The 144,179-nt window shown below is 42.2% G+C and overlaps 2 protein-coding genes and 2 non-coding genes across 4 annotated transcripts; all 4 read left to right on the top strand.

Moving 5' to 3' along the window:
• Nucleotides 1-3,545: 3,545 nt before the first annotated feature.
• Nucleotides 3,546-9,419, top strand: rps4x (ribosomal protein S4 X-linked). The gene is made up of 7 exons (XM_070854774.1): nucleotides 3,546-3,580; nucleotides 4,154-4,231; nucleotides 5,140-5,320; nucleotides 7,404-7,501; nucleotides 8,094-8,265; nucleotides 8,370-8,527; nucleotides 9,260-9,419. The coding sequence occupies exons 1-7, from the start codon at nucleotides 3,578-3,580 to the stop codon at nucleotides 9,359-9,361; spliced, it is 792 nt and encodes a 263-aa protein (XP_070710875.1). The 5' UTR covers nucleotides 3,546-3,577; the 3' UTR covers nucleotides 9,362-9,419.
• LOC139223339 (small nucleolar RNA SNORD61) lies at nucleotides 5,750-5,825 on the top strand. Its single transcript, XR_011585979.1, has one exon. It is a non-coding gene; the product is annotated as a small nucleolar RNA SNORD61 (small nucleolar RNA).
• On the top strand, nucleotides 8,722-8,793 carry LOC139223337 (small nucleolar RNA SNORD61). The gene has a single exon (XR_011585977.1). It is a non-coding gene; the product is annotated as a small nucleolar RNA SNORD61 (small nucleolar RNA).
• Nucleotides 9,420-34,513: 25,094 nt separating the features above from the next.
• nhsl2 (NHS-like 2) lies at nucleotides 34,514-143,660 on the top strand. Its single transcript, XM_070855192.1, has 10 exons — nucleotides 34,514-34,616; nucleotides 105,902-106,144; nucleotides 122,751-122,893; nucleotides 126,156-126,405; nucleotides 136,674-136,856; nucleotides 137,928-139,050; nucleotides 139,173-140,337; nucleotides 141,068-141,377; nucleotides 142,161-142,278; nucleotides 142,981-143,660. The coding sequence occupies exons 1-10, from the start codon at nucleotides 34,514-34,516 to the stop codon at nucleotides 143,315-143,317; spliced, it is 3,975 nt and encodes a 1,324-aa protein (XP_070711293.1). The 3' UTR covers nucleotides 143,318-143,660.
• The last annotated feature ends 519 nt before the right edge of the window (nucleotides 143,661-144,179 follow it).

Raw genomic sequence — 144,179 nt, 5'->3', positions numbered from 1 at the left:
TTAGCTGACATAAAAGTAAAAAAATTGCTTTATAATATAACAATAAGACCTGTCAATGTCAGTTTTTATCTCTACAAGGCCTCCCTCTGCTGGCACATGATGGTAAGTACACAGATTAACAAAGTGGAATTGATGCAGTAAGTTCATTCAAACAAATGTCAAAATTAACTTTACAACATTTCACAGCTCTGTTGCTTCCTTATCATTTTGTTAATATCAGGCTGAATTTAAGAAAGAAAGAGCTCTTCCTGCAAAAACCAACTAAATTATAGTTATTTGTTTCTTATTGGATTATTTTTGCATGTTCAAACGACCCAATGACTAAAGGACCTCAGCTGACACTCATCAGGCCACAGAGCCTCAGAGGTCTCGTCTGATAAAATTGAATGATTCCATAACTGTCTATTAATAGTGACAAGTCTGAAACCTATGAACAGATTAGTCGACCTTATTCGTTCTCTCATTTGGCTAACTTCTAGTCAGTGAAATAAGAGTGATGGGGGATCTATCTATAATAGAGTTTCACTGCTATTTTAACTGGAATAAACTAATGTAACTGGGAGTAAATCATTTGAACATTTCTACATAGAATTAGTGCCAAATTACATAGTTCTGTGTTGGAAATGTCTCAGGAAATTATCATAAATTAAATCCAATAAATGACCTGTAAAATGTAAAATTTTTTATTTCTATTTTTTCCTGATTTTGTGCAAAGATCAGAGTTTGCAGAGCTGGATTAAATCTTCCGTACAGACAAAAACACACTTTATTTGACTGTGTGTTAACTACATTAAAAGTGTATTCACTTAATCCACCACACTTCCTGCAGACTTTCTGTCCAGTAAAGTCAATTTAATGCAATGCTCCCCTCTAGTGGTGACGGCAGCATTACACAGAGCTTAATTTAACACACTAGAATGACTCTATGTGACATGTAGAGGAAGCGCTACTCACTCAGGAACAATTAGACCGACTGCTTCCTCGTAAATAAGCTGACATGGACGTTGTGGAGCTCATAGAAACAAAGCAGCTCACACAGTAAAAGAGACTAATTCAGGACTATTTATCTGCAGGATGACTGATTTTACTTTTGATACTTTCAGTAAAGATTTTAGTTCAATATGATTCTGTTGTTGTTGCACTGAATGGAGCTGCTGCTTTGCTTTGAACCATCAAGAGTCCAAACTAAACACAGCATTCAGTTTCTATGCATCACAGATCTGGAACAAACTCTTGACATCGAAGCTGAAGACCTTTCTGTTTACCGCTGCCTTCCATTTAATCAGTTACTTTATTCATCTCTTGCACTGCAACTTATATTCTTCTAATTGTACAAATGTCTTATTCTATATTAGTTTGTTTTTATATTTCCACTGTCTCTGCTTCTTATTGTGTTTAAATGTACTTTTGTAATGTCTTCTTTTGCATTTCGCTTTGGTCATTTCAGTTCCAATACGAACCAACATGTGCAATATTACGTCTGTTCACCACATAACGTGCAATATCTACTCAGGGAACTACTATTTTCATTTTTTATATAGTATAGAGTGTTTTTTACTGATGTTTTCTTATTCATTATGTTTATTTTATTTTATTCTCTTATTCTTTTATGTATATTTGCACGTGTAGCTCCTTTTTTTTCTTCTACAAAGTGCTCATTATTACTCATGCAAATGGAAATAAACTATTATACTATTATTTCATTATCGCTATAAAACTAAAAAACTATTCTATTCTATTCTGTCACAATGCTTTTAATGTTTTATGTAAAGCACTTCGATTTGCCTTTTGGTAAACTAATGTTTTAAATGTTTTTACTTGTAATAGAGTATTAGTATAAAGAGGCAATACACTGTGAAAATAGTCCACGACAACTAAACGTCCTGCATTAAAAACATGTCTTAAATAAAAGTATGTGTGAGATGCTAATGATTAATAGCATGTATTCATGTAGAAGTGGAAAAGGCACTTTTAAAAAGGCTAAAATGTGTGTGTGTCTGTGAAGGAGGAGATCATACAGGCTCATTTCATTACTGCCATCAGCTGGACTTTATTACGCTCTACATCTGTATTAAACACTGTTGCTGCCTTCAGACATCCAGTCTAAACACATGTCACCTCCTTCTCCCTTCAACTTTTGTAATGTGACTCCAGAAATGTGTCTTTAATCCTATAAGACTTCCCGGGTTCCTGGATTGAGCGGTCAGTAAAACGGTGTTTGTCGGGAAGTGGGTCAGGAAATTAAAGTTGAGAAAAGGTAGACGGGTCCCCAACCTGCTGCTGGCTGCAGGCCATGTCGCTGAGCTCCTGCAAATCTGTGCTAAATGTAAAAACGGTCAGAAATAAATGTAGGTTAGTGGGTTGACTTGGATTCGGCTGGAAACCGACTTGTGCACGCTCCGAAGATTTATGCTTCAGCAAGAGAAAACAAGGAAAGAAAGTGGGTCGCTGGAGAAAAATGTGCGAATGTATACACATGGGAGAATTTTCATTGGGTATAAATAGAGTCCAGGTTTGTCCTGGGGTTTGGGATCAGATCCTGCAGCCTGGGGGGGGAAGCAGAGATGCTTTCAGAGAGAGAGTGAGAGACGGGATGGCATGTGTGCATCAGTTGGTATCATTTGGCAGAGGAAGACAGAGACCCGGGAGGAGGTTTTATCTCCGTAAGTGTAAACAGGGCTGGCATTTCCTGACCAGGACAGTCTGAAACACAGAGACACACAGAGAGAAGTGGAGGCGCCAGCAGGACCGAGGCCAGTCTTTATTTATCATGTCAATCCACGTGCATCGAATGAGTGGAAAATTGCACATTAAAGCACTTCTGGTGGTATAAAGGCTGCATCTTTATGCCATAAACTTGCACAAAAGACAGATTTTTATTTTCTAATGTCAAAAGTCAGTATAATTATAAGACTTTACTGATATCCAGGAGGGATATTAATAATACAGAGAGATAGGTTGGAGCAGGATACAGATAAATAGACCTGCAACTAATTAACTGATTATTTGATCAACAAAAAAATAGTCTGCAACTGTTTTTATACTCAATTAATCGTTAAAATAAATGCCAAAAAGGAAAAATGCCACAGATGTGATGTTTCTAGGTTCTCAAATGTGAGGATTTGCTGCTTTCATTGGTGTTGCATTAAGATAAATGGAACATTTTTGGTAAGACAAATCGATTAGACAAAACAAGGCATCTGATGAAGTCACTAAGGTGTGTAAATCAAATGATTAATGGATTAATTGAGAAAATAATTAACAGATGAATCAACATAACGGTTAGTTGCAGATAAGTAGTACATTATATCATAAAGTTTTATTTAAGTGTTAAGTTTTATTCGTGCACAACAATTAAAAACAAGCATAAAGACAGCAGCTATAATCTAAATGTAATATTAACATGATGTAATGTCTTCAACCAAACAAGAAAATAAGTCAAAATCAATAGTAAACAGATCACAGCTCTATTACTCTACTTGCGAAGCTCGGTACTTTTGTCCCTCCCAGTCTGCCGTAGTCGGCCTTATCATCCAATACCGGAAACCAGGAGGTCCTTTTCCCTGCAGACTCCAACATGGTGAGCTGGTTTCCCTCACGATTCCTCCCTGAAATAATCATTAAACATCACTTTTTGCTGCCGTATTATCGCACACACGCGTGTCCTAGTGTGTAAATCCACATCTTATTAAATGGTAGATGTTTAAATTGTAACCAAAAGCAGCGATTATTGCTCTTTATTGATGATTTAAAATAAGCTAACGCCGCTTTGGGCTGTTAGCTTGACGGTGGCTATCACTGTTAGCTTGCTAAGTAAACGGAAAACCGCTGTTTGTCAATGAAAGTGTCGCTATTTTTGTACAACAACTCTGCCGATTTTTCCATATTTTTCTTTAAAAGTTTCATATATATAAACCAAATTATTGACATAGTGTAAAATGTGTGTGTCACACGTATGGAAATGTTAGCTTGGCTAGGCCTCACCGCTGCGGCACGCTAGCCTACCATGCTAACCGAGTATCTCCTCCTGTGCATCGGGCTTTACCAGCTCCGTCCACGCCGCCAAACTTACTCCTGGTGGTTTAGTTGTACTAATGGTGGTCACCGGCTGTTTGTCCCGTTTACTGACCGCTCTTGTTCTCTCCTCCTCCAGGCAAGAGGACCGAAGAAGCACCTGAAGCGCGTCGCAGCGCCAAAGCACTGGATGCTTGACAAACTCACCGGAGTGTTCGTAAGTCACATTTCTTCCCTTTTTAAAGATGAGATGGCGTCTGGCTGCATCTCTGGTAACAGCTGTACTTATCTTGTGTTTGCTTGCGGCCCCAGTCCAGGCTCTCTATGTGAGATCTAAGTGTGCAGCATAAAGCATGGGCTGCTCACATTAGCCATCTGATGTAATAGAAAGATTCAGGATCAAGAACAGAGCATCTCTTAAAACACGCTGGAGGTTGTTTTAGCACTTTGGATGAGATTTCTGTTGTTAGAAAGGATTATTTGAACACTGCTTTAACATTTCCGACCATTTAGAGATGTGCTACTACTGATAATTAAGAATAATTGCTTCTTAAACTGGTTAAATGTTTGTTAATGTGCAGCAGAAGCACCATATATATATTTTTGTATTAAAATGAATTCAATGCCTGTGAAATGGAGCCAAGTTTAAGTCATGGTTCTGTGACTTTGGTTTAATATGTGAGGGGCAGAAACTAAGCCGACTGCATTATAATATAACGTCTGGCTCGTGACACTTTTTATTATGTTGACTAGAAACATCCCATTTTATCCAGTCAACAGTTGTATTTTAATATGTTTTTAGATCTTTATGTGTCAGTGAAACTGGCTGCAGCAAACTACTTGCGTGTATCTATATTGACTAGAAGGACCTCAAATAACTTTGCCTTTGTCGCTTTTCATTCCAACATTCATCACAGAAGAGTCCTTGAAATTATGGAAAACCTTGAAATGTGTGAACTTTTAGTTATTTGGCGTTAAGCTCAGACCCTTCATTGCTGCAGCATGCATGTGCTTTCAGGGATGAAGACTAGTGTCGGACATGTTGCTTTTAAACTTGGATGTCGGTAGCAGAGACAAAAGAAGTGTCTTAATATCAAAGTGACGATACGATTTACTTTCTCTCAGGCTCCTCGTCCTTCCACCGGTCCCCACAAGCTGAGGGAGTGCCTGCCCCTCATCATCTTCCTGAGGAACCGTCTCAAGTACGCTCTGACTGGAGATGAGGTGAAGAAGATCTGCATGCAGAGGTTCATCAAGATCGACGGCAAGGTCCGCACCGACATCACCTACCCCGCTGGGTTCATGGGTGAGTCGACTCACTTCTTTGGAGCTTTCGGTCCTCAAATCTGAAGGATTTCTGTGTTTCGTGTTGAGATTATTCATAACTTCTGCAGAACGGTTGATTCGGTGAGTCCTTGAAAGTGCTTTAGTCTCAATATGGTGTTTACAAGGTTGCAAATGTGCTTGAAACTGCTTGAAATACGACTTGCTCTGTTAAAATAAATCGTTTTTTAGATTAAAAGATAAAGTCATAGAGAAGTATACAATTCACCACGGCTATAAGGTGCTGGAAAAGCTTCAGTGCACCATGATAATGCTTAAAGTGCTTGAATTGGAGTTTGGACAAAGAGGAGGATCAAGTAGACTATAGATGTACTATAAGTAGTAAATAGTTGGATGTGTAGGATTTGAATTCTACGACTTTGCAGCTGTCAGTTATCAGGAGGCAGGTGGAGCAATGATGATTCTTTGGTTTTGATCAGAAATGAGGTGAAACTACACGACCAATTCCTCTAAGAAGTTCTGAGCTCCAGCTGCAACACTGTAGGTAAATCAAGATGCTTCTAATGTGGCAGATCAGATTTCAGACTTTAATTTTCCCTCCAGTTTCGTGTCGCAGGAAGTTTGAAGGCTTATGATTTTTATAACCTGGCGGGAAGATCGGCTGTCTAAGAACAAGCTCAGTGTTGGAAGTCAGGGTTGTCAGATCGGACATTATCGCTGTCGGAAAGGTCGAGCTTCTACACATGCAGTCACTTTGGGTTGGACTGGATCGAGCCATTCATTATTTGGGTGGATTGTGTTTTTGTTTTTTTTGTTTTAAGGTGAGATTGAGGGGACTGACTGAGTTTAATTTAGATGTAGATGTCTTTAATGGGATGCGGCCATTTGGAAAAGGACTAGTAGTTATTAGAGATGTTTAGCCCACAACACAAAACAGATGGGGTCACGTTGGCTCCACTTAACTAGATTAGAAATTGAGACGACAAATACAAACATCTCCTTGACCGTCGAGCCATCTCAACCATCAGCGCTGGCTCTTAGAAATCTGAGGGACAAATGGCTCTCTTCTTTGTTTCTGTCGTACGTCCCACTGACAAACTCCTTCATCGTATTGAATACTGGCAGACTGGATTGTAGCTCTTCTCATATTTTATTTACAGAGCATCTTTGTTAGAGAAATCCAAGCATTTAATTCTTGTGGTTTTATCTATTCCCACCATTCAGTGACAAACCAGAGTGGGCAGAAGGAGTTAACAGTTTTTGTTTTGGTCCACACTCGGTCGTGTCTTTCAGACCTGTCACCCAGTCGTTCCTCTCTCCACCTAGAGGCTGGCCAACGGCCTCACACAGAGGTGTGGTGTTTAATTTCCAAATCCAGGGGAGGCCTTTGCAGCACGTTGACCTATTTATATACATACAAATCAAACGCTTGGCCAGCAGCAGAGGAGTAATTGATCTCTGCTCCTGTGAAATGAGCCTTGAAATAAAAGTATTGGTTTGATCCTCTGAAGGAGAATAATTTTTTACTAAATCTGTTTCAGGTAAAATATATTGTCCTCCTGTTTACATGCTTTTTATTGAGCGGTCTCTTTGTGATTCATAGCACTTCAATAAAAGGGACACATCTGAGTGTCTAAAAATAAAGTGAACCTCTTCCTGAAGTGGAGAAGTCACTGAGTGAGACTGTTCAACAGTCAAAGTCCCTGTTTTGTTAACAAATGTCCATCTTTTAAATGTGACAGGATGCTTTTTACTTCCAGTGTCCTGAAAGCTGTAAAATAATGCAGGTAGTTGTGTTTAATGTTAAATCTCAAGGCTGGAATAGACGGTCGGTTTCTGTGAAGGGATTTTAGTTTAGTCACAACTTGCCGTCATGTTTTTGACGGTTTAAATTGGCACAAACAACATTGGAGTTCAGCTAATGAATTATTAACATGTACAATTTGTGTAACATTAACAGTCTGTGGTTTTGATCATGAGGAATAAACACGTGGTGACCAGGCTGTAAAACCATTCCTAATGTTTGGCTGACTTTAAATCCCACTTGTGCATTAAATAAGAACATGGTTTGGGTGCTAAGAGTGTTCCCTGTCTTGTTAACCCAGATGTGATCAGCATTGAGAAGACCGGTGAGCACTTCCGTCTGATCTACGATGTGAAGGGACGCTTCACCGTCCACCGCATCACTGCTGAGGAGGCCAAGGTAAGGAACTGAAATGTTATTTTAAACCTATTTACATCAAATCCAGCATCATTCACCCTTGTTTCTGAATACTGACGACGATCTGATATCTTCACGATCAAGTATCGCCATGTTTTTCAAGAATGAGGAGGGAAACGGTGAAAGTTTGAGGTCATAATTAATATAGCAACCAAAGTTGTCAGTCTGAGTCATGTACCAAGAACCTGCTACAACTAAGTTTGTTATTCTGGTTGAGTTGTGGTATTTGGCAGATTCTTTGGTTTGCCGGGTGTAATCAGCATGTGAGAAGGGCTTTAAGGATTTGGCTCTTTCCTCTCGCCAGATTTGAAGATCAGCCGCGACAGCCGATGGTGTTTCAAACCGGTTTAATCTCCAGAAACCTTGGTCAAATCTAGTTAAGATCCTCCACTGTGAGAAGATTTCTGTGTCTGACTGACATCAGAGTTCTGCTGATTGCTAGTTTACATCTGTAACAGATGTGTTGTGTAGTGAGATGTTCTCTATGAAATGTGACTCCAGACTGCGGCTGCCTGTGTGTTCGAGCGTAGCTTCTTCTAGCGTCTCCTCTAACCTTTCTCGTCCTCCTCTGCAGTACAAGTTGTGCAAGGTGAAGAAGATCATCATTGGCACCAAGGGAATCCCCCACCTGGTGACCCATGACGCCCGCACCATCCGCTACCCCGACCCCCTCATCAAGGTCAACGACACGATCCGCATCGACCTGGACACCGGCAAGATTACAGACTTCATCAAGTTTGATACCAGTAGGTTCCCCTCATGGCTGAAGCTGTGAAAAAGCTGTTTTTAATACTTTTTTAATGAAGTAAAAATCCTCCTGACATGATTCTCCACCTTCTGCTCCCTCCAGGTAACCTGTGCATGGTGACCGGCGGTGCTAACTTGGGGCGTATTGGTGTCATCACCAACAGGGAGCGTCACCCTGGCTCTTTCGACGTGGTGCACGTCAAGGACAGCACAGGCAACAGCTTCGCTACCAGGCTCTCCAACATCTTTGTCATTGGCAAGGTGAGGACACGTAGAAACATTCTGATACTCTGGTGTCTGAAGAGCCGTCTGTGAATTCACTGCTGCATGTGAGAGCTCAACCTGAGAGCACAGACGTGCCTACATAAGGTGTCTGGATCGATATTAATAGTTCATGAACCTCACCCTAAACAGAGTGATTATTGCCTCTGAGACTGGAGTCAGAAGACTTTGGAGCAATGATGACATTTTTGGTTTTGATCAGCAATGAAAACACCTTTCCAATTCCTCTAAGAAGTTCTGAGCTCCGTCACACATTTAAGTTTTAAGTCAATTTAAGTTTTCACATCTTCAGATATTCAACTTTTTCTTGCATGTCAAAAGCTCTCAGATCCAAGTTAAGTGAACACAACATGGAAACTTAGCTTTCAGCTAACGTCAACCCATGAAGCCTAATTTCATAATAGCTCATTCTAAACATGCAGCTAGAAAGCATTGTTTCCACTAGAAGTGTCAAAATAAGACTAAGAAATGCCATAAAAACAGAGGCAGACGTATCACATGGTGAGATAAAGCAGTAAATTCTGACATTTCTAAATGTTCTACGTTTAATTTTACATGAGTTAAGATTTTAATCTGGATGGTTGAAGATCTGTTAAGTCGTTAATTAACCACAAAATCAGACTTTAAAGCACCGTATCCCAGAATCCACCTGTTTCCCACCTGCGTGAACTTTTCCCGTGACCGACATTAACTCCACCCTCTCGTTTCCAGGGCAACAAGCCGTGGGTGTCCCTGCCCAGAGGAAAGGGAATCCGTCTGACCATCGCCGAGGAGAGAGACAAGAGGCTGGCCGCCAAGCAGGGCAGCAGCTAAACTGGCCGCACACACAGCCTGACCGCTGGTTTTCAAATAAACTGTTATTTACAAAACACACCTGGTTTCCAGTGTTTCTTTTCTGACTAGTCGGCGACAGACTGACGCTGAGCTGAACCCTGAAGAGAATTTGTTAAGCCTCTTTTCATGCAGAGCAGGAGGAGCACAGGTGGAGTTGTAGCATTAAAGATTCAGATGAACTTGAAACCTAAAATGTTTATGCAGTTAGATATTTTTGTCAATCGTCACTAAAGGAATGAATTTAAATCAAGTTTATTTGGATTATGTGACCATCGATACAATTTACTGAGCAAAAAAAGACCAACTATCAGTTTCCAGTGGAGTAAAAGTCCTAAAGCTTCACTTTTACACCTCAAAGTCTGAAAACATTGTCAGAATTTGGCTTTAAGATGTTTAAAACAACAGGTTTTGCTAAATTATGTCCTCAATGAACCCACAAGTGACTAAAACACTTCTAACCTTTTGTAAAATAATCCATTGATCTGACTGGGAGGTGCAGGTTTTCCTTCTCAGGGACGATAACTGGAGGAACAGACATGTTTTTCTTTAGCAGGATTCATCCTAAATGTGAACAGTTCATTATGAATGTGATTTTAAGTTTAGTAAAGTGCTCCTTCCTTTTTAATTTTTGTTGTAAGTGACAAATGCAGCAGATAATTTGGGTTAAAATGAGAAGTTCAGATGGAAATAATTTGAAATGCATTAAGTTATTTACTGCTCTACAGTTTGATTACAGTAAACTGACATTTTCAGGTGAACTGTCCCTTTAATCCCTCTGAATGGGGCTAATTTTTCCACAGGATCAACAGATTTAACCTGAAACTAAACCTCCTCTTCTAACCAGCCGTCCCTCCATCCTTCACCTGGAGGCAGCCCTCCCTCCTCCTGTCTAATCCCTCCATCCTCTTTCCATCCCATCTGTTTATTCTCTTAATCCCTCCTTTCTCTCCTTTTTCCATCATCCCCTCATCTTTTTTCTGTATTTCCTTCTTCCCTTCTCTTCCTCCCTCCCCTGTTTCCTTCCATCCTTTCCTAGTTTTCTTCTTCTCCCCTCTCTGTCCTTTTTTCCCAGATCCCTCCTTACCTCATCCTCCCTCTCCTTCCTTCCTCATGTTGATTCCTACTCTCCTACCCTAGATATCTATCTCTCCTTCCTACCTCTTCATTTTTTCCCTTCCTCATCTCTTTCTTCCTCATTTCTTTCCTTCTCTGTATATTTCATCTTTACCTCCTTTATCTTGCATCATCAATATTTCTTTTATCCGCCTATCCGTTCCTACTTTTGCTTCCTTTTTTGTTTCCTAGATCCCTTCAACCTTCCCTCCTCTCTCCTTCATTCTATCCTTCCTACTTTTCCCATGTTTTCCTGCCTCTTTCCATCTGTCCTTCCCCCTCCATCCTCCTTTGCATCTATCTCTTCACGATCGTGCCCTCATCCTCTTTTCCTACACCTCCCCTCCCTCCTACCTTCCTCACTCCTTTCCCTCCCTACATTCAGTCCCTCCCGAAATAGTGTTTTTCTTTACTTCTCTCTCTGCATCAATCCCTGCCTCACCATCCCTCCCTTTTCTCTCCCATCTTCTGTAAATAGCTCCCATCTTTCTCTCTTACCCTCCCTTTCCCTTCCCATCATCCCTCTCTCCCTACAGTGATTTCTACCTCCGTCCTCTCATCCCTCCATCTCTGTGTGTTCTGACTCCAGTACCAGTCCATATGGTGACTGCTGGGATACAGCCTGCTCCGCGCTGCAGAAACCTGGCCTGGCACGGCCCACCTCAGAGAGTGTGTGTGTGTGTGTGTGTGTGTGTGTGTGTGTGTGTGTGTGTGTGTGTGTGTGTGTGTGTGTGTGTGTGTGTGTGTGTGTGTGTGTGTGTGTGTGTGTGTGTGTGTATGACGTATGACTGGCCCTCAGATTCAGCTGAGGCCGTGTGTTTGTGAGGTAAAAGAGCAAGACATCACCGGTGCCCCTCTCCCCTGTGACTTCCATCTCCAACCCCCACCTCTCCAACACATGATTCATACCATAACAACACACACACACACACACACACAGGAGGCATGTGTGTGTTAGTGTGTAGGGCGGCATGGCTCGCTCCCATGACCGTCTGCTCTCTGACACTGTAAAGTACAGTAATCCATCATTTTTGGCAGGGAGAAGTAAGGACAGTGTGTGAGGACAGTGGATCTGGTGGATTCACATCCTTTACTCAAGTAAAGCTACTAATACCACCCTGAAAATACTCTTCAAGTGGAGGGGTGGAAGTATTATTAGTGATTATAAACTAGTATACATGCTGTTTTTGGATTAATATTACCAGGGTAGTTTTATCTACACCAATGCATCATGGTCAAGAAGATCACCACCTCGTATGAGTTCAGAAAAATAGCCCGTCTTCAGCTTTGTGACTGTATTTTCCAGCTGATCCAATAAGGCTTTAAATTGTTTATTTTGTGTATCAATACCTTTAAGAGATAGGCCTGTAAGAGCCTTTCTGGTAGTCTCTTCAAAGCCACCAGACTCCATTGAGAAAAATGGTAATTTTACCCCGAAGCTCACAGGACTTGCCGGTTGGATTGTGTGTTGCACATAGACTGTATAAAATAGCGTGTTACACAAGTATTGTGTTTAAAACACCAAAGACGCACAATAACACAAACTAAACTATCCGATCGATGCAGCAGTAGACAAGCTTTTTCATTTTGGGGCTTGTTTCTATCAGTAATAATATTGAAATAAAATCTGGGAAAGCTTCATCTTACTGAAATAAAGTGTGACGGGAAGAAATCAGACACCAGTGAAGAGAAAATGAAAGAAAACAGTAATATTACACACATTTTTGATAGTAACACCATCATAGTTCAGCCTGGACCTATTTTACTAGTTGTTCCCACATTGAATAATTATTATATCGGTGCGCTCGTGTTGTCCTGTAATGATTTATAACTGTTAAAGTGGATCTGAGGTTCAGACTGAAAACAAACCAGCTGAATCCTCCGGTGTTCTGATGAACTGGGCGCTGCAGTGTGAGCAGATCTGGATGTGAGCTAACGAAATGAAACGGCAGATTTGAAACACTATTAGGGGCTCGTGGTTTGCTAACAAATCAAAAGTGGCAGTGATGTCCTCGTTTTTATTGGCCAGGGACCAGCGCTTGTAAACAAACAAGTGCACACACACACACACGCTGTTGTCTTTGAACGTTTGAAATATGAGACTCGCCAGACGCACGATGCTTTTCCTCTGGTCCCTCTCTGCATCCCCTTGTGAGCTGAGCAACAATCACATTTGGTTCACACACACTCACACACTGCACAGTCACACAGAGGCTTTGAAGTGCGTTTGGCTTGATGGTGAGAAAAAGCAAAAGAAATGTGAGCTGCAGAGGAAATATAGAGGAAAACACCGAGCGAAAGAGCAGAGAACTAATGCGTTGAGTTATCTTGCAGAGGATTAAACGCAGAGCGGGAAGGCTGGCGGCACAGACTGACATTAAAACAGAGAAAACAAGATGCATTCGGGCTGCACAGATGAATCTACCTGATGCATTTATCCTGCACCAGACTTATTATCAGGTTGCTTAAGTGTAATAGTCCAAAATTAACGTCTGTAGAAAGTTTAATGTTTCATTATGGCTGCCAGTCTCTCAGAGGATCCACTGAGTCCTGACATTCTTGTAATTTTTCCTCCATCAGGGACAAATATTGCATAAAAACGAACAATTAAATATGAATCATATATGAACTATATATATTTCAGTAAAACAAAGTCCTTCCTATATTTAAAAAGTATTGATAATTAAGTAAGATGTGTTATTTGGGCCTCTAAACCTGTTACGTTCCGCCTCGTGATGCTTTTGAGGGGACGGTGCTATTTCAGGGCCAAAAAGGTAAAAGTATCCAGTATTTTACAAGAAGAAGTATTACTTTAATCGTCTTTTGGGGGGGGTCATGACCTCCAGAGTTTGAGTCCCTTTGGATCAGAGCATCAGTCCTACTGATTAGATTGACGGTGGGCCGCAGTGTTTCATGTGGAGTGACAAAAACTGATCAGTAATGAAATATAATAATAAAAGTGGGGAGTCGTGGTGGTCAAACTAATGGAGGTAAATTTGGAGCGTGCTCCCCACACAGAGTACAGAAAAGGGGGCTGAGCTGCTGAAACAATGAACTCAGTCATCTAAGGAGGAGGGGGAGGATGGGGGGGGGGGGGGGGGGGGGGGGGGGGGGGAGTGGGTGAGGACAGCTGTTTCTAATCAATCGCTTCCATGTGATTGACCGCCCGACTGACTGGCTGTCGGCTGATTGGCTCGCTGACAGTGGAGGGGCCCGAAGGCGACCGGTTGTAAACGGATCCAGCTGAGTGGATGGGCTCCTCGTCGAGCTAATTGTTAATTGAGTGACATGCTGGTTGTCACGGCAACTGATTGGCTGAGTGACAGTCCAGTAGAGGGGGGGGGGGGGCGCCACGGTTGCTGCGAGGGGTGATGTAATGTGGCCACTCCCATCCGCCTCCTCTCTCTCTCTCTCTCTCTCTTTGTATCAACATTCATCCAGCTTCATCCACTCACACACACACACACACACACACACACACACACACACTCCTCTTCTGTCTCTCATAAGTTTCTCATGTTGATGTTTTCAATTGTGTCAATAAAAGGCAGTTTATGTTGAAATGTGTCTCCACCTCCCCCCTCCTCCTCCTCCTCCTCCTCCTCCTCCTCTCTCTCTGTAAGACAGACACAGGCTGCATGAACAAAAACATTTAGGTAGGCCAAGTTCACGTCTGGGAGGGGTCGCCAAAGGGGGCCCAGGGGGCGCTCTGAGGACCAGATGTGCTTTTTTTTTTGTCTTTGGAGGAGGAGGAGGAGGAGGAGTGGGGGAGGAGGGGGTATGTTCGCGGGCCTCGAGAAGAGGAACAGGGGAGTTTTCACAAGAGAAAGCGTAGAGTCCTGGAAAGTGTGCCCGAAACGCCAGGGCGCAGTAAATTCACCTCGAGCTGCAGGAGGAGATCTGTGCAGCTGGGAGGCGTCGGCAGAGTGGGTCCTTTTTCAAGATTCTCAATATGATACAGATTTTAAGTATTAAAGTTTTTTTCTAAATGAATATCAGATGCAGTTTCACCTCCACAGGACTCGTAAAGTCTGAGTGAACAGCTCACAGACGTGCTGAGCTTCACCCGAACAAACGGAAAAGAGATGAGAGCGATGGACTCAGCGGGACTGTAGCACAGGAAGGTCAGAGGTCAGAGCCGTCAGTAACTAGGACAGAAAACAAGGAGAAGAAGGTCCAGCAGGTATTGTTTGCAGCAGGTGGTTTGATTCTTAGTCACCTGTATCTGCTGTGTTGTTCCTAAAGGCAGGACGAGAAGGATTCGGATGAAAGAAAAAAAACAATGCACAGACTCACACAAGAATAATCCCCCTCCATCATTCAATTCAATTCAATTCAATTTATTTTGTATAGCCCAACATCACAACAGAGTGTCTCATAGTGCTTTACAAAGTTCACTGAAATAAACAAGTGTAAGCGAACAAACAATCTAATAAAGAGTCCAGCAGTCGATGAGGCCAATGGATCAGTCCGGTGGATCAGTCCCAGGCATCACCTGCCCTTTATGACCCTCCTTCTTCAGGAAGGAAAAAGAGAAACCTCCAGGAGCACCACAGTGAAGGAGAGATCCAGCTCCCAAGGACGGACAGGCTGTAGCCTTGGACAGACGCACATCCACTGGCTGATGGAGAACCACATCAGCAGAACCAGGACCAGGATCCATAGGAACCAGAGAACCATCATCACCTCTGATCCAGCAGAAGTGTCGCCCCCTGCTGCCCACTGCTGCCCCCTGCCTGTGACTTTTTATTTTTCCGGGCATCAACCTGTGGGCACGTGGGCATGAAGCCCTCAGCCAATAACAGCGCAGGGTGTGAGGGCGGGACTCCGTTAACTAACAACGTAGTGACCAGGTGCACAGGAGTCACCTGCAGGCAGGTATTCAAGAGGAGGAGGCGGGAAAATGGCGTCAACAACATGTAAATACGCAGAGGTGAGTGAACCTGAGAGAAGAGGGGGATGAAGAGCGATGTTTAGTCGTCCTGAGGACCAGTTTGTAGGATTTAGCGGCGATACAGTCCGTTTGCGAGCTTGTAGGAGAAGCTACGGCAGCCGACGAGGATTCGTCCTCTTTTGCTTTTTCTTGTGCTGAATAACTGAAAAAGTCCGACCCTGCATTTGTCACAGCATGAAACGCTCTTCCTCGTCTTTCCTCTTCTTACTGTGGCCAAATTCACGCTGCTACTTAAAGGTGAAAAAGCAAAAAGCCCTTTGTTTGTCCCTCCTGGGCCGTGGTAGAAACATGGCGGACTCCATAGAGCTCTAGATACTGGAGCCTATTTTTGCCCCACAGGTATCCTAAATAATAATAATAATAATAATGTCATTGAACGTGCATCTGAAAATGCCTGAATATAGCAGTGATATGCATCATGTGTGCAGGTTTCAATAATAATAATGATAATAATAAGAATAATTTTAGTCCCTAAACCTAACCACACCGTAACCTCAGTGCTGACAGATCCATAATAGTTTGTTTAAAGGCACTGACGAGGGATGACGCCTTAATTATGGGTGATTAATGGGAGGCAGTTTATATGTTCTGCATGGACACAGAAACAGTTGGATGATGAAAGGTCGTCCAAACACCAGTGGAAGATATATTAAGCCATTATTAGATTAATCAGAGTGAGTATTAGATTCTTCAAATCTCATTTTGGATTTAAGCTCTCAATTCATGCGTCATTTCTCATGAGAGGAGGTGAAAAGAGGACAAGTTATAATTGTGAGATTTACAGCGGCGGATGTGAGCGGAGTGCTGAGGAAAACAGCCGTGAAGCAAGTGGAATAAAACAGCTCCAGAGAGGGAGGATGGATCTGAGCTTCTCCCCCCGTCAGAGTCCGGTCCTGGGGGTGGGGGGAGGCAGAGATGCTTCTGACCACTTCTGTTGTCTTAGTTTTCTTCCCCTGTGCACTTGTTGTCACTTTGTGGGGAGGAAAAAGGATCCTCGCGGAGAAGTTGGTCATGTCGGTTGACCAGAGAGATTTGGCTGGGAGTAGGGACGCGTTCAGGGGCTTACGAAAAAAAGCAGGAAAGCAGAAACCTCCCTTTGCTGATGTGCAGGAGGCGCCGTGGAATCTAATCATAATCTTGTGACTGTGTTATGTAATGTATCTGATGAGTAACAGTGGTCTTGAAGTGAACTTGAGTCACACTGACACGACGACGAAACCGCTCGAATTCAGCAGGGAAATTAAATAACTGGCTTCTTAGTAGAGCTGCAAAGATTAATTGATTAGTCGGCAACTATTTTGATAATCATTTAATCATTTTGAGCCATTTTTTTAAAAAGAAAAAAATTTCCAAATTGTCTGATTTCAGCCTCTTGCATGTGAATGTCTTCTGGTTTCTTTACTTTTCTATGACAGTAAATTGAATATCTTTGGATTGTGGACAAAACAAGACTTTTGAGGACGTCATATTGGGCTTTGCTCGACACTTCTGACATTTTATAGACTAGCAACTAATGAATTGATCGGGAAAATTATCTGCTCATCCAGGGTCGTAGGAGTTGGCTCTGATTTCATCTTTTAACCTGGTTTGTTTTGACCTTAAGTTTTAAATGCTTCAGTTTTAGTATCACCGCTACCTGATACGATACCTGCAGACGCCACAGAAGCTTCAACTGAGCTTCAATATGACTTAAACAAACCTTTTGTGTTGTGTTCGCTTGCATGCAAAAACGGAGTTAAGAAGGAGTTCAGTATCAACTTTTATGTCTGTTCCTGCAGGGATCCTTTGAATAATAATCTGAGCCCGTCGGTGGTAAAAACAAACACTTTTAGTGGACAGACTACAGCCATTACAGCCATGGTAGATGTAAAAATGAGGCCCAATGAGTTACCCTTTAACATTTGGAACTAGCGTTTTGTCTCTGCTTACAGTGCCATAAAAGAATATGAGCAGCCTTGGTCGTGTGTTATATATTGAAGCTCTGCAGCCCCCATCTGGAAATATGAACGGAGGCCTGGACCAATATTCCCTTCATGGTTACAGAGAAAAAGATGGAGGAAGAGAGAGAGAACAGAGCTCCGTGGTGTCTCTGTCCTCTGGTTCTTCTTCTCATTTCCAGATCCAGTCGTTTAAATCAACCTCATTTATGGTCCTTTAAAGCTCTTTTCTTTTCTTTCTTAATGATGCTTTATTAGGATTTATGGGCCCTTAGCCCTTTATTACAAAATCCAGTATATGGCAGAACATTAAAAGAACATGAAAACTGTATCCGAACATGAAAAAGTGCTGATTAATTAACAACAGAAGTAAATAGGCCAAAAGTATGTGGACATCCAAGCACCAGATTTTGGAACAGCTCTAAAGACCAAAAGTATTTGGACAGTTTCAGCCTCTTTCTCTCACTTCTGCTCATTTTCTTCCTCACTGACCCTCATGCACGTGGGCGCGCACAGTTACGCGCAGTGGTGCATGAAGGACTCCTGAGGAGCTGATCCATTCCCCGTCTCTCTCCATCTAATTTCCACTCTTCCTCCTCTTCACTTCCTCACTCACTTCGTTCCCCTTTCCCCTCCATCCCGACTCATTCGCTCAGTCCTCTCTCCGTCCTCCAGACAGGTTTCCTTCTCGGGAAACACCAGACTGTTGCGCCCCGTGTCGCCGCGTCAAGCTGCAGAGAAGAAGGTCTGATGTTGGGCTGTTTAGCTTCAAAATAAAAGCACGCGTAGAGAGAGGAAGGGATATCGAAGTGTGCAGAGCAACGAACTTACTCAGAAAATGTCACCAAAAACATGTAGTTCCGTTTAAAATAATGCAATCCCCCTATAGCCTTAGTTATGCTTTCAGAAGTGAGTGAAAACGTTTAAAAATATCTTAAAACTTTAAAAAAAAAATTGAATTTGCTTTTATTTTTGTACCTTTTGAGGCAAAAATGCAACATATAGAATAATAAATCTATTGATTTAGCATTTTATACGTTACATTTCTGTTGTGGATGTGGATTATGTTTTATTTAGGCACAGTAGGACATTCAGGCAATTGTATGATATTATGGTCTATAAAGTTTATAAGTCTGTATATATACGTAGATACATTATTAATCCTTAAATCCATTCTGGCACTTCATTGGTTTGGATCACTAGAAAAAACAAACAAACATAACTTCTTTGCTCTGGCTTTGATTTTGAAAGTTTAAACCGGATATGTAGTGTGTTATACTCTGTGTAATTGATTCCAATCTTCGCAGCAGCTGAGTCTCTCCTCTCCACCTAAAAAAAAAAAAAAAAACCAGAAAAGCTCACTCGCAGTCATAAACAATGAGGGCGCACGACGCGCAACTCGCTCCAAGCCTCTCCAACAGCAGCGGAGTTCCTCCCGGAGGATTCGTAGCATGCGTCCGTGCGCCAAGCGGAGGGAGAAGGATCTCAGGGATATAACTTGACTATCTGCGGAGTTTGTTATTTTCCAGGGGAGAAGAAATCATGCCTTTTTGCAAGAGGACGATACTTCCGAAAGATGTGTGCAAGCCCGACGGCAGGAGGCTGCCGGAGGCGCGTCCGCGGCAGCAGGCGGAGATTTTCGGGGACTTGGTGGATGTGTGTGGCTTCACCCTGTGCTCGCTGCTCCGCCAGCTCTCGGATCTGTCCCGGCACTCGGTGAGCATCCTGGCGGAGCTGGAGGGAGACCTGGTGTCCTTGTGCCACCGGTCCGGCGCGCTGGAGGGCAGACTGGTCCGGCTGCAGAGGCACGTCGCAGAGCTGGTCAGCAAGCCTCCACCGAGAAGTAAGAGGAAATTAGAAAACATTAAAAAAAAATAATGATAATAAAAACACTCCTGGAATCACTTTACACGTGCTTGCAGATGCAGCAGGAGGGGTGAAGCAGGTTTTTAATCTGGTGGAGTCAGTGGTGTCAAACTTTTGGATATTCCTGCTTTTCTGGAGAGATTTGTGGCTCCATTAGTGTCTCCTTAGTGACTCTTGGTGCCTGCAAACAGTGAGCGCTCATCACTGCACCGTGCACGCTCCATCAAGAGATTCATCAAGAGTGTGTGAGAGGTTTGTTATTGGAGGATTTGTTATTGTCAGCAGGCAGAGAGGTGCCCTGCCTTCGGTTGCTACTGGAAACATCAGAGTTTTACACACGGACGCTGAAAGTGATCCAGAAAAGTGGCTGAATTCTGCTGGGAAAAGCGGGAATTTTGTATAAAACCTGCACAAATTGCCAGAATGTGACTTTCAGGAGGGCGGAGGCCTTGTGAGCAATGTGAGGATGATGTGAGATGAGTTATTCTTGTGGGTTTAAGCACATCAGCAGGGGGGCAACAGGAAGCTTGATACATTTCTCAGATTTTTCCGGTTTGTTTTTTGTGATAGTGACTTTCTGTGGCTTTGGTTCTGGGATTTGCAGGTTTACAGGATGCTCCTGAAGGCAGCACATTGTGGGTGTGGAGAGTGGAATGTGAACTCTCAGTAAATGCAGAGGTGTCTTGCATATTTTACAGTTTTGTCCCTCTACCTGTCACTTAATCCACGTCACCACCTCCTCTGATTTTCTTTGCTCTTGTGTTTTTCTCTCTAATCTCTCTTGACTCTGTCGTTCAGGTTTGGAGTTGAAGCGAGTTGTAGCCTTTTATTAAAGCATCTTTTGTTTGGGTTGAAGATGATGCTCACTTGAAAGTTAAAGCCCCCCGTTTGCTCGAAGATTTTGCTTTTCGTTATTTCATCTGGATGTTTGAATGATGTCTGTGCAGAGTTCGACAGTAGAGGGACGTTTTTACACTCATCCGCCGAAGGAGAAAAGTTTCTCTGCATTCACTTTCGGTTTTAGATGAGTCCACGTGAGATGGTTTTGTGACATCACAACTAGTTTAGTTAAGTTTAACAGGAGCCAGTATTAGCGCACTCATTGTTTCTGGATGAAGAGTATGGTTAGAAGTCTTTGCAGCGGCCTAGAGTGGGCGGATTTTAGGTGTTACTGCACTTTTAAATTCAATTTATTAAGACGATCGTGCTTTCAAAGCCACTTTCCAGTGCCCACCTGTGTTTTTCAGTCGTCTGTCTCAGAGTTTTCGGAGCTCTTCTCCAGAGAAACCTCAGAAACTTGCGGTCCGACTGACAGACGACATGAATGGAAGCTCAGCTGGCTGGTCGGGTTGGTTTCAGACCTGTGGCTTTCAGTGCACAGGTCACCACGCAGGCGACAGCAAAGTGATTGCTTTAAGCTCTCAAGGAGTCATTCATAGGCTCACAATAACAATCAATAGTCTAAAACAACCCTGTGATGCATCATATCAGCTTAGAGCACAATACAATTCAATACTGTTCCATATTCTATCAATCACACAATATGAGCACATATTCTGTAGCTGAGCTCTACATCTCCACATCAGTGTCACCGGGGCGCGTCTGCCTCTACCTGACAACAGTTGCCATGCAGGTGAGATGCAGCCCAGGTGCATGATGGGAGGTCATTGGACCGTGGCTGACAACCCGATTTACTCCGCAAACTTTGCACAAACTCATCGCAGGTCGTTTTCTCTTTGTGTGTGTGTGTAACAGCTCAAGAGTGAGCAAGTGAATGAGGCACGCCGACTGTGTGTGTGTGAGTGTGTGTGAGTGTGTGTGTGTGAGAGCACATACAGTATGATAAGAGAAAGCCCCTCCAAACACAGACCAGATGTAGAGCTGGAAAGAGGAGAGGAAGAAAGATAAAACAAAACGCAGCTCGCCTTTTAGTTTACTTTACCGAGAGGAACTCACCCGTGCGTTGGCGTGTGTGTGTGTGTGTGTGTGTGTGTGTGTGTGTGTGTGTGTGTGTGTGTGTGTGTGTGTGTGTGTGTGTGCATTTCTGTACGTTTGCTCATCGCTGTGAGATTCAAAGATCCTCGCTCTTCTTCTCTCTCCTCTCTAAATTCTGTGTGGGTTCTTACTGTATCGCTCACATGTGGGCAGAAGCACACGGCTAAACAATCAATAGAGCCGGGCCTTCGTCTCTCATCGTCATCCTCTCTCCACCGCCTCTCTCTCTCTCTCTCTCTTGCCTCCTCCTGTCTCAGCAAAGAAGGAAAACATTAATCTAACTTTCACCAAAAGAACAACAAAGCACAAACACTTGGATTTTCTTCTTCCACTGATTTTAAAAAGCTCAGGCTTTGTTTGGTGTTTTCATCGACTTTCCTCTAAAACCCAGTTTCTACACTGCCATCAGTGGCGCTTTACTCTGCTATACTCTGCCGTTTATTAATATAAGAGAAGTCACTGTGCACCTCGATACATTGAACTATTTAGCATCTTTACCTCAAGATAACTAAACATAAACATGTATGAATCTGAAAAGAAGCATAATTATAATAATAGAGGTTTAATTTTCATCTATATTTCTAAATCTGTGATTGCAGGGACGGAGGATATGGAGTATTATATATCATATATATTATTTAATGTAACAATAATAAACATTTCATGGTCTAAAGGCGTGAAAGGATCCTGATTTCGGGATGTTGAGGAAATACAGCGGATCATGTGACGAACACTGAGCTGTTGCTCAATATATGTCACGATATAGATTATATTTTCTATAAATCCATTGAATCAATAGTTAATATAAAATGACCACTTGGAAATATATCACTTTGATATTACATTTTGAATGATCTACTCCTTCCTCTCCTTTTATTTAGAACCTATTTTGGATCAAACTTGTAACAAAATCTAAATTATTAATGTAGAAGTTATAAAAAGATGAGGAGAAAACACTCTGCCGTCTCCTGTCTGTAGCATCATTTGTATTTCTGGTCTTCTGGTGACAGACGTAGCCTCTCTGTCAGGGCCAAACGCCTCGTTTTGTCTCGGCTCGGCGAGTCCGTCTCCTGTTCAGGTCGACCCCGTTCTGTGTCACACTCGCTCTGATTGTTTGTGTTGCCTTCATGTCAATTTCCTGCCTGCATCCCTGCTGTGTGTGGGGGGAAAAAAAGGCAAAGTGGTGTTGAACTTATAAAAGATCAAACTCTAAACTGTGTGACATGATGTGTGAGCATGAAATAAAATGTATACTACATTAATGTTCCTAAGCAGCTTCTTATTTTATCTTCTTTGGTGCCAAGTGAAGTCTTGAGTGCGATGAAGTTTCTCTACTTGGTGGTTTTTGTCTGCTTGCATCTACAGCATATCCTCCTGCATTGCCTGTACCACCACGGCTAAAGTTAGCTTAGCTTATACAGAACCACCGTGGTCATGGTTTGAAACCGTTCCAATCGGTAATGATGAGAAAAAAAATCACATTCTTTTCCCTCATTCCTGGATGTGTGCTTTTCCTCCAGTAACAGCCGCTGACAATCCCCCTCTCCACCTGCCAAAAAAAAAAGCAAAAACTCGGTCAGAGTTGCATAAGGCCACGCTGAAACACATGTTCCAGGCCTGGATGAGGGGGTTTTTTCCACCAGAGTTTAGAGTTTGCTCAGGAGTCGGATCTCCTGAGCTCCAAGTGGTGGAGCACCTCAGGGATTGGAGCTGGCTTCCTTCGCCCGGAAAGAGGAAGAGTCTCACTGATAGGGAGGAAGAGGAAGTCGGTTGTCTCTTGATAGCACGAGCGTTTGGAAGATGTCACTCAGAAGGGGCTGAACTCGAGGCCTCCTCCTGTAGCTTTCTCTTTCTCGCACTCGGGTTATTTCCTGCCATTTTCTGTCGGCAGCCGTTGACCCCGAGTGTGGCACGAGTATCCAAAGTATGCGAGTGGGAACCGAAGTGTAGTGTTTTCTTTTGGGGCTTTTTTCTCTGGGAAACCACGTTCTGTCTCTGACCCACAGCTGATGTGAAAGACTGATTTTGCAGAAGTTTATTGTAACTAAATGTTCCCTGCTCGCTCTGATGGTCCCAGTCGACAGTGTTGTACACTTCACTCCCAGTCAGTGATGTCACAGCAGGTGTTTTCCCTCAGCTGTCAAAAGCAACGCACCTGCTATGACATCACCAATGTGGGTGTGGCTTAAGTTTCAGCCCCTGTAGAGAGCAGTGCAGCACATTTCTGCTTGATTATTGGCTGCATAACTATGTGAAAATAACAGGATTATGCAACACTTTGGTGAATCAAACCACAATCATGATTGCTTCATATTTATTTTTTAAAGATAAAGGAGCTGTAGAGGATCTTTGCATCTTTCTCATGTAGGAGAAGCACTTATGAGAAATCCACATGCACACATATCACACAGGTTAGGACGATTCAACACGTTTCAGAGTTCAAGGTGCGTTTGTTTTATCTGACTAGAAAGTTAACTAGGATTCTTTCTTTATTTGTTTATTTAGCAGGTAGTAACATTATGGACATTAGTATAAAAAGCAGAAGTCCCTAAGCAGGTAATAGAAACAGAAACATTACAAATGACACAGAATACACAGATACAAGTATCCAGTAGTAGAGAAAGTGATCACAGTTTTCGTCTGCCTTATGCCACTGTTTAGTGGGCCATTCATTGACTTTTAATTAAGAATCATTAAAACGCAGAAAAGCTGCAGTTTCCTGACTCATTAACTGTTGATTTGAAGTGAGGATACACTTAGAGAGTCGTGGAACTGCGATGCTCAAATTACTTGGTCTTGGTGTTCCACAAAATGTGCACATCATTTAGTTGTTTTGGCCTTAAATGTAAAATGGTTTCTTCTATGAAGATGTGTGCGTGGGCACAGGGTTGGAGATCTACGCCAGCATCGGTACAGTGCAGCTAAAACAGAAGAAGTAAATGGTGTCGAGCGGTATCGGTAACAGTGTATAGCATGCAGGCAGGTTAAACAGTGGACAGGTGTGCGTCATTCCTTAGCAGCAGGATGGAAAAGACTAATTAAAGTTTCCTTCGATGTTTAAATCGGAAATTTTTATGGTACATTCACTTGACATGGGAATTTCTGCCGGCACCAAAAGTCTCTTTTTAAATAAAGGCATCTAACTGTGAAGGAGTAACTGTTATTAGTATGATTTATGACCATACTTATCTGTAGTACAGCCTTCATTGATTAAGTAAAAAGCAAAAGAATTGAGCCTGACCTCTGACCTTTGCATTGTGGGTAATGTAGTCATTAGGTTTTTTAAACGGAAGAGGCACGAGTGGCTTAAAAAAGATGAAATCTGCTTCTGCCGCATCAATTTTTATCCTTTTTATTTAAAAAACTGTTCAGTCAGACAACGTTAGAGGAGTTACATTACTTTTCCCATTTTACCTGAATGTTGCACAAGACAGAACTCTGTGTGATTTAATTTAACCGAGGTTTGTTTTAGTGTCAGTAGAGTTGCTGCACCTGACTTCAGTGCTGAGTTTAGTGTGAAATTAACTTGCAGTGTTGACGCCAAACTAAACTGCAAACTTGGATTCAGCTGACGTGCACTGAACATCACACACTCATACAAGAGTTTTTGTGGTTTGGGAATATTTCACTCTGAAGTACTTATTTCCTTCCAAGTCCAAAATCAAATGGGAGGATGAGAAAGAGGCTTTAACTCCCTTCTTTTTCTCTTTCTGATTCCCCTCCTCCCATCCTCTCCCCTCCCTTGTTCCCACGGGTGGACACCAACCACATGACTCAATATCCCTCCCTGTTGGCCCCTCTGTAATTCCCCTTCTCTCCTTTTCTTACTTATTTTTCTTTCCTCCTCTTCATCCTCCATGACTTCCCAGCGTGCGTCTGATGAACAGTGACATACAGGAGGCAAACAATCCTAAAAACTGCTTTGGAAGCTGATGTATATTCAGTTTCTGACCCCAGAAACGATGCATTCAGCGATGGATGACTTTGCTTTTATTTTGGAGATGTTCTGTAATCCCACAGGTTTTTCATCACACATTCAGGCCATGGACTCGACATCTTTTCGGGGTCAAAGCGGTCACTTCTCCTCCACCCCTGCACCATCTCTCTTCCTACAGGCAGTGATTCAGAGCGCACTCCAACACACTGCAGGAGAAAATCTGATGTAGTTTTTAGTTAAATTCAATTATCAGAGCTGCAAAAATCCCCACAAGTGAATCTCATTTGCAGATCTTTAAAAACATTCAGTATTTCTGTAAATTTTGTTTCCTCTATCGGCTCTTTTCTCTGTTTGTGGATGAGATTTGATCAGGAATATATAGATTTGACCTTCCTGTGTTACTTTTTGCTTCTACCTATTGTCCAGCTGATAGATTGACCTTCCAGTACTGATCAGAAAACAAAATATTTAACTCACTTTTTGCAAATCCGTGCAAACCATAGTTGCTTGGAACATGTTTTGAGTGCTTGACTGCTTTGTTTTAGGATTCAGTCAGTGGAAATGTGACAATATGAAAATGGCGTAGCACTTGAATTAACACAGTTATCACTGATGAGGAAGTGTGTGTTCAGTATTTTGTTAATGCTGAAGATGCTGAAAAGCATACATCCGAACAGAAACAAAGCAAAGATGTCGCATCGGTCTAATGTCATCACATTCTTATGTGTTATGTTGGAGAAAGTTGTATGATACCGTGGTAATTCTCCGAAAAGTCAGTGAAATAGATCACTGTCTGTGTGTGAGTGTGTGTATAAGTGGTGTGTTGTTATGGTCAGTGAGAAACCATAGTAGATGTTCTACATTTAATGTTTCTTTTGGAGCTCCAGGCGTTTTCACTGCCTTTTGTTTTTATAGTGAAAGAGTGTGTGTGTGTGTGTGTGTGTGTGTGTGTGTGTGTGTGTGTGTGTGTGTGTGTGTGTGTGTGTGTGTGTGTGTGTGTGTGTGTGTGTGTGTGTGTGTGTGTGTGTGTGTGTGTGTGTGTGTGTGTGTGTGTGTGTGTGTGTGTGTGTGTGTGAAGCCTCTTTTCTTGTGTGTATTTTGCACATGCTCAGTTTTCTGAGTGAGTGAGTATGATTAGTTAGAAGTTCGGATTAGGTGGAGGTGGAGCTCTGACCCCCTCAGTGGTTTCTGTGGTCAACGTGGCCGTTAATTACCGACAGGGGGGAGGGGGAGAGAGAGAGGGGGAGAGAGAGACATAAAGTGTGTGTGTGTGTGTGTACAATTGGAAAAAATAAAAGTGAGTTGTAGATTCAGGTAAAAGAGTCGGACCCGCTAACAACTTCCTGTCTTGGCAGAGAGCCCAGGACTTTCCCTTTCCTTTCCTTTCCACGCACACACGCAACAAAAGGGGCAAAACTTTCTTTTCTTTGTTCATTTTAATCCACTTCTCCTCCCTCCGACTGCAGATTTTGGTTGGACGGGTTACCATGGCAACCACCCGTGTAGCAAGTGTTCTGTTGTAAGCCAACGTGTGTGTGTGTGTGTGTGTGTGTGTGTGTGTGTGTGTGTGTGTGTGTGTGTGTGTGTTGTCTTTCTGTCTGTCCTGCTCTCCGGCTGTGAACTTGTAGTTTTTCTTTTTCTAATAACTGAACCGATTGGTCAAACTGTGTGACGTCATCAGCGGCGGCTGTGAAACAAGTCGAGACACACACACACACACACACACACATACATACATACATTTACAATGCACACACACACTTTGCTGAGCTTGTAGTCTTAAGGTCTTCCCTGAGGGAACATTGTCTGGGAATATGTGAGAGTGTACAGGGTAAGTAGGAATGGGACACACACACACACACACACACACACAGGGAACTGCACTATCCTGTGAGTCAGATTGGGAATTATGGAGACATGAGCACAAATATGGAAGGAAAGTAGTTAAAAAAAAAAGATGGGAAAATTAAAAATTGGAGTAAAACTGTGGAAGAAGAGATGAAAAGGAGCAATGACTTAGAGAAGTAGCAAAGAGAGGAAGGAGGAGGACTGACAGAAGAAGAGAGAGATAAGAAAAGAGGAGGGAATTGGGAGGAAGGATGGGAAGATCAAAAGGAGGAGAGACTGACAACTGCATAACAGACAGTTATGTAATTCGCCAGACTGAATTTTCCTTCGTTTTATCTTCCAGTCTGTCACTTCTTATGTGAACCTGCACGAAACAGTGATGGTCAGAAGTCTCTGAAAATCTGTCCTGTTTGATTTGAGTGTGCAGTTCACCTGAAATATTACAAGGATTACATTAATTTGTGATCATCTTGATCTAAATTGAGACAGCATTGATCTTGATCACTCTAATAAGCACTTGTAGGAGATATCGGAGTTATTTTTATCATTCGTTTCCATGGAAAGTACATGAATCCTTTATTTTAAAGTAGCTATAATTGATGTTTTCTAACAACAATGTATTCACACATTGTGTGAAAGGGCTCACTTGAAATGATGAATGTAGCTTTTAGCTTATTGTTTGCCTGTCTGGCCCAAATCTCCTCTGTTCTGGCTCGGTCTCAGTGCTTTAATAGCGTTGTTTTTGGCCGAAGCAGGCGGCTGCTTCCAGCTACAAAAGTTCTCTAAAAACCCACTGCACACTACCGGCTCAGCATCAAACAGCAGACAGACGCAGTCAGATACGAGCTTGTGAATATTTAGCAGGCTTAAAGTCAGATATTTCCCTCAGGAGCTGGTGGAGACCAAAAACGGAGCTAAAAGGATTGCTAAAATACCTTTTTATAAGGTGATGATAATATGTTAATGTTGTTTTTGAAGCTTGTCCTGCTGCCCCGAATGGCCAGATAATCAATTATTCCTCCTTTAACTTATGGAAAAGTATATAAAGAAGAGTAACTTAACGCTAGGTTTCAAATCTGTTGTGTCTCCCCGGAGCTCCAATGTTGTTTATTTTGCCTATTTTTTTGTGATACTTAGGATTAGAAAGAAAGCTAAAGATTTTCTGCAGCAAAGAAAGATTGATGGATTGTCACAAAGATCCCGAAATCCTCCAATTTCTCCACACTGTGAAAAATAACAAATACCGCAGGAGTCCAGGAGATTGGGTAACAGCAGTGATATAATGCAGGAAGAGGCCCAGTGTGTGTGTGTGTGTAATAAAATACAGTACATGTGCAGAACAGCACTCTCTCCTCTGGGTCCAGCAAGTTTCCTACAAGTGTTTTATGTGTGTGTGTGTGTGTGTGTAGATTTTCCAGTTCATCCTCTATCATGCTCACAAGATGTCTTTTTTTTTTTTCTTAGTGTGTGTTTCTCACTTTCTTGTTCTGTGCTGCACACACACGTTGTCCATCTGTCCCTCTCTGTGCTGCTGACATGAGGACATTTTTTTATATTATCTCCTAGAGAGCAGATTCCTATCATAGAGGAAAAAGAAGAAGAGGAGGAGGAGGAGGGGGAGAGGAAAAGGGATCTGAGCTGAGGATCCAGGCAGTGTAATGGTTTGTGTGTTGTAGAGAGATGGAGGCACATTGAGCAGATGTAGAGTCTGTGATGGCGGCAGTATGTAAACACTACACACACGAGGAAAGATAAAGTGATAGTGTGTGTGTGTGTGTTGGGGGGGTTCTTGAGTAGTTGACCTTAATGAACTCTGTCTCGCACACAAACACACAACTAAATCTGTTTTCATTGGATGAGATCACAAGTGGATGTCCATGCAACATTTAATAGGAACTCAGTTACCCATGATTCTTTGCTCTCTCTCTTGCTGACTAATACAAAAAGCCTGAAGATAACGTGAAGAAAAAGCAGTTAGAAGTGATCCTGTCAGTCATTACTTTCCCTCTGCCATAATGCGATACATGATGCCTCACCCTGTTTCCATGTGTTCCTCGTTATTGACGACAGATGAAGTTTAGTCTTAATCTCAACCAATGACGCTCATAACCGACTATTTCCTCCTGACATCCACAGTGTTGCATCTTGTTTTGGTTTCCCTGCATTTAACTCTGCAGGGTGACAAGTGTTGGAAACTGTTTTGCTTCAGATTTGAGCCATTTGTTTGTTACAGAAGCTTCAGCCGATATTTTTATGCTAGCAAACGATCAAATGACGTAAAAGGCATCATTCCTACATGTTTTGTTTATTAACAAAAAAAGCTTTGATGAACTCTGTCCTGCACTTGGACAGAATCAGATGATTACCGAAGAAAGTGGATTTAGCATTTAGCAGCTAAAGAGCCAGATATTTCCCTAGGTAGTTGGTGGAGACCAAATTGGAGGTAAAAGAAGAGTGAATAGTGGAATTTTGGCCGTCGGCTGCACCACAAATGAGTGATAATGGTGCATTATGTGTCGTGTGTGTTTATACATGGCTGTAGCATGTCAAACGTGTTAGAAGTTGAGGTCATTGTGTCGTTCTTCGTCCAAATTGCCAAAAAAAAAAGAAAAATACAAACTCCAAATAAACAAAAACTGACACAAAAACCCTGAGTAATGCTGCTTTAATCAGGTTAATGCCAGGATGTGAGCAAAAATGCTCAGTATGTAAGATTTTTGTTTAATATTCCTTAAAAGAATTATGGGTAAGAGTACAAAAATGTATTTATTTTAATGTGAAAGTATCCCAAATGTGTTGTACACCGATGAATGTGACTTTGTTTTGTAATTTGTCCCGGGCACGAGCGAGTTAACAGACGGCATCGTGTGTGCGTGTGTTCGCAGTGCGAGCTGGTTTTGTCAATGTGTTCCTGTGCAGAGTGTTTCTCTCAGGGCTGTAATGGACAAAAGGCTGGCTGTCAACACCAACACACTTAACGTCGGCCAAGGCATGCCGTAATGGTGGACGCAATCACTTCCAGATGACGGGCCGGGAGGAGTGTGTGTGTGTGTGTGTGTGTGTGTGTGTAGGGGGATGATGTTGGGCTTGAATTAGAGAGAGGAAGAGGGGGATATCACTTCATTGTGGAGGGAGTTACCTGGTTTACACGAAGGAAAGACGAGGGAGAGATTGTAGTAAATGTGTGTGTGTGAGTGCTTGTTTTCACCAAGTGTGTCACCATTAACAGCAGGGCAGGGGAAGACACAAACAAGCCAAGGAGACAAGGAGACAATGCTGTTGAAAGAAAACAGGAGAACGACTATTTTAACCCTCGGTGAGCAGCTGCAGTCCAGATCTATGACGGGCTGCATGCAATATAGACGTAGACTTAAGGTTTGCCTAGAAAAGAACAGTAACACAACTAATCAGTGCCTCATAACCAAGAAATAATTAGGTTCTCCCCAAATCAATCTTTTCTGACTTCATAGGGGTCAAAGGTCAACTGCTGCTAATGTCAATCATTGCTAATATTATAGTAAATATTGCAATCAATAATAACAAAGGCAACTATTCATTGAACTCTTTCTGCCAGTTAGGGAGAATGTGTTTGTCCTTTACAAAAAAAAAAAAAAATCCCACTTGTTAATGATGTTTTCCAATGTGACGTCTTAAAGGGATAGTTCTAATTTTTTGAAGTATGGTTGTGTGACGTGTTTATCCAATATTTTCAGTAAAATATTTGAAAACCGCACATGCCCACATATACATTTATTTAAATTTGATTTAGTCATTTAGTCTAATAAACACGCGAACAATAACCTTGTTTATTTGATATTTAAGTCAAGAATCCCAAAGTCCAGCTCTGGACCTCTGCACGCATTTGAGCTCAACAGCGACATCCTCTGACTGAGCTCGGTTCTTTAAAGAAATAATGGCGTTAGAATGAACAAGGAAGTGAGCGGGGTTTGGGTTTTGTTGGATCGGAGGAAAGCTCAGAGGAGACGAGGCCTGGCCGTATCTGTTGGCAGGGAGCTTCAGTAGAGGAAGGATTCAGCAACAGGACACACAGTTCTGACACTGAACACATGGACGTGGACACCCTGATGAGTGTGTGTGTGTGTGTGTGTGTGTGTGTGTGTGTGTCCAGGCCTCCTGCTACCATCCCACTACCTGGCAGCGACGAGGCTCTGCGGTTTGGACGTGGTGTGAATAAACAGTGTGTGTGTTTGTAAACAACTCGTATTAACACCCTCTTCTGTTTTTTCGTGTGTGTGTTTGGTGTCATTGGTGAGTCACGCTTCGCCCGATAAATCGCCGCTTTGCTTCATTATGCGCTCGGATTTCATGTCCACGTCAGCCAGATTCTGCATTCAGTCAGCAGTTATCTTAATGTTTCTCATTACAGTTGTGGGAATGTGATGATTTAGGAGCTGTGTGTCAACTTACAACCACCTTAAAGTCACTTCAACCTAATTCTGGTTGCTATTGCGATGTACTGCAGTTAGAAGCATAATCTTCTTTATATGATAAGCTGTTGTTTGTGGCTAATGTCGGTTTATTTCCTTAGCGCCTGCAGCCACACCCATCAGTGATGTCACGGTGTACCGACACTCCCTGCAGTACACGGCTACGTCACTGTGGCACTGTGAGAAGTAAAATTGATGGAGGTCAGAGGTTGTCGAATCCCTTTTTTTTTATAGATCGTGTCAACATTAAGAGGCTGAAACTCCTCATTCTCATGGATAGTTTCGGTTAGACTTTGGATGTTATGGCGGCCAGTTGGTTTGGTTTTATTGTCCCAGTGTTGCTGTGTTTTCTTTCACCACAGTAACCACAGTCTCTTTTCTGCATCAGCCTGTGTAGAAGTGGTTGCCTTCGCCCAGGGACCTCAGATGAAAATGAGCTTTCAGACATATCTGGTGCAATAACATGTATCGTGCATGTTAAAGTATCAATAAGATAAGGCCTGGAAGATGACGTCTCTCAATTGTTTCTCCAAGAAATTTGGCGTGTGGGTAGTGATGAAGAGATGTGATCTTTTTTTTTTTTTTGGTACAATCCAAAGTTTTGACACATATTCTGCACAATCAAACACAAAATAATAAACCAAAGTAATTATTATAGATGGTAAATAAAACAACATTTGTTTGCCAGAGAGTCTTCGCTCCTCACATGTTGCACAAACATCTGCTTTCTCTGCTCCACGGGCCTCCTCTGTCAGCACAAAAAATGGGGTTTCCATGGTTACGGGGACTCACACATCCTCCTGCATCCATGCATCATTTTCCGACGCTTCTTTTAAAACCGCCGTTGAATATTTTAGTAGCAGGCTAATTGTATTTTATAAGCTGACGCTGGTATTATTGGTGGTTTCCTGTGCGGCGTGTTAGTCCAAACTTGTGTGTTTCTGCGTGTGTGTGTGTGTGTGTGTTGCTGCCTGTCCTCTGTGTGCCCTCTGAGTTCATTAGTGCCCTGTGTGAAGCAGGCACTCTGCCCTGTCACACACTCACACATCTTATTTACTTGTTTCATTACACTGCAGACGCTCCCGCCCGAGTGTCGACAACTCTGCACTCCAACGCCGCTGATTTTATGGTCTCACTTGAATCCTATCTAAAATTGCTACATTAGTTTTCAGGTTATGGTGCATTTGAACCTTTTAACCCTTTGTGTTATGTTATAATGCAGCTAGTTAAGCAGACACAGAACTGACAAATGTCCACCATGCATTTCATTTTTTGCACGCTCATTTGCGGACTAATATCTCTGCCAGGTGTAAGCCTGCTTGTGTGTGTGTGTGTGTGATATATTTAATAATATAATATATTTTGTGCACATTTACATCTGTAGGCTGAAAGATCTCTCATGGTTTTGGTGATTCATAAGATTGAAAAACTTATTGTATTGACTGTTTTACACCATCACTGACAGAAAGGAGCAAAAGGCAACACTAATTCTCATTTTTTTGGGTACAGGCCACATCAAAAACGGACAGCCATAGAAAAGTTTGGTCTTGTTTTGATACAACACCAATAAATCCCTGTTTTTATCTTAGCCATCATCTTAACAGTGAGTGAGCCGGCGTTACCAGAAGTCTGCCCCCCCCCCCCCCCCCATCAGTGCACTACGAGTGCTTCCTGTAGCTGTACTGTCAGCAGTTGGGCTTAGCTGCAACCGATATCGCCCGGCCGAGATTGGCACTCTACCGTGAACATACCTGCAGCATTATAATTGAATTTGAGCAGAATCTTTGGTGCTGCTACCCTCTAAAGGAGACAAATGAAAACAGGTCATATAAATCACTTCATTTCACACAACAGCAAGTGCGGTGGGCCGAAATAGAACCAGGATGTTGGTCTGTAAAGTGTGACAGCTGGATGAAGCCCACAGTTTGGCCAGTAATTTTACCGATCACCTTTGTTTTTTAAAACCTCAAGTTTTTACTATAACTGACAGAAAGGACGAGCAAAACTATGAATGTGATATTTTTGAACTAATCTTAAAAAAAAAAACCTGCACTTTAAATGTACAATCTTGACTTTAAATGACAGCAAAGCAACAGCAGATTTGACTTCAACATTTTATCCAGGCAGGACACACACACACACACACACACACACACACACACACACACACACAGAGGGCTACTTGCTAAGTAAGATGACAGAATATGACAAATGCTATCGGTAGCAGCAAGAATAAATAGAAATGCTGAATTTACAGTGTACAACATAGAAATCAATATTTTTTCTGTAAGAGGCGTCAGCAGTGCATGTAAAAGTGTGTGTGTGTGTGTGTGTGTGTGTGTGTGTGTGTGTGTGGTGTGTGTTTAGCATCTGTTGCTTTGTGTGTTGTTGTTTGTGAGTGTGTTTATCTCTGCTGGTGTGTGTGTTTGTGTTTTTGTGTGTGGGCAGGGCTGACGCAGCAGAACTAACTGCAGCATGGCGAGGGAGAAAGGCGAGGCACACACACACACACACACACACACACACACACATATTTGCACACTCATTTACACACATATTAATACTCATACAAAGCAAAATCTGCACAAATCACATAAGTGACTTTTGAAATTACATCCTGCAGGTATGTGGAAAGATGACACACACACACACTACAAACTCCACACGCACACACACACACACACACACACACACACACGGTGTTTCGGCTATCATGTGAACTGTCACTGTTGCAAGTTCTTTTGCTGGAAAGAGACCACGTGAGAGAGAGCGGGGCAGTGAGGGAGAGAGAGAAAGTGTAATAATCAAAGGGGTGAGGATGGAAAGGGAAGGGGGGGAGCATAGAGAGAGAGAGAGAGAGAGAGAGAGAGACATCAGGAGCAAGGAGGAGGAGGACAGGGGAGTGAAGCCAGAGGACGAATACTGCAAGTGGACTGATAGACGATAGAAAAGAGTGGAGTGTATAACCAAAGTAACAGAGTGGGAGAGATAGATAGATAGATAGATAGATAGATAGATAGAGGGGACACAAGGATGCGTTGGAAAAGGAGGCGATCCCCAGCGCAGGGGAGGACGGGCGATGATGAGGATGAGGAGAAGAGCTCAGACACCTCCTTCAGGGTGCATTTCTTTAAAGGTAGAGTGTGTGTGTGTGTGTGTGTGTGTGTGTGTGTGTGTGTTGATTTGCCGCATTTGTCTCATCACATAAGTGTGTTGTCAAGTGACCAGTAAGTGTATCAATCCTGTGTGTGTGTGTGTGTTTTTGCAGATTAATTCACAGTCGTAACGAGCTGACAGTGATTTCGTACTTTCCATCAGTGACTTGTCGTCGTGGCTTCATCCTTTACTATGAGGACTGTAAACAAATGTCGGCTTGTCGAAGATGTTACGAAGCTTCTGTCTGCGATGTGTCTGTATTAAACCTCTTGAGTTTAAAAAAACAGGAACCGACTGCTCGACTGTATTTAAACTAGTATTATTTAAAACTAATCAATATTTATTTTAATTAACAAACAGTGGAGGAATGTAACTAAGTACATTTACTCAAGTACTGTACTTTAGTACTTCCATTTAATGCTACTTCATATTTAATATTGTACTTTTTATTACATTTATCTGACGCTTACAGTTACTTTCCACTTAAAGATTTTAAGTTTATACAATACAAATGACAACAACAACAATAATGCTAATAATAATAATGATAATAATAATTAACACAATGCATTGTTTAAGATTAAAGATTAGATTAGTGTCACTCAATCTTATAACCCCATAGAAAATAGCTGTGTCTAGTTACGGCCCTTTGTCACATGTTTCTTCTCTAAACTTTGTGGAGAGGATGGAAAGATGTTTGTGCCTTAAACCTGCCTTCTTCTTTCTGATGGCCAGCACTGGGATCACTTGATTTAGTAGCTCAGTAAACATTTTCCTAATGAGTTTATGGTCTCAAGTCTTCTACATCACAGCATGAGGAAAATAGACAATAGAGCAGGCTACGCTTTTTCCTCTCTCTAATCAAAGAGTTTGGTCTGGACCTGCTCTTGAGATAACGCTGTTGTGAATTGGCGCTATATAAATAAAGATTGATTGAGGCTACCTCGTGACTAACTAACTTCAGGCTCCAAAAAAACCAAGATGGCGTCAGCCGTGAAGCTGAACTTAAGGCTTCAAACTTCTTATTAGGGGTCTGTTTACCACGTGAAACAAAAAGTCAACACTGGAATATTTTGAGTGACATAACTATGTCATGTATGCAGCGTAAATATATCGAAGTTGGTGACACTGACGCGGTGGACTGGCAGATCTGGCGGATCTGGTGGGTTGAAACGAAGTCTCCTGTTAGCTGGTAGCTTGCTAGCTAGTTTTAGCTTCTTAAAAACATCACTATCACAGGTTTTCCCATAACTGCTAGAAGTGGAAGTTACAAATCACTTGGCTTATTGGAATCATTCTGCTCAGTTTTATTCAAAGATTAGTTGTTCCTGCCTGTGTTGATGTTTACAGTTTGTTCATTTTATTTCAAGCGAAGGGATAAAAGGCATCACCTTTCAAAGACACTCTGGTTCAAAGGTTTAATACCATACTGGGCCTATATGAGCGCTCTTTATGAAGTGGAGTCAGTGAATCTCTATTTACACTAAGTTGGTATCTGTTGACTGTGATGTTTTCTGGGGACATTAAGTCCTGTTCTGCTGTGTGAAATAGAAATACAACAAGCTGGTGTTTGTTAATGCCAGCGCGCCTGGAGCCGAAGGAGGGTCTGCTGTGCAGCCCTACTCACATGGCTGAGACGGGGCTCCACAGACCGCTGGGAGTCCGTTTATAATGTGCCTTGAAATGTTTGTTGTCTTGGAGGAAATATCCTGGAAGCTTCTAAAGAGAAAGAACATAAGAAAGGAGATGAGCCCGACTCATCAGCTCTCCATCTGTCTCCGTGTTGGATCTGTGTGTCTTGAGTGGAACAGTCTCACAGGCTGACATTTAAATGTGCCCGAAAGTTTTAAATGAGCTCGTTTGTCCGTGTCTTGTGAAAACGCTGTTGTTGCAGAGCCTGAATGAGGCGGGAGACGACACGTTCTCACAGCATTTTTGTACCATTTGAAATGTTGGGAGTCGGGTCAGCTGTAGGTGTCTGGAGCAAATCCTCCTCAAATTATCCACAGACATCTCTTTGATATACATCTGAACCGCCTTATATATATTAGTTCCACAGCTGCTGGCATGGATACTAATGCTGGTTATAGTTCTGTAAAGCATAATAAACTTTGCAGTTCTGCTTCTGCTCTGCATATTTGAAAAGCCTCATTTATGCCTCTAAAGTCCAATAAACGTAAGTGAGTCCATACGGAAAATGATTATGGTTTTTCAGTGTACAGCTCCTTTGTTCACTTAGTATGTCTGAACCATCAGCGAGCTCCCAAAATATGGAGTGTTTATTTGTTTTCCATCGTTGGGAGCAATGTCATTGCAGCTTTAGTTTGAAGGCCACAGTGGGCTCTAAATCCTGACGCACTAATCCCTAGGAACTGAAAACTAACTTTGACTTTATTTGTTCAGTTTTTATACCTTTTTAACTGAGCAAACAAGTTCAAAGTTAGAGACCTTTTTAATTCTTCTGTCCTTGCTTTTTAGGAAGTTGTTCTGCAATGTTGTTTCTGAGTTGAACTGACGTGCAGAACATTCGCTCGTCCAAATCGAGCTAACTTTTGCTTCGTTTGCCTCAGCGACAGTGGTGGACAATTAAAAGTGGTGCATGGTGAAGCAGAATTTATAATCAGATTCGCTGCGGCTCTTGCGGTGTTGCTGCGTGTGATTGCAAGTGTGCATGTGTGCGTGTGTGTTGTCTTGTCACCAATCTCGTTTTTAATGGAGGATGCTCATGCTAACCAGCTTGTGTGAGTAAAACCAGTGTTTTTACACCAAAATCTCATCACAATTAAATGTACAAGAAGGATATCAGGTTAGAAAATATATATTTGCTCACATATTCTTACTCAAATTAATATGTAATGTAAAAGATTTTCTGATTTTGACTGTTGCGGCACGCATTGCACCTCCTGCAAACTATTTGCTGTGTCATTTCTGATGTGAACCCTCATCAAGCTGGATACAGCAAGTCCCACTGTCGTGTTCAAACACACACACACACACACACACACACACACACACACACACACACTCTGCCTGGGGGGTCTGGAGCTGGAGGCAGTGGAGTAGAAGGAAACAGACCTGACATTTAGACTTTTGGCTGGGTATTGTGGTAACAGAGAGTCACATTTTGCTTCTCTGATAGGGCCAAACACCGAAATAGAAGCTACTGAAAGTCAGTTTTGAGGAGAAGTTATTTGCACCTGTGCATTTAAGAGCATAAGACTTCCATAAGCATATGTTTCTTTCCCTTTCATTAACTTCCCTCCTGACGTGGCATCAGTGAGGCGGCTGCTGTAGAAAGTGGCTGCACCTCCTGGGACTCACTGATACACTCTCACTTGTACACAAACCTCCAACTAGCGCTGATCTGGATGTGATTCATCCACTAAGTTGGTTCTGACAGAAACATAAAAGTTTATTCAGCCATAAAAACATAAAGCTTGCAGCAGATGGAGAAAGAGAGAGAGAGAGATATATCACGGGATTTAAGACAAAGAAAACATGCATGAGAAGAGTCTTGTTAGGGTGCAGATAAGGTTTGAGGAACAATTTCATTGCATTGATCTTATAATATTGTCCATCTTCCAAAAATGGTCATTTAATGAGTCTTATACTGTTTTTTCTTTTTTTTCAAGACATAATAAACTTGGAAACATCACTTTGGGCTTGTTGTTTTCTGGGATCCTGTATATGAACAAAAGAAAACAGAACAGCCTGATATCCACCTCCTGAGTAAATAAATAAAACTTTAGGTCACTATGTACAGACAGATTTTGCACTTTGAAGTTGCGGATGACTTGATACTATTTTCCTTTGTGCTGCGTTCATATGCTGCGGTGATTGATGCCCAGTGATGTGGCTAATATTAGCTATGTCTTGCATATACTTCGCAATAAATAAATAAAAAAAACAACTCTTAGGCCACAGACGACTTTACAGACGATAGTAAAAGTACAAGTTACAAGTAAAATTCCTGCTTTAAAATCTTACTAAGTAATAGTAATAGCATCAAATATACTATAAGACAGAAAGTGATTTGTGATATGTCAGAATAATATGTATTATATTGTTGGATTATAACTTGTGATGCATTACTGTTATGTTTATTATCTGCAGCTGGTAAATTTCAACTACTCTGTATACTGAATTGGATCTGATGATCTATCATGATTTATTACTTTAACTTACTTTAAGGTCCCATATTCTGCTCATCCTAAAGCTCATACATGTAGTTGAAGGTCCGACTAGAACAGGCTTCCATGGTTTAATGTTTAAAAAACACATCATTTTGGCTGCTGCAGCAGGTTTCAGCCTCTGTCTGAACTCAGTCTGCTGCTTCTCCTTCAACATATATGGCAGGTTCAGGAGGAGGAGCTCACATGTTGAACATATCACACACATTTAGTGGAAGATGGAGCAGGAGAAGACATGAAAAGATGGTCTTTTCTCATAGTTTAATGGTCTCTCTGCAAACCACATTAAAAAGTGAGTAAAAAAGTAGCATTAAATGGAAATATTAAGGTACCTCAGTGCTTGAGTAAATGTGCTCAGACTGTACTACAGAGAGCACATATACTGGATAAGTGAACGCACCGTCTGGGTCTGAAAAGAGAAACCAATGCATTAAAGCCTCAAACCTGCATTCTTTCTACCGGCCAGCAGAGTGTGACTCCACTGGCTCCATTAAGAGGTCAGATTGTATGGAAGTCTATGAGAAAATTAGCTTCTTCTCTCTTGATTTATTACCTCATTAAACATTTTCCTAATGAGTTTATGGCCTCGGTCACTAGTTTCAAGTCTTCTTCAACACATTTAGTAAATTATGGTTCCATTTAGAGTAAAATAGACAGTAAGGCACAGCATGGATCACCTTGTGACCAGCCAATCAGAGATGGGGCATGCCTAAACCTAACCAATCAGAGGGGATAAACGTCACTACTGACCCCCAAAAAAAAGATGGTGACGACTAAAATACCAAATTCGTGGTTACGTCCACTTCAGTATTGGCAACTATTTACACCCAGCTTTCAAACAGCGAACTGTTTGATTCTGAAATGAGAGATTTCAGGCTGAACGCCACTTTAAACGGCTTGCTAAAGGGCACCTCGATGACCATTTAGTTTGATAGAAACAGCATATTTCCCCATTCACATATCCCATTAGTGTTTTCCCAGCTGGAGTGAGACTCAAACCGGCAACCTCACAGTGCTGCGTGTCCCGCCTGCAGGCAGCTGCTGCCCCAGATAGCAACAGTCTTGTCTTCAGTCTGGTGCTCAGCGGAGGGAGAAACACACTTTGCGTTAATAAATGTGTTTCCCTCAGCTGGGTTTCACTCGATTCAGCAGATTTAGTAAATTTCACAGCGTCGTCCACCGGCCTCCTGTTCACCCCAGGCTGCTGTATATACTTGAATGTATTTCTCTCATTTACTCTGAGGATTTCTATTAAAACGTTCATTGTTTTATTCTGTTCAGAGGTCTTTTGTAGTTCTGTTGTCTCCATTTTCATTACAGTCTGGAGAGAATAACATCTGTAGATGTGGACGTTTATTGAGCAGTTTTGACTTAAAACACTCTTTTTCTTGATAGGACAACATAAATCTTTGTTTTAGTAAATAAACTGAAGGAATAAATGGTTTGATTTCCTGGCTAAATAATCTCTTTATTGTAATACTCGAAATAATCCAAGGAATACGGATGCATTGTCAGATATCAGTATTGTCTCTCAATGAAAAAACAATATTGAAGTGTTCATGAACAATTGACATTTTGGAGATAAATACATAGATTTTAGAGGTCAGTTGAAAATCATATTATCATATTATCATATATTGTTTCATATATTGCATCATAAATCTTATCTTATCTTAATGAATTGTGACTTGTGTCGTATCACAACAGGTCGTGTTGTATCACATGTTATCGGATCTTATTGTTTTGTAATGAATCATATCGATTGGCTAGATTTAGATTACCTTCTTTTTACAGATATTTATTTGATCGTTTTTTAACTCATATAGAAGAAATGACACTTCCTGGAGAACATCCCATGGCGTCCTTATCTCGTGGTTGTTTACGTCGACCTGTCTGGGAGAGGAAGTGTGTCAAAATTAATTTGAGTGTTTGCGTCAGAGCAGATTATTGTTCGGTGAGCTTGTTTATGTGCGTCTGGTTTTACAGTTTCAGATCTCTTCGCCCCCCCAGCGCTTCTTTTTCATTTCAGCTGTCAGAGTTGTCTTCCTCGTCAGCTGTCACTGTGCTCGTCCTCCTCTGTTACAGCTCTCTGTGTTTTTTTTTTTTTTATTCTCTTCGGCTGCTTCTTGTGTTACTCGTCTTCCCTGCCGCCCCGTCTCATTCTGCAGATTGTCGAGCGATGACAGGAACCGGTTTGTGATCGACGGAAGGAGAGAGGACAGAGGGCAAACGGAGAATAGATGAAAGACAGAAAGACAGAAAGAGTTAACAGTGAATTAGTAGAAAAACAAAGAGAAAATGGGAGGGATGCTTGAGGGGAAAATAAGAGGGATTGAAACCAGAGAAGAAAGACGGATGTGTGAATTGTGAGAAATAAACAACACGAAATATGTTTCATCTGGAAAATTAGGAAATTTGCAGATTTGTCTGACGTTTTGGGTGTCTGATTTCATCCTGAGAGTAAGATGAGAAGATTGTAATGACTGTAATGTCTGCACATTCAGTTTGGAGCTAGAGCCAGGAGGTGATTAGCTTAGCTTAGCTTAGCTTAGCTTAAGGACTGGAAGCAGGGGAAAATGACTAACTTGGCTGTTTCTAGTCATGACTCCTTAAGGACTGAATAAAAAAGGATACAACATGCTAATTAGTGAGGTTTAGATGTGCTTTTTTCCTGCTTTGGACATAGCCAGGCTAGTTGTTTCCCTCTGCTTCCAGTCATCACGCTAAGCTAAGCTAAGCTAAGCTAATAGCCTGCTGGCTCTAGCTCCATACTTTACACACAGACATGAAAGTGGTATCAATGTTCCTGTCTAACTCTTCACATGAAAGTGACCGCCTGTTTCCCAAAGTATTATAATGTAATATAACTTTCTCTTTAATGTTAATAGTTAAATGTACACTAACTATAACGCACTTATAAATCTGAGGGATCAGGGCTGAAGTCATGAAAATTAGAGAAGGAGCACAAAAGAGGGCATAGAGGATAAGCCAATGTCATTAAGAGGAGAGAGGGATGTGTGGAAGGATGAGGGAAGGAGAGAGGAAGGGAGGCCGGAGAGGTGAAAAGGGGGACAGGAAAAAAAAAAAAAAGTCAAAGAATAAACAGCGAAAAGTGCAGAGAGGAAGACACGCGGCCATAGAAAGTTATGTAAGAAAGAAAGACGAGAGGATAGAGATGAAAAAGGAAGCCGAGAAGAGAAAGAGAGATGAACTGGTGAGTGGGTGGATGAAAATGAAAGAGTGTTACTGTAGTACGATGCCCTCTGTGAAGGAATGCATCATTCATCAGCCTCTCTATTAGCTGTGTGTGTGTGTGTGTGTGTGTGTGTGTGTCCATATTAGGTAACTGCTTCAGACCACCAGTATAGATTTCAAGTGGGCGTTCCACTGAAAAATGTGTGTGCCATGTGGTTACTGTTTATGTGTGTGTGCGTGTGTGTGTGTGTGCAAACCAGATTACAACACATTCGCTTCCTGTTTTTAAAAGTCCAAACAGACTTTTTTTAAAGTGAGCGTGTGTGTGTGTGTGTAAAGTGTCTAATGTGTGTATTGTTTGCGGCTGTAAAATTCATACTCGTGGCTAACAAGACAGGTTTTGGGGAATGCAGCCCATCTGGAAATTACCTCCTCTCTTTGGGTGTGTGTGTGTGTGTGTGTGTGTGTGTGTGTGTGACTAACGCTGCCATTCTGTGTGACAATGACAGACTTGTCTGTTGTTTATGTGCAGCCTGACTGTGCAGATTTCTTTTCAGCAAGTTTAGCACAAATTCTACTCACAGTCAAGGTCACTCAAGGTTTAATATACAAAAAAAAAAAAAAAAAGGGCAAAAACCTTTTGTTTATTGACGTTTTATTAATATCAAAACATCAGTGTTAGGTGTTTTGGCCAGCAGGGTGCAGTGCTACAAGCTGTAAACATTTATTTTTTATTAGTAATGGGGACAGAGCATGTTAATGAACATCAGTATAAAACATGAGATGTAAACATGCCGCTATTTTACACCTGTAGTCCAAAGGCAGGTAACAGAACCATGAGTCATGAGTGCCGGTCACCTGTTGAAGCTGCTAAATGTCCCGCTAGCACCGAGGAAACATTGGAGGCTCCAATGCTCCAATATCTAACTCACTCTATGTGTTATCAGTATCATGAATATCTCTATTTTCTAGTTTTATATTCTATATTTATGTGTTTTAATTATGCACCAATATACCAAACCAAATTTGGCCAAGAACCAAGATGGCAGCCTCGATGCTGCGTCCTCTTGTGCTTTACTTTGCTCAGCTTTGTTGCATGACAGCAGTGGAAAAACCAAAGTCAGATTCCTTGTACGTGTTTCTTGGCCTATAAAGCCGATTCTGATCCTGATTTCTTCAAATGTGAAAACCTGCTTGTCTACAAACCCGATTCTGATTCGCCAGCTATTGCTCGCTGTGTCTGTTTGCTGTTTAACGCTGAGCAGAGAGCCTGAGAAGCAGATAGAGCGGTGAGAGTGAACCAGAACAGGAAAGTAGCTGAACAGTGAGCTGAACTTCAGCTGCACGCGTGTCGAACCCTCTGCTCCTCATCAGCCCCTGTCTGATGGCCTCTGTTCCCTGACAGCATATGAAAACTGTTGTTTATTCTGCTTATTAGGAGCAACAGACACACTCAGTTGGTTTATTATGCAGCTAAATCCACTGCAGTCTAATGCAAGAGTCCTGTTCTGATGTTCAGTTAGTGCTCCTGTTGTTTTGTCCATCCAGTTCAAGTCAGTGTTCATTTATTCACTCCATATTTTATCCTCCTTCCTCCTTGTTTCCTACTTTGACTTTCTATTTCTTGCTAATGCTGCTCGTCTTTCCCTCCATCTTCTCCTTCTCTTCCTTCCCTTTCTCCTTTATTGCTTCCTCCCTCTATCCTTCCCTCCGTCGTGCCCACTCTGTGTCCATCATACGTCTCTCTCCCTCTCTGTCTAGACAGACTCAGCAGTAAATATTCTGTAATCAGCCTCACATGCTCCTCTAACACAGGGCTGCTGCTGTCAACACACACACACACACACACACACACACACACACACACACACACACACTGACAGGACTGTGTGTGTGTTTGCCTTCTTCCAGCTCTAGTTTTTGATCTGAGTGCCAGTCTATTTCACATGCAAATGATTTAAAGTGTATCTCTGTCCTCGTCCAGCTGCACAGCGCACCAGAGAGAGAGGCTTATCTTTATGTTGGAGATGGCCAAACCCCCTTAGAATCAGGCCACGGGGTTTTCAGCACCGAGTCAGGTCAAATACATCTAGAAATAACCCCGTCTGCTCGCGCTTTTACATCCACTGTCAGTGTTTCTCCCAAATCCCATGAAGTGTGACATCCTCACTGCACGGAGGTCATAGGGAGGGGAACGCTTGACAGCACGGTTTGTCCTGCATCCTTTGTGTTTTTAGCTTATGTTACTGGCAAATATGGTGATTTTGGTTAAATATTGGAGAACATGAGCATGGAATAAAGGGTGACTTTGTGCTTCCAGGACATTGTTGCATCACGATTCCTACAAAATCAGCTGATTTCCAACTCCAAGAAATAACAAGTGGACTTTACACTTGTAACAAGCTGAAGATAAATCATAAAAATGACGTTCCTCTGTATGGACTTTATACAAAAATGTAGAAATAATTAATTTTCTATTAGTAGATATAAACGTTCATTGAGCAGTGGTCTAAAAGTCTGTAAGGAATCCTGAAATCACTTCATTATAGGTGCTCCACCTTCGTCCTCTTGCAGCAGTCTTTAAAATGACAGTCGACAGAATCATATTATAATGTTTCACAGTGAGTGCAAGTCTTCGTCTGTCTGTGTGTGTGTGTGTGTGTTTGTGTGTGTGTGTGTGTGTGTGTTGACCAGTTTTGAAGTTGGTTTCGGTCTCCAGGGATTCAGCTTTTTTGGAGTCACTGGGACTACATTCATTTGCCAAACGCTACGAGCCAAACTGCAGTGGCACACTAGTTTTTTCTGGAGCCTCGGGGGAGATTTTACTCTACAACAGTTTGTAGGAAGTTGGCAGTAAATCAGAACAATAGAAATAAAATAAATAAGCTATGTAGTGGTCTAGTGTAGTTTCCCTGCCTCATTCTTTCCCATATCAGCTCTCCTCCCCTCCCTTTTAGATTTTCCCCTCATTATCAGCCTATATACTATTTGCATTTTCTTTGCTCGGTCTAGACCTGCTCTTTAGGGAAAGCGTCTCGAGATAACGCCGTAATGAATTGGCGCTATATAAATATAAATATAAAGATTGATTGATTGCTTCTCACTTTGCATCTCTCACCATCACTTCATCTCCTCTTCATCTTCCTCTTTCTCAGACTGTTGAGTGAGAAGAAAATGTTTTTGTCTGTGATATGTGTAGAATTTCACTCAGACTTGTTGTAATATCAGCACTAAGTACAAGTTCTGCATCCAAAATCCTTCTTATGTAAAACTCTAAAAGTATTAACAGCAAAATGAACTTAATGTATCATTAGATCTGCGTTCAGGGGTCCAACAAACACATTATTTTTCTCCTACTGTTCACACTGCATACTGCTCTTTTCATCTGATTGCTCCGTTTTACCTCTTTATCTTCATCTCTTTCAGCTGCTGTACTTCAGAGAGCTTCATGATTTAGAGTCAACTGCCAAGACATTAGTAATGGTCCTACCAGAGAAGTCTGGTATAATGAAAGAAAACATTTTGAAGTGGTGAAAACTATTTATTGTATGTGAAAAGATCTCTGTGCATATAAAACCCTCCTGTTTCCGTCCTGTCTCGTAGTTAAAGTCGTCGCCGCTGGAGTGTTTTCTCTCCTGCAAGTGCTTCTTAAGACTTATTATAATTTCCCACATTTCTACATAAATCATTAATGCTCCAAAGTGTGGGGCTTTGAATGTGTACATTGTTAAAAACCACGGTTTACAACGTATTTTTAGCACAGCTCATTAATCCACAGTCAGAGAGATGCTGGCGTGAAGTCAGCAGAAAGATGTGGGCGAGTTTAATACACAACTATATGTGTGTTTTAGTGTGTGTTGACTTCAGAGGAGGCTGCGGTCATGTAAATTCAGGAAATTGTGTTTTAGATCCAGGAAATGAGCTTTTATACTCAGTGTGACTCTTGTCCAATTCTTGTATGTCTTGATTTCAGTTTTGTCTAAATAATATGGATTGATGACTGACACTAAATAATAATGAATGAAATAATGGCCTTAAAATTACTTTTGTAAAACCGTTATAGCTCCTGCATCTTGGGAAAATCCACACAAACAAACAATAATAACGACAATAAAAAGCAAAACAAAATCACATAAATACAAAAAAGACAAGAATATATAACCTCACGTTAACATATCATCAGGCCTAACAATATAATTAGATAATTGGGGGTGAACAAGGAAAAACGGATCCACGTTTTGCAAATTAAAGGGGTAGTTTGGATTATTTGAAGTGGGGTTGTAAGAGGTACTTATCCATAGTCAGTGTATTACTTCCAGTGGATGGCGGTTGGCACGCCCCCAGTTTGGCAGGCAGGAGATGCACGCACACACACACACACACACACACACATACACCAAGCAATCTACTGTGGTGGACGGGATCAGCAGGAAATAATACAAAAATCAATATCACACAATATTTAGATTATTTTCACCACTTTACGTTACTGTCAGACGGCCCTTTCTGCAGGGAACTGATGCCATTTTCTCTTTCTCTTAGCTCACATCACATCCACCAGACTCCATTCACAAAACAGTCATTTTACCTCGCAGAAAACAAGGGCTGCTAGTCTATTGCTGTCTCAGTCAGTTAGTTTGCTAATGTTATTGTGTGCCTTTGGTGTTTTTAAGTGGTTAGGTCAGGTCTGAACTGATGAGTTAGTTCACTGATCGAGGCAGCGGCAGCACAGCACACTGCTGTGTTCTGCGAGGTAAAATTGCTGTTTTTGTCAATGGAGTCTGGTGTCTTTGAAACGAGCAAAGATCTATGCTATGAAAAGATCAGTAGATCTAGTAGTAAAAAAACAATTGTTTTGCTATTTATAATCACTAAGACAACTGACAAATGTAAGAAATAAAACTATGACACAGTATATTTACATGTAAAGTGATTTTTTTGAACATGTTTTTCATTGAAAGTGTGTGTATGCCTGTAAATCACTGAGAGTATTAATACCAGTCTTTCTGATCTACAGACATCATTTATGATATATAATCCAGATATGTAGAAGTAATGTTATGCTGCTATAAATAAAACATGCTCAGTGAATTCACTGATGAATAGACGCACTAATGTGCCAGTTCAGACTCCTCAACAAGACGGTGAAAGTCTGGGAGAAGTTTGGTGTCCATGTGGCTGAACAAACCTTGTTTACAGTTTGTCTCAGAGTCAGAATAAACCGTTTGTATTTGTGTGTGTGTGTGTGTGTGCTCTCACACAGTCAACAGTTTGGTTAAATTTAGCTCAGAAACACAGAGTTAATTTGTGTTTTGGCTGCAGACTCTGTTGTCTTCTTCTATGTTCTATGTATTATACTGAGAACTCCACTGCCTGCCTGCCTGCCTCAGTGAAACACTTCATCCAGCAACATTTGGTGAATTTATTCTCACACTGCAGTAAACAGTGAACATATTTGGCTATAAATTATATTTTCATTATTTTATTTTGGGTGAGATTACAGTGTGTGTCACCAACAAGACAAATTATTTATTGTCACGGAAATGTAGATGTGTTTTTTTCATTCTCGAGCTTGGAAACATCAGTTAACAGTTTATAAGATCCCACCTCAAGATCCATTTAGTCAGTATAAACAAAGTGCTGCAATAGAGTTTATTCCCTCAGATTACGTTATATTATACTTTACATCTCGTAATATTTACTGACTCATTTTATTCTGCATTTGTATGAATGAATTTAATGTATTTTATTTGTTTTATCAACCACTGGGCTCAGTCACATCATCGACTGGACTTCTTAACTCCACTCTGATATACACTGAATTCATTTTAGTTTGTCTGTCAGCCCATGAAGCACAAAATATGCAAACAGGCCCATTTTTAGAGGTAATAAAAGCAAAATGCATTATTTTGTGCCAAGCAAAGTTACAGTTCTTATCATGGCCACCAGGCTGCAGTAGAGCCCAGCTGTTGGTGTAAAACTGCCACTTAACCACAGTTTCCTTATTGGAGTTTGTGTGTGTGTGTGATTTTTTTTTTTTCCTCCTTATTTTATTTACATCTGACGTCATCATCGTCACTCTAATCCTCTTTGCCCTCTCGCTGCCTCTCTATCTTTCCCACCCCCTGCTTTGCACTTTGAAGAAAGCTCTCATCTCAGTGTTTGATATATATTTTAAAAATCTTTTTAGGTTTGCCAGGCAGAATTTGAATGGGGGCAAACAAGTCAGTGGGAGACTGTGAACAAACACACCATGCTTCATGTGAGTGAGGAGAGCTTGACCTGCAGTTTTGCAGCTCAGGCTGGTTTCTTTACCATTTAAAAAAAAAAACCTAACGGCAAAAAAAGGATAAACAGCAGTGTCGTAATAACTGTGTTACTGTAATTATGTTAGAATCTGAACGTCTGCATCAGTTCTTTCACCAAATGCTCCAAAACGACGTGTTTATGTTCAAAACCTCAGTGATTGTGGCAAATATCAAGCAAGAGAGGAAGGATGGACGGGCTCAACCCTGTCTTACGTTATTGTTTTTAATACCGCAATGACTTGTTGTTAATAGACGTAATCGCCAGTGGATTATGTCCAGAGACAACAGTTCTTTGGGTGGAGGAAACACTACAGTTATGCTGGAATCACATGCAAAGTGCAGGATTGTAACAGTGCAGTGCAGTGCAGGGTTCACGTCCTGATTCCTGTCAGTGGGTAAGTTTGGGCAACATAATCAGCTCAACAAAACAGACCAGGATCCTTCCCAAACCTAACCCGCCAGTGCCAAAATATCCTGTACTCATACTGTATTGTCTATTTTGGCGGAAAACAAATATAGTTTCAGATTTTTTTAGTGCATTGATTAACCTCATTATGGTCACAGAAAACGAGCATTTTGTCGTTGTGGACAAGCTGTAAATCAGCAGGCATGATCAGAGGTAAACCTTTAAACCTGATTGGCCACTGGTTTCTTTGTCCGGCTTTTCTCCAGCAAACACTCTGGCTGAGTTTTGCTTTGTAGGAAATGACTTGATGATTGCTGTGTTGAATGCAGCAGGTTGAATTTCCTCTCTGACTCACTGGACACTTAAACTGACACTTTCCCTTCACTTTAACTCCAGTTTTAACTCCTCAGTTCCCAAAAAAAAGAAGCTATTTGAATAGCTTTAAAAAGCGTTTCAACCCAAGAAGTGTAGATTTTCTATGTCATGAATGTGTCAGAAGGTTTTTCTTGGCCCTTAATTGAGGCTAAAGAAGTTGAATCTACCAGTGAAACGCAGTGATTTCAGAAGGAGAGAAACCAGAGAGTCCAAGAGACAAAAATGAGATGAATAGATACAAACAGAAAGAGATGAGCTGGTCTCTTCCTTCCTTCTTTCCACTCCTTTTAGGGATTACAGTCTGGCCGCTCTCTGGCTTCATTATCTGCTGTGGGAAGGAGCTTTGGACGGTCATAACACACCCGCAGTCGAGAGCGTGTGTTTGCATGTAGTGTGTATGTGTGTGTTTGCTCGCTGTGAGTCCGTGATAGTTTTCTGGGCAGCGTGTGTGTTTACATGTAGTGTTTCTTACTGAATGTGTGTGTGTGTGTGTCGGTTTGTGTCCTCCAGGCAGAAAAAGTGTTTACAGGGAGAAGAGGATAATGATGAAGAAGGAGTGGGCTGTGGCTTAGACGGAGAGAGAGAGAGAGGAAGAGAGAGGAGGGGAGTCATGAGAGGCTCCCAGCGGGAGAGGAGACCATGAAGTTGAAAATAAAAACAAAAATAGAATGAAATGAAAGATATTAAGTGGAGTTATGAAAACCCCAAAAAGAGGAATATTACTGTGGGACAATGCTGGAGGTTGTAAAACTTAAAAAAAAAAAAAAAATGGAGGAAGGAGGGACTTAATGGTGGAAAAGAACCAGAGAGCAGAAAGATGTTGGAAAAGAATAAGAAAGAGGGAGAAGTACGGTATGAAGGAAGGAAAGCACGGCAGGAAAGACATTTGGAAGTAGGAAAGAAGTGTGAAAGGGAAGGGAAGGGAGGATGAGAGAAATTAGAAGAAGAGAGAAACCAAATCTGAGGATGAAAAAGAAGGACTATTAGAAGGAAAGTGGGATAAGAAAGGACAGGAGGAAAGGAAGGCAAGGCACTGGTAAACATTGAAAAATGTAAAAGTAGAAGATAATAATAAGAAGGAGTTGAGTGGAAGAGAGATCTACTAAACCAACGTGGAGTAAGTGAAGTTAATGGTGGTCAAATGGTACCGCAATTGGATTAAATGACTCCAACCTCAAGACTGTTGCGTTACACTGACATTACTGAATTACACTTATCATCTGGGATCTGTGTGTGTGTGTGTGTGTGTGTGTGTGAGAGAGAGAGACCAGCATTAATCCAGCCAGCGGAGATGAAACAGAGAGGTATTATTCCTCCAAACCTCCATTTTGCTCTTTTTTTTCCCCTCCTTTCTTTCCTCAGTCCTGCTCTTTCCCCAAGATCATGTTTCAGCTCTCCTTCCTTCTATCTGCTGAATGAAGATAGAGGAAAGAAACTGTGCCAGTTAGATTATTAATCTGGAAAACTGTGAGCAAAGTGGTGTCATAAGATTAGAAGAAAACCCTCTTTCTAGATTATTGTAAATCAGTAATAACGAAGATACGAAGCCAACTGTTCCTACCAGAAGGCCAGAAGATGCATTATCAACAAATCTGTGGCGACAGACTTAATGTTACAGTTAGAGCAATAATAACTCAGGTTTAGGCACCAAAACCTCTTGGTGTAGGAAAAAGATCTTGAGTTCAGTTAGAATAACTAGTACACTTGAAGAAGAGAAGTTTTGTTTTATAGAAATAAGTCAGTTTGGTTTCAGACGGGACGAGAACATCACCTTTGCATCGCTGCTTAAATATGAGTCTCTGATGGTTCGTCCGCTCAGTGGTTCATCTAATTTTGGATATTATTGTGATAGTAGATTTTAATAAGCCAGAGTTTGAGTGGTGCGTCTCAGTTTAATCTCTATTAAACGAACTGTCAGACCCGAGGGTCACTCAGCGGTTACCATCACCATGGTAACTGTTAATTGAAGCTGGTTGACTTAAGCTTATCCAGTCCCTTTCCCACTTTCAGGCGCGCCATCATACAAAGTTAAGCCATTAATACAGTTTAGCGTCAGCTGTTCAACACCCAGGGTTCACACCACACCTTCTGCAGGAACTGGTTTCTCTAGTTTTGTTCAGCAAAATGCAAAACGCAACAGTTGTACAGAAAACAACGTCCTCCTGCAGCAGTGAATTTTGCTGCCGGTAGCAGAATGTGAAGAAACTGTGAATTAGCTGCTTTCCACCAGGTTTCATGAAGGAAAGAAAACAGAAATAGATAGTTCAAGTGCAGTATTTGTATATCAAATTAAATGTATTTTCATCCCATCATTAAAAATATGTTATCATCTGTTTTTATTAGTTAAGACAAGCAGCCATGAACCTGATATTCCTCTCGTCTTTGTCTTACTCTCCATCACCTCCCCATCAGTTCCTGTCTTCTTCTGATGAGAAGAAAACAAACAGCCTCCATCTCCACCTTCATCAGACTGTTACTCCTCGCCTCCGGTCAAGTCTGAACCCAACGTATATACAGAAGCTGCTATAATGGCCTGTTAACTTGTACCACCCCCCCTCCTCCATACCACCACCCCCTCCCTTCCTCCTCTCGCTCTCATCTGTTTCTACTTAAACACGTCAGATCTCATTTTTCCCAGTTGTGTCCTCTGGAGGAGGGGAGGGCTGGGCTTGCTTTAGTCACCAAATGGATGGGGTGCATCAAAAATTTGGTGCGGGATGAGTCAGTGTGAAAGAATTGAACGAATGCCTCCCACACACGTGTTTGCTCTATGTGTGTGTGTGTGTGTGTGTGTGTGAGACAGATACAGCGGTGTCTCATTTCTTGTCAAGGGCAGTTCCAATAACAGAGTTTTTAGTTAAAGGGAGATTTCTTTCCCCTTCAATATCTCCTTCTCTCTCTCTCTTTTTTTTTTTTTTTAACTACCCCCACCCTCCATCACCTCCAGCCACCTTAATCTGCCCACAATATTGCGACAGGAGTGCTGAGAAGCACAAAAAGAGCCGCTATGTTCTTCTTTTAGGGGCATCTTATTAAACCAGGTGGGGTGTTATTTGACCCCATTTAGAGACTCTGAGAAGTCGCCAGCACTGCAAAGGAAAGTACCCAGAAATACCCAGAGGACAGAGACAGAAGGATTGAGAGGAAATTAGAAAAAGAAAGTGAAAAGCTACAAAGGAGTAATTATTTCTCAGGAGTGGAAGGAACTAAATCTGACTTATGTAGGAGTCAAACTGCTGCTGGAGAAATGTGCTGAAATTAATGCGGAAAGAACATTTTTCAAGATCTAGTCGGAGCTCCTGAGTTAACTTTCCACACAGGAGATGTGATCTTGATGAGAATCAGACAAACCCTCACGAAAGAAAAGCACATGTGGATTTATCACATGTGAAGCACCATTTCACATGTGGGAGACTTGTTTTCAGACATTCAAGGTCGGAAATCCCATAATATTGACAGGTGATTGATGATGATAATATTGGCAGGTGATTTTCAGACATTTTGTGGGTGAAATGAAAGAAATCACATGTTAAAACCACTAAATTTAGAATCAGAATCAGAAATATGTTTATTACCAAGAATTCTTTTTTTGACATTGCAAGGAATTTGGTAGTTTGGTGCAAATAATAAACACAGAGAAGATTGTAGAAGTAGAGGTGAACAAAACTCAAGATGTAGTGCAAGTGAAGAGACAGAAATATAAAATAGGAATATATAAATATATATTTACAACATCCGAATAAAAAAAAATATATATAATAAATGCAAAATATCTGTTTTTAAAGTGGAAAGAAAACTGAAATATCATTATTATGTTACATTAACCTACATGTAATGTGATCACATCCTTTCTCTCACTCCACTACTTGAAAATAAGCTGTGATAGGAAAATAGGTCTATTAAGTTTATACTGCTATAAAGTACACACCTGTTAATGGAACATTAACATGTTTTCCAGTTTGAAAGTTAATTTTGAAGACCACATACTGACAAACTGTCTGTCCTGATCCAGCAGCGCATCTCAGGGGGATACATAGATCATCATATTAACATCATATTAAGATAATAGTTATCAGTTGTATGGATTTATGTTGTTGATTGATTGATATTATAATATACCAGACAAGACTTTTCATAAGTGACACTTGATTGGGTGAAGTTTCGTCAATCCTGCTCTCATCTTAGTCCTAAAGAAGTGTGTATCTCATGGTGCATGCTGCCTGTTTAAGTCTACTCAATTAAACCTCATCCCAAAAGGTGTCACTTCTGAGAAATGTAGTGTCTCCTTTTAGTTTTAGAAAAAGACAAATGATTAATGTTGAAGATGGAGAGAGAGAGGGGGGGGGGGACACAGATAGATGAACAGAGGAAGAGAGCGAAAGATGAAAAGAGGGAGATGCTCGAGGGAAGTCATTATTCTCAGCAGGAAGCCTGACTCTGTGTGGATCAGTGTGTTTGTCTGTTGTACGTACGTGATAATGCACCTGCACATGTACTCGTATCTGTGAGAGCATAAGGGAAGAGGAGAGGAAGATGAGATGGCAGGAACTGTGAGTGACAACATAAAGAAAAGACCTGAGGGGACCTGAGTCAAAGAAAATAACATTTAAGTTATAACAAACCTGAAAAAAGTCACAAAGGCAAAGATGCAAAAAAAAAAAAAAAGGGATGAAGCAGAGTAGCTTTGGGGCACGAACGTCTGGAATAATATGTTCTGTACTAATCTGGATAACTTTGGCTTCTTTGCTGGTAAAATGTAACTTGATTTGTTTTGACTTGAGAAAGAGAGCGAGTTCGGAAAAGAGGGGAGAGACGGGTACGGATGGATAAAGATGGAGGAGACGAAGCGACGGACGCTGTTATTTAATAATGTCGGAGAGGAGTGATGTGAGGATAAGAGCGCCAAGTGGGAGAGCTGGTCGGGAGTAATGTCACGATAGAGGGGGGAAAAAAGAGGGAGGGAGGGAGGGAGAGGAGGTGATGTGGTGGTGGAGGGTGGAGTGACACGGGAGGAAAGTGAGGTTGGAGAGAGAGAGAGAGAGAGAGAGACCTCCTCCTTCCAACCCCTCCGTCCCCCGGGGGAGCAGAAAAAGTCTGGCTTGAGTTATCCATGCAGAAGAAGAAGAGGGATACACACACACACACACACACACACACACAGAGCCAATCCATCACCCCCCTCCCACCCTAACACTTGTCCTCGGTTCCTCCCTTTTTCCCTCCATTTGCTATCTGAAGGGAAAGACGGTGCATTTACTGTCCCTCTCTTTCTCTCTTTTCATCTTTTGGCCGTGCTTTTTTTTTCTCTCTCCCGGTTTGTTTGTTTGTATTCATCTGCAGAACGGTCGAGTTGAGCTGCACTCAGGTAAGAGGGTGAGGGAGGGAGGGAGGGAGGGAGGGGAGGGATCTACAAGCATTACAGCTCTCTCTGTAGTTATTAACCTGAATCAGTACACCTGTAAGCTGCAGAGACGCGTTAGATGACTTGAACTTTAGGGGCAGCAAGAAGGTTCCAGGTTCAAATCCAGCGTTGAACCTTGAACCTTTCTTCAGGTACTCTGGTTTCCTCCCACAGCCTGAAGACTTGCAGGTTAGATTAACTGGACACTGAGCGTGAATGGTTGTCTGTCTCTATGTGTCGGCCTTAAAGATAGTTAAAAACACCCCTGTTTGGAAGACTAATGCTCTGATGGTGGTGAGATCAGGTGGGGGTAGGATTGGGTAAGGAACCAGGTTCAGTCAGTAGGAATGGGGCTCAGTTCTGGACAGGCAGTGGGTGGAGGTTGCTCTAAGTGTGACTGAATCAGGTTCAGGTGGGTCCGGGATCATGTTGGGATCAGGCCAAGTACAGTTTATAGTGGGGGTTCAGTTGGGGCCACATTGAAGTATCACTTTCAGTATTACAGGACACTTTAGCTGTAATGTGTACTAATCAGTTCTCTTCTGTCTTCATTGTACACACACTTCTATCTTATGTGAGGACACTAATTGACATAATGCATTCCCTTACCCTAATCTTAACCTTAAAACCAAGTCTAAACCCTTTAAACGGCCCTTTGAGGTCGTGAGGAGCGGCCAATATGTCCCCACTTCCCAAAAATGTCGTCATTCTTCTGATAAACTGTGAGCTCTGGTCCTCACTATGTAGCAAGTACAAGAACACACACAAACCCTGCTATAGGGTTGTTATGTATGTGTGCAGTTGTTGTTCTTGTATCTGCCCACATCTTCTATTTATTCCAAAGAAAAGAATCAAACATAGTGTTTGAGCGTCAGATGTAAAAACTTTCATAAATTGGGCTCAACTCGGAGGACTGTTATGTACTGTAACATCAACCGATAACACAGAAAACAGGTTTATTGATATGGAAATATTGTTGATTCAGTCTCTCAGTCTCTTTTATCTGGTAGCTTTTTGCTTTGAGCTGCATTCGGGGCGAGTATCAGGTGTCACAGGGGTGAACACCAACCTCGGTCTCTGCGCTGATGATCCTCGGCTGTCGGTGCCGTAGCAGCTTCGTCTTCAACATTTTGCCGGTATTAAGCTGAACTAGGAACCCTGAATGCTTTGTAACTGAGCAGAGATGTCGAGTGTTTGAGAGGGAAAGAAGCGCAAACAGAGAAAGAGGGGCAAGTAAACAAATCCAGAAATATAAGAGTCAGAGGTATGTGGAGGTAATCACACACACACACACACACACACACACACACACACACACACACACACACACACACACACAGTATCTTCACTCAACCCATAAACCAGAGAATTTGTCAAACAACTTACACTGCTGCAAAATTTCTTTCTCATTGTTCTGCACATTTGCATGGTTGTACAGCGCTGCCTGAGTGTGTGTGTGTGTGTGTGTGTGTGTGTGTGTGTGTGTGTGTTTCACAACTCGTGTGAAAAGACTGCTGTTTGGAGCTAAACCAGGAATCCCACAGGAGAACGGTGTCAAGTCTCTGTGTCTCTGCGAGTCGTTTCAAAGTTCACATAAGTGTCGTTTGTCTGGTTTCCCTGACAAAGTTTAAAATCTCTCCGCTGGAACAGAAACGTCTGATCAAAATCACTTTATTCACAGAGAGGATTAAATGTGCCTGGGTGATGCTGCAGAGACGCATCAACAAGTAACACGTACTGATGTTTCCATGAGCGGACCTCACATACACTGCACATATATATAGCATGTGTTTGATGCTGTGTTGACGTGTGCCTGCGTCAGTGAGCCGTATGAGCCAATACAGCCTACAGGAGAAAGATAGCGCTCAACTTTTGGGGAAATAGGTTGTGCACATGCAAAAACGTGAATAACATGAGCAACAGTGGTGATAAACAGAGCAGCTATAGTGGCTAGCAGCCACGTGCTAACAGTAAGACTGGTTTGTTAGCTGAATAGCTTTATTACCTCACAATGGGCTGATGTTCTTAACCTATAATTGACAATATAACTTCAACAATATGTGCACACAAAATGCTTTTAATATAAGAGGCTACTTTCATATGTGATTTATATACACGTATATACTGTATATAAAGGAAATGTCTCACAATAAGGCAGTCCTTTGCCGTTTTGATATGATTCTTCTTGCAGCTGTTGGAAGATTTAAGACACAAGAGCCTTTCTTACGTGTAATTTACATGTTGTGGTTATGCATCACTTGAATACTCCCTCAGTATCAGTGACACAGAAGTCAGCACTGCATTTTTCCCTGCGTCTAGAACTCGTTTTTACATCACATTGAGCTTTATTTGTGGTCTAATATATCACACAGCTCTGCAGCTCTGGTAGTCCTGTCATTTCACTCTCTATGGTGGGTGATAAAAGTCACATTCTGAGCTTGTTATTATCGTGTCACTTGTGCATAGCCTGCGATTTATCCTGCTGGACGTCTAAGGCGCCCCATTCTTTCATTTTTTCGGTTCTTGAAGGTACTTTGTTATTAAAGTGTAGATTTGTGTCCCATCGGTGTGTCTCAGTACCTCCCAAAGAGATTAGGGGCCAATTTCACAGGCGAGGATTAAGCTTCATCCCTGACTAAACTCTTTTTTCCCCCCAATGGAAACCTTCATTGAGACAGAAAATTACTCTCAGACTTGTAGCAGCGTTTATTTCTGTGTTAACACCCCCCCCCCCCGACACACACACACACACTCCTTCATAAGTTTGACAATCACTAATTATCCTTCAGCTTTCCCTGCAGCAACTTCATCATTCAGCTGCAAAGCTTCAAAAGTGTTCACAAGTACTTTTAATGCAACAAATTACAGCTTTTTAAACCAATTTAAACCAACCAACCAATATTTTTTTTACTGATATATACAGCAGACAGACAAATAACAGCTGAGGTGTTGATAAAACCGTAAACATGTTCAGACTGGATGGTGGCACTGTTTCCACGATGAATATGCAGTATTTTGGAAGTCTTCATCTCCTTTCGTTCCAGAGTACAGTTGAGAACTTCTTGTCCCTGGAGTCTGACCGCAGCGTGTCCAGCAGTATTAGGTTATCTCCTCTCCAGGGATTAGCCGATTTTCTCTGGTCTGGAGGAATGTGTGAGAGCCGAACAGCTCTGGCAGAGCGAACAGCAGATCAGAGTACACTCACCCCGCCCGAGGAGCCAGAGACTGGGGCTTAACAGGCAGGGTGTTTACATTAATGCACATTAATATTCATAATATCAGCCCTGCAAAGGTCTTTGCTTTGTACAGTATGTGGAGTCTTGGCAGGAAAAGAATACAGTGCATCTTGTCTATGTTGGTTAATCAGATTATTTATCTTCAAAGGCCCTGAAAACTTCATTATAAGCAGTGGAATTCACACAGTTTAGGTTATTTTACATGAGGGATTTTCTGTTTTGTCTCTTCTCATTTGAGGCGGGAGCTTCTCGGCTGGAAATAGATGATGTCCACTAAGATGGTGGCCATACAGAGCGTTCCCACAGGGTTGTTGTCAGTCTAGGACTTGGCATACAGGTATTGTCATTCTGTCAATCAAGGCAGGGCATGTTTATTTACAAAAACAAGTCGAATCATAGTTAGAGATTAAAAGGAAGGTATGTTATATCTAATTAATTGGAAAACCACAGTAAACTAATGTTTTAAGGTCCAATTTAAATGAACAGACACTCACTGAGCAGACTTCAGGTGTTCAGGGGCTTTGCTCCACAGGTGGGCAGCTTAGAGACTAAAAGCTGCTTCACTTTGGTTAGTTTGGAGCCTGGCAACACTGAGTAGACCTGCGCCAGATGACCTGAGGGGTCTGATACAACCCAAGACCATTTAGTGCTTTATAAAAAACTAATAGGATTTTAAAATCTATCCTTTGGCAAACTGGAAGCCACTGATTTGATTCAAGGGCTGAAGTCCCAATCAGGGGTTTAATTTGGTGTCCTCTTGTGTTTCCTGTCCTGTAACCCAGGCAACATATCTGCAAATTGGTATTTTTCATCAGAAACTCTTGAAATACAAATATCCGCCCATTACGGAGCCCAGCATGATCCCTGGATTTTATCTTCCTCAGACATGGATGCAGCCTGGTCAGATTACTCATCACAGCAGAATGCTTTTTAGCAAATTACGTCAAGTGTGATCTGGTTTCCCACAATTCTCATCTGTGCCTGTGGTGAAATCTTCCACCAGCAGCACCATCAGCACCACCACCAGTACATCTTACAGCCGAATCCTCAGGGGTGTATTTTCGTGGCTGCTAGCGCTTTTAACCGATGTGACATAGTTGGTGAAAACCCAAGTTTACTTTTTTTTGGTTGTGTTCTTTTTAACGGAAGGATTAATTTTTGCAGTGGGAAGTTCACACTGCTATGCCAAACTAATGTTCCAATTTGCTTGAGAGCAGAACATAAATATTCATCTCATTCCCTGGCATCATCAAAGCTTTGCCCTCGTGATCCAAAATACTGAATTAAACGCTGCTCGTGCTCCTCTAATGGGAGCATTAAGTTTTGGGATGAAAGCGTTATTCAGCTTTAGGAAAATGACCCCTTTAAACCAATTTTATGACTTGAAAATGCTAAAAACCATTTTGTAATTTCTGCACTCCAGTTTCAACCAGAAACTGCACAATGGCTTGAGGTTTCCCTGCAGAATGAGCTTCAGATCTGCTGTGAAAGGCCTGTTATTGCAACGTCTCAAATGGCTTTAACCCTGAATTATTGTATGTTTGTGCTGTGGCTTAAAGAAACAATGAGGACGACTCGGTTCCAATCCATCCTCGGTTGTCTTTCAGCATGTTTTTTTTTTATTTTGCCAAGTAAATGCTTACTGTAACTTTGCTCCATATTTGTAATATATTTGCTTTCAAATTGCTATTCCATAGAAAAACAAAGATTCGCTGCTTATTTTCTAAGAAAATCCCTCAAATAAACAAAAGCGACCTGGTACAGACGCCAACGCAGAATAATTTCAGTGCTTTCCTGATGTATTTGTATTGTTTTTTGGCTCTGAGCGGAGTTAAGTGTTTAACCACCGACCAACAACACTGATTATTATTTGATTAAGGGACCACGGGGTAAGACTGCAGGAGGCAAATGAAATTCAAGAGCAAAACGGAGCAGAACTAAATAGCAAAACACTGGGCAGGGCTAATCCTCCCTTAACACAACAATGTGGAGCAGGAGGAGGAAGGTGGTGTGGCTCTGTAGAATATATGTGTGTGTGTGTGTGTGTGTGTGTGTGTGTGTGTGTGTGCACATATGAGGATCCAATGAATAGATAATGATCCTCTAACGTGAGGATCATTTGCCATTTTCCTCTTTATTAAAAGGCTGACTTATGGTTAAAGGAGTACTCCAGAGAGTTACCAGTGCACTCCTAAACATTCAGACTCACAATGGACACTTTAAGGGAATTAAAGTTTGGACTATTTGAAGTGGGGTACTTATCCAGAGTCTCTGCACAGACACTAAGCAGTGTGCTGTGATGGTCAGCAGGAAAACAGAGGTTTTCTCTGGTCTACTGCTGCCTTGATCAATGAACCAACATGTTATTTGTGCATTTAAAACACCAAAGTCACACAAAAACACAAACAAACTAACCGATGGAGGCAGCAGTACACCGGTTCTGCAAGGTAAAATTACTGTTTTTGTCAATAGACTGTGGTGGCTTCGAAGCGAGAGAAGAGAAAGAGGAGCCCATGTAAGGCTGTGAAACTATTCTAAATTTAGTGTACACTTAAACGGATATTGATTTTGTTTAGGTGGGCCTTTCTGTGCGTCCCTAAAATACATTCTTCTGCAGTACACTGCTTAGTGTTGGTGTTAGTGGGCTCCTGCCTGCTCCTGAAACACTGCTAAAAAAAAAAAAAATGAAGATATTGCTCCATAACGCCACTTGTGGTAAGAAACTTGGTGAAACCGTTTCAAGGCCAGCATTGAGCTTTCACGCTCAGCGATGCAGAAGACGTTTAGATCCGTCATTTGCTACCCGCTCATTAGTTACGAGATCGTGCTCCTTATGTGGTCATTTTTATTCTGTTATTGCAAAAAAGCTGTTCTCCCAAGAAAAACAACATAATCAGTTGTTTGCACAAATGCCTAAAAACACATTTGTGTAACTCCAAAGGACGTGTGGTGGCTGTGTGAGTTATGTGCACAGTTTGGCGTTCGGGGGACATTTTCTCCACATCTTGTTTAACAGCGTAAATTGAGGAATGAACGCGTTCCGCAGCCTGCTTGTTTAACCCGTGGGCCTTAAACTGTATATGGAAAGACAAAAGCAGATTGAAATCCTGAGTCAGGCATCTGGCTGCAGTCTTTGAGCATATTGGTGGCAGTCTGGGCTGTCTGGCTTTGCTCTGAACAGGATGACAGCCGTACCAAGCAGGGATCTCATGTTGCGTAACTGTCTGTATTATAGATTGAAAAAATGATAATAGAATTTGTCTATTTGCTCCAGCTGACCTCAATCTCTGAAGAAAATAAATCTGCTGTTGGACTTCAGTGCTGATGTAATCTACGTGTATGCGTAAGCAAAGACAAGGTAGCGTCCGCAGTATTAGAGATTTCTAGGAGGTGACTTGATGGGAAAAAGTGGGGGATGGATGGTGAAGGATTGTGGCACAGTTTATATACACTCCTCACAAAAAGTTAGGGATATTCAGCTTTCAGGTGAAACTTCAGGATGAACCTAAAATGCATTCTAACCTTTCCAGGTGAACTTAATGTGACCTTCTCTAAACCTTTGAATGCACATGTCCAACTGTTCAGTGTCTCAGTACTTTCTGCACCAGCTGCTGTTCTCTAACAAGAAGCTTAACAGCAACATTCCCAACAGGTTTGATCCATGAATCCACCAATACATTTCCTGCTTCAGGTAGAATTGGTATTTAAACAGTCCTCCTCATCCTGCTGTTCACATTCTGACATCATGAGACCAAGACGACACCTAACAGTTGATCAGCAGCACCTCAACACTGGAGGCTTCAAACAGGAAGTCCTCAGACGGAGGTGTTCACTGAGCTTAGAGGGTCACAGAGTGTCATCAGGAGGTTGTAACAGTGATACAGAGACTGGAAGAGTCACAGAAAGGAGAGGAGTGGACGTCCTTTGGCCACATCCCAATTTATTGAGGCACCGAAATGTTTTGTTGTGGTATACCTACCACTGTTGTTAGATTTTCTTTCAATAAATTGTTTAAGATGAAGAAATCACCAGTGCATGTTTCTACTTAAACGCCCTACTTTCATGATATAATATCACTGTAGCATTCACTTTTTACATTTTCCATATATTTCACCTGAAAGTTGAATATCCCTAACTTTTTGTGAGTAGTCTATGTTGAACAGTCTCATTACAGCCATGAATGCGGTGCACAGGTCCATCACGGTGGACTTTTACCAGACAGGGATGGTTTAATCAAAGTCCCATTGTGGGAATAGCCAGTTTTTGGAGCTTGAGCCACAAAAGGGACTAAAAGCCAGGATATCTCTGCCTCTGCTGCTTCAATCCAGACCATTCTTATGTTAATCTGTCTCTTGTAAGTCCCTTCATGTGCAGTAAGAACAATACTAAATTGCATTAGTACCCCTTTATACCTGAGACAAGAACTGAGACTAAAAATCAAGATATCTCGGCCTCTGTTGCATCACTTTTGACCGCTCCCTAACTCTACCAACATAACTGCATTACTGTCCTTTTATCGTCCAGTTATCGGACGCACAAACTGAACTGACGGTAATGTAAAAATGAATTACTGCAGGAAATGGCTGCTGTGTTGTGTTGAGTACATGTGTAGACTCCACAGGCACTGTATGCTCTTTTAAACCATGTTGCACTGGATGTGAATCCTGTGTAAGACAACGCGAAGGCAAACAAAGGACATCAAGCCTCTGACTGTGTTGAGATGTAGTGAGCTGTTGTTGCGTCAGTGTTGCCTGCGGGGTGTTTCTGCTGTAGGCAGACGAGGGAGCGCTGTGAATTGAACACCAAAAGTTATTATTCTCGAACTTATAGTTCTGTGCATCATCGTACTGTCTTCTGTGTTTATTCCCAAACTGCCACGGTCTTACTTTCCTTAACCCTCCTTTCCATTTATACGTCTTCCCTTCTTATTCTTAGTCCATTTCTCCTGGTTCCTGTCTCCCGATATGGACACTGACATGCCAGCCTGACACATGATGGATGGATGAATAAGCTCCTTCCCTCTGGGAGCGACAGAAGGAAAGTGTAAAAAACACTGAGGGGGGAAGAAAAAGAGCTTGAGGAGTGAAGCCGGGAAGGTGGAAGATGAAAGGAAGACGGTAGAGAGATGGAAAAACTAAAGGGGGGAAGGAGAACAAAGACAGAAATGGGGGAAAGGATGATAAAACGTAAGAATGGAGGAAGGAAAGACGGGGACAGAAAGATGGAGAGATTAATGGGATACAATCCCAGATTTCCCCCACCCCTTGTGGTCCTCCTCACCCCGATGAAATCTTTCCCCCATGGTCCCCCCTCCACACACACACACACACACCATCAACCACATTATCTGTCCCAAACCAGAGTTATATAACTAGATTGGGGTTCTGAGCCAGAAATTTCCTTATGTAACCCCAGTCTCTCACACCACAGTGTGACAACAGCTGAATTTTTTTTTACTTCTGGTAATAACTGAAAGGTTTTATTCCACTTGTAGTGAAAAAAAATGCTCCAAATTTCAATAAAATCACTAAGAAAACTTTTTTTTAAATATATGTACTTATGTAACTCTTTTGTCAGACCACACAAAAACAGTTGGGTGCAGCTCAGGCCGCACAGTGGAAACTTTGCCCATTGGCCACACTGAAAAAAGCAATAATGACACAACTGTGACAAAAAAGACGACTTTATTTCTTGTAATATTATGAGTTTTTCTTCTGAAAATACTTCTACTTCTTGAAATGCAGTTTTTCCCCCCAACAAGACTCTAATACTCGGCCATAGCAGAGCCATCCTGACTAGCAGCTCAGCGTAAGATGTAAAAACAGCACATTTAATCAATATTTATTAAATATTATAGATCTTGTGTGACTACGTTGCTAGCAGTGAGTCAACCATCTTGGAATATTTCCCACAAATCATTACAACAGGTTATTTTCCCATTGTTCCCTTCCTGATTACTGTTGACTAACATAAGGGTTTGGTGTATTAGGGCACAATGAAGAAAGCTTTCCATATTTTTCCAGCCCAAGCCGGAGAGGTTTGATTTGCTATGACTTTTGGTCGTACCTGCCGATCATAATTTGGCAGAGTTTTGTTATTTACTGTCATATTATCACAACTTTATTTGTTTATTCTTAGTTAAAGTGGTTGGGAAGCTCTTAAAAATCCACATATTAATTCCCTGGAATACTACAGTGATGGTGGAGTCTCTCGTGTGTTGATGTTGTTGTTGCTTGGTCAAACAGTCTTCAGCATTGGGCCGCTGGTAGCTGAGCAAATGAACCGGCCTGGGAATGTTGTCACACACAACTATCAGCGGAAAGCACACAGCTGTTCATTCCTAACATGGTGAAACATCTGTGATATCAGAAACACATTGTCTTTGTTAGGAGCACACAGTAAAATATTTTAATACAACTGACATAAGAGGACAAGATTGAAGTTACGTCCACTGCTTGAGAGACGGAGATGCTTCCCAGAGAAAAGCTTGGGAAAGCAGCTGTGTCTTTATTGGAGCGGTGGGAAAGTTAACCTAATGTGGTGCATATTTGCCAAAGCAACCACCAAACATGTCGTCTAAAAGCACTTGTTATGAATTATCCTTTTTTAACGGCTCGTCCAAGAAGAGCTGCACTACGGGACGTAATGAAAGTGATCGAACATGCAGCAGACTTTGGGCCAACAAGACATTTAAGAGAATTATTTTCACCTAAAACATAAAATACACTCACATAAAGTCTGTCAACTTCCTAATAAAGGCTTGTTAGGTCTTCTGAATTGAACCCTACAGTTTAAGTTAAAAACTATTATATAATGCATGTATCACATTAGATCATATCATATGATTTCATGTAATATCATAATGATGAAATGTTCCATTAGTGAAAAGCCGTGTTGTCTTGTGAGATAAAGGATTTGTCTGGGCCAGACCATAGTGAGCAGAGAAAGACTAATATATTTAAATGCCTCCCACATTTTCTTATCAAACTCCTAACAGTAATCTGGCTCTGAGGGGGGCGGATTAGCAGATTAACAGCCTCCAACAGTGCACACACACACACACACACACACACGCGTGCATAGAAATGTACACACACATGCGCACGCTTTAATGCAAACGTGCTTACATGCAGGCATTAATATGAGCTTAAGGCTGCAGGTGACAGTAGTCGGCTCCCATCTCGCTGTCAGAATAAGCAGATAAAAAGAGAGAAGTTGGGACAATGTGTTGTTCTGTTGTACTGATAAGTGATGAATGACCACAGCGAAGGCCAGGAGAATATTATTCTCTTAAAATCTATGCAGAGAGACACTTAGCTCACTCCTGTGGACATAGACAATTTAAAATAAAATGATTTATTGATGAGTAAAAAGTACAAATTATACTGAAATGCTAATTTAACATTCTGGCATATATGTTAAGAGTGTAGTTTATTATTATGTTAATGTTCGCATATCACACCAACACTACATGATGTTTTATGTGAAGTTAAGACGCCAGAAAACTCAATCAGCAGTGATTTTTTGGGATGGTCTAAAAGCACCCTGCTGAATTAGAAGGTCCGACCATTCCTGTAACTCTCTGAAACAGACGATCATCCCACTTCACACTGAGATTGGTCAGCTGTGCGGAGGTGAGAAAGGGGCCAGTTTGGCGGCCACCTCTCCACTCCATCTTTGAGTGTGGAGCAGCTATAAACACTTGATTTACTTTGCTGCCCAGAGGACGGACTGACGGACGGATGGATGGGTGGCTTTCTGATGTTGTGCGGTCTAGTTCAGATAGATTATACTCCTTGCCCTGAGTGTTTAGCTGAAAATGCTGCTGAGAGCTGCGGCAAGTTTGACAATTTAAAAGCTAAATCTGAAAAGCTCAGTCTGAGATGTCCTAAACCCGGCCACCCTGACACAGGATAAACCCTTTTAATCCGGACAACAATATTGATCTCGCGTTACCATCAGGCTAAATGTTCACCTCTTGCCCCACTTGTGATGAGAATATATAAGGAAATAAAAGAAAAAGAGAGTAAAGCTTATTATTTATTGGGAAGTAGTTTGTCTCGGGCACAGTGGTCATCACCAAAACATGAGAAGCGTTTGACACGATGTCGCTTCACATAAAAACATTGTCAAAACATTGCGGAGACATTCGACTCTTTGGTGTTGACAACATGACGGCTTAGGGAGCAACTGCAAGAATTAAAGTGCAAAAGCACTGAGTGCTCAAGTGCTTGTGTATTTATTGCACATTGCTCAATTGCACTAAGACTTAGCGTTAGAGTTCAGCAGCTTGATGGAAGCTGGAACAAATCAAGGCTCCAAGCGGCTGATTTGCACTTTGGCACACAGAGTCTTCTTCCTGATGGCAGAGGATTGTATTCAGAGGAGAGGGGATGTTGACATGATGGTGATTTTTGTTGCTTGTGTCCCGACATCCTGCCTGTATGGGCTCTGTGTGGGTTCTTATTCTCGCTCACCGATCTTCTTCATGGCTGTTTTGGGCATGCTGGCAAGCCTGTTAGTTTGCCAGGGGAGGGAAAGGCACCGCTGGAGGTGAACTGTTGTTTTCTGATTGTAATGACTGATGCAGCTTCACAAGGCTGCCAGAATATTGTGGTGTTTTCTTCTTGGACTTTGATGTTTTTCTGCTTCCAGACGCTGGACTGAGTCAATATGGTGCCTTCGAAGCTATAAATCAAATATAATGTTTTTTTTCTCAATATCCATCCATGGTGTTTCTCTTGCTTCCACTTGAGTCCTCTAACAGTATGACTACAATCATCAGGGGACGTCACGTTGCTCACTCGACTTCAGGGAATCGTTGATTTCATCAGATTACAGTTCTGCTGTGTCTTCAGTTTGTAAAAACTGGTGAAGACAAGATAACCCATGAGGACAGAACCCCTGAGAGAATCAAACTCATTCTTTACTCAACTCAAACTTTACTCACTGATTGTTTTTCTCTTCTCCCAGTGTGTGGGACTTTCTCTTATTCCTACATGTATCAGTAAAAGTTAAAAAAGATTATTTTAATTATCCTGTTTTGTCTGAACAACAATCCAAAATCCACAGACTTTCAATTTGCTCAGAAATCTGACAAAAAAGGACTTAAATGGTTATCAAGATAGATGCTGATTAATTTTCTGTGTATTGTCTAATTAAACAGCTGACTAATTGTTTCAGCTCTGATGTAGAGGAAGGTTTTTGTAGCACTTTTGGTAAATTTAGGATTTCTAGTGTTAGAAGCTGATGGTTTATAACATGGTGGGAAAATTGCATCGCAGTGATCTGTAGCGTAGTGAACGTCCTCATGTGGACTGTCCTGGGCCAGAAAGCTCTTTAGGTAATGACAGAAAACCATTTTGGCTGCTACAATTTGGCTCATCTTCGAGCTAGAAGTGAGGAGCTCAGACATCTAATGGGGGACTCGATCCTCTGCTCCCATCATGTCCTCCTTAAGGTGGCTTGGATCTCTAATTCTGATGCCTCCCTGTAGAGGTTGGACGCATCCAATCGAGAGGAGACCAGGATCTGAATATGCTTCACTCACACGTCTTCTCGGTGTCTCGTCTTGCGCACACATCGCAGACGTTCCCTCAGGTGTTTCCCCTCGTCCTCACTTCACCCCTGTGTTGTGACCTCTGTCCTTTGTTTTTGGGGTCGACGCTGTCCTCAGCATTTGGCCTTGGGTCACTGGATGAGGATTAAGTTGTCCTCACTCTCACACATACACTGCGATCGCTCGAATGTGTACGGCTGTTTAATCCCCCTATTTTCATCACACTGGGTTCATTAAAGCAATTCAGATAAAACACTTACAGCCAAGTTATAGAATCAGAAAGTAGGTTCATACCTGGAGAATGAAGGATGAAAGTTACACAGCTATGCACACGCACACACACACACACACACACACACACATATATATGTATAGATAAAGGCAGGATTAGGGCCAAAGGATGGGTTTAAGAAGGCAGTGGTTGGCAAATGACTAAATCACTATAGACATTTATGTCAGTCTCAGTGTGTGTGTGTGTGTGTGTGTGTGTGTGTGTGTGTGTGTGTGTGTGTGTGTGTGTGTGTGTGTGTGTGTGTGTGTGTGTGTGTGTGTGTCCCTGGGGTGGATCACAGTGTAATCTCAGTTATTCCCCCGGCATGCTCTCTTGGGGCATGAACACACACGCGCTCACGTATACGCACATTTTGGTGTATCAGAGTGTAATCTGTGCGGGTCCTGTCAGAGTCCTCGCTCAGCGGGAATCATTGAAGAGCAGTTAATTACCCATAATCCACTCTGGGCCAGATGTCTGCTCTGTGAGTGGTCAAAATGTGTGCGTCTGTGTGTAGGAATATTTGCTAGCTCTTGTGCCACCCTCCTTCCTTTTCCTTGTATTTTCACCCCCATACTCATGCAGGTTTACACGACTTAACATTTTCCTCTTTTCGTTCTCCTCTTCCTGCTTTCTTTCATCTTCAGTGGAGACTTTGCAGACTTGATTTGTACTCTTTTATTGTCTGTCAGTGTTGCTCCACCTCTCCCCTTTTTGTCTACGCCTGTTGTCCTCTCTCTGTTTCTGTTTCTCTGCCCACAAATCTCTTCATCCCTCCCTCTCTCTCCTCCCTCCCCTCTTACTCCTCTCTTTCATTTCGGCTCATGCTCACTTGGATCCAGAGGGACTCCGAGCTGACTTGTTGCAGCCTTCACAAAACAAACTTTCTGTCTGAGACACTTTAAGGTACTGTAATACTGTGTGTGTTCATGCATGCAACACGCTTCATTGTGATCCTTGTTAGAGAGCTCAGCTGATCTGATACCGCTACAGACTTTGAGCTGATAACTAGTTGCTTGGTGATGATAGAGGTTTTATAGCTTTATGGTTATTTCACAGCTTTAAGTGTTGAGGGTTTATTTTACAACTTTCAGTTTGAACTGGGTCAGTTTATCTGAAAGTTGGTTACAGTGGAAAAATGTACCTGAAGAGAAATGTGTTTTATTTTGAAGTGATGAGTTACTGCTGCTGGTTTTTGAACCAACCAAACAAGTCAAATAATGTTTGAGAATGTTTTTTATGTTGATTTTAAAGACAAGCGTGTTATTTGTAATTCAACATTATAAGCAACAAGTTGATTTAGATTCTCGTAGAAATGTTTAAAGTCACTTCTTGACAGCAGTTGACAAAATTATCTCGCATGAAGGTCCATTTATTAGTTGTTCTGGAGCTTTTGATTGTCTCACATGATCTTTGTCAGCAAGAAGAGCTCTCTCAATGTTTGCTTTTTCTACTTCTTTTCTGCAGTATTGTGGTGTGAAAGTACCTGGTATTTGCAACCAACAAGCCAATTCACTCCAGCATCTAAAATGTCGTGGTATCTTTGCAATGGATTCACTCGTGGGCAGCAAAGTCAATCCAGTAATGTTTTTGCATCAAGACAATGTATGTTGCACCATCAGCACGGGTCACCAACTTACCATGCTAGTAACCCCAACAAGCAGTCGGCAAGCATTTAGCAGGATGCATGGAAGAACTTTGCCGTGCCACTTTCTGGAGTGACCTGGGCTTAAATAGAGTTAGTTCCAGCCCCCAAAACTGACACACTCAAGATTCATTGAAAATTTAGGACAAAATTCAAATCTTGTGAAAGCTGGATTAGCCACATTTGGCTGAACTAACCGACCAGCCACTAAGAGGAAGAAATGTAGTTCATGGCCGTCTTACTTGGTTAAAATTCAGACAGTTACCTCTCGCTGCCAGCGTGTGACGTTTTCTGGTGCAACTTTTAGCATTTCAGAGGTGCAGAGCATGAAGAAGAATCAAAGGTTTCACATATTTTCCAAACTCAGCAAGAGGTCTACTTTCAAAAAGAAAAAAAAAAAAGTGTCCTGTCCTTGAATAACCTCAACATGGCAACTCAACTGGAAAAGTCACAATGTTTAATTCACTTGGAATATCACTCTGTGCTCCGAAAGCAGAGACAAAAAGAGACAACAAATAGTTGTAATTGCACCTCCCTTTCATTTGTTTGAACTGGGCAAACAGGTCCATTGTTTCTGGTGTGATGTTTCTTTGCTAGTAGCGGCTCTTTGGAGGGGAAATACCTTGTGAGTGGATCATGTCGGAAGCAAACAAAGCTTCAATACTGCTGAAGCTCGTCTGACTCGTTTTGATCCCTCCTTTCTCTCAAAGCAACCACTAGTTTATTATTAGAGGGTTTGACTTGCCTTCCACTGCTTTTATTTGCATGTTAGTCCAAGGTCGGGCCACGTTCACGATAACACGATAAGAGGACAGTAAATATTATGGGTGCTTGGGTGAGATTTGGTCAGCAAGAGAGAGAGAGCGAGAGAGAGAGAGAGAGAGAGAGAGAGAGAGAGAGAGAGTCAGATTTCTTATCCATGTGTGAGAACCAAAGTGAGGATCGATCTTCTGGTCGTTCTCGTGTGAATATGAAATGAGAAAGAGGGTGAGAGACAGAGAAAGAATGTGAAAACAGTGGGAATGTGAAATTTAGTCACCTTGTCTGGCTTTTTGTGGGACAGACAGAGGATGTGATGGAGATAAAAGAGGGTACAGACAGATAGCGAAGGGCTGGAATGGCTTTAAGAAGTGGTTCAAAGAAAGAATGGGTGACAGAACAAGCTGTCAGCATAATGCAGAGCCTAAAACAGTGAGCATGAGAGCAAACGTCCCTGTTATTCACAGCTATAGCTGACAAGAGGCAGCAGCTTGTGTGAAATCGATGCCGCCGCCTTAACGAGATGTCCTGAAAAATGGCTGGCGAAATGGCAAATCAGCACGACGGGGAACAGCTCGCTCTCTAACAGCCGCCTGTTCCTCCCTCTGGGCCTTCACACCGTTACGTAAGCGGCGGAATCGAATATAGGCAAAAGCTAAAAGCGATCTTTGTTGGAGGCCCAGGGATGAACCTGGATTAGTGATGCTTTAGGGATATTTGTAATAGGGAATCCCAGCAGATTTCACTGTGCAAATATGTTTCTCATATGCCAGGGAACATTAAATGCTGCGTCTCGTTGCCGAAAGAACAGAAAACGTGGGTTCAGGCGCCTGTGATAGCAGCCATCTACCTGCTGAAACGTCCTTGAGCAGAGAACAGGATCCCTGCTGGCTGCTGCTGTTTCTCTTCCAAATTAAAAGCCAGTAAGACAAAACCAGCGTCCTGCATTTTCACACGCTCATATCGTGTGTTTTCAGGATGGCAATGCTGTCTGTCTGTTCACTGGGTACAGGACTTTGGTTTTTTATCATTAACATCATTGCAAACAGAATATTTTGGGGTTTCAGACATCACCTTGGTCTTTAGAGAACTGTTTTCCACTATAGACTGAATATAGACCATGATGAATTGATTGATTAAGAAGAAAAAAATCATAGTTTCAGAGCTTTATGAGTCTTAACAAGTCTTAACTTCTCCAGTCTGTCAGTTTAGTACCTGAACCCTGCAAAGAGCAGGAGTAGAAATCTGTCCCACAAGACACAACCTACAAACCTCTGAAACACAATGAATTTTCATAATGCCATAATAAAAGCCATAATAATCCTATAAAAAGAAGAATAATCAGCTACAATGCGTCTTTTGGGAGTGGAGATGAGCTGTGAATTCGTTTGTCTCAGTTTCACTGCAAGTAGAGATTCCAGCGAGTCCATCCTCATTTCTCTGGAAGGAAACAGGAGGAAGTCCTTTCGCTGGAAGCTCTTCTTCACTTCCTCATTTTTTATCCTATCAGCAAATTACCTGAGAAACAGATGAGATATGTGTGAGATATGTGCTTCAATCAGACATGGTTTACATGGTGCAGAAAGTAAAACTGCTTATGCAGGACTCCCCATGGAAAATACTGTGAATACCATCTTACAAATGAAGTGTCTTAGACCTTTTCTCTTCAGGTGAATGAGCACAGACTCTGAATTCAAGTTATTTATCATATGATGACACTTCATTTATCTCAAAGCTTCTTAAATAAGTGGAATAAACAACATATTTGTATCCACTCACAGACAGACGCTTTTTCTAGAGATAAGAGATGATCTTATGTGTAGATAAAGAAGAGTTGTGATAGATCTGGTATGCATATTTGTAAAAGATGTTTTGTCCTCAGAAATGAGTGTAGAACAATGTTTTAAAATAATCCCTAACTTCAACACCAGGCCATAATTTGCTTTATTTTCACGCCAGCACTAAATTTAGATGCGTGGGTGTGATATCTTTTTTTTTTGTAGATAGTTGAACTTCAGCACCTTTTTCTATCAGCTGTTCATCAGGATGTGTGATGCAGCAGGGAGGAGGAGGAGGAGGAGGAGGGGAAGGAGGAGGAGGGGTGACAAGGCAGAGCCGAGCTGATGGAGGAGGAAGGATAGAACAGATTTATAATGGCAGCAGGTTCACTCTCCGGATCAATATAAAGACGGAAAGAGAGACTGAAAACTTTAAATAAACAAACGAGTAAACACAAACATGGCTGCAGTTTGCTGAGAGGATTAGTCCTCAGCACAGCAGAGACGTCCAGCAAACAAAACGCATACGTTAACTCAGCGTTATAAAATAAACTGACAACAAATCCACCCTCTGATGCACCTGCACATGTAGTAAGGCTGTTAAAGACAATATGATAGTTAGACTTAGTATAATCTAATATAACAAGTTGAGATAAGATAATAAGTAAAAAAAAAGTGAATAGTGAATTATATATATCTAGTCGGGAGAATGTGATGCACTTAGAGGGAGAGGAGGATGATGGAGAGATGAGGAGGTGAAGAGTTTTGGGATATGAGAGGAGACGAGTGAGGACAAGAAAGGCCTCCAGTGCTCTTTCCTGTCTGTTCCTGCCAAATGGACACGACTTACAGGCTGAGTGTGTGTGTGTGTGTGTGTGTGTGTGTGTGTGTGTTAGAGGGAGAGAGACTTTTTTACTTTAAATTCTTTATATCACTTTAAAACCCTCCCATTCGCTGTCACCACAGTGGAAATGCGCCCGTATTTGTTCATATCTGTATATTTCTATTACTTTTTGCTGCCTATCATATATCTTCCTACTTTCTGTGATTTATTGCATTATTGCTTAATTTTCGGACCATTTATGACCTGGTCAGTGACTCGTAAAGTAAAATATAAACTTTTACTGGTCACGTGTATCTGATTTTTACTCTTTAACAATTAAAAAAGTAGATTCCTTTATTGATAGAATAGATCGATGGTCAAAATAATCCCTCGCTGCACCGTAGCTGCTCGTCACAGCGTCACAGTTGCAGGAGCAGACGAACGATCACGACCAGGCTTCACGCCGTGTTTGAGAGGAGGGTCTGTGGGCTGGTTTCCTGTGGATGGAGGTGAAGTCTCTCCACCACCTGGTGGTCGATGGCCAGCGGTCGTAGCTCTCCCTGATCTTTATAGAAGATGGCATGAATGAAACACGAAAGAATATGGATTCATTTACCATATGTTGTTGTGTAGATGTTTACCAGAGGAGTAGAGGAGGAGTTCTCGAGTCACCTCTAGTCGTACAAACAATTTCTTAATTTGAAACTGTCAGTAATTGTAATGAATCTCAAATGTGGTGTTATTTTTTTACACTAAAGCACAGATTACAGATTTAAGGGGCCAGTTTCTCCAGATGGGGCCAGATTTCCAACGTGAACTGGCTTCAGCAATGCTGGAAACAAGCCTGTGTGTGTGTGTGTGTGTGTTGTGTGTGTTTGTCAGCTGTGGTTTACTCGATAGATGTGTTGACTAGATAAGAGGAGGCGAAGGGAACGGCGGAGGGTAATGGGGGAAGAATAAAAGGAGAAATGGAGGACAGATGAGGTGGAGGGTGTGTGTACATGCTTCTCATTCTCCGGGTTTCTGATGCCTTGATGTCTATATATGTTCACACATGCACCCTATTACCTTCACTCCTCTCCTCTCCTCTCCTCTCCTCTCCTCTCCTCTCCTCTCCTCTCCTCTCCTCTCCTCTCCTCTCCTCTCCTCTCCTCTCCTCTCCTCTCCTCTCCTCTCCTCTCCTCATTCTGCATTCTCCCCAATTTCCCCCTCTCTGTCTCCCTCCTTCAGCCTCTCAGTCTCATTCCCTGAGCTGCTCACTTCACTTTCAATCTCTCTCCCTCCATCTGAACCCACCCAATCTTCATTTATTCATTCCTCTGTCTCTCTGTATACACTTCTCTCTCTTTTTTTTTCTTCCCATCACTCCCCTGCAGTCTTTCTCTTTATCCCTGCAATTACAGCATATGGCCAAAAGTGTGTGCACAACCAAACATTACACTCATATATGGCTGCAGGGATTTGTGAGCTGCAACACTTCCACACCAAACTAGGAGATATTTAACAGATTCTTCAGCACCTTTTTACCTGCCGTGCATCAGACAACCCTTAGTTATCCATTTAAACCACATGAAATAGAGATCATATTGCTTCCTGGAGAATAAAACCAGAGTTTTCCAGAGTCCTTAGTCATGAGCTTTCTTTTCAATCTGATACCAGGTGTATCTCAGTCTCTTGATATCTGCCAGGTGTTCTTTGGCCGGCCTCTTTTCCTTCTCCCTTGAGGGCTCCGTGTCAAGGCCTGGACTGGTTTTCATAGCGTGTGCCCGATCCAACGACGTCTCCTTCTTCCAATTTCATCCTCTTGCTGGAAATTGTTGTGACCTCGTTCTCAGATTTGAAAGGTTAAGTAAAGGTCGGCGGGGTAGTATTTACGTTCTTTCATTACATGTATGAAGACAGTAGAATATAATGATTTAAGAGTTATTTATTCTTTTTTTTCTGAAAATCTGAAAACTATTTCACTGGTTTTCTTCTTTTTTGGGCTTTTTCTCCTGTTGGGACTGTTTGTAAATGTACAAACGCACTCTGGATCAGGCTCATGTGGATTTGTGACGTCTAGTCATGAGTGCCACTCATTCATTCATTCATTCATTCGTTCTCTTAAGTGAACCAAGGGGTCACGCTCAGCCCCTAAAGTACTGGAACGGCACCATGTGGATGGAGGTGACCACATACATTCGGCCATGTGGTGCATCTCTCCTCTGTTTTCCAGTCACATAGCTGATAGTGAACCAATCTATCGCTCTCTTTGCACCCCTCCCCTTTTTTCTTATTTCTCGCTCTACCTCCTTCACTCCCCCATATCTCACTCTCTCCCCTCTCTCTCTCTCTCTCTCTTTCTTGTTCTAACTCGATCTCCCTCTCTTGGTTCCTGGCTTCTGATTGGCTGCTCTCTGCCTGGCTCTTTATGAATTGAACAGCAGCGGCTGGATGTGACTGGCTGGAAGCTAATCAACACAACGAATGCTCTCTCTCTCTCTCTCTCTCTCTCTCTCTCTCTCTCTCTCTCTCTCTCTCTCTCTCTCTCACTCACACACTCACACACACACATACACAGAAATGTACGCACATACTCATCGGCAACAGCCAAACCTTTCACTGAAATGTGCAGAGGTGCTCATACACACTTTCTTTCACCGTCTCTCTCTTTCTCTTTCTCTCTCTCTCTCTCTCTCTCTCTCTCACACACTCTCACACACACACACACACACACACACACACACGCACACACACACACGCACACACAGCCTGCTTTGTCAACAGCTCACGTAGCACGGTGCACTCAGGCGAGCTCTCTCACACACACGTAGCCTAGGACACACACTCTTCTCTCTCTCTCTCTCTCTCTTTCTCGTCTTCTGTCACTCTCTCGCTCACCCTCATCCGCAATCGCATGCCGAGCTTCACACACACACACTCTCACACACATACACACACGCACACGTACACATAGACGTGCAGTCATACACTCCGGGATGCAGGCAGCTTCAGTGATGCTGTGACGCTCCGTCCTCTCTCTCTCTCTCTCTCTCTCACACACTCACACACATACACACACTTTCTCTATCTTGCACACTCCCATGCTTTAACACACACACACACACGCACACACACACACACACACATAGCTCGTCAGCCTCTGTCTCTGTCAGTCAGTCAGTCAGTCAGTGTGTGTGTGTGTTGGTGGAATGAGGCGGTGATGTTTTGGGACAGGAAGAATAGTATGGGCAATTCCCAACGACGGCCCAAAGGAAGACACAGACCTAAATCGGCAACAGGTACTTTATCTTTCTATATATCATCTTTTCATACGTTTTCTCTCCAGCTTTCATTTCAGCCCTCCGTCTGTCTATCTGTTAGCGCTGGCTTTGCATTCAATGCATCCTTCCATCCAAAATGTCTCATATTCAGGTGTCTCACATCCATTCATCTTTCCTCCACACAGGCACATCTCATCCATCCATCCATCCATCCATCTATCTATCTATTCACCACTCTGTCTAGTCTATTCCATCTTTTCCCTCCAATCAATTCCTCCGTCCATTTGTCTTTCGATTTCTGCATCCAAAATGTCTCAGATTAATGTGTCTCACGTCCATACGTGCATGCTGGCAAGCCTACATTCATTCACCATGTGTCCCCGGTATTCTTATGTAATCCATTCATCTTTGAGTTTCTCCATCCCTCCATCCGACATGTCACATTCAGGTGTCTCACGCCCATCCATCCATCCATCCATCCATCCATCCATCCAATCATGGATACATCTTTTCCTCCATCCACCTGCAGCATGTGTACATCTGTCTATTGTTCTGTGTAGTATTCTATACCTCGTCCATCTGTACGTATTTATCTCCTTATTATCTCTGCATCTCATATGCGTCTCATATTCAGGTGTCTCATGTCCACGTATCCGTCTTTTCACTCCTCCTCTCATGCATCCTTCTCTACAAGCCTCCTATCCATCTGACCTTTTTATTCATTTACTAGTTGTCCAGACTTCCCTTCATCTGTTCGTCTCCTGATTTCCTTCATCCTTCCTCCAGTCGTCTTTCTTACTCAGGCATGCTCCTCTGACCTGGCAAGCCTACGTTCATTCACCCATCTACTGTTTCTATTTATCTATTAAGAATTGTTTTTTAATCCAGTCCCTTCATTCGTCACATGTATGTCTCAAATTCTCCACCACCCCTCCATCCATGGATTCCCCCCCATCTACATGTTAGCTGACAAGCCTCCATTCCTTCACCTATGTACCCAGTGATCTCTCTATCCTGTATTGTTTTACCAGCGAATCCATTCTTCCATCATTCATCATCAGCTTCTCCTTTTTGCCTTTTATACAAATACACTTGGCAAGCCTCCGTTCATTCACCATCTGTCTATCTGTCACTGCTCTTCCATCCAGTGTTTCCTTTTATCTGTGTTTTCCATCTTTTCCTCCGTTTGTTTCCCACACACATGACAGCATTCATTCCATATCTATTCATTTAGTATTGTTTTGCCCTCCATCCAAAACGTTTAATGTGCATGCAGGCTTTTTGCACCCATCAATCCATCCATCTTCTCCTCCAGTCATCTTCGCCTTCGTCAGGGTTGCCAGGTTTGAATGAACTAGGTCAATTGGTCTTTCGGCTCTTGGCTGTGACTGGGCTGAGAGACTGACTGTGTGTTTCTGTGTGTGTGCGTACTACAATAGTAGCTTTCGGTCTACTACTGCTGCTCAGCTGAAACAAGCGTCTATGTGTGCAAGTACTGAGGTTTTCTGTCTCACACATTTTGCATACCACGGCCACATGCTGCAGTCTCGTGCGCGTGTGTGCATGAGTGTGTGATTGCCCGGCTGCACTGCCTCGTCCTGCATGGCTGGATGGGATTACTAGTGGGCTCTTTAATTATCTCCGAGGGCAAGCAAGAGAGCGAGCGAGTTAGAGATAGTGTGTGGGAGAGAGAGAGAGAGAGAGAGAGAGAGAGAGAGAGGGGAAGGGGGTCGAGAGAGAAGCGGAGATGACAGCCCTTGTAAATCTGCCCCTCTTACTTGCTTCCTTGTCGGACGATAAAGGGGGAGAAGAGGAAGAGGAGGGGATGGAGAGGACGGTGTGAGAGAGGGGGCAGAGGGAGGTGAGGAAGAGGATGAAACAGAAAGCGAGAGGAGGAGGAGGGGACGAGGAGGAAAGGATGGAGAAGGAAGAGGGGAGAGAGAGAGCGGAAAGGAAGACAGGAAAAAAAAAACGGTGGATGAGAACGATTTTTGGAGAGCTGGAGATGAACGACGGACAGGCAGGCGTGATGAAGAGCTGGGTGGATGAGGGGAGGAAGAGGAGGATGAAGAGGAGGAAGCGGGTGTTGCGTTAAAAACACACATGCAAAGTGTTTATGTCATGCTGCAGAGCTGCACAGTGACAACCACGAGTAAACACACCCATACGCTCACTCTGTCCGCACACACACACACACACATCCCCTGGAGAACTGTGTGTGTGTGTGTGTGTGTGTGTGTGTGTGTGTGTGTGTGTGTGTGTGTGCAAGGTACGTATGTAAGCTTTAACACAAACTGACAACGAAGCAGCCTGCGTACACCTGCTGTGGCGCAATGATCAGCAGAAGACGTTTCCCGATACATTTGACCTTGACTTCAATCAGCAGCGAAGCATATTTATCGCCTTCAGACGCGATGGTCACATTACTGTCAGCAGGTGCTGCCTTGTGTTCCAGACAGTGTAATTTACCGTGATTACTGGTATGATGATGATGATGTGGTCGGGGACAAGAGGCATAATTGATGCTTAGTGGGTGGAAGGAGGAAGTGCATTTGTCATGAATGAAGGAGATGAGAGAAACTTAGCCAAGCACTCAAAACCACCTCTGCTGATGTTGAGCTGCAAGGAAGTCCTTGCGTCCTTGCTTCGCTCGTGCAGAAGTCGTTCTTCTCAAAAGCCTTAAAAAAGTATTTTTCAATGTTATGACGCAGCAAAACCTTGTAGGGAGCAGGTCCTGGTGGATTAGTGGAGGTACAAAGTGACAGGAGACTGTGTGTTAACTTCACACCTCCTCCATACAGTGTTTTCTTTCAACTTTTGCCAGAGTTGTTCCAGAAGCGTCATCAAGCAGGATTTAAAGGTTAAATGAGCATAAATCAGCTGCTACTCTAAGTGGACCTTCAGTCGGAATTGAAAACTACTGTTTCTAAGCTCAATAATGAACTGTGATGTCGCATTTTTAAGCCGACATAGATGATGTTCTCTTCATGTCTGACCCCAGAGGTCCTAAAGTGCTGTGGATGAAATGGTGACTTCTGCTTTTTTTGCATTTGTGTATATTTCACCATTTCTGGTCTCTGTGTCTGCATTGCTGTGGTGGTTCTGGCCTGCGCTACCCAGAAATCACTTGTCAGTCAAACAGCGTGTGCAGGTCTGTGATTTTCTCCCTTGGAGTTTTAATTTCCTCTCTGCTTGGTCTGCTCAGCCGTTACTGCTAGCATTAACTGCCAATTCCTTCGAATGGGTATTTTCCTTTTATGTCTTCTTCGGTTTATTACAAACAAACTGGAGACGATAAATACAACTCTTCCTGTGCTGCAGAGATCTTTCCAGGACAGACCTCCTTACTTCATTTTGCTTAAAGAGACAATTTCTACTCTTTGTTCTTACTCTGTTTGCTTTTATCTGTCAATACACTTCTTTCAATTACACATTTTTTCCTGTTTCTTTCTTATTCTCCTTTTATTCCTCATGAATTCTCTACAGTTTTACCAACACACATCTCTGTCAATGCCATTTTGTTATGCTGGGATGAGGCTACGAGGTATTCGCCCTATGTAGTGATTCATAGCAGTCGAGAACCATCTGTATGACACCCAGAAGTCTCTGTTCCCTCTCGCCCTCCCACCTTCGCAAATGATGCAGGTTGTAAGACCACAAGCTGTTCTGTTCAGTGTTGTCCGACATCTTTTGGCCACGTCGCGGCATTAAAAGCATTTAAATCACCACGTTATCTCATCTAACGCAGTGACCATCTCATAAGACGTGTCATAGAAGACATGTGTAGTCGATGCCAGCTGTCTCCCTCTTACCTCCCTCTCTCCTACTATTTCAACTCCATTTTCACTCCCTGTTTCCCTCCTCTCTCGTGTTCATTTTTGGCTGTTGCCGTGGTGCTGATGCTTTAGCACACACACACACACACACACAGTGACTGTAGGTTTTCTATATGATGCCTCTGTTTCAGTGTTTTTCTGCTGCTATGCAACCGTTATCCCTCTGATCACCTGATAACACTCTTCCTTTGATCCGCTGTCTCAAAAATACAAAGCAAACACTACTACTACACACTTTTTTCCCCCACTTGGTCAATATCTGTAGTGTTTCCACTCACTCACTCATGCTAATAGGCATGACGGACCATAACACACACGATAAAAACACTCTCATGCACACACACACACACACCAGACATGTTCATTCATATATTTTCAAATGGATGATGTCATTTTCAGCAAAGCCAGCACCTTGCAGCTAGAGGGAGAGAGAGAGAGAGAGAGAGAGAGAGACAGAGAGAGATAGGGAAGGAAAGAGAAGTGGTGTGTATTGAGATAATTGGATGGAGGCAAGGAGGAGGGTTTAGAGAAAGCGATTGAGAGATCTGAGGCAAGATACGAGATGTGAGAACCAGCAGCTAGAAGGGGGGGGGAGAGATGTGGGATGATGAAGGGAGAGAGAGGAAGAGATGCAAGATGCTGAAAGGGAAACAAAGACAGCAGAGGAGAGGAAAGAAAGAGAAGAAGTAGGGATGAGGACAGGGAGGAGACAGGAAACAGCGCCTGGGAGTGTGTGGCCGTGGCTGCTGCTGCCATGGCAACCGTACAGGTGTTAAAGCAGGTCAATTGAATGCTGGTCGGCACCCTGCCAATGACCAGCAAGCGTGTGTGTGTGTGTCTGTGGGTGCATTCACTGGTTTGTCTATTCATTAAGAGTGTGTGTGTGTCGCCTACTGATCTGTTTGCCGCATGGCGGGTGTGTCACATGCACGTCGAGACACGGTTTGCTCTGCTGACCCGACTTACATGTGATTGGCGCGTCTCAAGTGCAAACTGTGTGTTACTGATGACTTAAAGTGACAACAACAGCCGTAAGCTCCTCATTTAGTGCGATCCAGCGACTGATCAAACTGGAAGCTGGAAGCATCTTGGACTTCTCTCAGACTTGACGTAACCTGGATTCGGTCCTGTTTACCTCCTCTGAGGTGCAGATTTTGTTGCATTGCAGGCGGTTGTTAGCTTATATCCCTCGTCTTGCTCGTCAAAATTAATGGTGCGTTGCAACAAAGGAAGATGCAGACAATTAGAAGCAGATGCTGCTTTAGGATGGAGCTAAAGCGCTGCGTTGCATTTTAGCATGAGAAGTACACAATACGCTTGGAAGTTAGTTTGTGAAAGTCATGAGCAAACGATTGCAACAAAACTGTATGATTACCTTTCAAGAATGTTGAATGGTTTAAGTCGTTCAACAGTGTGTTTCAGTCGGAGACAGCAGCAGCCAAACCGATCAAACATTTAACAATAATTGCATCAGATAGTGGCTCTAACTAACTTTTTGAAACTCATGACCAGCGACGACGGAGGCTGACTGTTGCATCACTTTGCGTCGCCTGTGTCAGGTAGTGTGAGGAAGTATCTGTATTCTCTGTATTCATCATTCACGAAAAGGGAAACCGGAAGACGTGGGACTTGCAGATAGGCAAACCATGATGCAAGCAGCATTCACCATCACCAGACCATCACACCGCTCTCGCTCCTCACAGACGGTTTTGTCACCGCCATTTCTCTTCCCACGCCGATCAGAGCGATCTGTCTCGCTGATTCAAAATGTTTAATCAGCCAAACAGCTGCAGGAAGGCGTCCATTTAGTCCTGACGGTGCGGGAGAGAGACACAGGTGCTTTTGGTCCTGGTGTGTCAGGACCTTTAAGGCAAAAATAGTCTTTGACAGAGGAACAAAAGCAAAGATCATGTAAAGACTTGGTGACATGTTTGTTATCGAGATCTTTCAGCTGCTGCTTATTCCTAATATAAGCCATAACTTGTTAATAACAGCAGTAGCATGAAGATTATGATGTGCTTTAAGAATTTACAAAATAACTTTATTTATTCACTAAGTGTTAAAACAGCCCTAAGCTATGATTTCAATCTGAGTGATAGAGAAGTAGTCGTCTGTGTGGACTGAGACTTACTGAAAGAAACTTGCCGGTAACACAGGGGTCACAAGTTCGACGATCCCCCGCAGTCATCGTGTTTTCTGCTTTTCTTTATCATGCAACCCGAGCCACTACCGGCTTGTTAGTGGAAATCCATTTTGGAGAGGTTTGTGCTTGTGAAAAAAAAGAGAGGCTTGAGAAAAATCAATGATCGTTGTTGCTGTGTCACAGTCATAAAGCTCGGGGGGTTACGCTCACATTGATCACTGCAGGCAAATGTTTGGCTCCTTGTCAGAAACTTTACTCTTGAAAAAAAAAGAATCAGTTATCGTCTGTTTTCTTTCTTTATTTCACCTTCCACAGGTTACAGTCAGTAGATACGTGAAATTTTTTTGTAATTACATTATTGCAACCTTAAAATAAGACTGCATATATACATGTAAATTGCAATACCTGCAGTGAAACATCTCAAAAATGCATGATACCAGGTGAGACATTTTTAATTTAAGAAGACTTCCCGCGTGGCTCCTCTTCTCCACCACAACTGGTATTTTTTTTTTATGCACCGCTGTGCCTTAAATTCAGTTTCACGGGAGCCACCGAGTGCAGCCGCAGCCTTAATGGTGACCGAACAGCTTCTCCGGCGCTGTCGGGAATTTAGTGCCTTGCTGAGAAGAACCTCAGCTGTTGTGTTTAAAGCCGGACAGAGCATTAATCATTTGCTCTCTCTGTGGTGGAGATCTGCGAACTCAGCGCCCTCACAGTCCCACACCGGCCTCTTCAACACTTAGACTGCCGTGGCTTCCAGATATCAGGTATTAATAACGCTTGTCATTGACTTTGTTGCCTTAATTCTTCCTTTGTATGGTCTTTTCTTCCTGCTGACTCCTTTATAAACCTCATTGTATACGTTGCTTCCATTGTGTCTTAACTCTGGAGAAACCCACTCGAACCCCAAAGTGCTTATCGCAGTCAGAGCCGATCCTAAAAAAGGCCCAAGAGTACTTACAGGTGTAGTGACGTACATTTCTGTGTTGGAACGTTCTAACGTACTATTTTCTTGGCCATGTTTCTTTTCGATCCACGAGCTACTCTGCTTATATAACTTAAGGGATGTAGCACAACGCACCTCTTGTTCTCTCACTCCTTAACGCTGTTTAGCATCCCGACATGCAGATACACTTTCACTATCACACACACACACACATTTCCCTGCATATACATTAGACAGTTTCATGTTCTCTGTGCTAATTAGTCTCAAAACAAAAAGAACATTTCTGATATTAAAGCAACTTGTCAAGGATGAATGATCTTTCATAAGCCACCTATACACACACATGCTCACGCACAGCTTGTGTGCATGAACACGGTGTGTGTGTGTGTGTGTGTGTGTGTGTGTGTGTGTGTGTGTGTGTGGCTGGTCACTCTTGTCACCTCCAGTGTTTACAGGAAGTAACTGTTGAGGGGAGGAAGGAAAGGAGCCGGGCTGCACCGACAATCGACATGAAGGAGGAGAGGAAAGGGGGCCGAGAACATTTCAATGTAGATATTATAGTCGAGATATTGTCGCATATTATTTTAATACTTTTTGAGGAGAAACATAATATGTAACTAATGATACTTACCCTACTGTGTTGGTGGTTTAGTGGTTTGATCCATTATTTACCAGTTTATCACTGATATGTCAGGTTTCTTACTTCAGATGGAGGCTGAAGTTAAGATCACAAGAGAACTCAAAGACTGAGCAAAGTGAAGAAGGCTGTTGTTTTGTCATATTCAGTCGGCACAGAAGCTTTTTTCACCACAATCTGAGAAATAAGTCAAAGCAAGAGTTGTTATTTGTGTTGGTGAACTTGTTGATCCACGTGTCACCGCTTTTTGTGGCTCTGATTGGATGATGTCTTCTCCAAAGAGTCTTCGTAGGTTTAAGTCGATCTAGATCAATCTAAATTTGGTGTATGTTACTGTACTGTTACTGTTAATGTTACTCAAGTACTACTGCCCCTGACTGTTTTATAGTTATAGTTCAGTTGTAATATATGAAATAGTGGTGTGACAAATTACCTTCCTCTAATTTGCTTTTACTCACAGTTTCAACGACCAAAACGACATCTCTTCATCAAGACTCTAAGATGGCAATTTTATTTCTATAACTCAAACTCAAAGTGCTTTACATTAAAAGGCAAAATGTTTACAATTGTAACATTAACATGAGCAACATACATGACACATAAATCAATAATCCTAAAATAATCCAAGATAAAATGAAAGTTTCAGAAAAATACCAGATTACATTACATTTTTCAGCGTTTTTAACATTATTTCTTTCTCCAAAAAATGCATCGCAAGTATCTTGTAAAACATTGTTGTCATTGCGAATTAACTGTGGTTAAATGAGGTTCGGCATCTACTACACTGGTTAAATTTGAGGAGAGGCCAGTTCATTGACGCTACACAGCCATCAACCACCACAAATCCAGACAGTTGGCACCATTCATAAGCGGTGTACTGCAGAATTGATCCAGTATGTGATCCAATACTTTGATAACTTCATGATCTTTCATTCTCATCACTTATTGGATACATTACCTATGTGACCAATATGTTTTAAGCTTTGTAGACTCCTTTAAGGTGAGAGCTGGGGGGGGGAGAGAGAAGGGAAGTGTTGGAGAGGAAGAGGAAGAAAGAAAAAAAAAAAGAAGGGGGAGGCACAAGACCTGGCACCATCAGTTTCCTCCCTTTCTCCCCTCTCATACCATGAGAGAAAATGTTCCCTGCACGGTTTCTTTCTGTCTTGCCTTCTTTTCTTTCTGCTCCCTCTGTTTCTCTTCCCCTTTGCCTGCTGACACGCTCGTAGCCACAGCCTGAATGAGTCACTGGGTTTACCTCCGACGGCGGCTGGCCTCTCCACTCCTTCTCCTCCTCTTTCCCCTCTCCGCTCTTTCCTCCGAGTTGACATGTGTGTGTGATAGTTTCAGTGCCACAGAGAGTTTAGGAATACAGACATGGAAGTTTTCTGGGCCAGGCCAGGTAAGAGACAATGGGAACGCTTTATTTGACGCTTTATCACATGTAGAAGAAAATCAAGTTTAGAAGTCGGAGCAGGGAGCGGTGTGGTACTGAGGACAGCTTCTTCTCACGATAAGAAAAGCTCAGGAATGTTACACTTGACATTAGCGAGGGTAACGTGACCATGTATGTGCATCGTTTCTCTGAGCTGACACTGTATGCATGTCTTGTAGCCGTGGCTCTGGTGTTTTCTGGCATTTTGAGACACGTTTGTGCCCAAAGCGTTCTGTTTTGGGGAATCACACATTACAGGAGCATCACAGCTGCTGGTTAATATGAACGTGTTGGTGTGTGTGTGATGGTGTGTGTGAGAAAGTGTGTGTGTGAGTGTGTTTGGCATGAAACTTTTCACAGTTTTGAGAGGTCGGAGCATTGCAATACCTGGTGTTTGACATAAAGCTGAAGAATTTCACAGGTTGTTCTAAAATGAAAGCATTTAGTGTTGTTGAGAATACAGTAAATAACACTGATGCCCTTTCAAGTGCTTGTGTAGACAAGCAAACTGAATTGGACCGCTTTAAAAACACTTAAATTAACTAAATGTGTTAACTTAATGTGTGAATTTCTCCATTTCTTTCCCCTTAAGTTGCTTCAGAGATAGAAGAATCATCTCATTCCACATAGTTTGACAGTGTTATTGTTCCAGCTCATTTCTATGCATTCATTTTCACAGTGAGTGAAATATTCAGACCCAAGACTCCATGGCTGCACTGTGTGATTAAATGGAAATGAACTAGACGTCTTATTTTACACACATTTTCCCAAATATCAGCCTCACATATTTGGTATCTGTGGAAATGTTCAGATCTCCACCAGAATTTAACATAAAGTCCTGCAGATTGAACCATATTTGGTTTCACAGCAAACAATAAACATATGGTCATGCTCCAGTTTTTACTGCAGACTCGCATGCTTACATGAGACAGACAGCTCAGTGTGTGTGTGTGTGTGTGTGTGTGTGTGTGTGTGTGTGTGTGTCATCACCTCTGAAAGACCCTTTGTGTGTCCGGGAGCCCACACTTTGCACTTTGTTCGTCTTTTTCGCCTTCGAAAAGTCCTCACACATGCTTGTTAAGTTGCCACGAGGTCAACTGAGGTCATCTGTGGGTGTGTGTGGCTGTGTGGCCTTGCACTCACACACACACACACACACACATGCGCACACATATATACATATACAATACAAACAATACACACAATACACACCCACACACTGGTTTGACTATGTTGCTGAAAGTGCATTTTGACCCTGGCTTGGTCACAGTGTGGTTTTTTGTGCAGCTACAATGGTTTCCAATAGAGCAATTATTATAATATCCAACACACACACACACACACACACACACACACACACACACACACACACACACACACAGAAACACACGCATACACAGAGCTGTGGTTTAGCTTTCTACCATGTTACACTCCAGTATGGAAAAATGAAGCAAAGCATGAACCACTCACATGCAGTCACATGCAACTAGACACACACACACACACACACACACACACACACACACACACACACACACACACACACACACACACACACACACACACACACACGTTCAGAATTTCACATGCTTGTACATAAGTTCCACGATAGCACGTTCACACACATGCATGTCTCTCTCATTCTCTCTCCATCTCTTCTCTTGAGGTTAATTTGAAAATCAAAGGGACAGAAATCAAGTCTCATTGAATTTTTATGCAGATGAGTTTCTAAATACGGCGCCTCAATCGTCCAATCGGCCCGGCTGCAGCATGTGATGGATAGAGCGACAGGGGAGGGGAGCGAGCCTGAGGGGGGCGAGAAGGACGGCGAGAGGAGAGTAGGAGTGAAAACCTCGTAGTTTGTAGTGATGTTACTTTAAACTCTGACAGTTAGAGCGAGGAGGCGGAGCAGAGGTAGAGTCGCTGGCTGTGCAGGCCTCAGAGGCACAGTGAAGCAAAGAAGATGGAGAGAGGAGGAGAGCAACAATAGAAGGAAAAGAACAGATTTGTTCAGAGATAACTAGCTCGACAGCGGACAGGCGTAATACGTCTTCTGCTGCACGTTGAAACAGCAGCAGATACTCTACGTCTTCTCTTCCCGAGCCTGAGATTTACACATTTCTGGCGACCTGCCTGTGCTGTTTACATACTGAGCTGTGTGAGTGTGTGTGTGAGTGTGTGTGTGTGTGTGTGTGTGTGTGTGTGTGTGTGTGCCGGGGAAATGTAAATTAAATAAGCGTGTAAATGATGGCTTTGACCTGCGAGTGACTTTCCCTCGAGTATTTTGGCTCCATATCAGAGAGAGAACGAGTGTGTCTGCTTCTTATGGTCCAAACTAACCACATCTCTCTCTCTCTCTCTTATTTTCTTTTATTGATTAACCAGATTCTCTAGTTTCAACTTCTTGAATGTGAAAATCTGCTGCTTTTCTCTTTTTTTGTATCTGTGTAAATTGATAGGGCTCAAAATTATATGGAATATCTTCAAATATGTATTTATTGTCTTGCTGTAAGTATTTAATTTGTCGTAGCTCTTTTTTGTGGCTGTTAAAAGTACTGATGTTTAAATGTTAGAAAAGATCAATATACATCATGTGTTTTTTTTTTACACATTACACATTTGGAAAGAATCTCTAATAAGAAATGGGACCAAACTACACACTGATCTGGGCATTTTATAAAATAATATAATAATAATAATCTTTACTGGTGGACAAACTATGTAATGGAGCTTAAATGACCTTAAACATATATTTGGCATTGAGGTATTCAGATTGGGGTACAATAAAGAGAGAGACACACACAAAAAAACAGCTGATCAAGTGTGTTTAACATCACTGCGGAGTGATTTGCGTTTATTAGAGCTGTCTGTCTGGTTAACAGGAAGTAAATGGAGGGCTGTTTCCTGTCAAATGCTCTGCAGAGACAATGGCTCCTGGAAGTAATCTGACCGAGACAGTTCAGCCATCTAGGGCCAACGTGTGTGTGTGTGTGTGTGTGTGTGTTGGCTGGTGATGTAATGGGAGGTGTTCTGTGCAGCATCAACCCACTAGGAAGTCCAGACACACACATCCAGAGCACTGACACAGTGTGGGAACAAGCCGAAATGAACAGCAGAATAAAAGGAAAACACATTCTTTACGGACAGTCGCAGGGAGCGCAGAGGGAGCTGGTATCGGGCGCCGGGTGCCAGTGGGGCTTGTAGTTTGCTGTCAGACGAGGTTAACTCTATCAAAGCAGGCTTAAACTACAGGAAGTGGCGCCAAAACAAATGCGAGGGCCTGGCGGCTGGTGATAAGGTACCTGTGGGGATTTGCAGTCTGTTCTGACAGATGAGGCCTGGAGCTCCAATAGCAACACATTTATTATAATAAATCTTATTATTATAACAAATAATCTAATTGGCTGCAAACTGGCAAATCTGTTTAGGTGACTCACTTGTGCACAGCAGTGGAAAGCATCTAGCTACATTTACTCAAGTACTGTATTTGAGTACTGCTACACTATCACTATTACTATACACCATTTTATGCTATTTTATACTTCAACTCCTCTAAATGTCAGAGGCAATTTTACCTGCTAATTGCTAACTGTGTCTGTTTGAAGAATGTACTTTAATTTGATGGAAAAAAAGCAGCAATTTTCCTACAGAAAGTTTTTCTTTGCCCTCTAACATGACGACTCCTTTCAGCACGCTAACATTGTGTCATTGTGGCTTTATGGATATGAATGAACCAGTGTCCACATCTGTTATCCAGCTGTTTGCCGTGGTTGGAACACAAATATTATTGAAGTATTTTATGGAAGTTAAACATTGCAGCAGCAGCAGCAGCAGGATCACAGTGTGTGACACGCCAAAATAAAAGCACAGTATGTCTCCTCCAGTTTGAGCAGTGTGACTAGTCCTCACTGTTGTGTGTTGCAGTTTGCAGCATAAAATATTAAACGCATCGCAAGTGTTGTTCGGCATAAAATGTTAAAGAGACATCATGTATTTGCGGTCGCAAAGACGAACCTCACTAGTATGTACGACGTGGAGGGCTGGCTGCTGTGTGCTGAAGCTGTCCACTGAGCAAAGCGTTCCCCTGGTTTGTCTTGTTGCGTTTAAGGGAAACAGTCTCAGTGGGAAACGGGATTCACCTCAAACTGTTGCCATCCAGCTCCTCAGTGGATTCTGTCTTTTGTGTCCCCCTCTCTCTCTCTCTCTCTCTCTCTCTCTCTCTCCTTTTTATTTTGTGTCTTTTTGAACTTTTATTTTGGAACTTTGTGTTGCTGCAGGAGTTTTCGCAGATGTGTTTCGCTTGGATGGGAGTGGACAGCTGTTCTGATGTTGTGTGTGTGTGTGTGTGTGTGTGTGTGTGTGTGTGTGTGTGTGTGTGTGTACAGTACACCTTGGACCATCTGTGTCCCAGTGGTATTTACTACAGGGTCAGTGTGTGTGTGTGTGTGTGTGTGTGTGTGTGTCTGGTGAAGTCATAAAGGAAAATTGATGGACTACAGCAGGACGAGTGTGCACTGACCACAGCTGATGGGGTCAAAAGGTCAGGGAAAGGGACCTTGTAGAGGAAGAGTGTGTGTGTGTGTGTGTGTGTGTGTGTGTGTGTGTGTGTGAGGCAGAAAGTGAACTGGGCAGGGCTGCGAAGAGGAATGGGTAAAGCCATTGACCTTGGAAGACCTGTGATATCACTTCCTGTCTGTTTGCCGCAGTCTTTTCCTCTGGGGCGAGAGGCGGGACACACACACACACACTGATACACACTCACCCACGGTTTCCCACGCACACACACACACACACACACACACACACACAGACTTCCTGACCGCTGGCAGAAGTAGCTGAGTCAGTCTCGGTGGCCCTGTCCAGTGATATCTGCAGAATGTGTGTGTTATCAATCACTGTGATAAATAATCAGTGACTCTGTGTGTGTGTGTGTGTGTTTGGTGTCTGAATTTACAGCTCCAGTCGGCAAAGTGACACACACTCCGTCCCAACAGTCTGGATGTGAGTTACAGTAATAGACTGTGTGAAAGTTATAGACCTTTTAACCCTAAACCTAAAGACTGACTTCAGTTTAAATTCAAGATAAAACTTTAATGGAAAAATCAGTGGACACAAACACATTTTCTGTTTAACTTTCTGTGTGGAAGTAAAAGCGGCTTCAGTGAAAAAGTGAGAAAAAGAAGAAAAATGTCGAGACAATTCTTATTTCTAGGTCGTCAAATACAAATGCTTTGATACCGACGTACAAGAAACAAGAGTCTCTTTGAGATACGATGGTATAAAGTCCATGTGAGGGGGGGTAGATGGGCCGAACCAGCACTTTTACCCAGAAATCATCTGTTTGTTTCCCATGTGAAACCAAGAGTGAGACTTATTTTAACCCAGTCCATCATGTTTCCTGAACCTAACAACCTAGCTTTGGTGCCGTGCCGTACAATTTGTGCAGAAACCTCTATTAAAGGCGTGTAGAGAGCGTGGATGAAGTAATAATGATACAAGGAAGTAAAATAAGATGACAGACACATAATTACTACAAACAAAAGAGAGCATAGTTAAAGAAGCACATTTTCCTCCCAGGCTGGCTTGTTGGCTTTAAACGTAAAATATGCAGTAAAAGCGCTGCAAGTTTATTTATGCTAATCATACGAGTGCCTCTGCATGAATATGTTACTAATTTTGCTGTTATTAAATGATCCACGCAGCACCTTGAAACACTTTCCGTGCCTGTAAAGCACAAAATATTTGTGGGTCGGGCTGCTGCTGACCTCATTTTGACTTAAACGATGCGAGATTATCACCGAAGGAGAGTTTTAAAGGGATCTGAAGGGATTTTCGTAGTTTGGAGACGAGCACAAATTAAGATAAAGCTCATATTTGGGTCGGGGAGCTCGAATAACACAAAGTCAGATGCTCGTACGCAGCCAGCGGTGCGGCTGTGGAAAATGGATGACATCAAAGATTAGTAATCCGGCTGCAGCTTTTTAACTTGAACATTTGACCGTCTGAAATCATCCTCTTTCCCTTTCAAGGTGGAGCTTATAATGACTCACTCATTGGCAGGATTGCACATTAGATCATTGTGGTTATTAGATATTCCACTTTGTGTTCCTGGCATATCAGCAAATTTAACCAATCTGGATTTGTTTACTGTTACAGTCTGCATTTAAAGTGTTACTTATCCAGGGCTGCTGTGCAAATGTTAAATAAACAACTGCTTGCTTTGCATTTATATAGTTGCACTTTGTCACTCTTGGGAGATGTAACTGCATAAATACGCCCCCCCGCCATTAATGCTTTGCTTAAGGGAATAGCAGCCGTGGAGTTGGAGGGGTGAGCTTGACTTGCATGTCCTCCAAGTCCGTAACAGGTGTGTATACCTGCGGGGATTCATTGTCCTGCACTGCTGCAGCAGAATTTGCAAACAGCTGGAAGAAATATTATATTCACATCTTATATTAGGAGGTTTTCACCTTTCAGATTAATTTTCCTATGAAGTATTGTCAGCATTTTTTGCAGCGTTTCATCATTTACTCTTTGCGTCATTGTTATGAATGTTAGGTGGAAGTAAGCGGAGGGAGGTCACATGCAGGTAGCTGTGTGCCGTCCTATTTTACGCCCATAGCTGAAAGTAAGTGAAGTTTATTTAGTGTGCTGCAGCACTTCTCACAGAACAAAGTCACAAAGAGCTTCACAGGAGTAAAAAAAAAAGTAAGTAAAAGCAATAAAAACAATAAAACAGTAAAAAGAACAATTAGTCTAAATTGCTGGCTCTAAAAAAGGTTTGACTTTGGAAGTGTGGGAGTGGTTTGAAAACATTAAACCTCCAAACGAAAAGAGCAGCTTGTACATCACATGACGCACACACCCTCGTTATTAAGCAGATTGATCGCATGGCGAGATACGTCGGGATCTGATTCAGCGCAGGTGACAATGATAGATCGATCACATTACATGCTCATTTTGTGGTGATTAATGCTGGATAAAAACCTCACAAGTGTTCACAGATCCAATGGGACAGGTCACGATCACATGGGGAGGTGTGAGGAAATGTAAAATGTGGTATTGATCAGTAGGACTGTGTGCAGCACTGACTCAGAGCCACAGCTCTAATTTTTCTATTATATTGTAATTTATATTGTTTACAAGTGTTACTATCAGCATCTTTTCATTAAATCCAGTATATTGACGAGTCGTGCGGCCCCAGTTTTTATCCCGTTAGCTGTTCCATTATGTTTTGGTAAGTGTGTTTTCTGTCTAATACGCTGGAAAGGTTCACGTCGCTGTGAATACCTGCAGACACGGACAGAACTCCACTTCATTAAGTGCGGTTTTAATGAAGAGGTTTAGTGCCCAGTGGGGGTCTAAATGCTGCATCAGAGGCCATTTCACAATAAAACCAAAGCTTCCTCGTTAAAACCCTGGAAGTGTGACATTTGTTTGAATTAATTCAGTAAAATGTGGGAGTACAATTTATATTTACGTTTGGAAAATACTGGAAATATGCAATTAGAGTCTATATGCATTAGTATCATACAGAATCCATATAATGTGTATAATACACAAGCACACACATTTAAACACACACAATTGCTTTGCAAACAATTGGCTGAGATGTTTAGTCATTCATGCTAATGTCTGTGTGTGTGTGTGTGTGTGTGTGTGTGTAGTGTGTGTGTGTGTAGTGTGTGTGAATCCCATGTGTCTCTTCAGTTTCCCGCCAGGCTGATCCAGCTGTATCCACGGCAACTGTGGCATAATATGAGAGAGTATTGAAAATAACAGTTATTAATTCCAAAAATACAGACATTGTCTCCATGTGGCAGCTTTGGAGAGGAAGTGTGTGTGTGTGTGTGTGTGTGTGTGTGTGTGTGTGTCTCTATGTGTGTGTGTGCGTGTGTGTGCGTGTGTGTGTGTGTGTGTGTGTGTGTGTGTGTGTGTGTGCGTGTGTGTGTGTGTGTGTGTGTGTGCTCTCCGTAGTGAGCCATGCTAACTACTGCCTTGTCCAACTAACCATCACAATCAAAGTGACGTAAATCTCTGCGTCAGTAATTAGCATAAAATTGGATCTTTGTTCCTGTTAGCAAACATGGATGAACACATCCAGCGCTTCAATTAGGCCCTGACACACACACACACGCACACACACACGCACACACACACACACGTTTACACGCACACGCACACACACAATTTCACATTTATCCATAGAGATGATGACATCAATATCTGTATTTATACAGTTTCTTTTTGAGATGATATGTTTGCACACACAGATTGTATACATGAATGCACAGCGATGATGAACACACACACACACACCACACACACACACACACACACACACACACACACACACACACACACACACACACACACACACACACACACACACACACACACACAGAATATTGTGCACTCGGCCATTTGGCATGTCGATTGTTTTGTTTGTGTTAGTTTACTCGAGCTTATTCTCCATGGTGGCTCAGCCAGGTGGATTAGTCCTGTGATTACACTCACACACACACACACACACTCACTCACACACACACACACACCTCCTCATTACACTCAATTCCATTGCTCCGCCCTCTCGCTTGTCCCCCATTTTGTGTGTGTGTGTAATGAAGGAGATATGACAGAAGAAGAAGAAGAAAGAAGGAGAGGACGGAAAGCTCTGGGGAATGACTGAGTGATGACAGAGAAAGGAAAGGACAGGAGGAGAGGAGGAACTTTGTGTGATTTAGGGAATAAAGGATGAAATCAGGCAAGACATCGAAAGAGAGAGTGAGGAAGAAGGAAAGTGATTTAGAGAAAGAGGAGGGAGGAGGAAAAGGGAGTGAAAGGAGGTAGGGCGAGGATGAATTGTGGCTCAAGTCACTATAAATTACTTCCAGGGTCCAATAACAGCAGACAGCCAAGTCTCACTATAGAGCAGAGGGATATACAGCCTTTTAGTGAACGTGTGTGTGTGTGTGTGTGTGTGTGTTGACTGAGGAACTGTATTTGTTAGATTGCATTTGTCTCTGATTGCTTGACATGCCAGAAACACACCCGTCCATTTATAAACTGTCTTTTAAAATGTTTATCAGTCTTATAAATAACATCAGTTCTTTATGTTTGAAATCCTGCCGTTATTGTGCTTCTTGCTTCAAGTCAACGCGACGGTAAATCAGATTTGTCGGCTTTTACGTTGATTGATATTTACGCTAAATCTGATGACACACAGAAATTGTTCTGTTTAATCAGAAATTATTGGATTTAGCATCTTATTTTTCTGTATTAATAACGAAAGGTTGAAAGATGAGCTTCGTATGAACAAACAAAAACCCAACAGTGTGTTAGAAACAAGTCCCACATGTTAGGTTTCATTTTTAGCTTTCACCAAATGTAAAAACTGAATTTGATCAGGACTATTTTCAGCAGCGAACTGATACAGTCGGTGCTCTAATGACAATTTACAGCAATTTATTTTGACTTTGTGGGATTGAGTCCAAATATACAGTAGCCATGTTCACAGCTAAATAGTTTTTGGACAACAATAAGAGGAATAAGACACATCAGGCTGTGGCTACACAGAAAATACTTGTTATTAGGATCAGTTCATCGTTAGCTTTGGTTTATTCATGGGACAATAAAGAAAATATGAAGTATCACCAGACTTTTTCCACATGAATCCTCTGTATTCATTGTCATGTAAGGACTTTTCCATAGCTACTTATGTATGCTTAGTCTTTTCCCAGCTTTTTGTTTTGTTGCTTTGTTTTGGTTTTAAAACATTTTGAATAATTGGCCAATTCTTCTAGTTTTAGTTTCTAAAATGTCAGAAAATATGAAGAAATGTCCATCACAGCATCCGAGGCCCAAGCTGACGCCTTCAAATTGCTCTTTTTTTGTCCAAAAAAACAGAAACCCAATTCAAATATATTCAGTTTAATATCACAATATGCCAAGAAAAGTAATCATTTATCAAAATAGTTGTAGATTCCATTGATTTACCAATAATTTCAGCTGTAATTTCAAGTACACAAAAGCTCATGAAAAGGTCTTAATTCGTATTTCTGAGAGCTTCAGTCTGGTTATTCCTTCAAATTATATTGAAGTTCCATTAACTCTGATGGTTCTTAGGTTGATACCAAAGACGGGGAAACTCAAGGACAGTAGAAACAGTAGAATTTAACAGAAAACTGCAGTTTATATGTTCCTCGTTTCCTTGTGTGTGTTGTGCACCTGCTCTTCCTGCAGGGGGCAGCACTGAGCCGTAGAGAGGTCACTGGCTGCAGCAGTCAGAGGCTGCACATGTCACACAAACACACATGCACACACTCGATTTCCCACCAATTTAGCCACTTAAAGTGAATCTGACATGCTTTGAGGGAACATTCACGCCTGTGTCCAGACCAGTGGGCACATTAATTAGCAGCCTTCATCTTGTTTTGCCAGAGTTTCCTTAAAAACTTCACAAAGACATTGTCTGCCACAGCTGATACTCCAAATCCTTTCAAACGTTCTCCACATAGGAGTCGAACTGCATCCTGCACAAAGTCTTCAAGGACTGTGTTTAGACTTTTTTTTTTAGTTATTTTACAAAAGAAATGTCCCACACTTCCTGTATGGGAAGTAATTGGGCACTCAGAGGAGAAAATATGCTTTCAAGTCAATAGAATGACATTAAAGGTTTGAAGGAAAAGTGGCTTTGATGATCAGCAGAAACTCATTTTTAATTTCAGTCAATGTGACTGTCCCCTGTGGGCTACGATAGGTTGTTTTAGGTGACTTGTGGGGCCTTAAAACCAGCCCGTTCTTTAAAAGTCTGAACATGACTATGAACTAAAACATATCCGAGGCAGACAGAAGAGCGAGGCAGAGCTTAAGCCTTTAATATTTGGTCAAATCGTATATATCTTAAATCTCTCTTTATTGAAACAAACTCATACAAAGTATTTTGACCCTACCTGCCCACCAGGAAATTGAGGTGAGCAAAAATTACTGGAACAGCCAGCAAGACAAGAGCTACAACACCACTAAATACTGAAATAATGTTTACATATCTCAGGTGTAAGGGGGATATTTGTGGTAAAATTCAAATTTCTTCTTGCCAACGTGCGTTATGAATCTAATCTGATGTGATTGTCCTGTAATGACTCACCACGATCATCACGATTGGTCCATCAGAGCAGGAATGAACCCCCGGCTTCCTGTGCACCTTTCCTGCCACAACGCCTCTGATTCACACTCGGCTAATGGCTCATTTAGCCACCAGGGAGAGTGGGCCGCTCTGGCAAAAAGTGTTAAATGATCCAACTTAATACAGATTTATAGAACAGTGTGACTCAGATTGGGATTGGCAGCGTCCGTAGCCTGTCACATGCCATTTTCCTTAATTAACTTTCATCCCACTGGCTTGGATGTTTACTCAAGTCCAAGTCAGGAAGTAAATGTTATCTCCTCAGAGAGGAAACATTTAAGAGATCATACATCTGTGAGTTCATCTCAGTTTTGGCAGGAAAGATCCGCAATTACTACTTTTAACTGAAGCTTAGTTTTCTTCTAATCACAGTTTTGTTTTACTGATGAGTGGCACGTGACATGAATGACAAAACATTGTAAATAATGCCAAGAGAACACCCACTCACCCACTTCAGCTTCAGTCAGTAACGTCTTACATTTCACAGGATTCCAATTTGACAAACCCTCTTAAATAAAAAAAAAACAAAAACAACTTCTACAGTGCAGTACTAAATGCTGCAATAGTGTAAAAATAGTTGTTTAAAATTGATTGGAATGATTTTTAGAAACATGCTCGACAAATAACAAGTGACAAAGAGTATAAATGTGAGCAAACATTCACTGGCAGAGTGCGGTGGCACTAAGATTTGTTGGTAAGTTGATTCTCATTCATCACAGACACTTAAGTGGATACAAAAAAACAGAAGAGACACGTTGTATTGTATTTTCACACAATCGTAAGCTCTGGTACTTCAGTCTCAGAACCCATCAGCTATGATGTGATGGTGATTTAGCCTCTGGGGCGAAGAGCCGGTCGAGACTTCTGGATTAGCCAGCAGATATCCGGCTAACGGAGAATGGATATCCGGGTCAAGACTTCCTCTTCCGTGTGCCAGTCATTGTTTAACGCGTGTACTTTAAAAGAAATGAATAAAACACTGATGGCCCAGTGTGTTCTGCCCCTCTTGCTGGTTACATGGTCTGCTTATCTGGATGCTGCTCAGATGTGATTGGTCCATACTACTTGAACCCAGAGTGCTTCCAATACTGAAATCTTGTCCCTTGCCAACAGATACTGCATTCATATGCAGATATCTGTTTATAGAGATTACTCTGATATCAAAGAGACTCTGAGGTCAGTTATATTATCTGCATCAACCTTTGTTGCTATTCAGTCGTAAAATAAAAAACAAAGGTCAGTATGGATAATGTCTCTGTGTGCAGGAGGCCTGGTTCATTTCGATAAGGACACCCAGAAGGACGGCTAGCGCGCAGTTTGGGTCTCAGTGTAGCCAGTAAATCTACTTTAATGCACAGCTTTTACTAACTGGTGGAAAACACAAGGCCTGCACGCACGCACACACACACACACACACACACACACACACACACACACAAACACACAAACACACACACACGCTTTGTTTTAGCCACAGTCAGGCTTTTCAGTGCACAAAGACTCTGTTATTTAAGACGAACATAAACGAGTCCACTGAGCGCTGGGCTAATGCTAACAGTGGCTCATAAGCCTGTCATTCACACACACACACACACACTCAGGTCAGTGCCTGGCGTGCAGCACTAGCTCCTGGCCTATCAGCCACATAAGATTTCCTCACAAGTGTGTAAAAGATACACTGATGTATTTCTGCCATGCACACAAGAAATCTGTGCTGGTGTGTGGGCGATAGGATGATCAAATATGAGCGATGGGTAACTTCTGTTTATCCATTCATCTGTGCACTGGATCTGTGTGTGTGTGTGTGTGTGTGTGTGTGTGTGTGTGTGTCCGGAGATAACAGCTTGTCTAAATCTGTGTCCTCCCTGCTGACACTCCTACTCACACAGAGGGAAATGAATTAGTAATAGGCCTCAGAGAGAAATAACTTCACGCAACACCTCGCTAATGCATGTGTGTGTCTGTGTGTGTGTGTGTGTGTGTGTGTGTGTGGGTGTATTGTGCAAACTTTTGTGTATTTTCAGCATTTGCACTGTAAGTGCATGCAAGCTTGTTTGTATGTAGTATGGACACTCTACTGTGTAGACTGTCAAACTTTTCCACGCTTGAATGTGTTGAAGATGTGTGTGTGTGTGTGTGTACCATCTCTCTCCGCCGTGGGAGTGGGCGCAATAAAAGTTTTATTCCTGTGTATTCTCTGTATTAGCAGGAAGTAAAGCTGGGTGTTTCAATCCTCTCGCCTGTCTTCCTCTGGGTGGGCGGACTGCATCATCACCAGGTTAAATTAACGGTTCAGGTTCAGTGGAAGAAGTATTCAGATCTTTTAATTAAGTAAATGCTCCAATAGCACAACCTACAAAGATGGTAAGTAAAAATCTTACTGAAGCAAAAGTTCAAAAACAGTAAAGTAGTGATCAGTGGAGCTAGTTTTAACTACCTGAAACAGGGAACAACCAAGAGGTCAGGCTCCTGCAACGGGTCGAAAAAATGAATCTGAGGAGTTGTGTGATGTTTAATATGCTCAAACTACCAGTTTGCAGGCTCCCCTGCTATATTGACAACCTAGATAGGCTTCTCGTGGTTGCCTGATGAGAATCCCCTGATTTGCTTTTCCCTGTCAAAAGTACCTTTGTCAAAACTAGCCTAAAGCTTAGCTTTAATGCTGGTGCGTAGCTACACTCAGGCTGACAGTTCTCCTTTAGGCTCTAAACTGAGTTATATAGGACGATGAAATACAGATCAATATGACACATGCATGTAAGGATCATCATTTTTGATTTGTACTAATTCACCCAAATATACCCACATTTTTTAAAGAGGAATTCTGGTTTTAAGTCATTCAGAGCCGTTAGAAACACACTCATTTGCACTGCCTTTGGTGTTTTCGCCTCCACTATTGATTTCTGTCATTGATTTTTTTTTGATGAATCGTGAACAAGCATGTTGGCTTTGCTGGGACTGAACCTGTGATCTTAAACTTGACATTCACGTTCATGTTTTTTCTCTGAACACGAAACCATCCTGTCACTGCAATGAATTTCTCTGCAGAGCCATCTCTTCCCTGTACTCAATAGGACTGTGGAGATTTGAGCTTTTTCTTCCTAAATCTGCCCAGTGATGCCCAAAGGCTTGTGTCTCTCCTCCACCCAATCCCTCCATCTTCCTTCCTTTTCATGTCACCGTGGTTATATAAGGCGGGAGAAGGACTGAATGTGCTCTGTATGAATCTGTGCCTCTGTGTGTGTGTGTGTGTGGCTGCTCAACTTTTAATCAAGAATTAATTGTTAACCTCAAAGGAAGCCAGTGTCCCCAAAGTCGTTTGTGTCTCTTGTATCCGTCAAAACAGTCTCCGCCATCAGCTGAGACTATTTTTAGGCAAGAAAATTCCTCCAGTGAAAACACACCTAAAACACTATTACTTACCTGTTTTAAAGATCCCGACAATAACCTCGGCTTTATCCATCAACACAAAAGGTTAAGTTCCAGCAGTCTGTCTATTAGGCCAAGTAATTGCTGGTTTTTACATTTTTATTGAGATGGAAAAACTCATTTAGGAGGCAAAGTAAACACTTTATATTTCAACCAAACCTCCAAACCTATTGTTTTCCTCCATCCCAGAGGGTATTATCACCATGAAAGTATGGAAACCTGCAGATGAAATGAAGGGTAGGTGATTTAACCTCCTATAATAAAATAATAGAAGCTATTGTCTGCCTATTCAGAGTTGTCTGCTAAGCTAAAGGAGACATATGCACGTGTTTGGTCTGTAATCTTCAAAAAAAACACCTTCTTTTTTCTCATACAACTCCTCTGAACCCTCTGTTTTAGCGCCTGTCTCTTTAAGCACCCCCTCCCAAAAAGCCCAGTCTGCTCTGACTGGTCATGTCCCTCAAGCCTGAGCAGGCACCGTCCGCCGACCTCTGCTTTGGCCGAAGGGGAGCCGAAGGGGAGCCGAGGGGGAGCCGCATTAGCCGCACAACATGCTTAACACTAAGTTCAACTGGCTAACGTGCTGAAGAAACAGCAAAACATGGCAAAACTTAAAGTCTCCATGTCTGAAGCCGGGTCACGGCCGGCTGGTATCGATCCACTCTGGCAGCTGTGCCATTAACCGCCCTCGTTAGAAGAGCAGTCCCAACTAAAACACTGTAAAATTACTGGAGGAGGCCACGGTGTGTAACGTCACAAGAGGGTTCAAATCTACACAGAGCTACACATTTACTGAGAGATGGTTGAGGGTAAGAAGAGAGTTATAGTTTAAGAGTCTCTGGGCGAACACAAGACACACATTTATGCTGAAAAGACATTCAAAAGTGCATTTCGCTCCCTTTAATTAACTGTTCAGCCTGTAAATATTGCTCCGACTGACGAGGTACAAGCACGATTACATAAGTAAAGATACAGCTGGTTGTGATGGGCAGGATTGTTTTCCCGTAGCTGATGTAAGCAGTTGTCTTCATTAGCCTACAGTATGTCTCGAAGCAAAGCCAGACCTTTTTGAATTGCTCACAAAACATGTAGGAATATTTCCCAGGCTGCCTTATTGTCGTGAAAGCCTCTCTCTTTTCTGATAGAAACCCACACATCAGTTGAGGTGTGAGAGTTTTTACCTATTGTCCTGTTTTCTAGCATCATCGCCTCTTAAAAGCAGCATATGTTTGGAGAATCTGCTCCCTGATTGGCACATCATGGCCACCGTACTTTGAATTTCTCTCCTGTGAAGTGACAGGCTGTCTTCCTCTCATGTCTCAGCTGTCACGGCCGATGAAGAAAAACGTACTGTTGAGGCAGAGACGTGGAACTGCTCCCCAGTCCTGTCAGCACAGTGGTCCCACTGACATCCAGTAGTAGCTGTGGCGCTTCCCGTTCGTTCCAATGCCGCTGTATGATCTACCGTCGCACTACAGCAGGAGGAAGAGTTGTGTTTTATACTTGAAGCTTGAATCCGGCGAGGCTTTGAGTCTGTGAGAAACCTCGTTAGATAGACGGCGACTCCTTGCTGTGCTGATGTGCAGTGAGAACAGTGAGAAATGCAGCGATGTCTCAAAGGTATGACGGTAACTAAGACGTCCTCCCTTCCTGTCTCCTTAAATCGTGTATTTACAGTAATTTGTGCCACATTTTCAGGAGCTCCTGAGGCTCGTGTGACTTAAGCTGGTATTATCTAACTCTCACAGATACACAGACGCACAGTCTCACCCACACCAGATCTTATATTTAACTTTTTAAAGTCCCACATCTTCAAAGACTATATTTGATGTAGCAGCTGTAATGCACAACAGCTACACCCTCCAATGCTGTAGTATATGTTACATTTTCTATCAAATTAAAGGGGAAACGTTATTGATTAACTTACCTGGTTGGAAAATCATTCATACTGAATGCAACTGTCAGAACCGAAGTGCTTTTGTTGCCTTAACTTTACTTCAACTTTACCTCTGGTGCGACAGTCCTGCTGTAGTGTGAACATAATCCAGTTAGCAATAATGGTTGTTAGCAAAACATAATTAGGAAAACAATGAAGTAATATATGAACAGAATCTAGAGGAGACAGGGTTGGTTTCAGACCTGCTGTACTATTAAAAAAAAATCACCTTTCAATACTGTAGCTGTTCACACTGTTTGCATGAATGACCTTTTGTGTCAGCATCCAAAATCCAACTAAAGAGCACCCTCAGGCATCCGTGGCAAATGACTTTGGCATTAGAGCACTCCTGAATATCCGCCTGAGAAAGAAACAAGCACCATAAAGCAGTTGTAAAAGGAACCGTGTCTACCTAACCTTTCAAATTGCCTTGACATTTTGCCTATATTGGAACATTTACTCTACTGTAAACCTGAACGCTATTTTTACATATCTGTAGAAAACCTCAAGTGCTTTGCTTTTACCAAGGCTGGAAATCTTTTTTCAGTTCCCTGTTTAGGTACTAACTCTGCTCTGAGCGTTCTTAAGAGTGCATCCTTTTTTTTTTATTTATTTTAAACAATGAGAAAAGGAAGCTGGTGTTTTGAAAAGATGTTCCCAGTGAGCACTCAACCCCTCATCACATCTCTCACAACATTGTAGGGACACAATATCTCCCACTGGTTAGAGGGTTTCTAATTTGACCCCATCTACTGTTGGTTGGTTAGAAAACTTACTTTAACCATTGAAAAGCATGAGGCAGCTCTGTCTTTTTGGGTGTTTGACCAATTCATGTCCTTCCACCATGCAAGCATTTGCGCTGAATCGAACCTCTGCATGGTATTTATTCATTTTCATTTTATTCATCACACAGTCGCCTAGAGTTACTTGAAATGCTGAAGCGTGAAGCAGCTTCTGACAGAAGGTCAGGAGGAAGTAACTGATGCTGCAGCCTGTCAGCATTTTTGAATACATTGAAAATGGTGCACATGAACACAGATCATGCCATAAGTACATGTCTGTAGTCCTCCCTTGGACACAACTTGAAGTTCACTGACTTACTGCATGACAAGAGGCCTTTGCAGCCTCCAGCCATGGTTTTATCTCGTTTTACTGACAAAAATAGGGAATGTATGTAGAACCAAAGCAAAAGGAAAAATATATTTACCCAAAGCCAGTGATTCAATAACACACACTGTCTTAAAAGTTAACTGTAGGTCTCAAAGTACCACGATTTCCCCTAATTCTGTGCCAAAATATGTTTTGTTAGTATCTGTTAGTGTCTGCTTATTTTAAAATGGAGATAACCGTATGCTAGCAGTTAATTTGCATACAGCATGTGAAGAAGTAGTCCCACCATTATCCAGTGCAGAAGATGGGTTTGTGCAAAAGTTTTGTTTCCTTGCTTGAAATACTGCAGACTGGAAAATGGGAATAACTGAAAAAGTATAATCTGCCGGGTGAGCCTCAGCTTCAAACTCAAGTTCCCTAATGGGATATTTAGTTTGCAGCAAGACCTACAATACAATGCATACATCCAGTAAACACAGATTAGCCTCAGCAGGAAACAATGCAGAAGAAAGCACAGTAGATTTAGTCAAAATGAATGTATTTAAGGCTCCAAATGGAAAAAAAAGTAAAATAGCATAGGCACCTTGGTGAGAATGTCTATTCAGCAGTAGGTTATAAATCATGCATGATTGCTTTTGTTCTCTTCTCTGCGGCTGATGCTAACTGACATGCACTTCTGTATCATAAACAGTAGCTCTCTCTGGTGGGAGCCGATTGTGTGAAAGCAGCTTAGGAAGATGAAGCCGGTAGCTGGGAGGGTGAAATTGTGATTCCATACAGTACGGCGGGGTGTGTGTGTGTTTTTTTTTTTTTTTTTTGAGAGGAGATGGCTTCTTCAGAGCAAACAAGACGTGATAGCGCCAGTGGATTCGCTGCAGAATAACCGTCTGTCTGCCGGGAACTGAGAGAGACTTCTTTAAATTTTAACCTTTTTCTTTAGCAGTGCCTCAAATCAAGAAATAGTTTCTGCGCAGTCCCCTCGGAGATCCTTCCCACACACATGTTGGAGTTGGCATTTCTGGTTAGAGTTTCTTGGCGTTTAGCTGAAGAACGCAGCCAAAGCATTTTATTCAGCAGTTGGTGCTTCGGTGTCCTGCTCAAGGACAAATTGTGTATTTTCTGCAGCAGGAATTTACACTATTCAAAAATGAAGTAAATTGAAGCCTGAGAGCAGAAGACCAGGAAGTTGTTAGATGTCATTATCTAAGATATGTAAGTTAAGTGCAGTTGTGGACCACTACAGAGCGACTGCAGAGGTTATTTTTAATGAAACCCTGCGGTGAATGTAGGTCTACCTAGATAATTTAGTCAGGTTTATTCTTAAGACAGTCTCCCATGGAAGCTGTTATTGTGTACATTTACAAGCACATCAGTCCTTCCTCAACATTTCAGGGACTCGTTTGTGTACCGACTTTTCAGCAGTTGAAAATGATTCATTTTCCGGCTTTCTAAAGTCAGAACGTCTCTTTGTATCAGTGTGGTGAAAACCATGACACTACTGACATGACTACCTTGTCACTAAGCAGTCAGAGGTGGTCTTTGTGGAATGAACGTCACTTTGGGTTTAAAAAAAAACAAGATGGCGACGCCTGTAAGTCCAAACTTCAAAACAGAGGTCCACAGACCACGTCGCCGTGGCTACGTCCACTTGCCACTTGATGACATTGACCCTCGTTGGGCTGATGGAGCGAGTGTATCACCCACAATGCATCTGGTGCATCCTTATTGGCTAGTTCGGGCTGACAGTGTACAAGGGCAGGTTTCCGTTGCATTTAAATCCACCCCCCTGCCCACTTTGCTCTCCAAGTTGAAAACGTGACACCGCGGGCTGAGGGGAAGTGGATCTACTGATGAAACACTGAACCAGATGTTGCTGTGGCCGGTTGGCGTCTCGCTGCTATTGATATACGAGCGTGCACTTGAGTGAGTGAATGAGCGCCAAAAACCATATAAGTGCTATATAAATGTTCCCATCTACCATTTGTTACCATCGGAGGACTAAAGCGAGCATATCAGTGTTTCTCAAAACTGAGATTAGAGCTTTTCCAGGTTTCTGAAACTAGGTCATGATATTTCTAACAGATAACCGGGGATACGAGCGTGCAAGTAAACACAGTCATTGATTTTCTGTTCCCTTTGAGTCTTCCTTGACATTATGTTGTTTTGCACCATTGTGAATGAATACAGGAGGTGGCGTGTCATCTATGAAGTGTGGCGAACAGCTAAGAGGTTACACTTAATACCTAATGAGTTTGCATCTCGTCTCAGACCAAGAATTAATATTGGTTGTAAAGATATTGTAGGAATAATATGAAACGTTGTGCAGCCGTCAGAACTATTGGTGAGACTGATTTGAGTGTCTGTCGTCTCTCAGAAACTTTGTGCATATCCTTTATAAGCCCGACAGCACAGTTGGACAGCGACTGCTGTCACATTTGGGATTTCCTGTGTTTGTTAGTCATGTTTTATCAGCTGCTGGATGTGTCAAATTATTTCATCATTGATTCAAAGCAGCGCCTCATTCATGTCGGCGTTGAATGGCCATTTGCGAACACTCGGGATGATTTGTTTTGATTGTCTGTTTGTGTTGGAGGTTTGATAGTGACGGGGCAGACGTTTCCTTCACTTTTTTTTTTTCAGCCTCTTTCTCCTTCGTTTTTTTTCTTTACTCAAATCACACAAACCCCCTCTTCATTCCTCCGTTCTCCTCCCTAGAATTGTCATCCTCCTTTTCCTCCTCCTCACGCTCTTGTTCTTCTTTCTCTCCCTAATGCCACAATCACAATTTGTCTCTTTTTGCTCTCATACCTCCCTGCCCTAATCCCTCCCTCCCTAACCCCTCCCATGACTGTCCCTCTATCTTCCTCCCTCCTAATTAAGCGCACCCTCTCTCTATTTTCCCTCCAAATCTGCTCTCTACCTCTCCTCCCGTCCATCCCTCCCTCGTTTTCTCTCTAATCCCTGTTTCTTTTTTTCACCCTTTATCCCTCCCTCCTTCCTTCCTTGGTCCTTGTTCTCCCTGACAACACACTGCCTTATGTAATCTGCGTCTCTGGGTATTAGTTATGCAAATTCATACAATTTTATTTACGTGTGATTTTTCTCTGTCTCCCTTTCCATGCTTTTTCCCCCTCCTCTAATCCTCTCTTTTTTCCATTCATCTTTCTCTTCCATCTTTTCCTTTCATCTCCTCTCTCCCCATCCACCTCCATCTATCTCTCTGTCCTGTCACCCCCCCCCCTTTTCTTGCCTCTTCTCTTTTTACCTTCCCACCTCGCTCTCAATAATCATATTTCCCTTCCTTATTCCACTTCCTCCCTCCCCTCCTTCCTCTCTCCCTCCATCCATCACTTCCCCTCAACATTTCTCCCTCCCTCCCCTCTTCCCTCCCTGTGCCTCCAGCCACCAGCGGTCTAGAGGCGGAGAGCGGCAGGCGAGGCGGCAGCAGCAACAGCAGCCACGGCGACGGCAACCACAGCAGCAGCAGCGGCGGTGGAGGAGGAGGCAGCGGCAGCAGCGGCGGCGCGGCCCACTTCAGGTCTCCATGGCAACAGAGCGTGAACGTGTTCGGCTCGTGGAGCAGGCCGGAGTGTGTCGAGGAGCTGCACCAGCAGGCGCAGCTCAACCTCCAGAGCCTGCTGCAAGGTAAGGATGGATGGAGAGGAGGAGAGAGGAGGATCGGATGGATGGGAAGGAGTGTGTGTGTGTGTGTGTGTGTGTGTGCGTGTGTGTGTGTGTGTGTGTGTGTGTGTGTGTGTGTGTGTGTGTGGGCGAGAGTGTGCTCGTTGTGTTTTGAGTGGGTGGGAGAGGCGTGGAGGCAGAAGCAGAGGCGGGTGGGAAAGTGTTTACATGCGTGTGTGGCATTGGACTGCATTGATTTGGGTGTGTGTCGGCCGCCTTAAAGATGAGTGTGTGTGTGTGTGTGTGTGTGTGTGTGTGTGTGTGTGTGTTAGCATGCAGATATGCTGTGTGAGAGGGTGTGTGTGTTCAATTTCCCTTGCTATCTGTGTTTATACTGTGATGAAGGGTGCGCATGTGTGTGTGCATGATAGCTCATGGGGACACTGGTGATGGTGTGTGTTGGATTCACCTTGCAGCATGGTCATTTAAGGTAGTATTTGGTGCATGTGGATTGGATTAGATGAACACTGTTGATGTATGTGATTGTGTGTGTGTGTGTGTGTGTGTGTGTGTGTGTGTGTGGAAGGAGGCATTCAAAGGCATCTGTTTACATTTTTGTCAGTCGTAGTCAACGTTTGTAACCCTGCCTTGTTTTTGTTTTTTAAGGTGGAATGCTGTCATTCTCATTTCAGTATTAATCTCTAGCTTGTAGTGTTCAACCTGTGTGTGTGTGTGTGTGTGTGTGTGTGTGTGTGTGTGTGTGTGTGTGTGCAAATTAGCACTCAAGGGAACCAGGGTTTCCATTTGTTTTCAGGTAATACTGTTTCTCTGCTGTTCCTGTCTGCTGATTGCCTCCCTCTCTCTCTCTCTCTCTCTCTCCCTCTCTCCCTCTCCCTCTCTCTCTCCCTCTCCCTCTCTCTCTCCCTCTCTCTCTCTCTCTCTCTCTCTCTCTCTCTCTCTCTCTCTCTCTCTGTCTGTGACTCATGCTACCCGGCTCCTCCATTAAAATGATCACAGTGGGTTTTTAGCTGAATGAACAAGGGGGCGCTGAATGGTAACTTTGAACAAACACCTGAGGGAATAAATGAACGTCTGAAAACATTGTATTTAATGGATCATGTGTTCACAATATATTGATCCTGGAAATTCTGCGTCTCTTAAAGTTAAATGATGAAGACTGGCTCTGCTTTTCTTGAAACAACCAAAACTAACAAAGAGTTAGCCTCCCAAGCCCATTGACTCCCACTGATACTGAAATCTTTAGGTCACACATGTATAGTTTCCTAAAACAGCTTTGGCATTGCAGTCTTCAACAAACGTTACTCAAATAAGGGTTAAAGAGTGAATTTCTTGGGGTTTATTTTCAGCTGCGGACGAATACACAATTAATGCTGTAGTGAGTACAGACAGTATCAGGAATAGACGTGATTTTCAGTTTTTGCACAATGTGTAAAATGTTGATTTATCAAGTTGTTAATATGAGTGCAGAAAGTTTATTTCCAGTCAGAAAGTCACGCAGATGATGTGCAGATTCTACTTTTTCAGCCTGTTCCTGCCATGTTGGGTGGATGAGACTAACTAGCTGTCTGAAGATATCGGGCCGATGTCTTGTCATAAACTTAATTAGTGGGAGCTGATTAATTAGTGAGCAGACTCTCAGTTTCTGCACTGTCCGTCCTGAAACTAATTATTTAAGTCGATGGCGGTACTCTACTTAATGGCTCCCTGCATTTACTGGTATTTTTAAAGTGTGCATGGTAGCCTTACATGTGGTCAATAATATTCTGGCCTTAGAAAAAAGAATCTTTTATAGTCTTAAAACAACAAAAATGGTGGTTTATGGCACAGAATCAGTGTTTGTCTACAAAATCAGCGCTTGTGGGATCAATTCATCGTTTTTCGTGGGATTTATTGACAATTAGAGAAATATATTATATAACCGTATTTACCCTTTAATGCTAATCACTTTGTTGAGTTCACTTGTTGATCCCACAGATTCTTCCCCTCCTCTCCCTCTCCGTGTAGACACAGTGTGTAGGTAAAGCTTATACGGCGCAGTAAGTCACCTCCTACATCTTTCTTCACCTCTTTTCCCTTCTTCTTCCACTGCTACATCTCCGTGCTGCCTGTGCATGTTTATGTGTGTATTAAGCCAGTTATTGTTTCAGACGAGCTGGCATCTTGTGTACGATAAAAAGAAGATGGATGAATGCGGTCATGGATGGACAACAGCAACGAGTGTGTGTGAGAGACAGAACATGTGTGTGTGTGTGTGTGTGTGTGTGTGTGTGTGTGGCCATTCATCTTTTCTGTCGTCCGTGTTCATTTGTGTCACTTTGTGTTGATGTGTTCGTCGCTGCCTGCGTGCGTGTGTGTGCTTCCCACTGTCATGAGCAGTATGCCTGTGTGTGTGTTTTCTATCCCAGTGTCCGTTTGTGTTGTGTGTGTCCATCTGCTTGGGTGTGTGTTATATAACACTGAAGCAACCAGCTGTATTCTCTCTCTGGCCATCCTCACCATCAGTCTCCCTCTGGCCTCAGCTTGGTAAAATATTCATATTCTTTCCCGCTCTTCAACACTATGCCCTCCATATTTATGAAGCTGGCTGTCGTCCTCCGGTGTTAGACGGATCCGCTGCGTTTTCTGCTGAGATTCGGCCCCCCCCTCCCTCCGTGGCAGCAAAATTTGTGTGAGATTTATATCACTGTTGCTGCTAAGTGGGTAACACTAAAGTCCAGCTAGTGCTCCCTTTCATCACAGAATGATTAGCATGCAGGGTTTTCATATGATGGACTGTTTTCCGTCTCTCTTTGCAAATTTACTTAAATGAACAAATTTGATTTAATGTGCAAGTCTGCAGTTATAATTAGTCTCATTTTAATTTTGACCACTTACACTCTTCAAACTAAATGACAAAATATGTTTTTTTCCCCTCATTGCCTTTAAAAACGACGCCAATTACTTCAACTACCAGTTTTTGCACCATGTGTAAAATGGTGATTTTGATGTGTGCATACAGTTTATTTTCAATCAGAAAGTCACGTAGATGATAGCTGGCTACATGCTAGAAGGCTAACTTGATGGGGAGCTAACGAGATAACATTTTACTCTGTTAGTCTGTTCCTGCCGTGGATAAAACTCACTAACTAGTTTGGATTTAGATGCCCTGATATTAAGCAGTTATGTTCCTCTAAAATAATATATATAATATATAATAACGCTATTTCCACCTTTGCTCCCAGCAAACGAGTCATAATTCACGCCGTTGCTAACGATCCTTAAGATTAACTCTATTATTTAGGAATTTAGAGGACGGTCTATTTACAGTGGGTGTCACCCTTCATTTTGTTTCTAATGAATATTAGACGCTCTGAATTTGTATCTGTCTGCTTAAGGAACTCTGGACCTGTTTCACTAAAGTAATTCATGAACAATTCGGACGTGCATTTTACAGAAATTGTGGCAGTTGCATGTTGTCCTACTGGGCTCCTGCAAGATCAAGCATGCCGGTTGGGTAAGGTTTGACCAGTCGAACTGAGAGGAAGGAAATTATCTAATGCTGCAAGTCGCAGCTTGCATGTTGCAAACTAGTTGAAAGGGGCCTCAAGACTCACAGTTAGATTTGGACCCACATGGCCTCGTATTTGCAGGATAAATTGATTATTAAACTCTGTTAGAAGATAATATTTCCGCTGCTTCTATCACCACATTCACGTTGTTCTGTTTCTGTTGTTAGACACCAGTGTGACTTGAGGGTCAGAAGGCAGCGCACCGTTAGCCAGTTAGCAAGTTAGCAAGTACCACAATAAAATATGTAACTGGGCAAACATATTACAGCCCAAATAAAATACACTTCATTATATTTAGTATCAGATAGATAGATAGAAAGTTACACTTCACTTGTCTATGGAACTTAATATAAAGTACATAAAGTAAACGGGTTTGGATTAAGATCCAATGTTCTTTTTCAAAATGTATTTCACTGTCACTAAGCAGGTTAGAGTAAAGGATGGATATTACTAACCTTCTCTTCCTGTGCACTGAATTTAAAAGGTTTTGTCCCAAAACATGGAAAATATCTGCACAGTTTTACTTTTCAACAGTCTCACAGCTCAATGTTTCCATTCAGTTTTACAAGAATGAGATCTGTTTTTGGTTTGCCATGTAAACATATTCATATCGTACTCCTTGCAAGTAATATTTTATATATATTCAAAGCTCAGTGTCGTGCTCTACTGTAGGCAGATATATTAGATAGAATAGATAAAATAGAAAGATTTGCATGTCACTTATTCCTCTCTGCTGCTGACTGACGCTGCCCAGTACCCTGCATGTTTCTAAAAGGTTTTCCCTGCTTTGTGGACAGATTTATAGTATTTTGTGGCAGGATTTACTGCAGCCACATTTGTGTATTTTCTTTCACACCATTAATCAACAGCATATTTCACATATTATTCCTTCGCATTAACGGCGGACTCTGTATTTGTAAGTTTGGCTAGACTCTCTGTTTACACATGCTTGCTCTGTAATTTTTATGAAAGTCCATCAAACTTCACCGCCTCCTCAGCACTCGACATATTTCACTGACATCCTCTTTAGTGTACATAATGTGTTTGTACAAAGTCAGACATATTTGCAGGATAATTTCACAGAAGTCTTGCGATTATACAGAGGATAAAACAAGACGTGTGTGACTTCAGCCCTGTAGTTTGATTTGATGCTGCAGTCCTAATGTGCTGTGTAATTCTGCTGTTTAAGTACCGTCTGTGAATGTTTTGTTCTTTTTTTTTTTTTTAACATTAAACAGATGGTGAAAATGACAATTAAACAAAGTTTCAGATTTAATGTCAGATTTCTCTACAGCAGAATTTGGAGGGGAAAGTGTTGGACTGCACAAACAGGATGAGGCCACTGAAGGTCTGTTGATGGTGATGGCAAAAGATGGCAGACAGGGAGGAATAGTTTGTAATGGGACTGTATTTGGGAAGTTATTTATTAAATGTGGGTGTCGTAATAGTTTCAGGTGATACAGGTGCCACATACATTTAAAAATGAATGACACGCTACCTAATAATAATGTTTTCATTGAGTATATTAATAATGCATACATCCTGCCTATCCATGTGGGATCACAAGACATCCTCCATTGACATAAAAAGATGAATCATCATTTTCTACCTATATTATATTTATGTGTGCTGGACATTTACATAACTTCAGGTAATCTATTTATGCTCAAAAGTTTTCTTAATTTAGTATTTTCATGTGTTTGAAAACTTTATTAAACTAATATATTAGACCTTTGATCCCTCTCAGGCGTATTTGAACATCATGTGTTTAAAATATACACATTGAACCCACCAGGGCTACGATGGTTAACCAGCAGCTGATTTGCCGCTAGTTTCCCCGCTTTCTCCGGGCCGGAGGGTTAATGATTAAGCAGTTACATTTTGTTTTGCTCCCCTGTTCACTGATCAGAAGGTGGAGAGAATAGTTGGGCAAGCAGTCATTTGTAAGATCAGAGGAGAGTTTGTGGGAAGATGAAGAATGGGAGGCTTTTTTGATCGCTGCCACTGTAGTTCTTCCTCTGAAGTGTTGTGTAAAAGGAGTCAAAGACTAATTCAGAGCTGCGCCGGGCGACTTTGTGTGTCCACACAGCAGTGAGAAACTGGGGACACTGTTCAGATCATTTGAGTTTCAATATCCAGATTGTTTGCATGTTCACTACAATCTCAGTTTGGAGATTTTGATCATAGCTTAAACTATCTCATCCACCATCTGATTAGAAAACACATTATTAATTCAATTTATTCTAATTATTATTGTTATTTTAGTGTGCTCTGACTGACACCCCTCGAATTACATATTCATCAGTTCTAAGCTGCTAAATGTTGCTAAATGTCATGTTTAATGACTCTTATCTGCTTTTTACTCACAAAGGTTAACAAGATTTTAATTGCCAGAAAAACAGAACAGAAACAGAAACAGAACATCTACCCACATTTCTTATGCAGGTTTTTTAATATGACATATCCAGGAGCGTTATGCAGGAATACACTAATCGGGCCAATCAGATTTCCTAACCTGAGAAACGCAGTTAATAACTGAGGATGAGAGCTAGCTGAGATCCACTTCAGAGCAGTGAAGGGGGGTTTTGCACACTCTCAGTGTCGGCCTCCTGCTCTCAAACCGCTGGTGGTCACACTGTCACCAGAGGGCACAAGATAACACTGTGTTATCCAGTGCAGAGAGCCATGTATGAAAGGGAGAAGCTTGTTGTAGGTGATCCTGTGATTTTTAGATACACGACGTGGCCAGAAGTAGGTGGTATGGGGTCTCATTTTTTGGACAATGGGCATTAATCTGCAGCTATAACAGCCTTCACACTTCTCTCAAGGCTTTTTAAAATTTTGCTCCCATTGAGCCACGAGAGCATTAGTGAAATTGGACACTGGTGTCGGGCGATAAGGCCTGGCCCAGTTCATCCTAAAGCCGTTACATGGGGTTGAGGTCAGGGCTCCATTGAGGCAGGAGAGACCCACAGCCCTCCAAACTGTTCACACAAAGTAGGAAACGCAATAAAGTGCTTACATTCAATGTTGCAATGTTAACAGTGAAGTGATAAAACCCTCTAGCAGCTGTAGATGTTATGATGGGAGCAAAGAAGGAAGTGAGACGACGTTATTATAGAGCGGAGCAAGATAAGGTCGACGGATCAGTCAACAAAACGTCAGAATATATCATCGTATTTCTACTTTTTAAACCATTACCACAACCTAACCTCAACCATGAGATGATTATGATGATGAAGGTCCCCTAACAACGTAGTAGTTTAAACACAAACTCTGTTCATTCTTTAAACCAGATCAAGTCTTGTTTGTGCCTAAACTTTACCAACTTTAACCAGCAGTGATTCTAACTGGCCCTGCCTACTTTAGTGCACCTTGAGATTAGGTTGAGGACAAGACTGTCTTAATATCAGTCTTTATGCCTGTTGATGTTGTCGTGCCGACTTAAACGCTAAGTTGTGTTACACTTTAGACTGGAATATATTTTTCAAGGTCAAGTGCATCATTAGATCTTAGAGCTAGATGAGCTTTAGCTGTCTGCTCTGTTTTCCCCTCTTTTAAAACTCAAGGCCAGAATTAGACTGCAACACACGCATTAGCATGAATAGTCTCTATCATTCCCTTTATAATTTTATTTGCTCCCATTATTACCGATTTTCTCTTTCTGTGGATCAGTAAGCTTTGTTTTATCTTCCCAGATCTTATCTCATGCCGCAGCTCTGTCCTCAGTGCTGCTACCTTTCTCCACAGTGGACAATACAAGCTGATGTGTACAGCCAACCAAACCTGCCGCAGTAGTCATTTAACTGTGTCGGTTGTGAGGCAAACGGTCCGATAAAGTTTCCCCGTCTGCGCTAACATGACGATAAAATGTCACAGTGGCCCTTTAATTGTGTCAGGGAGGGTCTGAGTCAATGCGAGTCGTTACCTACGCAGGCTGATAAGGTTTTGCTGTGGTCAATAGACATTAGTACAGGTGTGGCATTGATCAAGTGGAAGATGCTGATACTGGAGAAACAGCGTAGCTCCCACATAATACTCTCACTAGCAGAGGATCATTTCTATAGATTACATTGAAAATGAGAATTCAAATCCAGTAAATGATACACTAATGAATAATTGGCATTATTTGAGATGTTAAACCACTTCTTGTTTAATCTACACACCATTTGAGCATAAGGGAGGTATGGGTTTGATTAAAGCTGCTTGTACAAGTGCACCGTTGATAAGATCTCCTGATATGCAATCAGACCTCTTCACGCATTGATTTAAATAGAATAATCACCTCTACATGACAAATGCTGTGCATAAGGGCTGACATTAGTTTTATGCAAATGGTTTGTTAACACAGCATTTAATTTAAGCAGGCATTTAGCATTTTTGGACAAAGTTGGCTCATGAACAGAGAGCTCAAACTAGACTGTGTCTCCGTACTGAAATCCAGCCTGGAGCAGAGTCTGTGACAGTGAAGGGAGCCCTTTTTAGGAGATTTGTAGGTAGTTTGAACTTTTATTACTGTCTGACCTTTATAATCTGATGGTCTGTTTGTTTTTGAACTACAAAATATTGCATTTTTCCTCTACAGGAAATGAGTCCGTTTGGGCCAAACTGTCATTCTCTTTCTCGTTGTCCAGCTCTGTTTCGCTGGAGTGACATCGCAGCGAATCAGGCAAGACAAACTCGTCTGTCTTGTTTCTTTCCTTAGGCGTCTTTTTAGAGAAGTTTTTCAAACACAAGCTGAAGTGAGACACACTTAAATGCTACGATCCAGGGACATTTGCATTTAAACCAACCTGCCAAAACCTCAGATGATCCCGGTGCAGATCAAACACAGGGCTGAGGTGACGGTAGCCTGAAGGTAAGAGGAGCAGGCTTATGACTATAAACTCCCCACTTTGAATCTGTTTGGAGGTTGGGAAAACTCAAGGGATTGAAATGATGTAAAATAATGCATAGAACCTAAAAAACTAAGCCCATAAAATAACTCCAAATTAAAATTAAGATTAAGAATACTATGTGTTGCTATATTGTTAAGGATTTTAGGCATAGCTGAAATGGTTTATATTTACTTTAATATTCCTGGCAGATTACTGTGTAATGTGAATTGGGTGGTTTTACTGTTTGCCTGCAGATCATCACAACAGACAATGAAATAATTACTGCCTCAATCGAATTAGCTCAATCTAGCAGTATCTGGGCCAGCATTGGGATCGACTCAGGTATACCAGTTATGCTTCTGGCATTAGTCTGGCAAGCAGGCACACTGGATTTGTGCTGGTGTTGGAGTCAGTGATTTTAACCACCTGGGATTATCCCATACGATGGCTGATGTCTGTGGGATCGATGTTAGCAGTGGCATTGTTTTAGGGGCAGGAAATAAAAACCTAGTGTCGGGAGTGGACCTCACAGTAGTTGTACAGGCAGAAGTAACTGCAACACACTGTCATAATGCCTTATTGTTTTTATCAAGATATATTCAGCTATACTACCTACTCAGTACTTAGGTGTAGTACTAGTTCCTGCAAACTGGAGCCAGAATCGAGCAGGTGATGGAGGCTGTGACATGGGCAATAATTACTGGGAATTTAAATTGTTTTGTTGGTAAAAATAAAACAAAAGTCACGAAACCAGGATGAGTCTGAAAGCAATTAACCAGGAAACTGCGTCAGCCTCTTCTAAACCAATAAAGGGAATGATGTAAGGTTTTGTGGTCACTAAGAGTCGTCTACACTTCCTCAGTCTTGGAGAGCTGAATGTAAAAAAAGAATAGATTAAAGACCAGAATCAGTGCAGCTACCACTGCCAAAATCTCTAAACTGGGCAGATCTGGGCAGATCTGGGCAACCTCCCCCTTAGAAATTGTCTTCACTCTGTCCACGTTTCTAAAAAAAAATATCAGGTAGTCATTTGTAAATAGACCCTGGATAGCTGACAAGAGTTACAGCCAAAATTTGTGCCTTCAAAGAGAGCTCCATAATTGGATCAGGCTCCTCCTTGCGGTTTCTAATGACCAACATAAACTAGGCCGCTAACCGCCAAATCTGTCCTTCTAGGTCACGATCATTTGCTTTCATGGTACACACATTCAAACAACAACACCAGCCTGGTTTCCCTGTAATGGATTGATCACTTGTGCATGTTCAATCACAAGGACAAAGACATGACATGCATATGGGGGCACTCAGACACACACACGCACCCACGGCGGCGTGCACGTAGTGTACACAGACAAACACTCTGTCTGGGGTGAAAGAGGAGTATTGTTAATTTCAGTCTCCCCCCCCCTTCGTCTTCCTGGTGGGGAGAAGAAAGGGTGACCCAAATTTGACACGACCAGGGCGCATATTGTCAAGGATGGTTGGGTTTATCTGTGAATGGGTGCACTGTACACACAAACACACACACACACACACACACAAGGATGCTGATTTATACATGTAGACGTGTGTTGTTGGATCAGATAGTGAAGTTAGCTTACTCGCATGTGTGTCCATGTGTGAACGTTTTTGGGTTCAACAGAGGCACGTATGCATTTTGTGCACTCGCAGCACTTGTACACAAACACCTAAATGAGTGATACACATGCACACCTACACACAAACACACACAATATACAGGTTAGTGATGCATGAGTGCTTGGCCTGCTTGTCTACACAGAGGAAGGGGGTGGGGTAGGTTGTGCTTTATTTCTGTGTGTGTGTGTGTGTGTGTGCATTAGTGGGAGTGACCGGCATACCTTTACGTCCCGCACACCAATAGCATCCCTCCTCCCCCTCCCTCATTTTCCCACCACAGTACCTCTCAGTCATGTAGCTGAGCTGCACTCAGTGGAGCTCGGCTGCTATCTGACGCATGGATCTAAAACTGTTTACCTTCCCTCTTTTTCGGCTTCGGTGCTGCTTCTACTGGTCAGTGTGTGTTTTCAGACTTTCAACTGGAGGACCACTTGTAGTTTAATTTGCTACCAGGGTGATTCTGCAAACGGCTGAGTAAGTAAACTGGCTGTAGTTGAAGAAGTATCCAGATTGCCAAGTTGCAAAAATGGAAAGCAAAAGCCCTTCATTCAAAATGTTACGTAAGAATTATGGATGTATTGTCAGCAATAAGCCTCTGGCAGTCGTATGTTAGAGATAATATGATTTCATCACTACTAGTACTGATGCATTACTGTGTAAATGATAGCTGGCCAATGTTACCTATACAAATTTGGTTAGTTTAATATAAACAGTGCATCCTGTTTTGCTGATTGTATGTTTTCTATGTAGATGCTGAATCTGCATAGTAAATAGTAACTGTACTTCAGCTGTCAAACTAAATGTAGGCAAATTAAATGAGCAAAAGTTGCCTCTTAAATGTGGAGTGGAAGTATTAAGTCGCATGAAATGGAAAACCTCAAGTATTGTACAAGCACCTCAAAATTGTGCTTAAGTACATTGCTTGAACTTCGATATGATTTTTAGAGGTTTATTAGTCATAGTCACTTCATTGATGCTCAATAAGTGTATATTTCTAGCACACTGGCAGTTGAATGCTATTAAAACAGCTTTGTGGTGGTGTTAACTTCTAGCCGCTGTATATCCTCCATTAACAAACACACTTTGTATGTCTTTTTATGCACCTCTGTGAAAGAATAGTTTGACATTTTGGAAAATAAACTGTAAAATATGCCGTGATTGCAGCTTGCAGCCCCCTGAACGACCAGATATTCAGGTTTTCACATAGCTGTTTGTGTACCGATTAACAGTCGAGAAACTCCATGTTAATTAGTGAGCTTAAGGGTTGCTTGTAGGCGTAATTTTGAATTTTGGAGAGAGGCAGGCTAGCAGTTTCCCTCCGCTTCCACTCTGAGATAATCGCCTCCTGGCTCCATCTCTGTTACTTAACGCACAGACATGAGAGTGGTATTAGTCCTCTCATATCCTTTGGCAAGAAAGTGAATAAGCTAAGAAAAAAAAAAAGTTGAACTACTCCTTTAAATAATTAGCAGGGCCTGCAAAACTAGGTTTTGCTGGAGGAGGATATTCGCCAGCCAAATGGCACTCAAATCATTTTCCTTGGCTTATTACTGACTGGGAAGGCATTTATTAACCATTAATGCAGCAGTTTAGTTTAAGTGCATGAAGTTGGGATGTTATAAAAAGGTTCTTTATCTTGTCTTGATTAATCACAAACATGTTGGCCAGCTCTGCCTGCATCTCCTACCTCCTGTACTCCTGTTTGTGCTGCTGGGTTTGACAGATTTGGTTATGCTGTGTGAATTCCCTTCCTCCTCCTCCTCTTCCACCTTCTTCTTCTTCTACACCTACTTCGTCTTTTTTCCTGATCCCTTTGTCGATCCCTTTTTTCTCTAATATTTCTTCTTCAGCTGCCTCGTCCCTTTCCTACTTGTAGTTCCGCACGTCTCCTCCGCTTCTTCTCCGCCTGCATCATCCTCCGCTGCCTTTTCTGTGTTTCGCTCTACTTTTTTTGACACATACTTCTTCCTCGGCCTGTTCTGAGTCATTCGCTGCGTCTTTTTCCTCTGACCCTCCTTGTTATAGGTCTGTCTGTCTTACTTTACCTCCTTTCATACCATTCTTCTCCCCATATCCTAAACTCTTCCTTTTTCATCATCTCCTGCATCTCTTTAATTAGTCCGCTCTTCTTTTTCTTGAAAAGTTTCCCCAGATTAATTTTCCCTTCCCCTGCTCTCTGCTCTTCCTCTCCTCCTCCCGCCTTTGCTTCGTCTTTTTTCTCTCCCCCTACAGGTACATCCTTTTCCTCTTCTACATCATTGTAATCTTCATCTGCTTTTCCTTCACTTCCTCCTCTTCCTCTTCTTTATCACTCTGTTTACCCCCTGTGTCTTCGGACTCTTGCTGACGCCTCACTTCTTCGGGACGCTGCAGTCTGGAAGAGACGAGTTTTGGCTTCTGCTCACTGTTTACTAAGCGGCTGATCCTGCTGTTTTCACATGCAGCCGTCAGGCACTTTATAATCAATTATTTTTAACACTGCAAAATAGACAGTTCTCTATCACCAGTACCGGGTGTGTAATATGCCTCTATGAATACAAATAACCAGGGACGTGTTTTCTTAAAGCAAGTGCTTACAAAGTGAAACCTCTAATAGCTTCCTCAGGAATTGGCAAATGCAGTGAACAAACAAGTTCTCAGTTTATCGTGTCATCATTAATATTTATGGCCAAACTTTAATTGTAAACAGAAGAGTTTGGTTTCAAAGAGAGACATTTGATGCAAAACTTGCCTCCACTTCTAATTATTGAAAGAGGAACAAACGTTTTCTGAATTAAATCCAGCAGTGATAAAATTATTTTATGATTGTGTTTCAGAGATATTATGTAACCTACGGGTAGGTTATGGTGCTTCAAAGAGATGCAGAACGTTTTGTGTCAATCATTTTAAGTCCATCATTACAATCTTTATAAAGGGCCTGTATAAGATATGAGGAATGCTTTGGCAAGGATCACTTAGAAGCCATTAATAAGAACACATTTTGGTTTTCCTGGTTGTGAGAAAATGTTTAAAAAATGCTATAAATGTGAGTTTACATGAGAGGATTGACACCACTCTCATGTATGTGCAGTTAGCATAAGGCTAAAACCAGCGGCCCGATAACTGAGTTTAGCATAAAGACTGGAAACGGGGGGAATTGACTAGCCAAGCTTTGTTAAGCAAAATCCAACAACAAGCATCTCTAAAGCTCACCAAATAATAAAAACTATACATCTCATTCGTTAAATACAAAATGTAGACATTGATTTATACAAAAACCAATGTAGTTACCCTCGGACAGAGCCAAAATGGCCGTTTCCCCCCTTTTTTAGTCTTTTCACAAAGCTAAGCTAACTAGCATCTGGCTGCAGCTTCATGTCCAGTATAAAGACACGAGAGCTGATTTAATCCTCTCGTCTTCATCCTGGCAAGAAAGCAAATAAGAGTATATATATCTCAAAATGTCAGACTATTCCTTTAATAAAAGGTCATGAGTTGATCACTGTCTAAGAAATCATCGGTTCTGCAGTTAGAAAGGTTAATAAAGTCATTGATAAAAGATGGTTGTTTCACTATTCCATAAACCAGCAGCAAAAGTTAGTAGGACATCTGCAGTTCTTATAACAATCCATCAAGTCTGCATTTGTGCATGTTGATATATAGGTGATGGATTGATTATGTCCAGCTGCTGTTTGTACCACTAAACAACCTACATGTTCTCATGTTAGTGGGTTTTAACTGACTATGAATCACGAGCAAACAATTAATTAACCATTAATGAAGCCATTTTAGTCGTTGTAAGTTACAAACTCCTCATAAACTGTGACCTATTATAAACTGGTACAGCTTTTACAAATCAATACTCTGCGGGCTTCAGCACAGCTAACGTGAGTCATGTTGTAGCAGTGTTACACTAACTGCTCGTGAGTTAGCAGGAGCTTACATGATGCTCATTGGGATTAATGAGAAAGTTATTTCTTCTGCAGCCAGATTAAGTTGGTCAGAGTTTGGAGAGGAGCGCCAGCCTCAGGCTAAAAGCAGGCAGGTTGCATAGTCTGATCCAGTGGCTTGTTGGCATGTATGAGCCCTAAAACCTCCTCAATTTTTCCCTAAATTTAAGGGAATTTGCACCAAAAGATCAGAGCTTCTGCAACGCCTCGACTGTCCGAGCCGCTCGTGCCTTGTCTGAATCTTCCCTCTCTGTTGCATCGCTCTCTGCTCCTTTCTTTTTCTGTCCTCCAGGCCTTCATTTTATCTCACTTGCTGTTTGAATCTCCCACATAAAGTAGAAGAGAATAAAACGTAGCTGTCAACATGTGGTGGGAAATAGTTTCCAGTGTGACACAAAACGAGGAGCAGCCTACAATGTGTGATCATTGTCTCTGTAAAGTTGATATCTACACCCTTTGAGTTTACACTTTCAAACTCACCTCCACAATTCTCAGCATGGCCACTAACACACATCAGTACATAGTCTTAACCCATGCTGAAGGTTGTGAGCATTTTAGTGTGCAAAGGCTGCCTTGTGTGTCCTCTGAAGTTTAGAGCGATAATTACAGTTTGAACGGGTGAGTTCCTATAGACGTTTTCCTGCTGCTGGCACCTTTTAGCTTAGCAGAGGGAAGACGTCAACAGCAATGATCCCAAATGCCATTAAAAAAGCAGCACACAATCTGTGGGTGGGTGGACTGCCTGCCCTCATAGAAAAACACATCATTATCTTTTTGTATAGCGTGGTGCTGCTGCTGTATATTAATTTCTATTCATGACTCTGTATTCATGACTCCAAAACACTCCTACGCCGCCTGCAGTGGTCTAAATCTGACACCTGTCAAACTCCCCGTAAACTACCTGCGTGTCTGAGTGTGTTTAGCAGGCGTGAAAGCTGTGCAGCGGAGTCTAAAGGCCATCGCAGCTTACAGAGTTTAAAAACAGATGCAGGCACCCTCTAAATGCTAGTACTTTACCATATGGATACTGCAGGAAGTGCTGTAGTCACTAAAATAAAGGCAAGCTCAATCAGCAGGTCTCATTATCGACATAATGACCAGCAATGATCAGAATAAAGTGGCTATTTCACACAAAAACTACAATCTATATTCTACTTTCTCTTGCATTTATTTATTTATGCCTTGTAGGCGTCTTAAGATTATTAAGGTAATCTTCCTTCCTTTGGTATCAGAGCTGCGAATGGTGATTATTTTCATTACTGAGTAATGCATAGATTCATTTCTCAATTGTTCTAATAATGATTTGGAGTAACAGCATAAAATGTCCACCACAGATTCCCAAAGTCCGATGTGAGGTCATTCAGTTGCTTGTCAAGAATCCAGACTAAAAAATATTAGATTTTTTATCACAGACGACTCAGAAAACACATGTGGGACTGTAATTTCTTGGCATTTTTGCTTTAAGATTACTTAAACAGTTGCCACAATTCTTGCCCGTTATTTTTATGGACGTGACCAAATAGTTTCAGGTCAAAGTGGAGAAAAAAATACAGTTCTTTTGAATTCATGATCTTGTTTCCTGCAATTAGTTATCTTGAACTTGTCACTTTTTTTGGGGATGAAGACTTGAAGACTGCTGTTTTGTGCTACAAAGCATTGATGATTATTGATTTTAGTGTTATTTATATACTAATTGATGCTTAAATGCTAAACGTAGCATCTTTTATTTTCATTTTTTTTCTGGTGCTGCTATGCATGACAACTTTCCCCCATGTCGATGCACAGACTTCACCTCCTCCTTCGGAGGGTGGGGAGGCGCTGACATGCTTTGTTGTCACCCACCCTCTTGTGTCGCTAGGCAACCGAACGCCACCAGGAAAGAATCCATATTGTCCCGCGAAGCAACTTCAACCTAAACCCCTGTACCTCAATGACGCTGCTGTTCCACTAAAGCTGTCAGCGGGATGGTGCTGGGAGTGTGTGTGTGTGTGTTAGTGTGTGTGTGTGTGTGTGTGTGTGTGTGTGTGTGTGTGAATTAGAGGGCTTTAGGGATGAGTGGGGAGTGGGTCGGGAGTATGTTTTGGGGTAAAGGATTGGCTAAGGGCTTGTGAGGGGGAGTGTGTGTGTCTGGAGAAATAGGGGGGGTAGGGGTTAGGAATCTGTTTACAATAGCCTGAGGGAGAGTCGTCTAAGCTGCCATAGAGGGAGAAACACTCAGATATCGAGAGGAAGTGTGAGAGAAAAAGTCCAAAATGAGGAGAGAAAGAGGGACAAGACAGACAGAAAAATAGAGAGAGAGTTGCAGAGAAGGAACGAATATAAGGAAAAAGAGCCCCGCAACCCATGAGAGGATTAAAAACAAACTTTAAGGTTCGTCTGCAGAAGGAGTCACAGGAGGGAAACTGCAGGGTGATGCAAAGCAGCAGTCGTATTAGATCTCTGCTCTCGGCCATGCAAATAGGATATCTGGTGCGTGAGTCTGGGTTGTGTGTGTGTGTGTGTGTGTGTGTGTGTGTCAGCGCACTTTTATTCTTGATGCTAACTTATGGGCTCACTCTTTTTTTTTCTGCTTTGTGAATGTGTGTGTGTGTGTGTGTGTGTGTGTGTGTGTGTGCAGACTTTGAGGAGCAGTTGTACGACACCAAGCTGACCGGTCAGACTTTCCGGCATCCATCCTCGCAGAGCTCAGACGACACGTCCACCTCGCTCAGCCGATCTCCCATCTCCCTCAACAACAAGAGACCTGACTTCATCTTCCTGGTAAACACACACACACACACACACTCACACACACATGCACAAACATATTTGATCATACGGCTCCCTTGCACCAACTGTCATCTGTTTGGTAAACAAACACAAACACGCACGCTCAACTTTCATATACGATTATTTGAAGCCTCACTTCTGTTGCAAGTAAGCACACACACACACTTGTACACCCTCAGAACTAGATTATTGCAGGTAAACACACACACACACACACACACACACACTGTGTCCACCTCACTTACCTTTTTCCGCTTTTATCCCTGAACAACAAGTGAGCAGCCTTCGCCTTCCTGCTAAACTCACGCTAACTCACTCTGTCCCACTCCTCCTGCCCTCTTCTCTCCCTCCTCCACTCTTTATTTCACCACTACACTTCCTCTTCTAACTCATTCAGCATTTTCTGTTCGTCATGCCTTTGTGAACCACACATGGCAATTTTACACGTATAGCATATTTCATTACAAGTGCTTTACATTCCAAGCAAAAAAAGAGGAAAATATTAGCATAAAAACGAGGACATTGGTTGAATAAGCAACATAAATGAGCAGAAATCAAAGCAGTGATGCTGCGCACACCCAGAGTTCATTAACATCAACACATTCAAACGTTTAACCGTACGGCACATGTATGTTACTCAGGGATTCACAGGAGACATGCACATGCTGAACGCCATGCCGGAGATCATTTTCCTGATAAATTAAAGGATTAAATGTTCCGTTATGGGTTGAGAAGTTTCTCCTTCATTGCTGTAGATTAAACTACCCAACAGAATATAAAAGAGTTAAGATAAACTCAACCTTAAACATTGATGCACCACTAATATCAATCCAGAAACATCAGATGTAATAGTAAAACACCAACAGGGGTCATTTTTATGCATAATAAGTACACTTTGCTGATAACTCTTACACTTTGTCACTTATATTTAAGTAAGGTTTGATTGCAATGACTTGTATTTTGTGCCTCTTGCACCACTGATGGTGCTGCCAACATTGTTTGGCTGCACTGTAAACAGATGCACACGTTGTTGCTGACGAAGTAGCAGTTCAAGGTATTTATGCTGCCCCCGTGTCAGGTGTCATTTTGAATGGAAATCTGGGTCTCGTCTTCCCCTGAAACTGTCCCCACTTCGATTGAGACTTGTAGTTTGGAGTTCAAAGTGAGATTTATGTACTTATTGGTTGGCTGTTGGCATAATTTCTGTTGGAAAGTTCAGAGTTGGCTTGTGCGTTATTGAGAGAATAAAGGCTTTAATTAGTAACAGTATTCTTCTCCCCTGTAGCTAACAAATTACTTTCTCAGTGTCACTAATACTGTTTCAGCTAAAATTTGTGTTGTGACAAAATGCTGATTTTCTTTTGTTATCATGCCTTTTATATCAAAGACTAACGCCGAATTATCCCAAAACTACTGAGCAGTGTATCCCGCCCCCTCTGTGGTATTTGTCAGTATTAGTCATCATCCTTTTCACACTCTCAGCAGGTTTCCATAAACTAATGCCAAATCATTTAGTGTCATCCACATGGAAATATCACCAATCTTATACTTCACTAATACTTCATCAGAAATTAAAATAGCAAATGGCATCAGTGCTATTTGTTAGTCAGCTCACGCTCGTGGAAATGCAGTGGAGTGTTTAGTGATGGATTCTGTTGTTGTATGATCTTAAAAAGCGTCTATAGACAGTCACAAGTGGATGAAACAGGCTCGTTCGCTACACCAGTTCTTCTCTCTTTCCGTCTCTGCCTCTGCTGCTAATAGTTCTCAGGCTATTTCCCCGAACTGTGTCGTTATGGCAGCTTGATGGACTCCCACAGTGATTTTACTGCAAGATGGCTGCACATTTCCTGCATATTGCCGCACCGTTCCTTCAGCAAGCTGTTAAACAGCTCTGTTAAGTTAACGCCTTTCTCTCTGTTTGGGCTAATTTCAATTATACTTTGGCAGATTCCCTCGAGACAAACTGGATTTCACTTTCCACAGCACATCCTGTACATGTTTTTCTCAGATGCATTTCATCAGAGAACTTCGTCTGAGACTTGAGTGTTTCCTGCATTGCAGCAGCCCAAAAGCTGTGGTTTCAGTGCCTTGCTTAAGGGCCCTTTGGAAGTGATGGCTGATACCTTAAACTTAATACCAGGCAGCTGACAGAAGCAAGTTGCCTCCCAGCTGGGATTATACCTCCCATTGGCGCCAGGAACTGAACCAGGGCTGTCTCTGCTACTTCTCAGCCTCTGTCCCTGACGGCTAATGAGATCTATTTCCCATATTTCTGCCTTTTCTCTTCATTTCCTCCTCTTCTGCTGCTTTATTATGTTTTCTGCTTTACTGCAACACCTCTAGAAGTGTAAATCCTTAACATTTAGTGCTCTAAATCACAATCATGTTCCAATAGTTCTCTCTCTGTCTTACAAGATAGCTGGAAATGAACGTATACTGTTTATTTTTTAGGACAAATAAGGACAAAAACATGTTCTTTAGTAGATGACCTCCAGCAGGCTGTCTTGCCTCCTCCAAGTTTTCAGTTGTATTGTTTTTACCTTTAATTGAATTTAGAGTTTCTTTAGTTTTTTTGTGCTTCAGCCAGTAACAATTTAAAGAAAGAAAAACCTCATTGTCTCATTTTCAAAATAGCCCGACCTTAAAATGGAAACAGAAGCTGTCAAAGAAGTTGAAATGATGTAAGATGTAACAGACGCGGAGATAATTGAATCTGAGCAGAGACACCAGGCTGCATTAAGATGGCTGAAATGTGTGACAAAAATTTGCATTTTACTACAAAAATGTCTCTTTTCCCCTAAAGCTTGCACTTTTGTTTTAAACTGTGGCTTTGAAGCAAGAAGAAAACTGACCAGAAATAATGTCAATGTGTGTTTTTCAGGATTTAAAGACTTTTTTCTAAACCAGCTCGATGTTTCATGTCATCTGGTGCGTTGCTGGATTGAATAACTAAATAATAACGTTCATAAAATTATCAGTTATTTTAATGTTAAGTAAGTTGTTCAGTCAAACGTATTGCATCAGGAGTTGGTGGAGACCCAAACAGGGCTAAAAGTGATGATGTCAGTGTTGTGCTTACAGCTTATCGCACTGACCTCAAGTGTCCAAATATAATCTATTGATTGAAAATCACCACTTTTCTGGTTTGTATTTATCGTTACATCTGGATTTACGCTTCCTTAAAGGAACACATCCTGACAGATCAGATTACTCACACTGTCCAACACTTCCTTTCTTCTTCTTCCTCTAGCCGGCGTCCAAACAGCTCTACGAAGATGAAACCACCTCCTCAGTGTTTGGATTGAGGTCCGTGACCGACCCGTCTCCCTCCCCGTCCCCGTCGCCCTGCAGCTCAGATCGCCCCCCGCTGGGTTGGAGTAGTAACAACAGCAGCAGCAGTACCGCCACTTCTGCTAACATCGGACCGCCTGTCGCAGAGAAACCACGCTGGAACCTCGGGAGACGCACACCTGGTCACTTCCAGCCGCTCGACATCACAGGTACGATGAAACACCTAATCCAAAAACAACAGTGGGTCACATTTGGTGTTATTGGATACTTGGAGGCTTTCCAGAGGGTATTTGGTACATATATTACATGTCTCTAATTTAGATTCTAGTTTAATTTCTCCTAAATTGACTGCATAGTTGTAGGAAAAGTACACATTAACTAGAAGAAGAAAAAGAAGAGAATATAACCTTGACGCTGTTTGTGACGAAGAGCACACGTTTTGAGGTGATGGAGGTATTTTTGAAGGCTTATTATTTGCATCTTGCCCTTTTTGTAAAGATCACTGCAGCAGAGCGACAGGAAAGGTGATGATATGCAACGGATTCGAACGTATTGCAGTGGTATTATATGCATCATAGCCAACTGAGCCTTCAGGAAGTTTTCACTGTAACAGTTTTATGTGAGAAGTCTGGACAAACTCGGTATAGACAGCATAATATATTGTAGTTCTTGCCTTAGAAGTCTTTGGCCTGGCACAGCTACAGTACCTCAGGGAATTCATGAATGTTTCATCGCTTGGACCAGACTGATCCGGAGCCAACGTAGTGAAAGAGTAAAAGAGTTTGCTGTATTTAAATGCTTTCATAAACACAGGTGGCTGGCGTCCAGCCTACCAAGTGAAGGATGATTATCCAATCAAAGTGCACAATATCACTCTGTCTCAAATTATTTTGATCAAACATTTCGGGGGATTTGGACTGTTGGTCAGACAAAACAACATTTGTTTGGTGTTTTATCAATTTTATGGCATTTTTAAAGAAAAAAATCAGTCAAATAATCACAAAAACTATGAATACTATAACTAATATTGATGATCGGTAAGTCAGAAGGAGTGATACTGAAGAAAGGTTGGATGTGGATGGAGGTTAAGTGCAGAGTGCTGTCAGGGGAGGGGGAGGTGCTTGTTGTTAGTGTGTTGGCCATAACCAGATATCTTCAAGTATTATATGGCTTTATTAGAATTTATGGCCTCAGTATAAAAGTTCTATGACAAATTAAATAGATTAACCTCTGAGATGAGATCGTATTGGAAATGAATCAGTTGTTAGATGGCTCTGGATGTCTGACACAGTGTGTTGTGCAAACAACCTCTGCAGGGGGTGTGCTGAAATGTATACGGTTAAACTAAATCTTAGTTTTATATCACCGCTGTCATTAGTTTAATGTAGTCGAAGAAAAAACACTGGTGACTTTGTTCTAAACACTCAGTGCCTCAGAGCAGAGAAGCGGATTCACACATTCTGTGTTGATCTCAGGGGAGTTGGTTTTTCCTGCCACAGTTGTAGAAGTGAGAGTCGTGGGAAATTAGAATGAAGGGAAAAGTGAAATAACTGTGAATTCTGGTCTCTTTAGAGGTCAGTATGGTTTGACTTTGACTTCATAGTTGTAGCAGTAGTAGGAAAAGAAAAGAAAAACCAGGTGACTGAGCCAGGTAGGAAATAATATCTTTTTTCTCCCTTAACTTAGCAAATTAGCAATTAGCAAATATTAACATGCAATAGATTCACTGATGGTTAAGTTTATGCAAGTAGGATTCAGGCAGGTGTGACTTTTGTTAACGGCAGGTCATTGAATGAATGAATTGAATTATGTAGTGGTGCAATAGTTATTTTAATTTCAACTAAAAACGTTAGTCCTTCACTAATGATTAATTGAATTAATTCTGCTGCTGTGGTCAGTGTAAATTACCTTAGATAAGACAATTCAAGCTACATTCCTGCGTGTAATGAGGTTCACATAAATGTACTGGCCGTCCCCAGGTGCCAGTTAGCCGAATTGGAAACTTGAAGGAAAAAATAAACACAAAGTCTCATCTTCTTCCTCAAGAGATCCACGGGGAGGAAGATATTTCTGAGCAAAGGTGTGTGAGATTATTATTAGAAGTAGTAGTAGGTAATTTGACAGAAAAACACCATTCATGTGTTAAACCTGCGACATTCAATAAAGGATGTAAAAGGAGAATGGATGTAAAGATTTAAGAGAACAGCAAGAAACTCGTTTTCCAGCAGGAAAGATTCAACATTTTGTTCTCTGCATGCAGGTTCCCTCATCGCTTGAACAATTTGGATATTCATGCCAGAAGACATAAAGCACAGGTTTACTCTGGATGATGTAGACATGCAGTGCAGCACACACACACACACACACACACACACACACACACACACACAGATTCCCACTTGACACAGGTTTGAGCTTTAAGGGAGAAAATCCTGCAGAAACAAGATTTGACATAAAGAACATTTTCTTCTCATGATCACATTGGTTATCGCCCTCGCCCATCTCTGGCAGTCAGCCTTGCTTGTGTTCTTCGCCTTGTTTGTGTGTGTGTGTGTGTGTGTGTGTGTGCGTGCGCTGTCAGAGCTGTTAGTATGCTGTGGTTATCCTCAGCAACATCGTTCTGACACTCCTGCTTCCACTCGTCTCAACCGAGCCTCCTCCTTGTTTACTTTGCGTGCATGTGTGTGTCTTTGCAAGTGTGAATGTGAGCGTGTGTGTGTGTGTGTGTGTGTGTGTGTGTGTGTTTGGTTCCTCCTGGTTTTTGGCATAGCAACTGCTTCGTCACTGGGTGCCTCTCCCCTCCTTTTCGCGCATATCCATCTATATCTCTCCGTCCCTTTGTCTCATTCTCCTGCACTCTCTCCCCCTCTGTCTCTCTCCTGTCTCTCCTCCCCTCCTCACCCACCGTGTAGACGAGTAGAAGGTCAGGTATAATGATGCATGCCTGTGGCGTTGTACTTGGTGGGTATTCACTTCCTTCAGAGAGACAGAGGAAGAAATTGAGAGAGGAAGAAGGAAGGAGGCAGAGGAAGATGGGTGAGAGAAGGGTAGAGAGACAGTAGAGAGAGAGAGAGGGAGAGAGAGAGAGTACTTTTAAAAGACCTTTTATTTTTCTTATTGTCAACAAGTCCCTTGTAAAGACCAAAAGCAGCAGCAATGGGTTTGGTTTCTACCGAAGATGCAAATCTTAAAAAAAATGGGTCACACTGATGGTTTCAGACTGGCCAATCATGGCGTAGCATCGGCCAGCTGCAGCACCGTGTGCTGTACAGACCCAGATGTTCCTCATTTTCAGGCTGGTTTTGTGGACTTCGAGCTGGCAAACATTAGCAGAGTGACATTACAGCATTAATCATGATCTAATGGTAGCACTGTTACGCCAACGTTATGCTAGCTACTGTACCGTCCTGGATGTGTACACTTGCTGCTTTTTCTTTTTAATGATTTGTCGCCTGCAGGCAGAGCTCCCCGCTCGTCGTTCCACTCAAAGCGGACATTTAGCTTCTGTGGGATGTTGTTTGATTGAATAATTGACTTACATTCAAGTTGTTACAGCGATTTTACTGTTAAGTGAGTTAGTCACTCGAGATGATACAGACAATGAGCTGGATGGTGGACGATGAGCTCAGGCTGCAAGCGACATGGAGGAAAGTTGTACATAAACTACCCACATTGTAACGATACAAAGCCGGTTTAAAATCATCCCTAATTTCATTGTCTTCGGCCTTGATGGCCAGGTGATGTGGTAGTTGACTTTCATTCTGTGATCTGTAACGTCAAGCTTTAGCATCTATCTTTATCTTTTTAACTTTGAGTGTGACATCCTGGATACTTCCTTCAAATGCATCTTTTAGACCCTTCTACCACAGTGTGGGCTCCATACGAGCTCCAGTTTGACGGAGTAGCAGCGGCTAACAACCAAATGGTGATGGATCAGTTTCCTACAACAGCTGGGCGCTTTAGTTTTTAGCAAATGTTACACTAACGGAGGTTAAAAGTTATATTTGTCTGAAGATTAATAAATATTTGTTGCTCTTGTGATTATTTACTGCTGCAGCAAGTCATCTACAGTGTCACAGCGTGGCACATGGATGTGTTTTGGATATTTTTTGAGAAGAATGGCAGGAATAAACTATATCAGGTGTTGGTTTTAGTTTCATGGGATTAGTTGCCAGTAACAAAATGATAGAATATCACCAGACTTGTGCAGCTTGTTCCTGTGACGCCAAGCCTGTCATCCCGCTCTCTTTCAGTCCATCTCTTTCTCTGTAAACCAGGGAACAGGTAGCTTGCAGTCAGCTTGCTGTTTCCATGGTAACTCACCACTCTTCCTCTCTCCTCCCAAAAAAAAAAAGGAGGAAAAAAAAAAAGAAACAGTAGCAAAGAAAAAGAGAAGAAGCCACTGAAGCTGAAGGCAGAAGAGGGGAAGAGTCGAGAGGTGGCCAAGTAGAGAGCAGAGAGGAAGAAATGCAGATAGAAGAGAGACAGAATGGGAGAAGAGGACGGTGGAAGGATGCAGGATGAACGAATAATGAATGAAGGATAATGAGAGAACGGTTTGTCACAGCTTCCTCCTCCCACTTTCCTTCCTCTTAATCCTGCGCTCTTTCTTTCCATCTCTGCACATCTCGCTCCGGCAATTTTCATGAATGACTGTAGGCAGTGAAGATGTGAATGCAGAACAGGGAGGGACAGACAGGCTGTAGGTAGGCAGACAGACAGGCAAACTAACAGGGTAAGACATTTATCAATTATTGTTTTCCAATGTCCCTAAAATTAATCTGATTTTAGACATTTTATGAAAGTTGCTATAGAAACACATAAGTTTGTGCCATTATTTCCACTACTTCTAACATTATGAGCATTTAATGATCCTAAATGTGAATCATTGTATCACCAAGTGGGTTTCTGGAATGAATATCGGATCCTATAGTTGTAAAAAGAAACACAAGGAGCTTGTGACATTGCAGGAACAAGCATGTAGAAGAGAAAATAGGCAAAGTTTGTGTTTAGTTAGCTAATTACTAGTAAAAATAGGCTGAATGACACAGACAGGTTGACGGTTTGCAAAACATCACATCACTTGTAGGAGCAGCTAGCAGTGAACATTCATGTAGGTTTTGACTTTCAAAGATCCGGTTCTTATTGAAATATTGTGTATTTGTGTGAATTAGCGGTTTGGATTGGTTCTTTCTGTAGCTGCTACTTTTTATTGAGCTTGTAAATTTCGTCATTTATTCTCAATAAAAGCAAATATGATGACGCTTGGCAGCAGGCAAGTAAACAGCTAGCAAATGTTGTCATTTACAGAAAAAAAGTTGTTGGACACTAAACAAGGCATTTTGTTGATGCAGTGTGCAGAGAGTTAGCTAGGGAAGCAGAAACACAGACAAGCATTCATGCTGTTGAGCCGCAGACGGTCTAATCCTCTCAGTTTACCTGAAACGCCTCCGTTTACCAGGAATCTGACAGGGGGCAGATCTATTCAGGAGTGCAGCACATCCTATTGGTTGCACATTGTGCCCTGTGTGACAGGAATCCATCGCTGGGCTGTAATTTGGTTGATGCAGCTCAAACAAAGAACAAAGCATTTTTATTTTGAGGCTGCCTACTATTGAAAACTCATTACAATACAGCTCCAAAATAGATATTTAAACAAATATGTTTGTCATCAGCGTTTTCATTTTGTGAAGATTGCACAGACACGTCATTGAAACTACAGATGTTTAAACATGACTTTTGGCACCTTGTGAAGCTTGTTGGCTTAAAATTTGAGGTTGACAGCTCATCCTTGACCTTTGAAAGGTCCATTCAAGGTCCCCATGCTCTCTTTGACTGGGACTTTTGACCATACTCCATGGTCTTCAGCGGCATCCTACTTCATTTGTCAATGGCTATTTCTAAGATCAAACGTGTCAGCTTGAAGATGGGATATGATTTAGGAGGAGAAAGGCAGTTTATCTGATTATAGAGACAAGGATGTGCAGAAGTTAATATTTTGGACTTCACCCCTCATTTATTCTGTAGTAACCACAAGGGTTTGATGCTTACACAGTATTTTGACATCAAGACAATGACAGGGGAATTGCTGTTAAGAAAGGGAAAATTTCAGTGTCTACATGGGAAGTCAAGTGTAGCTTTTTAAAATGAGTAACAGGGTCTTTGGGAACCTGCAACATCTGTCCACCCCATCCACAACTACCTGAACATTCACGGCAGGCAGGAAAGCAGTGACGCCAGGCCCATGCTGAATAGACATTATAATGAATGAATTATCATCACGTCTCTCTGGTGGAGGCTGGTGATTGTTGAAATAGTGTCTATTATTTATGGCTGCAGGAGAAACACAAAGACTCAACAAGAGATGAGGCCGATCCAGAATGAGGACGGCGCTCTGAGAGAAACAGGCAGCAAATGTGACGTGTTTGTTACCGAAGAGTGTAAGCTGAAAAACTGTCACTATGTTTGGATGAATTCATGATCAAAGAGGCAGACAGTCCAGCAGGAAGTGGGTGAGAGCATGACAGCCAGACAGGAACTCATATTTAGCCCCGCTCAATGGCTGAGTCATAGCTTAGGCTCTGCTGGAGAGCTGCTGTAGAGGTTTCAGTCCAAACAGTCTGATTTATTAATGCACAGAGGGGAATGCCCATTGAATGGTGCTCAGTGAATGAGCTTAACAGACAGATTGTTGGAAAAATAGACACACGATGAATGAATGAGGCAAAATAGACTGTTGGAGAGAAAGAGATAAAAAGACAAACAGGTAGTCACTGAAAGCAGACAAACATGAAAGATTTAAATTTTAGAGAGACAGCAAGGATTCTTTGCTTACTGATAACTAAAAATGACCATGTTTCAATTAACTCAGTGGTTTAATGATTATCTAACCAGGAAATTAGATTTCTGGCTTCCAAAATTCATTTTGCGCAAAAAAACTCATCACCTGCTGGAGTGTCAGAACACTCCCAGCCTGCTTATCTTCAATCATTAATTTGGTCATTTGCAGGTCCAAGACTTCTAGATGTCTGGGCTGAAACCAGGCTCCTTGATTACAGCATTTCAATCGCAGTGTTTCACATTGAAGCAGCTTCAAAATCCATCCATCCATCCATTATCTATACCACTTATCCGTCACGGTCGCAGGGGGAGCTGGAGCTGAGAGGACATGTAGAAACAGAGTCACTGAAATGCTGTTGAATCAATAGTCATAGGAAAAACATTCCCTTTTCAGCCATTTTCACCTTAAATTTCAACGTATCTTAGACATGCAGATGGGTTTTTACCTCCAAACCACCAGAACCATGTTTGCTGGGCAGCTACTTATATTTTCAGCTCCTCGGTGACTTAAAAACAGATTGTCATACCTGTTTACTGACACAGCAGGCGGTAGACGTCATGGTCACCTCACAGGGATAAACACAGCTTCTATTTAGCACAAATTAACTTACGAAGCCTTTTGGATAAACGATGAAACATGTTCGCTCCTGCCCCTGATTGAGAAGAACCTTCATAGCCACTGCACTTTGTTTTAATCAGGGTTGCCACAGCTTAAGGCAAGTTACATTTAAGGCTTTCTAAAACTTTTTTAATGCCACTCAGAAGCGTAAGACCAATCCGTGCCAAGTTTGAAACACTTCTTGCAGAAATACACTGTTGCCTCAAAGACATTATTTGCTACCGGTTTCAGCCAAGCGACAAAATATTGGTCGAATTGCCAATTTTCATGGAATTTTCCACTTCCATTTGTAGTCTAGGGTAAAGTGACAGCTAGCCAGCAGACAGTCTGAGCATATCAGCCACAAACAAAATACAAAATACAAAAATGTTAGTTCAGTATCTCTGGAACGTTAATGTGATTTTTCTGCACATCTTACCAATTCTTTTGAGATTTTGAATTACAGAAAAAAATTATTCATGAAATCCATTTCTTATCATTAATTGAGAACATGTTGGTACCAGTTTTTAGATTACTTCATTTTAGATTAATGAATTTAATGCTTTTTAAGCCTTTTAAACAAATAGTGGGACCTCTGATTTTGTTCAGTGTCAGTTAACTATCAGGTGTCACTTTTTATAACTGATAATATATCAATACTAGACATTTATAATCAGAATGTAGTAAAATTGCAGTATTTTCAAAGTGACTATTACCTTGCCATACATTGTTAGTAGTAACTAGTTACCCAATACAGAATTAGTATTTATTAAAACTAAGTTAGAGTACTAGAAAAACTAAAAACTAGATGGCAAAAGGCTAATAAATGTCCTAAAACATCACACTCCAGTCTGTGTGGTCTCCACCTGCTGCCACATCAGTAAATGGAGTGATGTCAAAGGTAAAAATAAAAAGGAAGAAACTTTAAGCAGGTTAGACAACAGCAAAAAGATGCGATTAGCTTTGCTTTGTAAGAAAACTCTCATTTCGTTTTTCAAACTTTGTGTCTCTGGAAAAAAAAAGTGGATAAAGAAACTGCATCACTGAGCTTAATGAGTTGTTTTTACTGCACAGGGAATATTATCACGAGGAGTCTGTCTGCTATTAGTGTGCTCTTTGGTCTCTGAGATAGCTCAAACATTTGTAATTCTGTGTTGTTCAATGCTTGGATGTATAATTCATACGCGCCGCTGCAACAGGGACACAACTAGAAACAAAATGGAAGGAGAGCAGGGTGGAGTCATTTGTGAACGCGAACCACCTGGGAGGCAACAAGATGACAGACAAGAAGACAGACACACAAATAGGTAGACAGACAGGTCGGGAAAACAGATGGTGGATGTGTATGTACATATGGGAGGATAGTACCACAGACTCTCACTCTCATATGCTTTGTTTTTGGTTTTCTATTCATCGTCACATTGGTTTATGGTTTTTAAGACAAGCAGTTATTGAATTAGACAACACAATGGTTGCTTCGGGAAGAAACAAAAAGCAGAAAATCTGTAGTTTTGCTATATTTAGCTTGCTGAGACCAATTAAAATCAGTGGTTTGTACAATAAACACTGTATTGTTCCTTTAATTTACGTACTGTTCCGTTTGTTTTGGCACTTTTTCATCGATTCCGACCTCAATTGATTCACTTTCTGTTTGTCTGGCGTGTGTGTCTTCTGTCTGTCCGATTAAACAACTGGGTCTTCACTCACTGAGGCAAACAAAACTTCACTGAATGGCATCATTCTGTTGTAGGAGATGAAGTTTGGCAGTGGACATGCCTGTCGCTGCAAAACAAAGCTAATGGCTTAATAGAAGCTTGACTGAGTTATGCATCCATGTGAGAGACTGCACTGCATGTCATTAAGGTAATCAAGTAGCTACCTGCTGCCTCCGATGACTCATTGGATTACCGGCTGCCCAGACGAGACATCAGAAGGACAGGAAGTACAACAGCACAGCAGGTCGCTCAGCAGCATCTGCTGTAAATCACTCTGGATTTAAAACCGGCGGCAGAAAAATGTGCAGCATAAACATGTAGGTTTATGGTGACAGAAAAGAGAAAGTTATTCCATTTCAACAAAAACTTGAGGCAATTTCGAGCATCAGTGGCTCAAAATGTCGGCAATCACGCAAACAGAAATTCAGAGTTCATGAAGCTCAATGTCAGTTAAAGGCACACATTGGCCTTTTGGGGAGCCAGATCCAGCTTCCAAACTAATTCCATGAGTCCATCCTGATGTAGTCTGAAGTTTGTGTATCACATATTAAGAGGAGAACCTGGTGTCCGCTGGTCATTTGAGTTTGAGACCCCTGATTTACGCTAGGAGGAGGACGTTGGTGAATCCAGCCAAGTGAAAATAGTTTGTATTCCTCATGCAGCTTGATGAAAACTATATTGCACAGATATTTCAGTATTGCAGCACTTGTAACAGGGCAAAATCCTTCCTTTTTCCTCATGGTGCTTTATTGTGAAACAGGTGGTGAGAATGAGAGGACGATGTTGTTGTGCTTGTAGGACTACTGCTTGTTAAATATGCTGAATTTAATATTAAATGCCAGAGAAAAGACCTGTCTTATTGAACTTGTGCCAAAGCCTCCTGTAAACAGTTTCCTTGGAATCATCAACCACATCGATTTCATGCAGAATTTAAAATCAAGGCTGAAGCAATAGCAGCCATTTTAGCTTGAGCTCACCCTTAAATCTTTTGCTTGCTCTAACTATTCCTTTTTAACACGGATTGTTCTGTAAAGTGAGAGCATTTTGACATTGCAAGTGTGAATTTAAAAGATTTATTTAAGCCACATTACTGCATGATATTCAAACGCAGTTACTACAAGCCGAACAAGTGTCCTTCCTGGTCCATTTGTCACAAAAATACATTTAACCTGAGTGAGACAAGCTGGGTATATCTAGAGTCATAATCTAATATTTTATTGCCATGTCAACAACATGATTGGATTTAGTGTTTTAATGAATTTACCATGTGTCAAGTAATATTACTCTCCCCTTCCGCTCACTGACCTCTCTGTTCCTCCTTCAGGTGAAGGGAGAGGAGGGAAATTCCACGGTGTCGACCTCCTCCAGCACTCCCCATCCCCATCCCCCTCTCCAGGGGATCCCTTCCCCCACCAGCCCCGCTCCCTAGAACCTGTCACAGACACCTTCCACCAGAACCTCCCGCTGAGGAAGACACACTCTGACCTCGACGCAACCTCACCCGCAGGTGTGTGTGACCGTCATGCGACTCTCTCGCCCTCCTCCGATGTTTGTCTTCTACCGTTGTTTCCTTCTTGTGTTCCTGTGCTGCAGGTTACTGTTCACATAAACTGAGCGTAGGCAAATACAGGAATGAGGGAATAGAAAGAAGCCAGTCACCACAAACTGAAATACTTCTATTTATTAACTTCTTAACCCAGTGTCAGCTAAAACTCTGTTGGCGTTGTTAGCCTTGAGCTTTTTTTGGCTCCTGATTCACATAGATTTTACTCACTTACCTTACCGCAAGTGTTTCCACTATTATTCAATATTTTATCAAGTAAGTAAGATCATGGATTTAATTATATTTTGTGATGAACTGTCAACACCAATCATTTTACCAGCCTTTTTTGTGTTTCCGTGTCAGCTCCAGTGAATGTAGCTTTGTTGGATTAATCTAGTCTTGTTCATACTCCTACTTGGCTTAATCCCACGTTAAAAAGGGGTCACAGTGGCAGGAAAACATCTTAATCATTTCTCCTCCTGCTTTTCACCCACCAAATTTTGAATTTAGCAAAGAACACCACAGAGGTAAATGTTGCTTTAATAATTTCTTTCCCCTGTGTTTGCAGTAATCTGTTGTGCTCAGTGAAGGATGGTTTTGCCGGCAGCCAGGATCTTTTCGTGCCTAATTGGTTTATTTGCAATAACAGGGATACTCAGTCGCAGGATAGGAGGGGTTCATGTAAACAGTTTAACCTGAATAAGGCCTTAATTGTTTACAGGCGAGAAAAGGCAGAACATCTAAACTTAACATACATCTGACAGTTTAAAAAATGGATTTCAATTGATTTTGTATTAAGTAATGCAATGTTTTTGTAATTTGCTCCATGCCCATGACCCAGCCCACACATTTTCTAAGCTTATTTTGAGTCCTGATTCATTGCAGACTGTGGCGATCACTCAAGACTCACACACTCTATTCTTGTCTTTATGTTTTTTTTATTCAGTGGGTTCTATCTGCTGTATCTGCATGTGAGTTTTCATGGTCAGATGAGTTAATTTTAATCATTTCTGTTGTTTTAATTCTCCTTCTTAGCCCGCTCCTCGGCAGATAACGCTTCGGAGCAGCGTGCCCTGGACCAACTTCACCCAGGAACCATGGACCACTCTGGGCTGCTGTGCTCAAACACGCCCTCCACCTCTTGGAATGGACCCAAGGGCTCCACCTTTTCTCCCGGAGCGTGGAACGAGCCTTACAATTACAACATGAACAAAGGCCCAGCAGTTCCACCCAAACAGCACAGCATCATTGGTAGTTCAGGAGGAGGGATGCAGGACGGGTTGATGTTGGTGGGCTCAGCACAGTCGGTGAGCTCGCATTCCAGTTCGTTCACATCTGTGACAAACCCTTCCGGGAGAGGAATGAATAACATGCCAGGGAATTCACTAGCAACAACAATGATGGGGAAGCGGAGCGAGACTGAAGGGGCTGCAGCGGACGGAGGGACGGGAGGAGTAGGGGGAGCCGGGGAGGCAGGGAGAGGGCGGGAGAGGTCGGCACGTTCCATAGCAGCGGCGAACGCCTTCAAGTTCAGGGAGCGTTCCCTTTCTACGCCTACGGATTCTGGTTCCTTCTGCTTTACAGAAGGCCAGATAGACGGGAACAGCGTGTCTACAGGAGACGGGAATGTAATGGCAATAACAGACCACCAACGACAGCATCATAACTTCCTTGGATTGAATGAGAACTACGCCCTTCTATACCCAAGAGGTAGCTCCGAAGACAGTGCCAGTACTACAGACACAATCTCCGTCACAGCTTCAGACTACAGCGCTGACGGCCGCTTGCGCCTGCGCTCACGCTCCATCTCGCTTAAAAAATCCAAGCGTAAGCCGGCACCTCCTGTTAGGAGTGTCTCTCTCATGAAGAACCTTGGAGAAGCCGAGGGGAGAATTCACCATGAAGGCAGTCTTTACCGGGATGGCCGGCCAAAGAGCCTTCATATCCCCAGGGACCACTTCCCAGACTTCCAGCCTGATTTCCTCCTGCCCAGTTCGTCCATTTCCTCTAAACCCAGTGTTGGTGAGCGAGAGCTGTGCCAAGGAGGTACTGACGGACCCCCAAGCCTGGAGGTCCAAGCACCAGAGAGGGAGGGAGAGACAGAGCTGACCTTCCCCAATCACTGGCAGCTGGGGGAGTGGAAGAATGACCCATACAGGTAGGAAATTAAACTAAACGTTATGTGCTCATGTAAGTGCTCCATCCAGTTTAAAACTTTCTAGCTGTCTGGTTAATTGTTGATTAGAAATATAGTGAGATCTCCTCTTTTCTCCTCCCCAGGTCTCTATCAGGCTCCAGCACAGCAACAGGTACCACAGTGATTGAATGTATGAAAGTCAGAAGCAGCTCGGAGTCCCTGCTTGATTCCCCCTCCACCTCTAGAGCCACCTCACCCTCACAGCTCTCCATGGAAACGGACAACAAGGCATCCTCGCCCTTCAAACCCCCAGGACTTATGTCCCCATCAAGTGGTTATTCCAGCCAGTCAGAGACTCCCACCCCAACTGTTCCACTCAGTCAGGTCACGGTTGGGACAACAGGCACAATAGGGACATTGGGGTGTAAGTTGCGTCCCAAGATCCCAGAAAGGAAATCATCGTTACCATCACCCAAGGACCCAGCTGCGAGGTCTAGGTTGTCCTTTGAGATGCCTGGGAATGCACATCTCGAGCTGTCATCAATTAAGCCAAAGCAAAAGGCCAGCAGACGCCATTCTGACACCTCAACAGCTGCAAAACCGGGAAAAATCAGCCCCAGCTCTTCACAGGCATTGCCTGTGGTTACTCAGAATGAGCTGAAGACTGTTCGGCTTCGTTCTATCTCTCGGGGGGACTTGGAGGACTGCCCTGATGGGGCGTCCGACACCATTGAAGAAGAGCAACATAGTCGGGACCTAGGCGAGGATCCCAGCCCGCCACCCACCCTACCAAAACCCAAACCACCTGTCGCTGTCAAGCCCCCACTGCCCAAGCGGCCCATAAACCTCCTCCTCAAGTCTCCCTCCCCCTCTTCCACCTCCCCACTAGCCCTTGACTCACCTCCTGGCTCACCTATAGACCGTCCTGTGCCCCTAGGAAACATCTATAAAGTCATGAAAAAACCCAAACCCAAAAAACCACCACCACAAATTCCAGCAAGTCCATCTGTTCTGCCAGATTTGACCACCGCTCCGCAAATTTCCTATGAACATCCATTCCTCCCCCAGTCCCAGTCCCTCTTTGACCTTCCTCCTCTTCCAGACCCCCAGCCTCTTCTGGAAGACCCAGCGATGGAGCCTGAATTCGATGCAGACCCAGAGATCCATCTTGGTCCTGAGGACGGAGGCTCACTCCCTTCTCCCTGTAGTAGCCAAGACGCCCCAGAGCTCCAAGACAAGAGCAAAACCCTCCCTTCAAGGATGACAATCTCCTGTTTGGCAGAACTGTCAGACAAAAAGAAACCCAAGGTGAGGAAGACATCAGGAAACACTTCCTTTAATGGGGTCTTTGTGGTTAAGTTTGTCCTGGTGACAAACAACATAGAAATGTAATTCATATATGTAGAGATTGTCATCAATGTCCTCAGTTTTAATGTGATAGTTGATGCTTATCCATTGTAAGTGTATTACTTACAGTAGATTGCAATCAGCACACCCTTAGTTTGGAGGAGCAGGCAGGAGTCCTGGCTCAGACTCTACACAATTTACCGCTGTGGACAGGGTCAGCAGAAAAACGTGTTTTAGTCTCCTAAAAAAGTGTATGCTGTGTTTCAAATATTTTTACTGCTTTATTTTGCTGTTGGACAGCACTTTCGATGGGGAACTGAAACCGTTCTCTCTTTCTCTTTGCCCGCTTCAAAGCAACCAGACTCCATTAAAAAAAAAAAAAAAAAACCTGAACTAAGGTGTTAGTTCACTGATTGAGGGAGCGGTAACACAGTGGACTACCGTGGCTTTAAAGGTGGCTTTGAAGCCATCTGAGAGAGATAATGGCTTCAGTTCTCTGCAGAAAGGGCTGTTGGACGGCAATGTTGAAAATATTATGAATATATTGTACACTTAAACTGATGTTGATGATTTGGTGGGCCGTTTTTTACATTGCTAAATACACCCCACTTCAAATAATCCAAACTATCCCTTTAATTATTATACCCTGCAGGATTGATCTGATGTCGAAAATGTTCTCATTCCTCTCCAGGTTCCACCTCCTGTCCCCAAGAAGCCAAATGTCCTGCTTCTCCCCTCGTCGGTCCACTCCTCCACCAATGGCAGCACAGAACGTCAGACGCCTCAGGCCGACAGCCCTGTGGGTCTTCGGTCTCCACTAGGAACATTCTCACCAGAGGAGTTCCCCAGTACTCCTAGTGTTCCTGATATGCCAGATCAAGATGAGAACCACTTGGGAACAGACGAGGAGAGTTCAAAAGAGTCATCGCTTCAGTCGTCTCTGCATGACTCCTCCCTCACAGAGCTGGGAGGGAAAATGGCCAGCACTGGCCTTGGGTCAGGTATGTTTTAGGAGAAGACTAGGGTCATTAGAGCTCCAAAATTGGAACTCCAACTTTACTTTAAACATCTAAAAGACACTCATGAAGACCATGTGAAGTGAGTTCATTTTGGCAACTTTTGTAGTATTGCAATGAGTCTGTCTACTTTACAAACTACACATATGTGAGCTTACATATTACTCAGATTACTCCGCATTGGTATTCAGAAGTCATGGATAATGACAATCAAGAAATGTTTGAGTCTGAAGTTTTACTGCCACGATGGAGCAATCTTAATGACATAAACATGAAGAATCTACTAACTCATACGAGCTGATAAATGCTGTTTGATCTAAGGCTTGTTTTGGCAGAAGCTGTGGAACTCCTAACCTTTCTCTTATCATTTCATATGCATGTGTTTAATGATAGCCTGTCAGAGCTGCTACATTTGATTAGGATCCGCCCCTGCTGCGTTTGATGCATAACCCCCTTAATCTGCCAGAGGAGATATCTCAGGTTTTCAATCAAATCAAGCACAATCACTCTGAAATTGGACCAAATCAAAACATAGAGTGGTTCCCACTGTTTGTAACAGTGAAGATGACATTTATCATTATTATCTAATTATTCCCTGACTGTATGTAACTGAGTCAGATTTACTCTTATGGCAAACGACATATGCATGTATTATGACTATTGGCTTTGGTAAAACAACTGCAAAGCCAGCAGAAATATACACATGATAACACAGTGAATTTAATATAATTTTAATATTAGGTTTTATGATTTCTCTGTCTTGTTCAGATGAGTCGGCAGTCAATGAGAAGACGGTACTCCACATCGCAGAGGAAACGGATGATGACTTGTTGGCCAGCACACCTGCAACACACACCACAGAGGACCTGTTCACTATTATTCACAGGTTTGAACATGCACACACGACAAATACCATAATATATACAAACAACGATATTCCCGCAGATGTCTTCTCTCAAAATAATTGTAAAGTGCATTACAGTCTTGTCTGACAGTGCAGACTTATTATCACAGTACAAATGGTTTCAGCTGACACCAAGCTTTCCTGCCGGCTTATTATAACCCAGAGCATGTGAGGAAAGACGCATTGTTTTGTTGAAAAGGTGTGAGGCAGACCGAGCATAAGGTTCCCTAGCAACGGCTACATGTATAGTGGGTTACTGCACGACCAGCGGCTCTTATTTTGTCCTTTTTTCAGATTTTCTCTCCCACATGCACACACATATGTGCACAAACACACACACACACAGAATCACAATAAGGCTAGTCTCCAAGCAACAAGTGTTCATGATTTTACCTTGATGCTGAAAATAGTTTAAAAGGTGGAGAAGAAAAGGTCAGGGGGGGAAAACCGAGAACAGGAGTCAATGTGTTCATCTTTTACAGTAAAGGATGGCGCCCCTTCTGTAGTCACACAGTTTAGATGCTTTTATTCTCTAAAAGCAGTCGGTTCAATCTAAGTTTGACTCTTCTGGCATCATGAGTAGATTTCAAATAATGAAATCTTTCGCCGTTGGGAAATTCAGAAGTGCTTCTTTATTTTCCCATTCTCCACCTTCACTAATAAGCTTGTCTTCTCTTTGCGCAGGTCCAAGCGAAAGGTTCTAGGTCGCAAGGAACCGTCGGACTCCTTTGGCAGCCGCCAGAGCCTGGTGTCCCCAGTGAAGCACAGCACCAGCGGTAGCGACATCCGAAATCTGACCTTAGGCAGCCAGAGATCGAGCTCCCGCAATGAGAACTTCATGGCCCTGCTTCAGAAGAAAGGCAGTAAGTCTTCCAGTGGAGGAGCCAGAGTCTCCGCTATGGAGCTTCTCAAAAGCACAAACCCTCTGGCACGACGGGTCACAGAGTTTTCGTCCACTACGTCGACCGCTAGCGAGGGCGGAGAGGCGGCATCTGGGAACGGCAAACCCAACGATCAATGAACGGAAGTATAGTTAACGGATGTTAACCAGGTCCATTTTCTGGACAAAGCTACCAACCAATTCTAACATTGCCACCCACTGCAGATGGGGCCGTCGGACTGTCCAACTGGATCGCTCCAACTACTGATTGACCATTTGCACTGTCCAATCAAATTGGAGCATGTTTTTGGACAAAATGGTCCCTTCCATGGTTGAAGCGCTATTGTCCCCTGTCAAACCGGTCCCTCTAGGAAAGCGAGAAATCTGTGGAGAGTTAAGTTTGTTCTCACTATATTTTCAATGAAAGGTGGAGGTTTTAAGGTTCTGCTCCACTCCTGCACCGTGTGTTCCTCATTTGGGATATGCTCAGTGTGGAGGCTGGACGGGTAGATGGATGGGTGGAGTAGACGCTGGGAATGTAAGGATATGCAGTGGATATCTCTACACCTGGCTCCTTCTGGATGAAGACAACAAGTCGAGTCCCCGATGACCAAGATGGTCAATGTATATGAATCCGTAACCAGATACCGACACCGATCCACCAGGATACCACAGATGATCATTAATCAAATGAATCCAAGAAATAAATGGAGTAAAATACAGAGGATGAGAGACTTCCAAATGAATCCTCTATGATTCAACCAAAACCCTCCAACCAGTAGCACTACAGCACCGACACCTGTAGACCTACATGAATTGAAGGGTAAATTAATAATGGTGTGATCAGGCAAATGAGAAAGCATATATGCCCAAAACCTTGGACATCTTAACGTCTTCTCTCTCTATGGTAAATGCAATACCATAACAGGCAGCAACACTGTCGTTCCCAGAAAACAAAACATTCTGACTTGCGCAGATGAAGCGCTTGGATTTACAAAGAGAA

This window comes from Pempheris klunzingeri, chromosome 23, assembly GCF_042242105.1.
Source record: "Pempheris klunzingeri isolate RE-2024b chromosome 23, fPemKlu1.hap1, whole genome shotgun sequence".
NCBI lineage: Eukaryota > Metazoa > Chordata > Actinopteri > Acropomatiformes > Pempheridae > Pempheris > Pempheris klunzingeri.
This window is presented reverse-complemented; position numbering and strand designations above follow the sequence as displayed.

Coding starts and splice junctions, on each gene's coding strand:
- rps4x (XM_070854774.1), top strand. Junction 5,321..7,403: donor CTACCCCGCTGGGTTCATGG/GTGAGTCGACTC, acceptor TTGTTAACCCAG/ATGTGATCAGCATTGAGAAG. Junction 8,528..9,259: donor ACATCTTTGTCATTGGCAAG/GTGAGGACACGT, acceptor TCTCGTTTCCAG/GGCAACAAGCCGTGGGTGTC.
- nhsl2 (XM_070855192.1), top strand. CDS start 34,514: ATGCGTTGGAAAAGGAGGCGATCCCCAGCGCAGGGGAGGACGGGCGAT. Junction 106,145..122,750: donor CCTCCAGAGCCTGCTGCAAG/GTAAGGATGGAT, acceptor GTGTGTGTGCAG/ACTTTGAGGAGCAGTTGTAC. Junction 141,378..142,160: donor CAGCACTGGCCTTGGGTCAG/GTATGTTTTAGG, acceptor TGTCTTGTTCAG/ATGAGTCGGCAGTCAATGAG.